The 135644-nt window shown below is 54.5% G+C and overlaps 23 protein-coding genes across 23 annotated transcripts; 11 read left to right on the top strand and 12 right to left on the bottom strand.

Moving 5' to 3' along the window:
• Positions 1–10540: 10540 nt before the first annotated feature.
• Positions 10541–10992, bottom strand: EsH8_III_001096 (uncharacterized protein; the record flags this gene model as incomplete). The annotated part of the gene is made up of 3 exons (XM_083262821.1): positions 10541–10646; positions 10713–10825; positions 10894–10992. 3 exons carry the CDS (start codon positions 10990–10992, stop codon positions 10541–10543), a joined length of 318 nt encoding a protein of 105 aa, XP_083123308.1.
• Positions 10993–12367: 1375 nt separating this feature from the next.
• EsH8_III_001097 (uncharacterized protein) lies at positions 12368–15280 on the bottom strand (the record flags this gene model as incomplete). The annotated part of the gene is made up of 2 exons (XM_083262822.1): positions 12368–14542; positions 14609–15280. 2 exons carry the CDS (start codon positions 15278–15280, stop codon positions 12368–12370), a joined length of 2847 nt encoding a protein of 948 aa, XP_083123309.1.
• Positions 15281–16958: 1678 nt separating this feature from the next.
• EsH8_III_001098 (uncharacterized protein) lies at positions 16959–17516 on the bottom strand (the record flags this gene model as incomplete). Its single annotated transcript, XM_083262823.1, has 1 exon — positions 16959–17516. One exon carries the CDS (start codon positions 17514–17516, stop codon positions 16959–16961), a length of 558 nt encoding a protein of 185 aa, XP_083123310.1.
• Positions 17517–21597: 4081 nt separating this feature from the next.
• On the top strand, positions 21598–24094 carry EsH8_III_001099 (uncharacterized protein; the record flags this gene model as incomplete). Its single annotated transcript, XM_083262824.1, has 4 exons — positions 21598–21995; positions 22228–22304; positions 23412–23638; positions 24026–24094. The coding sequence occupies 4 exons, from the start codon at positions 21598–21600 to the stop codon at positions 24092–24094; spliced, it is 771 nt and encodes a 256-aa protein (XP_083123311.1).
• A 1197-nt stretch (positions 24095–25291) lies between these two features.
• EsH8_III_001100 (RNA dependent RNA polymerase-domain-containing protein) lies at positions 25292–29143 on the bottom strand (the record flags this gene model as incomplete). The annotated part of the gene is made up of 2 exons (XM_083262825.1): positions 25292–26226; positions 26290–29143. The coding sequence occupies 2 exons, from the start codon at positions 29141–29143 to the stop codon at positions 25292–25294; spliced, it is 3789 nt and encodes a 1262-aa protein (XP_083123312.1).
• Positions 29144–30274: 1131 nt separating this feature from the next.
• On the bottom strand, positions 30275–32296 carry EsH8_III_001101 (FAD-linked oxidase-like protein; the record flags this gene model as incomplete). The annotated part of the gene is made up of 5 exons (XM_083262826.1): positions 30275–30666; positions 30725–31123; positions 31206–31424; positions 31487–31886; positions 31937–32296. The coding sequence occupies 5 exons, from the start codon at positions 32294–32296 to the stop codon at positions 30275–30277; spliced, it is 1770 nt and encodes a 589-aa protein (XP_083123313.1).
• A 5717-nt stretch (positions 32297–38013) lies between these two features.
• On the bottom strand, positions 38014–39213 carry EsH8_III_001102 (40S ribosomal protein eS4; the record flags this gene model as incomplete). Its single annotated transcript, XM_083262827.1, has 3 exons — positions 38014–38365; positions 38612–39034; positions 39200–39213. The coding sequence occupies 3 exons, from the start codon at positions 39211–39213 to the stop codon at positions 38014–38016; spliced, it is 789 nt and encodes a 262-aa protein (XP_083123314.1).
• Positions 39214–40185: 972 nt separating this feature from the next.
• EsH8_III_001103 (telomere repeat binding factor family protein) lies at positions 40186–41883 on the bottom strand (the record flags this gene model as incomplete). The annotated part of the gene is made up of 1 exon (XM_083262828.1): positions 40186–41883. One exon carries the CDS (start codon positions 41881–41883, stop codon positions 40186–40188), a length of 1698 nt encoding a protein of 565 aa, XP_083123315.1.
• A 1211-nt stretch (positions 41884–43094) lies between these two features.
• On the top strand, positions 43095–43691 carry EsH8_III_001104 (uncharacterized protein; the record flags this gene model as incomplete). The annotated part of the gene is made up of 3 exons (XM_083262829.1): positions 43095–43156; positions 43221–43551; positions 43602–43691. 3 exons carry the CDS (start codon positions 43095–43097, stop codon positions 43689–43691), a joined length of 483 nt encoding a protein of 160 aa, XP_083123316.1.
• Positions 43692–44556: 865 nt separating this feature from the next.
• Positions 44557–47455, top strand: EsH8_III_001105 (uncharacterized protein; the record flags this gene model as incomplete). The annotated part of the gene is made up of 6 exons (XM_083262830.1): positions 44557–44905; positions 44974–45054; positions 45109–45153; positions 45215–46184; positions 46244–47146; positions 47281–47455. 6 exons carry the CDS (start codon positions 44557–44559, stop codon positions 47453–47455), a joined length of 2523 nt encoding a protein of 840 aa, XP_083123317.1.
• A 1113-nt stretch (positions 47456–48568) lies between these two features.
• EsH8_III_001106 (uncharacterized protein) lies at positions 48569–50173 on the bottom strand (the record flags this gene model as incomplete). Its single annotated transcript, XM_083262831.1, has 2 exons — positions 48569–49634; positions 49704–50173. 2 exons carry the CDS (start codon positions 50171–50173, stop codon positions 48569–48571), a joined length of 1536 nt encoding a protein of 511 aa, XP_083123318.1.
• A 5890-nt stretch (positions 50174–56063) lies between these two features.
• On the bottom strand, positions 56064–58115 carry EsH8_III_001107 (ABC1 family-domain-containing protein; the record flags this gene model as incomplete). Its single annotated transcript, XM_083262832.1, has 1 exon — positions 56064–58115. One exon carries the CDS (start codon positions 58113–58115, stop codon positions 56064–56066), a length of 2052 nt encoding a protein of 683 aa, XP_083123319.1.
• Positions 58116–64177: 6062 nt separating this feature from the next.
• On the top strand, positions 64178–66414 carry EsH8_III_001108 (SUR7/PalI family-domain-containing protein; the record flags this gene model as incomplete). Its single annotated transcript, XM_083262833.1, has 3 exons — positions 64178–64367; positions 64430–65846; positions 65901–66414. The coding sequence occupies 3 exons, from the start codon at positions 64178–64180 to the stop codon at positions 66412–66414; spliced, it is 2121 nt and encodes a 706-aa protein (XP_083123320.1).
• A 3412-nt stretch (positions 66415–69826) lies between these two features.
• EsH8_III_001109 (uncharacterized protein) lies at positions 69827–71638 on the top strand (the record flags this gene model as incomplete). The annotated part of the gene is made up of 1 exon (XM_083262834.1): positions 69827–71638. The coding sequence occupies one exon, from the start codon at positions 69827–69829 to the stop codon at positions 71636–71638; it is 1812 nt and encodes a 603-aa protein (XP_083123321.1).
• Positions 71639–72525: 887 nt separating this feature from the next.
• Positions 72526–75522, top strand: EsH8_III_001110 (coatomer subunit gamma; the record flags this gene model as incomplete). The annotated part of the gene is made up of 5 exons (XM_083262835.1): positions 72526–72601; positions 72683–72993; positions 73053–74367; positions 74419–75237; positions 75290–75522. 5 exons carry the CDS (start codon positions 72526–72528, stop codon positions 75520–75522), a joined length of 2754 nt encoding a protein of 917 aa, XP_083123322.1.
• Positions 75523–76777: 1255 nt separating this feature from the next.
• On the top strand, positions 76778–78173 carry EsH8_III_001111 (CDP-alcohol phosphatidyltransferase-domain-containing protein; the record flags this gene model as incomplete). The annotated part of the gene is made up of 3 exons (XM_083262836.1): positions 76778–77085; positions 77154–77296; positions 77371–78173. 3 exons carry the CDS (start codon positions 76778–76780, stop codon positions 78171–78173), a joined length of 1254 nt encoding a protein of 417 aa, XP_083123323.1.
• A 1786-nt stretch (positions 78174–79959) lies between these two features.
• EsH8_III_001112 (bZIP transcription factor) lies at positions 79960–81183 on the bottom strand (the record flags this gene model as incomplete). The annotated part of the gene is made up of 3 exons (XM_083262837.1): positions 79960–80473; positions 80600–80952; positions 81061–81183. 3 exons carry the CDS (start codon positions 81181–81183, stop codon positions 79960–79962), a joined length of 990 nt encoding a protein of 329 aa, XP_083123324.1.
• A 15001-nt stretch (positions 81184–96184) lies between these two features.
• On the top strand, positions 96185–97666 carry EsH8_III_001113 (uncharacterized protein; the record flags this gene model as incomplete). Its single annotated transcript, XM_083262838.1, has 2 exons — positions 96185–97452; positions 97537–97666. 2 exons carry the CDS (start codon positions 96185–96187, stop codon positions 97664–97666), a joined length of 1398 nt encoding a protein of 465 aa, XP_083123325.1.
• A 1391-nt stretch (positions 97667–99057) lies between these two features.
• On the bottom strand, positions 99058–100261 carry EsH8_III_001114 (uncharacterized protein; the record flags this gene model as incomplete). Its single annotated transcript, XM_083262839.1, has 2 exons — positions 99058–99286; positions 99360–100261. 2 exons carry the CDS (start codon positions 100259–100261, stop codon positions 99058–99060), a joined length of 1131 nt encoding a protein of 376 aa, XP_083123326.1.
• A 2049-nt stretch (positions 100262–102310) lies between these two features.
• On the top strand, positions 102311–103480 carry EsH8_III_001115 (uncharacterized protein; the record flags this gene model as incomplete). The annotated part of the gene is made up of 1 exon (XM_083262840.1): positions 102311–103480. The coding sequence occupies one exon, from the start codon at positions 102311–102313 to the stop codon at positions 103478–103480; it is 1170 nt and encodes a 389-aa protein (XP_083123327.1).
• A 6107-nt stretch (positions 103481–109587) lies between these two features.
• On the top strand, positions 109588–112541 carry EsH8_III_001116 (uncharacterized protein; the record flags this gene model as incomplete). The annotated part of the gene is made up of 2 exons (XM_083262841.1): positions 109588–111085; positions 111139–112541. The coding sequence occupies 2 exons, from the start codon at positions 109588–109590 to the stop codon at positions 112539–112541; spliced, it is 2901 nt and encodes a 966-aa protein (XP_083123328.1).
• A 3816-nt stretch (positions 112542–116357) lies between these two features.
• EsH8_III_001117 (uncharacterized protein) lies at positions 116358–117245 on the top strand (the record flags this gene model as incomplete). Its single annotated transcript, XM_083262842.1, has 1 exon — positions 116358–117245. The coding sequence occupies one exon, from the start codon at positions 116358–116360 to the stop codon at positions 117243–117245; it is 888 nt and encodes a 295-aa protein (XP_083123329.1).
• A 2472-nt stretch (positions 117246–119717) lies between these two features.
• Positions 119718–120810, bottom strand: EsH8_III_001118 (P-loop containing nucleoside triphosphate hydrolase protein; the record flags this gene model as incomplete). Its single annotated transcript, XM_083262843.1, has 8 exons — positions 119718–119905; positions 119967–120224; positions 120275–120303; positions 120362–120384; positions 120446–120525; positions 120585–120611; positions 120671–120702; positions 120779–120810. The coding sequence occupies 8 exons, from the start codon at positions 120808–120810 to the stop codon at positions 119718–119720; spliced, it is 669 nt and encodes a 222-aa protein (XP_083123330.1).
• Positions 120811–135644: the final 14834 nt, after the last annotated feature.

Raw genomic sequence — 135644 nt, forward strand, 5'->3', positions numbered from 1 at the left:
CGGGAATTGTCATGTCTCGGTCTGAAAGAACCGCCCCCACCACAATACAACCCTCTGGCTGGCCCTCGTTGATCCTTCCCTTGATGTGAAATGAGCCACTTGGCCGGGGCGTATATTGCATGGCCATACACACCAGAGCAAGGGGGAAAAAAACATAAGAGTAATGATGATAAATGGCCATCGGCGCGGACGAAACCGATGCTCCATGTCCGCCGAGGCGGGCGGCCGGCCAGGGCGTCGTCACGCCCCTCACCTCTAAGCCACCGGCCAGAGTCTTGGTCGTTGTGGACAAAGGTACCTCACCTCCCCAGGAGCATCCGTGATCCCTGTTGGACGATCGAAAGCGGTAGGGGGGAGGGGTGTGGGTGTGCTGCAGTGACTACCCAGCAACTGTCGATGGCTCAGCGTTCTGCGGACTGATGAGCGTGTCAGAGGTCAAAGGTCAAAGGTCTGGCAGGGCTGGTCTGGCAAGAAAAAAGAAAAAGTCGAGAGCACAGGACAGAAAAAACCCTATTCCAGACACACGACATAAACCGTCTGATACTATGTACGTTCGCCCTGGTGCCCACATCGTGTTGCCCCCACAGCGCATGTTCCACTAAACGCGGGAAGCTCAGGGCGCTGTTCATGCGACGACGCTGCGTCAGGGAAGAGAGGGAGAGCAGGCAGGCGGACTGTGGCACGGATGTAGGGCATTTGACCGTTTGACGGGTTGTGCATGTGCACTTGCACTTTGCGCGCCAACGGCAGGGGGGGCGGAGGGGGGCACTAAAGTGGTTGGAAATCGAAATGTGATCTCGGCGTTTATGACGGAGGGCGGAACGGGGACTTGCAAACTCCGCGGTCCGACAGTGGATGACCCATGATGAGTCGATTTTTTTTTTTCCTTCGATTTGTTTTCCTTGTGAAAATTATGTTCAATCGAGGTTGGCCGGCTTGTACGTGCAGTGGGCTTTTGGGCTGCTACCGCTCCAGGTTCGACAGGCAAAAGTCGTTTACGGACTCCATCATGGCCGATGTCAATGTTTGAAGGGGCTCAGGCGGCATTGGCAATGGCACCTTGCGAATTCACGTGTTGGGCTGGGCAGATTGTCTGAGTCGGGGTTAACGATGCTGGGGAATCCCTGGGTCGGGCGTCGATGGGTGTTCCAAGGCTTTGTCAGCGGGCCTTTTGGGTTTTTTTTTGAAGAGGTCTCCTCGCCGAAATGAAGAGGCTGTAACTTTCCGCCGGCTTATAGACGCTAATGGTGGACACGATCAACTGCCATCTGAGCAGGGCGTCCTCGTACACTACAAGGAGGTGTAACGAAGCGGAAGCACCCATGTTTACCTGCAAAGCACGCTGGGGTTCTCAAGACGACCAAGACGCTCTGGGCTGCAACTTTCGGGTTTCTCGCATTCGGCTTCTCTTTCTCCGCCCTACGGGGCGGCCACTCCTCAGTAGGACCAGGCGGTGGGTTATTCCCGCTGTCAGAAGGCCGAATCGCGATGGTGTGGGCTGTCGGCTATTGCTGTGAACATTCTATGCCTTGCCCTCTTCTTCTCGTCTTTTTCTTTCTGTTGTTCCATTAGAAAAGCAGCCAGTCGGGCTGCAACACTCTTCCGCCCGTCCCACTCTGTCCACATCGTCGGGATCGGAGAGAAAATGGAGACGGACAGCAGTCAATAACCAACCGCCAACGTGGTGGGTGGTCCCCTGACAGGGGGTCCGTATTTTAGGCAGGCGATCGTAGAGGATCGGCCTTCGGTGGTAGTGTGGAAATTATGAAGCGGCTTTTTGTGCAAGCATCGGCAGCTCGCGATGCCGAACTGGGGTCCATCGGCCATCGCATGCGCCCGAATCCTTGTCACGCCGGCCGAAAGACCGTGGAGCAGCCGGGGCGTCGAGCACCGGCGAGGACTCTCAATTGGGGGAGCACAAAAGCAGTACAGTCCATATGGACCCATTAGGGTTGAAGCCAAGACGAAAAGCCAGATGATACGATGTTGGGCAGATTTGGGGGCAAAAAAAAAAAAAAAAAAAAAAAAAACTTGAAAGTTTCGTCCCCCTCCTAATGTTAACGGATGGATATTTGTTTGATTGGCGCCTGCCTTGGCTTTCTTGGTATACCTGCGCTCGCAGTCCGCGGGTTCGGGGCGCCGGTGCGTGGGAGCGGCCGATTGCCTGAGCAATCGGGGTCCTTCGGGGTCCTATTCTCGAGACGCTCGCTGCCTTGGTGAGCAGAATAGCTCGACGCCGAGATTCGAGAACACGTCTTCGAAATGAAAGTCCCCTTCTAGGGCCATCCGTCAACGAGGTCAGAGGGGCTGTGGCGGGTAGTTGCGGGAGTCCACGTGGGCTGCAGCATCCGGGGGATTGTCTTCACGCGTAAATCGTTCAGGGATAGATAGCTAAGGACTGCGACGGCATTGCGCATGTCGTGTCCGTGCCAATTCCGTTGTCATCTGCATGTGCCGCTGCCTAGCGTGCTTTTGGTTGTTGTTCTTTCTGGTTAACTGACTGATGGTTTCATGGCATGGCATGATGGACCCTCGGGTCCGAGGAGCAGAGATGCTAGGGGGGAGAAAGGAGAAAGAAGGGGTGGGCAGAGAGAGGTACATCGTAAAATGAAGGTGGAGAGAAGTTGCACCTACCTGTTCCTCCACCGATCCGCCCGGGAAACAGCCGGTGTGTCTCGGGCGGCAAGGAAGCAAGGACCCTTGGCCAGCTGGCTCCTACTACATACATTACAATTTACGTAGTACCTATGTACCGTCGTTTTCGCTGCCTCGCACTTTCCGAATCCGTCCAGCGTGTCTGTTGGCCAATGCAGTTGCAGTTACGACGTTTGGTGTTGACGGCAATACGCAGGATGCAGGAGCGCTGGGGAGCGGGATTGGCTGCCTAGCTGTTTCTTAGTTGCAACTGGGCGAGCTTTCCATCCGCGTTTCAAGGATTTGCAGCCAGGATTCTGGATGTCAGTGCCGTGATATCCTGACCTGCCCCAAAATACACTGCGCCACGGCTATACGCTCTCTCCTCGCTCTGAGGAAGAACCTTGGTCTGTTCCCCCTCAGAATCAATCCCCAGCTGTGGTGAGGCGCGCCTTAGCGAACCGAGACATTTTCCCCTCCCCCACACATAAACGCGTATTAGCGTATTGACCGCAACGTCCATGGGGCCGCCCCTCGCTTTTCGCATTCCTCGCTTTCGCTTAATTCATTGCGAACCTGCTGCTGCCAACAGCCACGCCGCGTACTCGACTTGACTCCCACCAAACCAAACTACGTTATGGTTAATCTGCTTGGCGGCGGGAGGGGTTCCTATCGACAATTGTGGCTCGGCTCAGGTGGCAGCCCCCCAATCAACCCAGTCCCAAGCACATACACGTATCTTGGCTTGGCTGGGCGACCATGTTTTAACCTTGATTGTTCCTCGTCGAATGAAGTCGCATTCCGCCGTCTCCAGTTGCGAGTCTTGGCCGACTATTTGCCTCAAACAGGTGGCCGTGCTACGCTTGGCGCCCTGCACACGCCGTAAAGGCAACTCGTCACCTCACCTCGACAGATGGCTACATAGTCTACCAATTATGTAGTATGCGTCGCTCCTCAACCGATACCAAGGCCACCCTGTCATGCCAACCTCCTGCTACCCCGCCCCTCCTGTGCCCGGGGCAGTTGCGAGATTGCATTTCTCTTGGTGTGTCTCAGCGCTGCCCTGTGCCCGACTACAAACTGCTAGGCGCAGCATCTTGGTCGACAAAAAAAAAAATACACGGCTAGACTTGGAGTGACTTTGCCCAAGTCTCTCCAGGTCCCTGCATGTATCTCAGAGACTCGACTCTACATGCCCCGCGATCGAGGGACTCTCAGTCTGCATCCATCTCATCAAACCCTTGGCCCATCGCACCCTATACAATAAAGTCAGCACTGCCCCAGGCGGCCGCGGGATTCGACGTCGCCAGGCAGATAGATGCTTTGACCCGTATCATCCTTGGCGGGCTGCCAAGCAGCCTTGTTGCAATGCCTATCATTCATCTGATTTTCAGACGGTGGTTGTCAAACGTCCACCGCACTGCCCTTGATGCTAGCGAACTCTGCTTCAAAGTCATATCCACGAACCTCCCAAGGTCTTTCGCAGGCCTCCGCGATCATCGCTATCATGAACTCCCTGCAGACGAGAGAGACTCTCCTTGCTGACCCCCATGTAAAAGATAGCGCCCAACTGCCGACCACGTTTGGCGCCGCCGAGAGCTAAGTGGCTGTTGTCCTGGAAGCCTATAGTTATGCGGGCGTCGTGGTCGATCACTTACACGTTATACAGGCTTCAAATTAGGAATGCCATTCCAAATACCCTGGCAACTTGCACACGCTACAAGCAATACTTTCAACGAAGAGTGCTTAACTGCTTTGTTCATCCGGGGTCCGTGTCATGGTTGCTGTGATGATTTCGCCCAAGCTCCATTCCGTCAGGCACCTTTGAGGTGAAATATCTCACAGGATGCCATGGGTTGTCGAATCATTGAGATGTACCGTTGCGACCTTAGATGGCATTGCAAATCCTAGGCAGTGCCCTTGAAGATCAGCGTTGCAAGATAGTGCTCGCGTTGTTATTCAAAACCTTATATTGACCCGCGGCGTGCTGATAGAAGTGTCTTGACCCTTCACCAGGCTGTAGGAATTCCGCAAGATCTCACGTCGCGTTGGCAAAACCAATGCCAGTCGTTTGGGTCACGCTAGTAATTCGTTGCACTCAATCATCAGCACTTTATTCGACCCATGCCGGTTTCAATTCGCCCAGAATAACGTTTTCCTCTTGTCAGAGGGCTGCCTGGGTGGGCTCCGTCTCATATCGAAGGCCGTAAGCTTCCCGGCAAGTAAATGAAATGAGGCTAATGCAGTATATTCTGCCCAAATTTCATCAACCTATTCCCACAGCGGAGACTCCGATTTGCCCAGTCGTACTCTCGTCCAGTCGTTCGGTGGCGAACAAATCCATCTCAACCTGACGAGTGAACCAAACAGGCGTTGGCTCTTGTTCAATCCCACGTCAGCAGCAAAGGCGCCTGCTGAAACCACTCGGGTCGTACTACAGATTCAGTTCAAGGGCGGAGGCATCGCTTGCTCCAAGGACAGGCTGACAACCCAGGTATCATGGTCCATCGCCAAACACCCGAGCTTCTTCGGATGGCGCTACTTGTCAGCATCGCACGACGTGTCTGTCACCAGGTTCTCGATCTTGCCCACAACGGGATGCTCGGTCACGATGATCCGAGGGCCAACATGTCACTCGGATGCAGCCCCCGATGCTTGTCTGGCCTGAGAGGAGCCCGCACTTGAGGAAAGACACGTGAACCTTTGGACTGGTTAACAAGCCAAACCCTCTGTTGAACTCTAAAAAGCCTTGTTGACTCGTGTCAAACAAGCCCCCTGGTAATCTGTCGAGAACCTCGACCGTTCGGCGGAGCAAAACTTCAGACGAAAGTGAAGCCGCCCCACCTCTTGGTTAGATGCCGGATCTACTTCCGTAAGGGAAGGTGGGATGGGAAATCGCAAACGGTTACAGGGTCCCGAAAAGGGAAAACAGTCATCAAAAGTCTATTGTCGGTGTTCTTTTTCGGTATGTGTATGCGCGCGCGCGCGCGAGTCGCAGTTCATCCTTTCTCGGCCCAGAAGGCCAGCAATATTGAAATGAAGGCGCAACCCCGGTCCCGATGTCATTGTGGTAGCGGTGGGGGGGGGGACAACGGTGCCCGGCGCTCTGCCGTTTTTGTTTTTATTTTTTATTCTTCTCTTCCTTTTTTTCTTCTTGCACGGCGCGCTTTAAAGGGGGCAGGGGGGGAATAAGGTTAATCTGCAGCGAGGGGTGGGGTGGGATACGACGTCCTGCCAGAATCAATTGCCCCAAGCGCGAGTGTATTTTGTTTTATTTTTATTTTCAATCTCCAGCGGTGCTTGTCTGTGTGTTACAGAGTCGCGCGTACTGGCGGCCCCCCGGGAGCCGGGATCCGGGGTGCGGAATTTCGCTTCGTATCACCTCGGCGTTTTGTCCGCGGACGCGCGGAGCTTTCGTTCTCGGGAACGACCAAGGGCAGGGCTACGGCGGAGCGGGGAGGGAGGAGGCGCAGAAGGATGGGCCCGTTGGGGGCGGCGGCGGCGGTGACATTGGCGGGCGTTCTGCCGGCGCGGCTTCGCGGTGGAGGGATCCCCCCATATTTGCTCCCGAATCAGAGTTCTGCCGGCGTGCAGCAGTGGCCAGCCAGCTTCGGGTTCGCCAGCCTCGGGTTCGCCAGCCCTCGGGTTTTCCCGAGCGAGAACGACAAAAAACCTGTGGCGCTCAAACGGCGAAACAGGATCGGATCATCTCACGCAGAGTTTGACTGCCATGACCTATACGTGACAGGTGGGGGCAGGCTACTAGGCCCGCACGCATGATGTGTCAGTCGAACGTTGACATATTGTGCGCAGTTATGCTAGGAGCAAAAGAGAAAAGAAGCCCGTAATGCATATTGGACATCGGCGTCTAGCTCAAAGCTTGATCTCCTCTAAGGGAAGGATCGCCATCTCGGGGAAGAGAGGGAGGGAGCATGGGGCAACCTCCTCGGCGGCGGGCGAACCTCTGCATGGCCGAGTCAGTTGTGCCGTATCCAAAAGGAAACCCAAGGGTCCAGAATTACTAACGCACGCCATGGGGGAAGTGGGATACCGACTCTTTGCTACGATATCTGATACAGGGGCGCGGCCACTGGTGCCGCGCCCCGGGTTTGCGAGCCGCCGTAGTCTAATTAGCTCGCGGCGGTTTGCCTCCTTTTGAAGCTTAACTTGATGCCTCACAGAAAAGAATTTAGCATTTAGCCGCGCACCGTAGCGGTCGAGGTTTACGGTGTTGGTAGATAGGACCCCCCGCCGCCCCCCCTCGGTTTCGGTTCGTTAACGCTACTGCGATGGTTCCGTTAAGCGTGCCGTTATACCCGTCCTTCCTCACCAAAGTCCCGGCAACGAACTCAGGATGCGATGAGGCGTAAGTTGACCCCGGAGTCCTGTAAAGCGAGTGCGAAACGAATCCCGCTTGGAGAAGCGAGTGTGATCTGCCTCGTCGGTGGGGTTCTGTACCGGGTCCATGAGCTTGTTTTTTTTGTGTTCATCGGTCAGACAGTAGTCGTGCAAATAGGGCTTAGGTTCGACTTAGGTTTCCTCGCTGTCTGGAGGCGGGGGTCGGGGTCCAGAAGTTTACCACCAAGGGGGGTAGACAGTCCGGGAAAAAGGTTCCAAATGATAACGGTGGCAGGAGAGGCAATTTGCCCTTCCGTTGGGACGGTCACGGCTCCGGGTCCTGGAGGTGGTCGGCTGGAGTCGGCCCCGTTTCTCGGCCGGACACACGAGTTGGGTTGCGGTACGTTGAACGTTGTGAAACTTCACTATCAACGAGTGGTGGTGCAAGGCCTTCAGCCTCTTTTTGAAAGGCCTCGATGCGTTAGTACCAGATACGTGAGCCGGTCGGTTATGGATATATATCGGCAGATATTAGTCGGGAAGTGGGAGGTTCACACGCAGGTTTTTACGAGCCCCTTGAACTTGGACGGTCTTCTCTTTGCCAGTACGTCTTGGTGTCACGCACTCTGGGCCTCGATATCCAGCATGCCAACCGTCACGCTCCGTATGCCTTGGCCTCGATCTGGATATGCCTAAGAAATCAATATTCCAATGGCTGAAGTTAGCTGGGGGGGTTCTGTTTAGTCGAACCGGTTACCAGGAATGCGCGTAAAGCATCTAATACGCAAGTACACGTATAAACGTCAATATGGAAGAGGCAGCCTACCTCTGCAACTATCCCACCTAGCATTCATGACTCTATTCCGCCGGCATCCGAGCGAAACTACTTCTTCGTCATGATCCAAACATGCGGGTCAGGAGCATCTATGGCTCTTGTCATGCATCTCAACCCTGCCCTCCCAACCTCGCAAGCGACTCTTTTCGATAGCCGGAACTTGGTATCGATATGGTGGTCGTCACCATTAATGACACATGATATAAGTTTGCGAAGGATAGGATGGTCATTCTGAATGATTCAGAATTTTCTCAGCGAATGATAATGAGGAGATAGATACATGAATGTAAGCTGATCTGGGTCGGCATCTTCATAGAGGCCGAAACCAATCGTTTTACTATTTTACAGCCTCTCAGTCTCAACTCGTCACTTGAAAAGACAGCCAAATGCCACCGATGACCATGAGTATGTTGCGTACTTCTTGTTGGCTTACCTCTCCACCAAGAATATCCCTAGAGGCCCTCACATGACTCTTGCAGCCTAGAACTGACCGACCGAGAGCTTTGAGTTTCTTCCTGGTAAAAGCAATACGGTCGGTTCCAACTGGAAATGTAACTGTATAGAGCGTAGCCAGGTCGATGGCGGTCTTGTTCGATCTCTGTATTGCGGCTGAGTTGTCCTGCTAGGAAGCTGCGGTGCCGATGGGTACCGTTGATACAGCTCTAACAATCCGCTCCGACCAAGCCATCGGCTCTGGCTCCATACGCCAAGAGGATGTAAGCCATGCTCTTCTTACCGAGTGTCACTGCGACCTGTAAGGACTGATGTCCGTTGAACTGGCTATGCCGGAGGCAGTACTGCTTTGGCGACGTTGGCGGAAAGTGCCAAGAGAAAACGTGAGCCCCCTGCGACCTTACTCCCTTCCGAGGAGCTGTGTGTCACATTTTGCTGCTATCTCCGTGGATCGAGAAGAAGATAGACTGGCTTGGTATTACGATTGCTCTGCTAGAGGATATCGGTGTAGGTTGCAGAAGACTCTTGGCTCGTCTGCATAAGGTGGAAGGTGATAGATAAAGGTGATAGATATTCTGGCCAACGAATTCTGCGATATTAGTGTATGATCCCACGTGGAGCCTATTAATCGTTGACTGAGGCGTTTTGCTTCTTCACTGGTGGTTGACATCGGTTCGTCGACTAGCTGGGGGTTATCACACCGCACGAACGTGTCAACAAACCCATCTCTGTAGATCAGCTCTAAGTCGTCCTGGTCGACGGCAAGTACTGTGTCCTACCCGGATGCGCTGTCCTACAGCTGCAGTATTTATCCGTACAGGTCTCGAATGTTGCTCAACGTGAGCGTTGCAGTCACAATCAGCCGATTTCGTATCGTCATCTTGTCGCTAACGATGAATGTGAGTGGCATGGGGTTCTAGGCTGTATGCCCCCCATACTGAATAAGAGTATGGAAGTGCAGTTCGCATGGCAGGTTGAACGCCGCCGTGCGCATGACTGCGTTGGGCTCCCGACGCCGGTCAGGATCCTCCGACCGCTCTACCAACACCGAGTCGCTAGCATTAGAGTCGCCCTCCTCGCCGGCCTTTTCACCGGGTCTGACAACCAAGCCACGGTTCTTCATGATGTATGACATTAGTATGAGTTAACATGCTGTTCAGGGTAATGTTCACGCTACTTAAATTTAGCAGCAAGAGCCTTTAACGCTTCTGTGTCAGTGGTTATGTCCTCAAAAAAATATTGGAGGCGTTAGACTTGTCCCGGTAGTATACGTGCACCTTGAATTGTTGTCTGTAGCTGTGTTTCAAAAACTTGTAGGTCCGGTCCAAACATAAGCTGGTGTCATAATTGTGGTGAGCATATACACAACCTCTGGGTTTTTTTGCCTTCTTAAACTTGAATCACTCCCTGATCTCCGCTGCTGCAAAGATGGCCGTATTCGTTTCGGGTAGCGGTTGTGAGCTTGGGATAATTTGGCCTCGAGAGGCGCTGAAAGGGGAAATGTGTCAGTACCTGCGCAGATTCGGGCAAATGGTATAGGAACAAGAGGGGGCATTGAGATCGATTGACTCGAAAGTCGGACAAGGAATTCTCCGTGGTAAAGCTGGCAGAGATCGAATATCGGGTCGTCGCTGCTGGAAAAGTTACGCAGTAGAAATGCAATACTGCAACATGAAAGCTCTTCGTCATAAATATTCTGGATGTAAGTCCAAGGGCCTAGCTATTGGTTAACATGCAACAAGAAACATATCATTATCGTTTTAGAAAGAAAAAGAAAAATACTATTCAGTCTGCGTCTTAAATGGTTGATGGAAGGAACGTTGGAAATTTCAGAGCAGAAAGGAGCCCAGGAAAGGAAGATTTTATGAAACAATTGAAGAAGACAACACTGCGGGCTTGTTAGTGATTACGTAGATCTCAACTTCGAGGGCAGAAATGGAGTTGTGTTTGCGCCGGGCAAACTGCGAGGCAGTGAAGTAACCAGGATCGTGCTTTCATTACGCCAACGTGGCTACATATTTGGGACTGAGAGGGTCGTTTCTCAAGTATTCTTTTACACGACTTGCTTGTCGCCCCAAGCATCTTTGGTTTTTTTCTCTCTCTCGCTGAATTACCTAAGATCCGACCTTCCATTGCAGATCAGGACACTACTAACATGTAGTTTGGTGTTCAGTTTACTCAAATGTCAAAGAGGCTCAGGTTTTTGTAATAAAGATTCAGCTTGGCAGGCGTGCCATAGATTCATGATAAAACTACTTGGGTATTGGTGTCAAACAAGAACTAGAATTCCGCCGACACCGCAATAAAACCCGTCGCCTTGCCTTCCGCCGCCTGTTTCATCAGCTCCTGGTAGATGGGGTCCTGCGTCTGGTAGTACTCCATGTCGCTGGTTTGAGAGTGTCAGCTATGACAAATACAACCGGGGGTTTTGAAACCCAAGGTGCACACATACGCTTCGCTGGCAAACGTGATTTCATATGCCACAGTCCACGGCTGCGAGCCCGGCACGTCGGTGAGGACCTTGCACTTGCTCGCCTTGGATGCGACGATGTAGGTCTGGCCGTCCTATAGGGCACGGATACATTAGCAACCAAAAGCCACCAACGATCGATGGAGCCTGTAGTTCGACTTGCCTTTTTGCAATCGTTCACAAAGTTGCTGAATCTCGAGACCGCCTCATCCTGCTTGGCGCCGTCGGCGAGGGCGATGAGTCCGATTCTAGTGATGGCCATGCTTGCGGGTGCTTGGTTGTGAATTTCGTTTTGGAAGAGAAAATAAAGTTATCTAAAGTACAGAGAGATCACCGCTCTCATCGTCGAGGTTGTGTTCCTCCTTGGTATTTATAGACATGTTCATACTCGGGCCTTCCACAAGCTAGGAAGTCAACGCCGTCAGCTCGCCGGACCGTTCATGTCTCACCATGCCGGTGGAGCGGCAGAGCAAGCCCCCGGCAAAAGCGACTTCTCCGCGTTGACGGAAGAAAAAGACCCTTGGCTAGACGTACAAATATACGTTTTCCCCATCGAGCCGAAACGCCGGCCGCTGAGTTGGTACCGCAGGACTGGTCTAGAAGATCAAACACCATAGATCCGCCGGCGGCGAGAGAGAGGCGGAATCCACAGATCGTCAGGGACGAAAGAGCGCATTAACGGCCTATTCCTACCAAGAACGGACCGTCTGCCGAGGCATGACAAGACCCCTTTTTTAAACGTCGGTAGTTAGCCCCTCGAAGATGAACCTCTAACGTCAGCTGGATGTCGGGGCTCGGCGCGGAGAATATACCACTTCGGGTCGCTAGCTGCGTCATTCGATGTGTGGGGTGTGCCGGGCAGATCCCGGCCTCCCGCGGCGGGGGATGTCGAAGAGCTGGGTGGAGAAACCCGGTGACATACCGGGATAAGGGGGCAAAGAGAGGCCCGTGCAAATTCGCGGCCCCCGGTTGTCTTCAACCCCTCGATTCTTCCCATGACTTGGCCCGTCGGAGCCGGTGTGCACACGTTAAGTCCAGCCCATCATTCATTTATTATGTCGCATGACCCGAAACATCTCCAATGTCTTCCTTTACCTCCCCTCCCTTAGAAAGTTCATCATGTATCATAACAAATCAGTCAGTAGTTGATGATGGAGCGTCAAGTTATTGGACAATCTGGTCATTCATTCTAGAAAAAGCATCATAAACTTTTGGTAAGCCGCCCCAAGATAAATCAAAACCGAAGCGTCGTCATATCATACATCCAATCCCCAATCGTCATAGAACCTCGTTCGAGGGTTGCCCAATGTCCTATCTTTTACGTGCCCAGAATCTTCCCAAAACTCCCAAACAATAAGCAAGAAACAGAAAGAAAAGGCCGCGCAACAATATGTTTAAGTGTTAGAAATTAAGGGCTGTCCTGCGTGTGATATGCATTCTCGCATGTCCAGCAGCCAACCAGCTCCAAACACCATGCCGCTCCAAGAACGCCTCGCCAAAAGGATGTAGGATATCAATGCTCGCTAGCTTGTGAAATCAAAAACAAGGTTCAACACAATCGAATAAAAAAGGAGAGAGCCCGTTCACGAATTGAGACCGTTCATTCGTAATTGTTGAGGGAGCGCCAGTGCCAGCCATCACTGACTTCCCCTGCGTCGCCGTTGGTCTCTGTAGTTCAAAGAATACGGAGCAGGACGTTCCTGGCGAACGGTTCGGCGGTCTGGAAGATTGGATCTCACATCTTGGTAGTATCCAGGATGTCCGGAGCTCGGCCCCGGGTTGAAAGAAACCGGAGACCGAGGGGCGTATGCCGCCTGGGAAATTTCCGCTCCGCTCGTGGGGTAGATGCAGTTTTGTTGAGAAGGTCGCAAATAGAAAGGGTTTTCTTGCTGGGTTGTGTAGTGCTGCGGGGGAAGGCTCGGGACTGGCTGCATTGGTCGCATCATCTCAACTGATGTTGGAGGTGCATAGTTCTGCATCGACCGAGACTGCATAGGAGCGCCAAACTCCGACATGGGAATGGTCTGCTGAATTGGGGTCGGGAGGGGTTGCTGGAAGAAGCCATTTCCGGCGGCGTGTCCAGGCTCGGCTGGTGCAGAGTAACTGGTCATGGGCGAGTTGATACGAGATGACGGCTGGCTGTAGCTTACGGGGGGGTAGAAGTCGGAGGTGGTGTTTAGACGAGGTTCCGGACGAACTCGGCCATGGCCAGTGGCCATGTCTCGCAACATGCGTGAGCGGTCTCGGTTCTGAGCCATAGCGGACGATCGATCTGGCGGCGGGGTAGCCTGACCATCAATCCAGCGGCAAGAGTCAGACTCGTCACTTGTTGCGACCTGCGAAGAGATAGAGGCAGGAGCCGAGGGAACTCGTCCTGCCATGCTGGAAGATGCGCTTTTACCCTCCGCACGCGACTTTTCTCCCGATGTTGCACTAGACGCTGGGTCTTGTGCGCGTTTGACGACCTCCGGGTGAACGCCCTCAACGTATTCAATGAACTCTTTGAGATTCCGCACCCGTTGGGTGAGTTGTTCAACAACCTCTTCAGAAGATTCAGAGGCATCGGGAAGGAGGCCCTTCATCGCCGCAACAATCTGGTCCGCAAGAGATTGTAGCCTTTTTTCTGTGCCCTTCAACGGGATTCCGGAGATTGGCTGAAGCAGGGTGAGAAGCTGCAAAGACTCGTCGGTGAACCTACGAAGAGCTTGTAGTGCCTCGTTAGCCTTTCGGATCTGGTCATCGCTGGCTTGGCTTTGCTGTAGCTGCTGATAATGACTCTCCAATGTATCGATATGTGCCTGGGTGCTCTGACGGAATGAATTGACCATTCCAGTCGGTGAGAACGTATGCACAGGCTGGGCTGGAGCTCGGCGGGCCATTACCGGCGTACCCCGTGTACTAGATGGCCGGGAGTCGTCAGGGTGTGGGCTGCGCCTCGGCTGCTGACTGTGCGAAGTTGACAGCAGACTGCCTTCGTGAACAGGACTGTATGAGCTGGATGGAAGAGAGTAAGATGGACGGGGCTCAGGGCGGTTGCTCTGTATTATATGTACCTCCTGTGGCATGGGGAAAGTACCTGCTGTGGTGTTCGGAATCGGAAGCCTGTTCGACTGTTCTGGGTAACGGGATTGCACCTGAAAGCTCTGAACTGGCTGGGAAGATGCCGATGGAGGTAGTTGAGATGGAACATAACCTGCACGGTGGTCGTTGTGCATATGGGGGGCCTGCACCTGTTGGGATTGATGGCCGGAGGCTCCAGTGTGGACGTGAGAGTTGCTCTGGTCCTCAACAAGCCGATACTGCTCATAGTAGTCGGGCTGAGCTCCCTGCCTTGGAGGCAGTTGCTGCTGTCGCTGCGGCACCGGCAACTGCTGCTGTCGCATCTCAGGCACATGTTGTGGCGGCATCTGCAAAGGATCCCATGCATTATCATGGCTTGCCTGTAAGCCCTGTGTGGCCCACAGAGGCTCCTGTGCGTTGGTGTCTGGCCGTTGCTGATCCGTAGGTCCGGGAACGTAGTTGCCGCCTTCATTCTGTGGCATGAAGACGAAGTTGACTTGCAAGTCACTGTCTGTAATCATGTCCTCCAAGCGAGTCTCGCCGATGCACAGGTCGAGGTTGTCGGGGAAGGCGGGATCAAAGTTAAAAGCGGTATCAATGTCGAAGCTGAGGTCATCATCTGATCCCAAGTCGGACCATGTAGTGTTGTTGTTTTCGTATTGCTGACACTTGGGTGCTTCGGCCGAAAAGCGATTGTTGTACTTTGTCGCGAAGGACGCAGTGCGATTGAAGAAAGGCTTGGGGGAAACCGACTGGTTGCGAGCGGTCAGCTTGGTCCTTAAAACACTTGACAAGTTCTTTCGCGGGTAATTGCTCACCTTTCGGCTAATGGAAGTCTGATAAATCGGAGATTCAGGGTCCCGAATCTCAATGGCAGAGTCTCGTCGCCCTTGGAGGCGATAGAAACGTGCAGGGGGGGCGTCGTCTCCGGATTCGGAAGGGCTTCTCGATGAAGCACAGGAAGAAGCCGAGGGAGTCAAAGCAGGTTGTTGTAGTTCCGCGTTAATTGACAGAGCGTCCCATTGAGCCGTAAATAGTGAAACTCTGTTGGCGGGGTCCAGGTTCACTCTTGACGGGTTGCCCTCTAACACGACCTCGCGCCCAACATAGATGGAGGAGCCAAAAAGAGTTGCGATTCCACGATATCCCATATGAGGGAGTGATGTACCAGGATGACGAAAATCCAGGTTGGGACCGTACAACGTAAGCAAGAAAGTGGTGCCGGATCGTTGCTCGGTGTGTGTGGGAACCCAGCAAACAGCTTTCAGAAGCACAAGCATGTACTGGCTGTTTCGGAGGTTGAGAATCTGGACCGTGTCGGCGAGTTCCTCCCTCGCACCATTATCGACAATTGCTACAGGATCTCCGCGTTGATACTCCCGGCCGTCAAGCGATTGCCCTTCATGCACCAGGGTACCATGGGCTGGTGGCATGTTGGTATTCATGGGGTCTCCACCCAGCAGCTGAAAACTTGTTGATTGTATCGACATGTCGTATATCTCCGGTATTTGGATAGAGAAAACGCTTTGGGTTGGTAAGCGGCGTAAAAGGGACGTTTTGAAAAGGCGGATGAGCCGTGATGCACAAGTATTAGCACCACCAAGAGAATGATTGGCTTCTACCCTATGACATTGCTTGACACGAGTCGATGTCAAAGATTCAGTCAAGGCAAGACAGTACTTGGACCGTACCTATGGAGTTGGCTGCAAAAAAGACAACGGCAGGACGTTGAAGTAATATAAGATGGTTGAAGAGATACGAGAGGGCAGCGGTCAGTAGTATTGACGAGGAGGTGACGAATTTTATACAGATGAATCGAAACATGAGGGAACCGTGAACTCATATCGCCTAGGGTACTTCATGGAACTAGCTGCGACTTGGCGTTCGATTCGGGTCCGATTCCCAGAGCATGGGTCTGGAGTGAAGCTGCAGCGGAAGCCTCATTGCGGCTTCCGTCTGTATGAGTATGTGACCCCCTTGTCGACACCCTCTCAGCTCTTTCGGACGTAGGAACAGTGGACATGGGCGTGGGTGGTAGAAATCCAGGAAGCACTACTGTACAGAGCGATCTGGTAGGTACCTATGGCCGTAAGATACAGATCCCTGTCAGCGCGATACCAGGGATGATGACGGGGGCAAGCCGGAATGACCGGGGTGTTGCAAGGCCATGGGCTGTCTCGGACCCTTTCTCCACCCCCAAAGACGACTCGTTCGCTCCGAGTTGTTTCTGCCCGGTGCATCTCTGCTGCCAAGTACCCTGCCCCATTGCAAAGGGGCATGGCTTTCAGCCAGCTCGTATCATCTACCTCTCTTGACGTTGGACTCCTGGATCATCAATGGCAGTCAACATAAGAAAGAGCTCTAAGTCAACCGTCTCGGGAAAAGAATAAGCGTCATCTGCGTCAACCGCCGAACCTATTCAACGCCATTGACGCCGTCTGGGCAGTGAGCAAGTCTTCGCGGTAGCGCAGCTTAGTGATTCTTCGATACAGACAGGAAGACTCCTTTCAAAAGAAATGCCATGAACATGGAAAGTAAATTCTGAGAACTGATAGGGCAAGACACGCCATTGGTTGTCGACCACGCCCAACAGCAACTCTGCCCGCGCGGACGTGGAGTAGCCGAACGCCTGCAAATCCTCGTCGACCACTAGCGTTCTGGCGGTGACCCCGCCAGGGTCACGAGGGGAATATGGGCTAAAAGCACATTGCCTGATGAAGTTATCGAATATGCACGGCCTGCAAATCCGGCTTCCGAGGCAGCTCTAAGACAGAACAACAGATCGTCGTATGACGCTAGGACCGCGATGCAGAACCTGGATACTATGCCGAGGCAGGGCAAAGAGATGACCACATCGCCGCCATGGCTGAAACCGATGCAAGTACAGACGTTCCTGTGGCTTCATTATTCTGATAGCTGGGCCTCTCCGGTCTCGCTCGATCACGGAGGCCAATAGCCTTATTAGGCAGCAAGGCCTATGGACTCTGGGCCAGGTCATGCCAGTTGTTGAGTCGGTCCGTGGTGAGATGTGTCTTAAAGAGCGGTATACGCCTTATTACTTGTGTACATGACGCGTTGAGAACGACACGGCAGCGTCTATGGTGAGGCTTGCCTGGAGATCGTCCGCGTTCGCGAGAGGGGTAGTCTGGTCTAGATGATGTTGCCACCTCACCGTCCCTCCTTCCCTGTCTTGGAGTCGGCTTCCGTCTTGGTTTGTGCTTCATCCTCGCCCGGCGCCTTTCCGAATTTCGTCAGAACCTTGGCGGCCCATTCTTCGAATTCTCGCTCGGCGGCCTCGTCCGTCTGGCCAGCCGCCCCTTGAATGCTTCTGCGTGCCATGTATCTCAAGTCTTGGACGGAAGATATATCAAAGGCCCAAGCAGTGCCCCCAGTCATCATGATGGCGAAACTGACAACGTTCAGCGTGGCCAGGTTTAGCGCCTCTAGGGCAATCAAGGATCCTTCGGGATTTCCTTGCTTGCCTGCTGGGGAGTGGCTAGGCTGGTAGAACTTGGGAAAGGCGGCGAGTTGTTTTCGTGTTACGGCACGTCGCGTAATCATGGTCGAGAAAAGGAAGAACCCTGCGCCGGCGAAGAATAAGCCGAGTTGCTTGCCGGCCCTTGACGCGAAGAGGGAGGATGCTGGCTGGGCCTGCGACCTGGTCGGTCGAGAGTCCGACGACTCATTGTCGAGGGCCATGGCTGTTGGCGAGCGTTGCGCGAGCATCGAATGTTACTCCTTGATTGCCTCAATTGTTAGACATGGCATCCACAGTGGCTTTTTCGGGATGGGCTTACCAAACTTAGAGCAGCATGGGCCGATTCAATTGATCAAGAGTCGATGGAGTCCCTTCAGCGGTTGGTGTTCACGGACTGGGTAGGTAAAGCGGAGCTATGGCGGGAGCTTCTCTGAATGGCAAGTTGGGGGAAGGAAGCTCCCGCCACTAAAATTTTCGGGGCTTTGGAGCTGTTAATGCAATAAAGCAGATGCTTTGTATTGTCTTGTGCATAAACCAGGTTAGCCAATGTGGATCAACTTCCATCGCAGAGATCACCCCACTTTATCCGACTTATCCGATTTATCCGGTCAACAGGGATTAAGTCTTCATTTTAATTCGGCGATGCTATCACTTCGCTGATGATTATACTCGATATCTTTGTTTGTGGACTTTCGGAAACTACGCTATAACGACATCTGTAAGCATTTCTGTCAGTATGAATACTCATTCCAACAAAACAAAAATTTCCATGTACCATGGTCTGTATCTGTATATCCGTATGAAAAGCAGGCAATTTCGCATCATGCTGGCCCAGTGTTACCGTTGGCTACGGACGAAATGCACGCAGGTCCACCGTCGACACTACACTAATCGAGGAAGACACGCATTCAGATACCCTGCAACTGCTACTGCCGACTGCGACGGCGACTTGGACTGCCAAGCTGCACTGGAACGGTGCAAGAATAAGGATAGGAATCTTGAGATTGCATCCGCGAGAGTCTTGTCTGCAGATGACATGCGAGCAATCACGGCGGTCTATCATACTTCTTGGCGCTAATGGCTGCACTAAAGCCGCTTGTCAATCAATTAATGGCACACGTCGCTTCCCCCCCATGGTTGCAAGGCCCAATCAACGTCGTCCACAACACACAACGAACCCGCCTTCTCATCTTGGGATGGCAGCCAACCTTGCAACGGCTGCTCCCATCAGTCAAAATCACCTGCAGATGACATGCCGGTCTGATGATCGGATGGCTTCCCCGGGGCCTGCTCACCTCTTTCGACGGCGGCGTCTGGCGAGTTGCGTGGTCCCGCCGCCTCATAGCCTTGTTCACTTGGGACCTCAGTAGCCAATATCTGTGCGAGACCACCAAAATGACAGATCAAAAGTCGTTTCTCAGTTATAGACACTTACACGCCATCTACGCCCCACGGACTGCTCCTCTCACGATTCATGAACCCCGCCAGTGGACCATTCGCCAGCAACATACTTTCGGCCAACCTCCAAATGATCAGACCGGGAGACATGCTTGTCTCGGCAACGATCGGTTGTCCGAGATCTTGATTGCTGGATCGTCGATGGTAATTGGCGATATTTGCTGACGCTTTCTCGGCCCCTAGTCGCGCCAGGTCGCTGGGTCCCGCAACGCATGTACGATGCTTAGGAGGACTGTATCAAAGGCAGGCAAGCAGGCGGACGTCCAAACATCGTCATAGTACTTTGGCTAGCTGCCGCACACGGTATAATCTACCTGATTGTCCAGCACTTTCCGCCTCATTTGCCTGGTAAAACATCACCGCAGCCGACTCACAACTGTCACTTCTCTCGCACAAAAAGAAGCATATGGTTTCTTGGTCTCTGTTGGAACAGATATGGACGTAAACAAATGCAGATTAACCATGGCATTGTTGCATCGTCACAAATGACCAAGTCGATGACGAGACAATGAACTAACCTAGGTCAAGGTTTTTTTCAACAGGATTTGGCGGTGGTTCAGACAATCAGCGGGCGCATCAATCCGAAATCTCACAAAATGATGGAAATATCGGGTCCAGCCAACATGTGCAGCGCATGGTTGGCTAGATGGTACAGGTGGATGAAGTCTATCGTAAAGGCTTCGTACAGGCAATGTTGGGGTGAGTCGCAAACTGAGATGCAACGCACCGCAAAAAAGCATCGTCGACAAGGTGCCTTGTCGGGCGTCGCCTGTGGGGACTGCGACAGACCTACCCGTTTTTGACCTGCCCTGGCTTGAAGAGAGCGCGTCCCGACAATCAGGCACTTGGTTCGATAATTGTTCCAAGACAAACAAGCCACAATCGGATTAGGTGGGAGACATGTGTTGGCTCACGGTCACTGACGAGTTCCAACCTGACCGGGATGTCTCACCCCCAAGCCCAATCTTATCACGAGTTGATTGTCTTCATCATCGCCAGGAGAAGATTTCGACAACCTTCCATCATGACAGAGGCCACTTGCAGCAAAAGAGTTTTTTTTCATGTTGAACAAGGATGAGTGGTCGTCTGCAACGTCAAAGCGACTAATGAGATCTGATGCACAGACATTTAAGAAACAGGAGGTTGGTCGCTGTTGGTACCTGCCAGGCTTGCGACTCTGAGGTCCTGTCATATATCATCTTTCAGAAGATCTAGTGCCACAGCCCGGAAAGGCAATAGTCACGAAGTTGGTGGCCCAATGACGATGGTGATTTAGCTGAGATGAGAGGACACCTGCCCACAAGAGTTTCTTTCGCTGGATAACCCTAGCGGCTGAGGGATTTAGCAATCGAATCAACCAAGATCCTCAACGTGCAGCGCATGTGGGAATCTCCGCGATCGCCGAGGCACGAGGCTATTATGGTTTTCCCTGGGTGCCACGGTTGCTTTACCATATTTCTGGGTCATCGATCGGATTGCATCGTGCCAGATCGATTTGATGGAACAATGCCACTTTTTTTTCTTGTCGACAAAGAGTGGTGGCTCCTAGGAGGTGGTGGCTCCTCACGATGACCACGCCTCCTAACAGCGGGCATGCAAATTGCTCATTCAACCCCCGAGAACGACCCCGTCTGAGTCGACGTTGAGGTTCCAGACAGCGGGAACAACCGAATTGCCAACAAAAAAAAAGATTTTTTTTATAAAGAAATTTGGCCGGTGTGGCCAAGGGGATTTCCCCGTCCGGCTTGTACGACTCAGTTCCGAGCAAAAACTAGCAGGTTCGTGAGGGGAATGGCGCCAAATGGATAGAACACCAACGCACAGACCGAAATCCGACAGAGAGGAAAGGGATGGATGGAGACAAATCTGATTACTACGACCACGCCATACTGTCATGCTCAGTCACGAATACTAGACAATGGCGAAGCACAGCAGGCCTGGACACAGCAGCAGAAGGGAATCGTAAACTTCGTCAACTGTCATTTTCTGATCAAAAAAATAATTGCGCAGGAGGACGCCGGCTGCTGAGATATGACAACGTGTCGGACAAGGCAGGGGGGGAATTCAGTGGGAAAAACGATTGTTAAGATCGAGCGAGACCAGACCTTAGCGCTGCCAACCCTTGCTTTGCCCTGGTCCCGGCGATGTGCGCCCCGGACCCCCGGAGCCACGCTCCACTTTTATATGGGTACACGGGGTCCTTAGAGGAGCGGCTGCGGTCGGGTAAGGCGCGGCTTGACGTTGGCATACACACCAAAGATACACACCGTACATACTGTACATATGTACAGTACGGCCATATGTGGAAGACTGCCGTAGTGTACATAGTAGCGCATGCATCGTTCTGACCCACTTCCATCCATCTCCATGCACCTGACCTCACCTTCCAATTCTTCCTCCTGCCGCCCACAAAGTCGTAATTCCCCGTACGTGCGAAACCCTCTGCTGGCCGGTTTAGACGTCATCACCGAAGGATACCTTAGTCAACGAACGAACCGAGGCGAATTTGAGCACCCGCATCCATCCCACCTCGCCCACGCCGTGTCTCTCACGTGGATTGATAGCCTGGCCCTAACATCCAAACACACCACAAACAACAGGCGCCGTTTGTCGGCCAACTCTCAGCCGCCAATCCCCAGCCAGCTGTCCCAGGCAAACCCTGTTCCACGTTTCTGCTCAGGACCGCTCCACCGGCTCCCACCCCCTCCAGTGCCACGCCGCTTTGCAACATACTAGCGGGAGCCTCAGTTGTGTCCCAGACAGCCGTCAGGAACCATATCCCACACGCCACCCCTTATTACTTTGCCCTCCTCTGCACATCATCTTCCCGAACCACGTTCCATACAACCTGCACATCAGTGGCTCTCCATCATGGGCAAACCGAAAAGCAGCAACGCCGGAAAGGCAAAGGTCGGTGCCGGCGCTAGTAACAGCAATATCGCCAGGTCAACAACGGCTCCCAACACTCCACCCGCTTGGCCCCAGTTCAAGCCACCACTGCCAGTCATCGACCTTGTTCCCGAACAGCTCGCGTCATGCCCTGACAAAGTCGTCCTGATTCGCAACTTTTGGCCAAAATCCCTCTGCAGTTCCTATGTCACATTCCTGAAGGGTCTGCCGCTGACCACCACCCCTGGTAAGCCCAAGCGGGGTGAGGCGGTTAGAGTAAACGACCGTTTTCAAGTGCAGGATGCCACTTTTGCTCAACGCCTTTGGATGGAGACTGGACTGCGCGAATCGCTGGGCCAAGAAGATGTTCAGGGTTTGTGGTGAGTCCACTGGCACCTCCCCTCGCTCTCCCCCGCCCTCCTCAGAACCCCTGTCCTAAACGACGCATCCCACGCGCTTACGGCTAGATCCGCCAGCGTCTGCACAAAGTCAATTGTACCCAAAAACAGTTATAACAAACATGAAACCCATGCAGAAGAAGAAATCTAGTCGCCTCAAGGAGCCCTTGCTGTGGGATTGCCATGAGACCTGCTAACAAGGATCATACGCTAGGGGCGGTGAGGTTGTCGGTCTAAACCCCAACATTCGCATCTATCGTTACTCCAAGGGCCAGTATTTTGATGCACATTGTAAGTCACATAAACAAGTCATTGACCTGTCATAAAACGCCACATACGCCTGAGGCGATGGGCAAGCTGCGAGTCTCCGGGCAAGGTTCCCACCTCTGCATGTATTCAGCATACCCTTAGCACCAGTGGCCGAGTTCATCCCTATCCTTACGCGGTATGCAACACACAGCATTTTTCACCGGCACATACATTACTGTTTTCCAACAGCCCAAGTTGTGAAGCAGCGGATGAACAGAGCCATGCAAGATGCTGTAGCTCTGAGCCCTCCCACACGGCATCGCCCAAAGCCAGAGCAGTCTACACCGACTTTTCTGCGCTCACAAGGCTCGGCGGCAGCGAGACTGTAGGTCATTAATTGATCTCGTTCAAGTGGACGGCCTCCAATAACCGAGCCAGAAAAGTTGTGTAAGGATTCGAACCCGCTCGGTCCATATGTTTTCTCCCCCCCCTCCCCCCCATGACAATTTCCTTCATTGACCCATTCGTACGGACACCGGACTCGGAATGGATTCCAAACCATGCATGTCTCAACCTCGTCAGGTTCAAAACGAAAGTCGACAAAGATGATTGAGACTTGCAGCGCTGCACGAGAAACCTGCTGGGACCTGAGCTGGGTTACCCACTATTTCTGTTTTGTTTGACAACGATGCTGGGCCCCGCCGCGAGTGTCTGGGCCATCGATCTACTCCGCGATGGTCACTTTTGATATATGATATCTTGCCCTCCCCGCTCAGTCCTCTTTGTCTACACCTCTGCCCGTCACCAAGGACTCTCGTCCAAGCACCGAAGAAGTCGTCGATTTGTCCCGCAAGCCCAACCCCTGCGGATCGATCCACTCATGGCGTTATCCCACCAGGTCATGTGGGAAGTTGAGTCCGGGAGCCTGCGAGTCCGATCCAACGAACCCCTCAACATCTCGCATCTCTCTATGCAAACAAGAAACCAAGCAATGAATGCACTGGGATTACGTTATGCCTGCAGCGCCTAAGGGTTCTTTCTGCTCCTGAGCTTTGACTCTTTTCTTCTGCATCCTTCACTTGTCTTCCGTGCAGGCTTCCTCTTCATCTCTCTGAGATCGACCTGGCTAACCTCTGGACCCCCACACAGACGACGATTCCAACACCATCTCCCTCGCTCTCGACCCCTCCTCCGGGCCCGTCACGTGTAAGACAACCTGGACGCTTTTACTCTACCTCACCTCGTCCGCCGAGGGCTGTGCCGGCGGCGAGACCGTGTTCTTCCCCAACGACCGCCGCTCCGCCAAGGAGGAGATCCCGGTCTCCCTCGAAACGGGTATGCTCCTTCTACACAAGCACGGTGACGATTGCATGCTGGTGAGTGCCTTCTTCAGAAAATTTCCCTGCATGTTATTAGAAATCCTGTACCCTCCCCTGAGCCCCGGCCAAGGTCAGAGCAAAAGGTCGCCTGCAGAAAAAAAGGTTGTGCAACCGCTGCCATTACCACCATGGGCTCATCGCTGGCAATTCCTTCTCATGTACATCTTCTTTGCTTTTGGTGGCGCGAAACGGACCCAACCACGGCCACAACTGCGGCCTCCTCCCCTCTATCTCCCCTCTACCTACCCCAACCACTTACTCCTTGCCCATCCACTCTGCACCACTGGAGGAGAACCCCTGCACCCCTCCCACCTGCCCTTTATTTTTACCTACCTGGCCGCAGCATAGGTACTGCAGACTGACACATGTTCCACTTATCAACAGCACGAGGGGCGAGAGGTCAGCGCAGGCGAGAAGTGGGTGTTGAGAACGGATCTATGCGTCAGGAAGTAAAGGTCGCGGCCAGTAACAGCTACACACAACGATGACCCCCCTCCCCCCCGGTTCCGCGCCCCCCCTGCTGCCCGCTTGGACGTGGAGAACAACACATCGTACGCGATCCATCCACTGCTTTGGTACAGTAACCGCCCTGGCCTGGCCCAACACAATACATCATCATCTTTGCCTCTTCGACGGGCCCTCTCTCTCTTCCCCCTCTTATTTGATCATATATACGGCTGGATCGTACGGAGAAATGGGCACGGAGTGGAGGCATGTACGACGCGCTGGTTTCTTCTGGATCAAGTGATCTCGTTGTATGCATGCCGTGCCCGATTAGGTTGCTGTTTGATCGACGAGGTGGACGGACAAGAGGGACCAGAAGTCGGGGATGCAGAGCAAGTGCGAGGGAGAGCGAGAGAGAGCGAGAGAACTCGAGCACGATGATGGACGCCATCCCCCCCCCTTCAATCCACTCCCCTCACCCCGTGGCAATTCAAATCAACGTCAGGACCAGAGGCTTTTTCCATCGCGTGTACCAAATAGATGTTACCTGAAAAGGAGGGTGACAGGATTGTTTCCGGGGAAAAGCCGTGCAGATGGCCATTTTGCAAAATTCTTCCCTTTCCTGCCGCTCTGCCGGCTGCGTTCCTTTTGATTGATGTGCACACGATCGGATTGGATGGCCCAGCATGCACCCCTTTCTCGCCGCCGCCGCCGCCGCCGCTGCGGCTGCGGCTGTTGTTGCTGCTCCTGCTCCTGCTCCTCCTGCTGTTGCTGCTGCTGCTGGTTGGTGCTACCGTTGCTCTCTCTCTTCTCTTCACTGTTGGGGCCTCGACATACTGCCGGGCTACCTCCCGGCTCCCCCGAACGGGCCGGGAAAGAAAGGCACCCCCTTTCCCCTGGCTCCTTCCCGCAGCAACGCAACGTGAACCCCAATCAATTCGACTCAGGGGTCTACCGACGACACTAAATCATTCACCTGAGGTCACCATGGTATCGGAAACAGGCGATGCCTGCGTCACGAAGCAAGTCTACTATGTTATGTGTCTCCATGTCTCGTAAGAAAAAGGCTGCCTAGCGAATCGCGGCATCAAAGCCCGACCGAAAACCCGTATCGTTTTCGTCAACTTCGTGATTTGTGACTTGACTGCGGGAATGACCTGTCGAACGCCCTGTCGCAGCAGAAAAAGCTCCCGTTCTTGCGCCTCACTAGCCCATGGCGCCGCCCATCAGTCGGTCCATGGCATCCATGGCACTCTCCTCCACCTCAACATGTATCTCTTCTCCGCCAGTAGCATCGCCGTTCTCGGATGACTGTGAGACCTCATCGCCATCTCTCTCCGTGGGGCTCTCAAACACCTCCAACAGCTCGCCCTGGTGCACCACTCTTCCGTTGTCGAGCTGCGTCTCCTGCTCCTTGTCTCCCTCGGCCCGACGAATAGCATATGGCTTTTTTGTCATTTTCTGGGATTCAAGGTCGATGACAGGCTTGATCTTGACGTGCCCGGTGGCGATGCGGCCCATGATCCAGTGGAAGATCCAGGGGAAGCTGATCAGGGGTATCGACTGTCGTTTGTGCTCCTCGTCTTCGTACTCCCCTGCAAGCGCTGCATTGACCTCTTCCTCTGTCACTTTATACATGGCAGCCACAAATGGGGCAATCTCATCAAAAATTCTGCCGCCTGCCTCTTCGTAGCAAATCTCGCGGAATCGTTGCTTTAGCGCCGCCGATTCTCGGCCGATGTCCTCTTGCTGCTTATAGTCGCTGCCCACTCGTGGCTTCGACAGCACAAATCCAGTCCAGACTTCGAACTCAGTCTGCACGTTCCTCTGGCTCATTAGGCGCCGCATAGCCGTGTCGTACTGGGCTTTGACTTTGCGGGCTTTGTGGAGAATGTCGTCCGTGAGAGGGAAACGGCTTACCACTCTCTTGTCAAACTTCTTCTCGTAAAGAGGGTTAAGCGCCTGTTCTTGAATCATGTCGTAAATCTTCCCCAGTGCACTCGATGACCTGTAAGAATCCCTGCGGTTGCCGACTAGAAAATGAGGCCATTGTTTGGGACGGAGGTTCTCGGGATATTTTGCGGGATCTCCAGTCTTGACGTAGTCGACGGCCTTGGAATGCAGCTCTGCCAGCTTCAAACCTGTCGCGCCTATTAGAATCTGCCATTGTTCCTGGAATGCTCACTTCAAAGTCTTTCACTCACATTTCTGGTCCTTTGCTCCTCGAGTCGAGTAATCCGCTTGGGCTAGATGCGCACGTGCGACCAAGGCTAAGCAATCATTTTGAATGTACCGAACGAAAAACGTCCTCAAGTCTGACACTTTGACGTATCCACGCTTCAAAACTGGCGGCTTTGGCTGCGTGTAGTTCATCGGCGGTTGATGCCAGTCTTGTGGGATGAGGTCCGGGTTCCATATCACAAAAAAGTCGTCGCCATCGAGATCTCCTCCTGAAAGCATGCTTGGTACGTCTCGATCACCGACGCTGGGAAACACCACGACGTTTTTGAGGTGGCGAAGGGCAGGAACATCTACTGCCTCAACCACCCGAATGTCGCCAGGATGGAGAGATGGGTTCCTTCCGACAATGCAAACGCCGGTGACGCAATGAAACTTGCCATCATGAGGGTTAGGAACTTGTAGAAATATCTGGGGGAGATCCTCGGCATTTTTGGTCGTCTTCCCCTCGGTGGCATTCATATGGCCTCGTAGAGTCGCCGTCTCGTCGAGGCAGCCGAGCAGGAAAGCGCTTTGCTCGACGACTACACGGGCTTTCTCCTTGAGCAACTTCATAGACCAGATTCTCCAAAGATCCAATATAGTCAGTACAAACGGCTCTTGAATATCTGCGTCCATGAAACCCCAGCAGATGAGGTCTTTGATAGTTAGAGACGTCAGGTTTTCGTCAATGAACTGCCCTAGTAGACTTGCAGCCGCGACCCGGTCTTTCATGGCTTTCTCATAGCTCTGGACCTGCTGCTTAGCAAGATTTAGTATCGTCTCGGTCTTGACCCCAAGGGTCGTCAGGATGGTGATCGTTTGGCGGTTCAAGGTGGCGACTGAGTACTGCGCAAACCTGATGATCTCGAGGCCGTTAAATTGAGCCTTGAACTTTTCCTGAGATTGCCGAATATGCACTTCGAGTCCCTTCGCATCAGGCCACACGGCGAGCATGCCTTTGCATCCTCCCATGCGGAATTGAAAAGCAGACGGAATTTCAATCGAATCTTGGCCCATCTCATGAACGACCATTTCTGCCAACAGCTTCGATATCTTGCCCACTCCGTCACTGAAACAGTACCCATCCAGCTCAATATCCTCCGTAGGCACAATATGAGGGACAGTGACACCTCGGATCTCCCTCGTTGTAGAAAAGCACTGACCAATGCGTGCGGCGTACTTGGCAACGTTCTTGATGTGACTGAAATGGCCCATCCAGTCCCGGATCTGATCACAAGACAGATGGTCAGTCGGGCAGAAGAAGTAGACGGCACATTCTCGAATCTGAGAATTCCCGAAAGCCAAAAATTCGTAATGCCGATTGCCAATCTTGACGCCCCTTTTCAAGGTACGGTAAACTCTGTTGAAGATTTCATCGCCGGCATCGCTGAATATCCTGCCCCTGTACAGCTCATCTGTGAACTGGACTCTGAGGAAGCGATCCTGGTGGGAGCTGTATTTTCGAAGAACCCTGTTCGAAGATTCAACGCTAGGAGAGCTGAAGTACATGGTCGACGGCGTCACTATGATCTTTCGAATCGTCATGCAATAATGCGGGATGCTAGGATTGGGAAAGTAAAGCGCCGCCTCTTCGTGTTCGAATATTTCCATGGGGTTCCACACCCTCTTCCCTTGATCTGCAAAATACTCGAGCATCCATTTTGCACGGTCTTTGTCGAGGCTACGTAGCCGATCGATAAATGCCTGGGTGATGGAGTATTCGGAGAAGACACCGCGAGAGATGCAGACTTCTAGCTGGTAGTGAATCTCGAAAGTCAAGGGCTGGGCATCCAAGATTGAATCGAGATACATTAGCGATTGGCTAGCCGTAACTTTCGTGGCAAGATTCGGAACTGAAGCTCGGCAAAATGTGCTGAGCAGTGCAGGCCGAGATGGAACGGATCCGTAGTGGTCCATGACTGTGATTGAAATATTGTAAGCATGCAATGCCTCCAGCACCTTATCCACTGGGTTTCTGTCATTCCGGATGATGAATTTGAAAGTAGTCCAACGGCCGGTATTGACAAAGTCTGGATCTTCGAAGTCGGCCTGCAGAGTGACTGGAAAGTCTCGGGGCAGTTGATGATTGTTGAGAATAGCAGTTCGGCGGTCCCACATATCCAATGTACCCCACGACGTCTTTCCTGGCGCCATCTCGTTCCGAGCCTTCCTGTTTTTCTTGGACCAAAACATTGGAGGGAGCTCCAGCGGTATAACTAGAGCCGTCGTGCCCTCTTCCTCTTGGTTGATTCGAAATATCTGCGTGAGGCGTGCGAACTCGACCATGCACTTATGGTGATGAATATTGTCGTCGTCTTCCTCCTTGCTTGGTCCATCCTCGGTTTGGGATGCATGTAAGATGTCGAAAAACATTGTAAGCTTCTTCTTACGTAGATCTACGTCAATCCGTACACTATCGATAACGGACTTGAGGACCATCATCTCAGTCTCCTGCAGGCGTGATCCAAAGTCCATGCGCTCCGCTCGGAGAGTCATTTTGGAATCAAACCATATGTCCTGGTTAGCGGGACTGCGCGTCAAATGACTGTATCTTTCATGTGGAGCCTTGAAGGACGTCAATGTAACTTTTGCGCTCTTCCCAGCGCCGTAATTGATGGTGTAGAATTCTGAAGACCAGAAGCTGACCTCAGGCGGTGGCTCGAAGCGGACTTTTGCAAATCCGTCGCGCTGTCCATTTGAACCCTCACCGATCTCGAGAAGAGAGATGTTGCCATGGCGAGCGAAAGAGCTATACAACTCTGCCAGGCTAACGGCAGAAGGTAGCCTTCGAATCTTGAGCGTGAACTCTGGCCAGGTTCTCCATGGCTCGGTCTCCATGGCGCGAAAACGGATTCTTGCAGGAAGTGTCGGTAAGTTGAGTCAATGCGTATATGTGGAAGGAGGGCATTGGCGAATGCAAAGCCGTTCTAGATGTTTTAGCCGAGAATTAGTGGGAAGTTCGAGGTAGGAGGAGTTTCTAGATATGATGGTCGAGGAACGGGTTTGTAGAAGCTGAAGTGGAAGGAGCCAGATGACGCCAGATAGGAAGGTAGGTAAGGTGAGTTATCTCCCAGAACAACCCACTGCTCCAAGCGTTTTGATCGTCTTCTGCCAGAAGGACCTTATCCTCCTTTGAATGATTTCGAAATTGTCCTTCTAGTTTCTAGTCCTAAGTGAAGTAGGAGGGCAGCGTAAGGGCGGTGAGGGGGAAAGGGGAGATGCCGGCGATTGCGAACACGACAGCGGCGAGGCTGGAAGTTGATGATTCAAGATATCAATTAAGAACGGGACGTAGTCAAAGTAAAAACGATACATGTCAAACACACACCCGCCCAACTAAAAGCAGGCATGGGGTCCATTTGCTCCTCCCGCACGGCTCCTTCCTTCGGGCCCTTCTTATGCTGAGGTTGCAGCCCTCGTGGCCGTTTCCAGACATGCAGCTACCCGGTGCAATTTGATCTGCCAAAGCCGCCTCGCCTCATTTATTGATTCCAAATGGCCAGAAACAATGTCATATGCTGTTTCCCGAAGCTCGAGATTGGCGTTTCTGTTTGGGAGCAACTATGGCCGCCTAAATGACGACTTTGACATTTGACACCCAACCTGACAAGCAATTCTTCGAGCTTATATGGCCCAAAATCGGCATCGGTTTTATTGTGACCTCGGAAAAACAACACAAAGCTACCAGATTTTCGCCATTCGCTCCTCCGCGCTCCTCCCCTCCTCCCCTGCCCTTGCTTGGATGGGCCAGCTCGAAGAGCCACGCATGTATGCAATACATATCCAGACTCCTAAACCTGAAGACCGGCATGACTAGAAGACCCGTCGATCCCTGATTTTTCTTACCCGACCCTCTTTTATCGAAGCCGAAGACTCCAACCAACCTGGAAGATGCATACAACCTGGCCGCAGCCACCTCGACCGCATAAACCCAGACACACCGACGAACGGATAGAACTCCCCGAGGCCTTAGTTAGTCTTCGTTCCCTTAGGAATGTCCATGATCTTTCCAGGATTCATGATCCACTTCGGGTCCAGTGCCCTCTTGATCGACTTCATTACGTCAACCGTGTCGGAGCCGACCTCGAGCAGGAGCGACTCTTTCTTTCCCCAGCCGATCGAGTGTTCGCCGGTACACGTTCCCTCCATCTCGATTGCCCGCTTTACCATGTTCTTGACGCACTTTTCGACCTTCTCCCTCTCCTCGGGTATCGTACGGTTGTAGATGATGCTCTCATGGAAGTTGCCATCACCGATATGACCCAGAATGCTGGCGAACAGTCCCATGTCGTCCATCTCCTTTTTGCTGATTTCGATAAGTTCGGCCAGGCGACTGAAGGGAACTGCGACATCCGTACTCCCTACGCAGTGTTAGTCAACGACACCAACCAATACATGTTGAAATGTCCTGCTACTCACAAACTTCCTCTCCATCCTTCCGGAGTGCCAGCATAGACCACAGAGATTCTTTCCGTGCAGACCACAACAACTTTTGCTCACGCGCGTCCTTCGCGAACTCGAAGTTTCCGCCCTTGTGGTTCTTTGTGATATTTTGAACGAGACCAATATTCTCCTTGACCCCGGCCTTGGTGCCAGAGAACTTGAAGAACAGGGTCGGAAGTTCCTGCCACACACGAGGCGCCGTCGCACCGCCCATGTTGACCACTTTCATTTGGACTTCGTCCATGATTTCCATGGCTGCAACGGGAATACCATTTCGCATGACCTCGGCTGCGGCGGCTGCAGCGTCTCTGATGCTCGGAAATGTTACCACTGCAACGGAGAAGTCTTCAGGGACGACAGTAAGCTTCAGAGTCGCTGGAACGAGGTTAGCTTATCGAATCACACAAGTCGACGGTACCTCGCAATGCAATCCATTCGGCACGTCTGGGCGACATACCTTCAGTCACGAGGCCCAGCGTTCCCTCGGATCCTACAAACAAACCGTTGAGGTTGTATCCCGCAGAAGACTTCCTTGGGCGCCTTCGAGTCTTGACCACTGTTCCATCTGCCAGCACGACAGTCAGGTTGATTACCCAGTCCTTCATAGTTCCGTATCTGACCGCATTAGTTCCTGAACAGTTTGTGCCGATCATTCCGCCAATCTTCGCGCTTGGGCCTTTCTCGCATGTTAGCCGTCGAGGTCTTGGTACCAAGAGCACAATGCTGATGCTTCCTCACCTGGGTCAATGGGAAAGAAAAGGCCGCTCTCCATCTTCGCCAGCTTTTCGTTAAGATCCTGCCACCCGATACTAGGCTGTACGACGATGTCCATATCTTCCTTGTTGAAGTGAAGGATCTGGTCCATAAAGGCGAAATCGACGCTGATTCCTCCGTAGGGGGCCGAAAAGTTTCCTTCCAAGCTGGATCCTCCGGAATAAGGAATGATGGGGACATTGTACTTGGAGCACACGCGTGCAATGGTTGACACTTGCTCTGTCGATCTGGGGTAAGCAACAGCCACGGGAAGGCCGTCCGGGTTGGTTGACGACCACTCAGAGTAACCATGGGCATGCAAGTCATCTGGATCCGTGGAGATGATATCCTCGCCCTCCAACTCCTGCCGAATCTCCTTCAACGCCTAACAAAACGGTTAGGACCAGCCAATGCGCTCAAACGCACCAGACATACCTTTTCCATATCAGATACATTCGCATACTGGACCGGATTAGGACCGTCGGGCGAAAACAACCCCCCATGCAATGGAAGAAGCCCCGTGCCGAAGGAATTGTCGTTCTTCGAACTGGCAAGGCCCCATCCAACAGTGCCGGCCGCCAAAGCAACCGCCCAAACCGACCTCCCATTCCAACCGTTTTGCGGGTTGGTACTCGAACTTCCGGAGTGGCCGGCTTGGGGGCCGCTCCGCCGGGTGGTGGAAGCCGAGAAGCTCCGACCGGCCCGGGCAGTGGAACCAGCGAGTTGGCCCCTCAAGCCCTGGCCCAGAAGGGGCCTTGCAGAATGTTTGGCCGACATGTAGGGGATGAAGGACATTTACACGCACACAAATCCGGCTTTGCGAGCACAATGGATCTTATTGGTCCAAAAAAAAGCCAGCGTATGATTTGGGTTGAAAAACGACAGGGCTAGACCAGGTGGTGGGTTGCGTCGGTGAAATAAATGGCTTGCGTCGGCGTTGGATCTTGGATTGGCCTTTGTTCGTTCGTTCCACTGAGCCGGACCTTGGTTGTTCGAATCGAAAATGCTTTCGTTCTTTCGAATGCCGTAGTTTTCGAGCCGTCAACTCACGACTGTCTGAAGGTATGGCGGGCTATCAATCCGTCGAAGACTCTCAAGCCGGGGTTCGGTCGAGTTGTTCTATGTCAACGGTGTTGGATGTTGTGCGAAACAAGCCCGTGACAACAAGAGTTGGGACTGTGAGCCCTGCAGAGGTGAGGAAGACGGGATGTTTATATCGAGAAGAGAGATAAGTCGTCTACCGCAAAATCCAACCTACAACCAAATGTCGCAATCGGCCTTGAAGGGAGCTAAGCGGCCAAGTACGGGGGCAGGTGGATATGGTGGATGACAACGGGGCCCCATCGTCTTTAATAACGATGGTTTTGCCTCTTTGTTGTGGAAGAAGCTGAGAGCGTGACCAAACATCAGGTACCAGGGCGTACCGCATCCCACATTGGGAACAAGGTGCAGCCAGGGCAGAGGCAGTAGGTGGACAGAAGACCATCTTATGGCCAATCAGAAGGCTGGAGAGGAAGCATATTGGCCAAAAAAAGTAAAGAAGCAGGCACTAGAAGGACGAGAAGTAATGCCAACGAGCGAGCAAAGGTGGTGGCCCTGAGTCGTCAGCGGGGGGTGGGATGCTAGACTGGTCCTCCACGGGTACTTGGGAGTACCTTGTTTGCTAGCACCAGCCCAGCCAGCTAAGCTCTGGAGTGGAGCATCGAACTTGCCTAGTTGCTCGAGATGCAACAAGGAAGCGGACGACGTCGGGTCTGGATCTGGGGCATCATTGAGAGGAAGTGGGGGAAGACGCCAAAAGCCGAAGTCTTTGATTCTCTTCGGTGGCCGATATATTTTCCTGTACTGCGGAAAGGGCGACGGCGACGGCAATCGAGTAGACCAGCTCGTTTCACGCACTCGGCGACCTAGTGCAACAGGGCACCCTTCCTCGCTGGCGCTGAGTGACGGCTTCAACCCAACAAATTGGGAGTGGCAGACAAGGGTGTCGGAGTTGGGGCGGAAAAGAAGGCCAAGGTCAGAGGAAGCGGAAGGGCATGACCACCACCGACAATCGAGGGACACGAGAGAGGCTTTCATGCCACTACCAACCGATGACGCCGGGTTTTGGTGCAGGTGGGTGTGACCCCCGTTTCGTGGGGTGGCTTGGAGAACGATGGATGGGGGTAGCAGCAACCTTCCACAGTTGGCATACCTACTCGGGTTTGGCTGCCAACGACGTCCCACATCTACGCTGACCTTCAAAGCGACGTAATCCATCCAGCGGCAACGGTGGCCGGGGTTCCCAGTAACCAGCGACTCGAACGCCGAGCTCGGAACTTATCAAGGCGCCGGCCGGCCCTGAAGATAGCCTTGGTGTGTTTCCTCTGGGCATTCTTGCTCAATGCGACAGTGAGGCGGTAAAGGAAAAGAAGACAGAGCCTCCAAACCCTCTCGACAAGCATTGCGACCCCCCAACGTTGGTCGAGCAGGGGAACGGGGGCTGGGAAAAGTCAAGCTCTTCCCATGACCACGGCTTCCAACCTTTGCAGCGACAAAAGGGCCCTGAGTTCTGACAAACCCCCGCGCACCGGCCCTGTCGGTGTAGAGCCCGCAGCGGGGCTCGCCTGAGGGGTAATGATAGCTACGGTGGACGCCGAGGGCGCAGGCCGCTGGCCTTCGGGCAAGTCAAACAAAACAAGGGGTGCCGCCTACGATGACACCGGCTCGCTGCAGGTTTCTGCGCAACGCTGCGAAGTCGCACCTATCTGGTGGATCACCGGACAATAGCGGACACGGGGGGGCATGCTCTGCGAGCCCGCCGACATTGATTAGAACAATTAGGGGTGGTTTAATTGGAACAGCTTGCTGTTGGCTGTCCCACACACTAAGGCACCCGGAAGTCAGTTTCCGACTGCTTGGCCGGTACGGAGGTTTTCCGAGGTCAAAGGTATCAGGTCCGCTGCGATTTGCACTCCAGCAGCGCAAGACAAGATGTTAGACCCCTTACCTGCAGTGACTCAATTGGCAATGGCATTTCGGTCATCTGATATCTGGGAGACAGCATGACATAAGCGTGACAAGCACTTTGGCTCGCATTGCAGAGAAGAGGTGGTAAGCATCCATATTGCTTTCTGACAACCAAGACCACTGGACGTTGCCTCACAAACGGCTGGTTAGGTCAGCGATGTGCCCGGGCTGCATGGCGGTGGAACCCTGTCGCACAATAATTACACGATACCCCAGACCGGCCGTTGCACGCTGTGAGACTCTTTGACTTACAAATGCTCGTTGGATGAGATCGCAGGTCTCACGCAACTTGACAAGCAGGGCTTCAACGGCCAGTCTCTTCCCCTCGAGGCGTGCGGCTTCCGATGAGTTGGATGGATGCTGGAGCAGGCTAGCACGCCCGCTCAGCCCTCCTGCCGACCTGCTCAGAGGATTTTCCGTGCATCATTAGCTGCGTACTCTCGCGCTGCAACCCACCCCTCCTCTCTCCCCTTGCTCACGCTGCAACCCAGCCATTGATATGTTCGATGATCGCTCTAGTTCGGATCGAATCCCAGGGGCTTTGGGATCGTATTCCGGATGGCCTAGGCAGGAAAGCCGGCACATGGCTTGATTGGTGCTCCGCCAACATTGGCAGAGACGAGTTTTCTCCGACCGTCGTGGTTCGCACAACTCTCAGGGACACACAGCCAACAGGAAACAGGTTCGTCATCTCACCCTACTCGGGACACGTTGCCCCTGGAGTCGACGGCGTCTGGCTTCAGTCGAACTGCCGGCGCCCGTGTTGAGTTCTAATTTGGTTGACGGACGATGACTTACACGCCCTCTGCGGCGCACGAACTCATCCACGGCCGGAGTCGGCCAGCTGCCTGCCCCTGTGAGCCGCCTTGTGGAAGGAATACAGAGCCCCGTGGCCCCCGCCTTCTTCATTACACCAACATGGCTTCGAGCGTCGAGCTGAGGCGCCTGTAACTTCCCCTTTCTGCTAGACAAGGGCAACTCGACTTGTCATGAGTCGGTCAGGTAAACTTACGTTGCTATTGCGAGTCCCCCCCTGCGGTAGTTCAAATTGTCACCATCAATACGAATTTCGGGGCTGGGGCTGCACCTAGTCTGTCATCTGTCCACGTGCCTCGACGTATGTGCGTTCTAGAACCGAGAAAGAAAGAATGGTCATGTCGGGGCAGTGGCATCGTGCCTCCGGCCGGCCCTCACTGGCCGGCAATGTCTCAGGCTCTCGGCGGTAAGATATCGCCAAGTGAAAATTTGGGAGGTTTGTCAATCGAGTCTGCTGCGACTGGCTTGGGCAAGGATGCCTCCGGAGGCAGCGTGTCCCTGATCCCTCGAAAGACCGAAGCTTGCTGACCGTCTATTGAACGTCGTCCAGTGGCGCAGAACTTCCCGGGCGCGAAATGGCTACGGAGAGCAGCCGATTGTATTCTCAAGTACCGTGCCACACTTAGAACACGTCAACTGCTGCAAGTTGCACTCGATTTGTGCTCTTTGCGATCCCCCCCGCCAAAGAGCCAGACAAGGAGGACGGCAAATTGCGCCATGGCACAACCAGCTGGGCCATCTCACGTCCCCCCGCTGGAGTGGTTTGTCATTGTGCGGGGTTGGCGATCACAAAGGCGGGATGTCCCCCCACCACCTCCACAGTGACTGATCCAGAGATTCTACATAGTACCCAAGAGGCTTCCTCTGAGGGCAGTTTCAACTTCCACCGCCCCTAGCAATGTGGGCGGCCTTGTTTGCGGCCTAATCCAAAGCCTAGAATGCTCGAATCCACTCAAATATACCGCCAGTCATGGGACCAACGGACAAAACAACTTTTGGGCTCTTGAGAAGTCAGGGTGGCATAGCTTCTACCACCTGCGAGCACGACCCAAAATATTCCACTTAAAAAGATTCTATGGGGAAATCTTTTCTCCCGTTGTCATGAGTAGCTGTCTACGGAAACGCCAGCTCTCTCACGGAATATAAACCTTGCAAAACATCCCGAGACCACGGACCAGCCGTGTTCGCCCAGGCACCCGATCCAGGTGGCTTCACCCCAATGCTAGCGTCCGATTTTGATTTGTGACGGGCCTCGCCAGAGCGCCCCTGATGCCGTCGAGGTTTCCCTGCCCGCAGTGCGTACTGCCGAGTAAGCCTGCGTCATACAAGCATGCAGCGAGGGCACGGGACCGTACGTGGTTTTCCGTGGCGCGGGCATTATTGGCTGCCTCACCCCGTTGGCGATGTGACCCCAGCTCATCAGCTCGTCAGCGTCGCCGGAACCCCTCTCCGTCGATGTGAGTTGCCGAGGGGGTGTGCCTTAGTCGGGCATTGGCGCGCTGTCATGAGACGTCTGCCGCTGTGCAATGGCGCTGCGCCGTGCAGGTTCTTGGACGAGAGAGTGCGCGCAGGCAGAGTCCCATTCGGTCATGGATGTGATGTCCTAGGCACTCGTGGCGTTCGAGGCGTACAGAAGATACTCTCTTTCGCACAATCCTTCGAGCCCGTTTGGATCTTTCTCGCTTATTTGTTGTCAAATACATAGGCTCAGTGAACAAGAAACCCCCAAAGGTCTGTGGGAACCTTCTGATTTGCAATATCTCGAGCAATCCTATGCCTTGACTGCGGCCACATGATCTCGTGGACGTTGAGTTAAACAGACTAGACTCAGACAGCGGGAAATGGATGGGTGGAACGCCGGGGAAAGGTCCTACGTAGGACGTATCCTTCTGTCACTAAAGACATAGGAGCATGTTGAGTATCGAATTGTTCGCCGAGGCCGATCACTAGACTGCGGGATGCTGCAACATGTTCTACGTATCTTCAACTTGAACAAAAGTCCCTTCAGAATTCGAGACAAGAGATGGTACGCAAGCCAGCTCGTTGATACCCGTCACATCAAGTACCCCGTGTATTCTGTTGTCTGAGTTCCCGAGTGGCATCCCATCTGGAGGGGGTGGGAGAGGGGGCGGAGCACAAGAGGTTCACCAAACAAAGAGGCGAACTTGTTCTCCGAGGTCGAGACCTTCCTGCGCAACGATCATTCCGTGTAGGTCGGCTTGAGCAGTGGGCAGACGCCAGGCTCGCTAGGTTACGGCGGTAATGCCTCGGGACCAGACGATACCTGCCTCGGGGTTGACAAGCCAAGGTGACCACCTGTGGCTTTCAAGGTGGTGGCCATAAACCGGTAGACCAAGTCAGCCATGTACCACCAGTCACTCAACTCAACACGACATATCACTAGGAGCAAGGCGCATGTGGGAACTCAAAAATATTTGGGCGGAAGAGTGACCTTCAATGGCTTGGTATTGGCCGCAATACAGCTATCTGCCGGGTAGTCAAAGCCGACAACTCTAAAATCAGCCCAGACTCCGTAATTTTTTTCATGCTCAATCCCATTTGCCCGACCCAAATAACCGATCCGTCCCGGATGAAGACATCACGAAAGTGCGCAGACTGCCTTGGCAAACGCCCCGACAATGCGCGCAGCAGACTCACTCACAACCCTTTTGAGGAAGAGGAACTGCTTAGTTGCCGGCAATGGCGTTGGCGCGACGGCGGTCACGCTCCTCGGCAATGGTGAGCTTGACACCCTTGCTCTTGGGCAGGGAGATCCAAGGCTTCTCGGAGCCGATAACGAAAACGTTGGACTCGCGGGTGGCGAAGGTGTTGTCAATGGCGTCCTTGATGTGGACGATGTTGAAACCTCCGTCGTGGCGCTCACGGTGGGTGATGACACCGACACGACCCATGTTGCGACCACCGGTGACCATGGCGATGGAGCCAGTGTCGAACTTGATGAAGTCCTGGATCTTGCCAGTCTTGAGGTCGATCTTGACGGTGTCGTTGACCTTGATGAGGGGGTCAGGGTAGCGGATGCTGTAGACACAAACGAGTCAGTAACGGGGAAGTTTAGGGGGATACATACAGCCGTCGGATGTTGATAGCTCCAATCTCTTTTTCGTAATCGGCCAATATTTTCTTTCAGCGTTGCTCCGGCTTCCTCGACGAGCGAGTGAAGACATGTTTCAGGAGAACAACAAGAGTATTTTGGGTGATAACGAATCGACCAAAGCTTGATCCAACGGCTGAATGATGTCTGACAGAACAGGTGAAGCAACTCACGTTCTCGCATCGTGCGTGACCAAGAATGGGATTCCACCGCGACCGAGCTGGACGCGCTTGACCTTGCCGAGCTTGTACTCGGCCTCCTCGGCCTGGATACGGTGGACGGTGAAGCGGCCCTTGGTATCGTAGATGAGGCGGAAGTTCTCGCCAGTCTTCTCGATGGTGATGACGTCCATGAAGCCGGCGGGGTAGGTGATGTCGGTGCGGACCTTGCCGTCGACCTTGATGAGGCGCTGCATCATGATGGAGCGGGTCTCACGGAAGTTGAGCGCATACTTGAGGCGGTTGCGCAGGAAGACGATCAAAGGCAGACAGTCGCGGAGCTTGTGGGGACCGGCCGAGGGGCGGGGAGCGTAGGTTCCCGACAGCTTGTCGAGAAGCCAGTGCGAGGGCGCGCTAAGGCGCTTCTGGTGCTTCTTGCTGTGAGGGCATTGTCAGAGTTTGCTCTTGCGGATTGACGATAGTCATGATTGTTGTGATTTTCTTCGTCGTTGTGGAAGTCGGAGTGCTTCGACTTCCTGTTCGCCAGGGAAATCGAAAGCGCATCGACATCGTCAACAACAAATCGGGGTTCAAACAACTTACAGTCCCTTGCCCATCTTGTCTGACTGCCGGTTAGTCTATGGGGGTATCTGGTCGGTGGGTGTGAAGGTCGAAGTCGAGATACTGAAATTCAGTCCAGGCGTGGAGTTCAGGGTCGACAATCCGACGGAAATTTTCTGTGAGGCTAGGGTTTCTCGAGCCCTACACGTCGGGCGGTGAACAAGGGCGGGGCTTAGATAATCCGGTGCTGGTGTGCTGGGTTAAGCGAGGTGGTCCATGCCCTTTCAAGACTCTTTGTGGTGTGTCTCTGATGTTGACCCCGAGTTTTTCGGTGACAGGTGGAGCTTACCGGCGGCGGCTGCCGCGTTCAGTGCCCCACCTGGAGCCCTTTCCCGTCCTCTTCCGATGTACCTGCAATGCATTCGTGATGGACCGGAAGCGCCACAAGGATCACATCATGGAATACCGTCAGTGTTCTTGAAAAGAAAAGGCACACTATGTGGGCCGAATTCAACTACAATCATCTAGCGATTGGTGCTCTTTAGCTCACAGTAGTGTTCTCGACACTCATGTCAGACAATCGATTTGAAGACCTCGTAGCAGTGATGCCTTGAGAACTTCTCTCTTTCTTGTGCAGAAATGACTGTAATCCATCTATGCCGAACCCCTATATCTTCTGTCCATCCTCGACCTGAGGTATCTGTTTATGCGCCGTATCCCCAGACCGCGACTGCGGAAAACCCAGTTGGTATAAATAAATGTCCTGAAATGACCGTTGAGGCAGCAGAGCGCCCCATCCCCCAATGTACGCCACGCAAGCAAACAATACGTAGCGCTTTTTGATTCTAAAGTTAGATATGAAGCCCGACAGTCCAGGAGGCCAGGCATGCAGCCTGGAAAATGTAAGGCATGCGGTTAAACCGCGTCTGTGAGGTAATAACAGGTCGCCGGGAAGGCCATGAAAGTCGTACAGATTTTTGACGAAACCTTGCAAGAGCCCCCGGACTCTTACGCCTCCCCAGAATCTGTCAAGGTGACAGTGATTCAGAAGTCAGATCAGGTGCATACTGCCTCGCAGGCAGGCTAGCAACCTGGGAATCGTCCAGTAGCAGGCGAGATATATCCATCTCACCTGCGCTACCCAAGAATGCAGCCGTTGTCGTTTCGCCAAAGTCGAAGGCCTGCTGGATAGCGGGCAGGTCCCCGTTGTCAAGAACAGACATGGGCCATCTGGGTAACTCCTCCTTGGAGTTGGTCCTGTTTGGTGCAGCCTCCATATGAGGCGGCCTGTTTGGCTGTAGAGTATTGGTGATGCTCATGCTGACCATTGGCTCCAGCGTGTCACCTCCTCTGCCATCCTTGATTTGGAATAGCCCCTTTTCAATCTTCGCATAAACACTTGGATATTTGTTCCGTACTCTGTCCCTGAGATCCGTAGGTTGCCGTCCTGACAGACTAAAGCGTGGGTCTCGTTGGATTTTGGTCCAAGCAGGGCCATATTTGTCCAACCCTTCAAGAATTTGTTTATCATCTTGGTCGGTAAATGGCCGTCTTTCTCGCCTATGGGACTTTTTGAATGGTCCATGAATACCGAGCTCGGCTAAATCTTCCAGTTTCTTCCGATGTGCCCGACTCCTTTTCATCTTGGGAAACCCGTCCGAGTCAGTGTATGTCATCTGTAGCTGTTCGCTTATTGCAGGCTCCTCTTGGGCAATTAGTATGTTTTCAGACAGAAGGCCTGTCTTCGCCTTGGCCTTCGGTTCAGTGGGCGTCGTCGGCGTTGCCGTAGCAGATGCCATCTTCGGGTCACTATTGGTCCGGCGTAGCTCGTTCGGACAGCAAGTACGGAAGCGATCCTTCAAATCACCCGCTGTACGATCGTTGAAATTGAAGTCCGGATCCGCAAGGATGTCGGTCCATTTGCCGACGCCATGGCGGTTGACGCCCAAAAGCAAATGGTTCGTCTCGGCTTCTGACCATTTCCTCCTCGGCTTCATGGCCTTTTTCCTTGTTTTGCCCCCACCAGATTTCGAAGTCTTGGTCGTCGTCAGCTCGACCTCCGCAGATTTATCTGCCTCTTTTTCCTCGGACACTGGGGCAAAATCTCTCAGCGGCTTGAGCTGGTTGTTCTCTGGTTCGTTGAAGTCATTGGAGGCAATTGGCGGGAAGAGGGCGGCGTCGGGGGGAGGTTCGTGTAGGCCATTAATGATGGGCGGCATAGCCGGCATGACCTGGGGCTGGATTGGCTTTTGCTTCTTGACAGGTTGCGGCAGTTGCACAAAATCGTCCTTGGCCGTGATAGTTCGGTGTCTTTTCTTGGTGGCTGTATCATCCTTGCTGTCGGGCACCTCGTCGAGGATTTTACTGAGAGAGAAAGAAGAGTCTGTCGTGTCTCGCTCCTCACCCAAGAGTAGTCTCAGCTGCAAATTCGCCGTGCTGCTGACTGCCCCTCGATCTACTGCCGTATCCTCCTCCTTCCTTGACTCTCGTGTGGGGAAGGCGTCGTCAACGACGGCTCCGGATGTTGGCGGCGGGGCACCATGGCTGGTGGCGAGAGATGGTCCTCTGGTCTTCTCTTCGCGATGGCTCGTTTCGGGCTCGAGGGGGAATGGTCGTTCGGAGGGGCGAGAGAAGGCCAGTCGGAGCGGCGGTAGATCAGCGTGAGCGAGCTGTGGCGTGGTGGCATCGTTCAGCAGGTGGATGAGGCGTGGCTCGATGTAGGCCATCGTGGGCGAAAGGAGTCGGAGTGGGCATTTGGTTTAAAATTTGAGGTAGGAAACAACACAGGCGAAGAGAAGAGAGGACACGAGAGGGAGGCGAAGGAAAAGGAGAGACAATGGGAGTGGTATCGATGGTGAAGAACAGCGTTCGGACAGGATGGTGGGTGAGGAGGGCGCAAGGAACGACGCGGAGTTTTGAGGTTCGAGTCTTCAACGACTGTACTACTAGAATGACTGACCGAAAGGCGGAGGAGGTAAGGGTAAGGAGCTAACCTCTGCCGTGCAGCATTCCTGGGTCGGCCTGGCAGACGGACGGGCAGACGGGCGTGACGGGGTGCTCACAGTCGCACTACAGGGCTCCTCCCTTCCAAAGTATTCCGTCCACAATGAAGTCCCACGTGAAGATTCTCCACCAGCAAAGCGGCAAATAGGACTAGCGCGGTTGGGCTTGCGGTATTTGCTGCTATGACTAGCGGGAGCGTTGAGTGTGCCAAGTAACTCTAATACCTAAAGCCTATCATTGGCTGCAGCCGGTTTCTCCCCTCCATCCATCCCCGGGTGCCACCACTGGGTAATTATTGACGCGCCGTTGTCTGCATGCCTGCCTGCCTACCTGAGGTGCCAGTTCATTGGCGCCCTGGTAAGCCCTGGGGCTATCAAGGTTGAAACTTGACGGCACCCTCTGCTTTCAAGTTCCAGGGAGACAAGACGCACCAGTCGCGGCTTCGAAGCATGAATCTGAGATTCTCTAGCAGTGGATGTGCCAGTATCAATTAACAGGATATGAGGTGGCTGCTGCCCAATCACCCAAGGAAAGGCATGACGAGGGCAGGCACTGAGTGGGTGGTCCACCATGCACACACCTCGTCGTCCCACCTCCACTGGTACATCTGCCCTTAAACTCCAGTTTACGCCCGCCCGGTGTCCCTGTGCACGTCTTCTCCGCCTCCTGTCCACCTGTCCTTGCTTGCATGGGAGCTCCTTCGACAAATACATACCACAAAACCCATACACCAGGTCCCTGCCCGAAGAACTTCTAACAACGTCTTACTCGGGTCAATCCCGTTGCATTTGATCCCTCGTCTGCTGCTCAATTTCCCGAGAGGACTTACCCGCGGAACATTAACGCCAGGCTCTGTAGCTCTTTCTTGCACCACGTCCCGGTATTTCCACCTTTTCGCAGCAGCTTCGCCGGGCCAGTACTTGAGCTTCTCGCCATGGCATCCGCTCTACCAACATTTCCCAGACTGGTGTTCACAGTCTTTGAGCCCATCTCGCTGTATGTTTGTTATCGTCACCTCATCCAACTCGACGCGCCACCGAGCTGATGTGGATGTCTCAAGTGTTGGCGGCTTCCTAGGAGCCGTTGTCAACCCAGACTGGTTCATATCTGAGCAGATCATGCCGACTGCGAACACCGTCGCGTCAGCCCTAGTATCGGATAATGGCCGTCTCGTGGCTCTCCAGCTTGGCAACATATATCTGCTCTTGGCCATGGTCGGGCTGGCTGTGCTCAACTCCACCAGCGAGCTGAAGGTCGTCCGCAGCTATCTTGTTGCCCTTTGGATAGCTGACATTGGCCACATATACGTATGCTACTACGTCCTTGGTCTTGACCGCTTCGTCGACGTGGGAAATTGGAATTCTATGACTTGGGGTAACGTGGGAGTAACTGTGCGACGTTCTAATCCTTCCAAATGATGCTGCTGTGCTAACCACTCCAGGCTTTCCTTTGTCTGACCCGGACGGCTTACCTCTTGGGACTACTCGGACCAGATGCAGCTGCTAAAAAGCCAAGAAATAGACAACAGTAGGCATGCCTCATTGGTTTTCATCGTAGTCCGGCATGAAGCACCCGGCCTCTTTTTCGACAAGGTATCCCCAGAAGTCTCCAACCAACGCTTTCGGTCAGCCAAAGCAGCGAGGTCTTTGTGAAGGCCATCGGCTCAATCGATTCGACTTCTCCTTGTCGCTGACAGGGAACGGCCAGTGTCTCATTTGAGATCATGAATACCAGCTTATATAGTGGTGATTTTTATTGGGCCAACCTGCCAGGAAAGGAAATGTTGGCTGAAGGCCCCGCCTCCGACTATGCCGTCTACGTACAAATCGTATGGCTTCACTACGGCGGAGCAGAATCCATCAAAAACAAGGAACTCGGCTGCATTGTATTTGAGTGATAAGACACATATTTTCTAGTAGGCGATATTTAAGCTGTCTTGCCTGCCTAGCTTGTGATTGAGGTGGTGCTGCCATGTGTGGGCGGAAGACGTAAACCGCACAAAGGGCACTGGTGTCGGAAAGAGGGACGAGCCCACAAAGAGCGTATGCGAAAGAGACGACATGTGCACAATCCAAAAGCCAAGAAAATCACAGGGCCTTTGATTCCATTTTATTTGGTTCCAATAAAGGTCGTTCATGGTTACTAGCCGGCGCACCTTGACACTAAAACTCAAAAACGCGAACCGGGAACACAGGGCGTACTTAGTGGATACCTAAGGCACACAGCCCGCCAGCAAGGTAAGTACCGCGACCTGAGTACCTCCCAAGGCGCCTGCAAGCGACCTACTCGCCAGGGTTAGGGTTGGTCGAGGGAGAGTTTGTTTACACCTGACATCAACCCCACCCGTGCAGCGACGCGTTTCTTGAGAATTTTTGACGACCAGACCTGAGCCAGAGATGGTCCAAACGAGAGCCGGCCGTGGGGCTCCAGAGCAGACGGGCGATTCAACCCGTACGTCTCGAATGACGCGAAGTCGCGCAAGCGTTGACACGACGGAACGCGCTCCGGCCACAGCCACAACGTCTCGGTTGGCAAGGGGTAAAGGAAAGGAAAAGATCGTGCGTTCGAGTGTAACGGAAGAGGAGATTGAGGTGGAGGAAGAAATCGAAGTGGCTGCAGATGAGGCCGAGGAAGAAGTCGAAGATGAGGATGAGGATGAGGACGAGATCAAAATTGACCCTCCCGCCCGTTTTCACGCGCGTCAGATTGTCAGAGACATCAGCCCGCCGCCGATGAGCGAGAGTGGTGAGTCCTGGCGCATCTCATCATGAGCCGGGGGAAAGTGAGGTTGGGCATTACTGACGCCGCTACAGAGATGGGATCACAGAGTGTGGCAGGTACTCAGAGATTCATGACCCCTGCGTACGCGGATGCGGGATACACGCGTTATTCCAGTACGATTGGGCATATTCACCATCCTTACAAGATCTATGCTTATGCTGTCTCAGGCGTACCAAGACCATCGGACCCAACAGCAACAAGAGTGCATGAAGGTGCATAGTGCAACCCCTTTCACCTACGCCCTCGCGATAAAAGGCACTGACCGAAGCGTAGATCGACTGAGACTTTCTGGCATAGAAGACGACGGTGAAGATGACGACTCGGAGCGGGCCGAGGAGGACCGCATATCCGAAGAGACAGACGAGGACAGCCAGCACCGAGAGGCCGTAGAACTTAGAGAGAACGCGCTCGACTCGCTGTGGCACACGTCCGAAGGGCTGGCAAAGCTGCTCCGCAACCCGAAGCCAAGGAAACATGCCTGGCAATCATTGCTCAGCATCCATCGCGGCAGTTGGGCAAATTACAGGGCCCTGTTCGCTGACAGAGACGAGCTGGTCATCGACCTGCATAATGTCGTCGAGAGCCTCGGAAGTGAGTATCAATGGAAGGCGAGGGCTATCATCGTGGGGGCCAACGCCACAGCCGTGCTGGAAGCATTCTCGGACGTTGTTCTTCACCAGGACGACCCTTTCGCTGTCTTCGTGAGTCTGGACGAGGATTTCCCTGCGCCGTTCTGCCCCAGCACCGACTGGGTTGAGAACATCACGGAGGAAGACATCGACCTTGCGCTCGATATTCGGACACAAAAGTTGATCGCGAGCCTCAAGCGTCTGGAAGATGACCGGAAGAGCCCGGTTGATGTAGCATCGGACATCTTTTGCGCCGTGGAAGCCTCGGTCGACGGAGCAGAATCCCTCCAGCATGGTCCTTACAAAGGCATAGACGGACGCGAGACGGAGCGTTTTGCCGAGAGAGCGAGGTTCATACTTCATCTCATCGAAAACAAGAGCGTAGCCGAGGCTATCCAACGGCTGGACGAGGCGTTTCCTCTGGAGGGTCCTCTTGACGGGTTCCAGAAGGAGACGGACAACGGGGACGAGTTTGTCAACAAGATCCACAAGTGGTGCGGCAAGATCATAGACGATGTCAAGGAGGTTCTGAGAGAACCGGCACTTCCGAGAGAGAGTTCACCGACGGACTCCCTGGCCTCGTCCGAGGTGCAGGACATAGTCCGCAAGGATGTGTACGTCGTGGTCCCTTCTTCCATCGACCCTGGTGATATGAAATGCTAACACGACGCAGCCACGATGACATCCTGTCGCGGTCAAACGTGCTCCATTTGGCGAGGCTCTTCAAGTTGCAACAGAACTCGCAGGCAGCAAAATCATCCCCTGCACCGACGGGCTCGCAGCGGGGGACCACCCAGGAACCGATTATAAACTCCGGAGAAGACGACGACCGCCAGCGCCAACCCTCGCCCGCTCCTAGCGACATCCAAGGCATCATCGCAGGCCTCCCAAGCACCGCCATCATCCGCAGCACCCAGCAATCGCCCGAGGCCGAGCCCGGCACCGCACCACCGGCCTCGTCCGCCCCCTCGCACGTCCGCTCCAGCTTCACGGCGGTCAACGGCAGCAAGCGCCCCCGGGGCTCGCAATCGCAATCCCAAGAGCCCGACGATGACGGCTTCGAGGAGGACCACCGCGAACCAAACCCGCAGCGCAGGGAGCAAATCGACCGCGACCGTCGAGACATGCCCCCTCCCTCCCGCCCAGCAAAACGCATCCGTCTGCCCTCCTCCTCCCGTGCCCCGTCCTCGACGGCACCGCCCTCCGCGGACCCCTCCCGCTCCGAACCCCCCAACGGCACGCCCCCCTCATCCTCGGCCTCGTCCATGAGGAGCAGCCTGGCCAGCACCGGCTCCATCCCCTCCTTCAGCCAGATAAGCATCATGAACAGGCGTGCGCAGCTCCGCAGCACTGGCCCGCAGCAGCGCGTCCCCTGGTCCGACAAGGACACGAGACGCCTCATCCGTCTCATCGAGTACCACAACTGCCTTTGGGCCCGCATTGCGAAGCGCCAGGCGCCGGAGGGGCGCATAGGAGACCCCGGGCCCGAGGACTCGGAGGACTGCGTCTTCGACCACCCGCGAGACCAGCAGGCCATCCGCGACAAGGCGCGGAACCTCAAGGTCGACATGCTCAAGTAAGCCGGCCTCCCCTCCCCGCTCCCCACTCACACCTTCCCGCCCCCCCTCCCTTCCCACCGTAGCCCCCTTCCCCAAAGGTGGTCCAGTGCCAGGTATGCCGTCTTCACTACTGACGTTTGTGCGTTTCCAGAGCCGACCTCCCCCTCTACCCCGGATTCGACGGCATAGCCCTCGGCAAGAAGGAACGCCAGGCCCTCATCAGCCGCGGCAAGAACCCGGACCGCAAGGAGGCCGACGTTGACATCAACGGCGAAGCGATCTGCACCGAATACGTGCCGCTCGACGAGGAAGAGCTCGAGCAGTGATGGAGCTTTTTTTCTTCTTCCTTCTTTTGCCCTAGGATTTGCTTGCTCCCATTATTTGCTCTGTTGTGCCGGATGGGAAGGGCTCACTTGGCAACACGCAAAAAAACGAGTGACGGCTAAGGGAAAGGGGGGCAAAGAAGCCTCGAACGTAGGGGGCTGCTACCATACGGGTTGTACCATGAGTGGAATTTCGCAAACATGGTTTGGGGGCGTTCAATGGGTCGGTTTGCGCAACGGGATTGGATTAGCACTGGGGAACATACTGCAATCTTAAAAGACATCAATCATCAAGCAACTCAGTCCTTTGGCCATGTCGTGATGGCCCACACTGTGGAAAGACAAATCAAAATCGTGAATAGAAAATTCGGTCCCTATCAAGACTGCCCTACAGATATCGACCGGCATCTCCCAGGTAATCGCCATAGTCAGTGCCAATCTACTGATTCTCGCGTCCGTCTCTCGAGTGGCAGGCCTTTGCTCCCACCACCTGCCGTCCATCAATGCTGACTGATTACAACACCCTACTAAGCTCAGTCTCCTCCTCCTCCTCCCAAGGATCTTGAAATGTCGTTAAAGCGAAGTGAAGTGGGGAAAAAAAGAAGTCTGGTAGAACAAAGCATCATCGCTGCCAACTATGGGCCGGCGTGACGTCTCTTCGCTGCCAATAGTACAATAAACCAGGTCTCGCATCCCTCTCACATTCAGTGATAGAAGGATTGGCAATGACCATATACTCCGGGTTCCCGAGGCAAGCAAGCCGGGAGTGGTGGCGTACGCCTTTCAGGTGTCCGACCGAGTTGCCAAGGTAAGGAAGCGTCTGAGGATATCAAAGGGTTTTCGTCATGCGAAGTCGGGCTGAAGATGATGTCGTTGCGCCATATTTTTTGGGTGCCTTCCAACCATAGAAGTAGTTCGTAAGAGTATGTGACAGAGGAAAGACGGGACAAAGGGGGTATGCTGCGTGGTGCTCTCAAATTTCAACAAGTGCAGAAAAAGAAATTGAGTAATGCCAGTCAAGGGTAGACTGGGGAATTTAGAAAAGAAAGGGGGTATCGGCGGTCCAACGGCTTCTACGGCTCCCGTGGTGGCCATGTGTACCGTGTGCGAAGCGGTCTATCGTCGGCGGGTACTCGGGCTGTTCTTAAGTCGAGATGTTCGCCAACCCTCGTACCACTGCTCCCTGCTAGCCTCACGGAGTTCGGCCCTCCATTCGCTGAAGACTGCATCCTTGAGCCGGGTGAAATCGCAGTGCTCCTCGTTGTAGGGGTCTGCAAAACCCCAGGGGAACTGGCGTCCCATGACCTCAGGTTCGTACAAGTCGGGGCTGATGACGGAGAGTGGAAGGAATGGCACCTCCTCCTCCTTGGCCTCTTGCTTCGCCTTGTATTGACGAATGGACGACCCCGAAAGTCTCTTTGAGGAAGGCGAAGCCGGCGCGCCTTCGCGTCCCTGGATGGGAAAGTCCTCGTCATCCTGGGAATCGGCATGATCTTCAATTGCATGCTCGTCTTCCTCCTCGATTCTGGAAGAGTCGTCGTCGTCATCAAGACCCAAGGGCGCAAGGGGATCAAGCCCCGACTTCTTGATGGTGTCCCAGACTGTCTTTTTGATCACGTTCATGTGCTTCGTCGTGATCGTATCGGACTTGGAGATGACAGGGATGACAGTCGTCTTGCCTTGCAGAGTTCGGAGGACTTGTAGATCCAAGTCTTCGTCCAGACCGCCGAAAATTCGAGCCGGGGGCGCATACTTGCCGTGATGGCCATTCGACCGACCCTGTCCGGATGCCAGGTTGCGGTCGAGGCGGGCGGGATCGAGAACCATAAAGACAGCGTGAATGTGGGTATCTTGTACACCAGGCGATCGAACCACCTTCATCTCTTCGGTAAAAGTCTCCTCGAACTTGCTCTCCAGGAAGGCCGACATCTCCCTAAGCTGAAGATCGACAACGTTCTTCTCCAGGCCTTCCGAATCCCAAAGTGTGAGGCCGATTCGCTCGCCATCAATTTCGGTCTCGAGATAGTGGGGGATGAAGTTGCCAGAGGGGGGAGACCGGGGAACCGGGTCTTCCTCTATCTCGGTCCGGCGGGATCGTTTCTTGGGCGGGAGCGCCAGGGCGGTCTTCAGGAATTCGAGGAACGATGTCTTGCCTGCGCCTCGGGTGCCAACGACGAGAATACTGAGCAGGGGGGGTCAGTACGCTGGAATTACGGGGCGAAGCGTGGGATTGTCTCGGAAGGCGACTCACTTAAATGGGGTGGGATCCTTTCTTCTCCGAACCCTTCTAGGGCTGTTAACGGTGCTGACGGCGCTGCTAGCATAGCTGTACCGGCCACGGTGCGTCATGCTCTCAGTGCGAGCATAAGGATCATAGGCATTCGCGGGGATTGGAGGCATCGGCGGGACGGAGCCGGCGGTGCTGCGGCTTGGTTCCATGGAGGGCCGGGTGGAATAGGCGGTGCCTATGGTGTGGTCGGACATGATGGAGCCCTCCTCAGCGCGAAGGTCGGAAGGGATGGAGTTGGACAGCTGATCATTGACTTTGTAGAATTCGGGTAGCTTGGGAGGTGTCTTGGAGATGGCAGCTTGGCGCTGTCGTTCGAGTTCGCGTTCCTGTTGCTCGCGAATGGCCTGGGCCTTCTTACCACCCTTCCCCAAGTCGCCGGACTTGGAACGTCTGAGAAGCATACCGAAGCTAGAGCGACGGGGCTGGCTCATTATCTGGGGTCTTCAGCATACAACAAGTACGTCAGAGTCGGAAGCCGCAAACGGAGTGGGCGGACAGTGTATGCGACCACACTACCCAGCTGCACTTGCTCGTATTGAGGACTCGGTGAGAGGTGTGCAGAAGCGGCGACTGTAGACGGGTTGTTCAAATGCGTCCAGTAGCACGGTGGCTTGGCAATCGATTCGTCCAGGAGGGGGTCTCCTTTGCCTGCTTTTCGTTGGTGTCCGTTGTAAGTGGAAGGTGGAGGGGGGATTGGGACGGCCCCAGAAAAGAGAGGAAAGGGGGGGGAAGTGATCGGAGAATGGGACGATGACGGAAAAGAGTGTCTGATTAAATGGAGGTCAGCTTTCAAGAAACGACGGCGCAGGTCAAAGGCAATTGCCAAACAGCCTCTGAACAAACGGCAGACGGAGTGGCCGCGAGTGCAGCGAGTCGGGTCGAGTGATTCTTTGGCTGGGCGGCGCCTGTAAAACGTGGCAGGGAAATGGTAGCCACAGGAGTTTTGGAGAAGGAGCAAAGGCAAAGTCAGGTGAGGCCAGCGTCAGAGCAAGAACCAATGTGCGGGCCAGCCCCGAAGTCGAATTCAGGGGATGTGGGTGTGTGTATGCCCAGCGCTCCTCTTCGGCCTTGTTTTGGTTGGCTGCGACACACGGCAGACGTCGAGGAAGGCGATCTGCCGCCTGCAGGAGGTGCAAGGAGGGGTAGACGGGCAGCAAATAGGGGCAGGAAGAGAGGATGGCGATGAGGCGGGCGTGGGATTGTGGGCGTTATATGCACTCGACTTACCAATGCAGCGCCGGGAGGATGGCTCGAGCTAGTGTAGATGCGTCGTTGCTGTTCTCGTCGAGGACCAGTAGTCGAAGAATGCAAGCTTTGGCTGCTACGGAGTGGGAAAGACCACTAGGCAAACGTCGGACGGATGGTCGAACAAAACGAGAGTTTCCAGTTGGGCGGCGATGACAGCGATCGGATGAAGAGGCGTGGCCGTGGGGGGAGGGTCGTGTTGTCCGTGACCCGTGCAAGTGTGAGGACAAGGACGAGGAGGGATGGGGGCCACAGGATTTTGGCGGCAATGTCGAGGAACAAGGCGTAATTAAGAGAGGGTGGGAAAGGACCGGGGCGGGACGAGCAACGGATGCCAGAGGCGGGTCGCGACCTGGTGGACAGTTTGGGAGGAGAAACAGGGAATATGTGAAAAAGATAGCGACGGGCAGGGAAAGCCGCCAGAAGTGCAGTCGCAAGTGCTGGGCCTGGACCAGGAGCCGGGACTGGGACCGGAAAGATGACTGGATGGGCAATGCAGGGCCGCAAATGGTCAGGTAGAGGAGATGCCGTGACGAGTGTAATTATGCCAGTGGAGGTGAAGGTGGGATGGGACGGGGACAGAATAAGGTCAGTGCAGCGCGGCGCGGCGGTTTGCGGTGCAAGGAAGGCAATTCGAGGTTGGCTAATTGCGCCGACAGCGGTTTTGTCGCTTTTCTGGTCAAGATCGCTGGCGCATCCGAGGCGGTTGGTGGAATGTTATGACAGTCGAGAAAAGAAACGGAAGCAGAGAAGGAGACGAGTGAAAGATGCAAACGCGCGCAGCAGGACGCTCCCCGGCATACCATGTACCACCAACCTTAATGGGCTGGCAAGGTCGGATCAAGGCAGCGAGTGCAGAACAGAGCTGGGGCAGAGGAGGGCAGGTCAGGTCAAGCACATCAAAGGCAGGAGGATCACGCAGAAGACGGGCGTGTGCGAGCGAGGGTGCGACGCGACACAGAGACAGCGAGAAAGCAAGAGAGAGAGAAAGAGAGAAGCGCATCCATCCCATCCAGACAGTCTCACCTCACGCTCCTTGCTCCTTCCTGCTTCATCAGAATCCCCCTCCCCCCCATGCTGGATCCAATGTCCTGTCCAATTTTGAGAAGTGGGCGGGGCTGGCTGCACTGACACTCAGTAGTGTACTGTGTACTGCGCACTATAGTAAGGGGTGCGCGCACTTCTAGTGTATCAATAGCAATTCGCCCTTGTCATTGGCCGGGGCGAGTACACTGCACCCTGCAGCAACAAATTCCCCCGACGCAGGTACAGACGGGGCCGCGCTAAACTGGGTTGAGCACCAGGTACCGTTGTCCATCGTCTTTTGCTCCGTTTGGGCTCCTCCTGCCTGCTCCCTGGAAGCACCTCGACATCCCCCTCCTCCGCTCCTCATGGCGTGCAACGCAGATGGACCCTAACAGCTCGCTAACCCAGGGCCCCAGAGACGCTAATGTCAGCCAACAACGCCATTGGGGCCACCCAGAGCAGCCCAAGCACCCAAAAGGTCTTGCCCTCCACGAGGCAATGGGGGTCCACCAGAAACACCGTTTGAGCTCTGCTCTGCAGTTGGTTACTTGTCACGCTGGCGGGCGCTGCACCGTTGGCTACCAATTCGAGGCCAAGATGCTCGAGTCTGCGGCCACAGCTACCCGTAGTGAATCATCCAGCAGCTGCGGAACGCCGTCGAGTGCAAACCGATGCTCCCCGGGCCACATGGCAATGAGCTGACGACCCCAAGCCCGGGCCGCCTGACCAATGGCCATGGTGATCTCAGTAGTCTCTACACCGTGTTCATGCATGATGCATGGCATGAAAGTCCACCACCAACACTAGCCCTCGGTACAAGAATGGCCCTCGCCCCTTTCTTTCTCTGTCTGTTGCAAACTAGGCCGGATAGATGACTTTGATTCGGCAAAGCCCAGGGGGGGTTGATCCGTCCGAAGACGAGCTTGCTTTTTCGTCACCAACCTTCTTGCTGCCATCTGGGGCTCTAAATCTCACTAACAACCTGGAGAGAAAATCAATTCGCTTAAAGCGGTGATTTCCCTGTTCGGATAAGTTTTGGGTGTGTTCAGATGTAACACAATTCCAAGCAAAGGGTCCTTCCCTGAAGCAACCGCGAGACAAACCAACTCCCCAATGAAGAGATGTCTTAGGCGACAGTCGCCCCTTAAGATTGCATTCAGCAATTAATTGCAAGCACCTTGCCTACCCGCCTTCGTCCCGTCCAATCACCTCTCGCCGCCTTAATGAGAATCGCCCTCCTTTTCTCCTACTCCCGCGCGCCTGTCATCACGCGTTGCTTTCGCGATGCCGTTTTTTCTTTTTCCCTTCGCGGCAGCGATGCTTGGTTCCATCCGGCTGATCGACTTTCGGCTGGCCGTCAACGTTCGACCAGAACCAGAGGCGTCTTGGCATCTCGCGGCCGTACACGCCGTCCGGCACTTCGCAGCATCGATGCCGGAAGCCAACCCAATAGCTGCGCTCATCCAGCCTAGCATTTTCAAGTTGGTATGACAGCAATTACTGGGCATGGTTGGTAGATCCCCCAGCATCCGTGGGCCACGGGCACGGATGGAAACGGTTTTGCTCCCGCGTCCGTCGACTTGTCCCTCATGCCCACCTGAAGGCCGTCGTTATGCCACCGGACTGACACGCCCGAGTCCACACACTAGATTCATTAACCGTCACACTGCAACATTGCAACTTCCAACTACCGGTGACAAGTGTCGCCGTGCCTTCACTTTTCGCAATGGCATCTCGCCTGTCGAAATTTTAAACCATTTCCCCCAGAACTCTAACCGCCATCTCTCGCTCAGCCCCCCCCCCCCCCAACCAGATAATCTCGCTCACTATCCACGGCCCCTCTCCTCTCTGCTCCCGTCCCCATTGACTGTGGCCCTGTGGACCCTCCGACGCCGAAATGGCCCTTGTTTCACATTAACCACGCGCTCTTTCATGCCATCTCAGCCCAAAATCTCCTCTCAAATTGTCCGAGATCGATCGCCGCTCCAATTTTACCTTGCAACAAAGCATAACCACATTCCAGGGGTGCCAAATTCCTTCTCTACCTCTCCTCATTTCCGTCTGCCCCACGATCCATCCGTATAGTATCCGTAGCTTGTTGGCCTTTCGCATACGTGGTATTCCACCAGCGTCTCGCCTCGCCTTTTCCACTGGGGGAGAGTGAGACAGGACGCCTGTGTCACCCCAAGTGGTGCAGGGACACGACAAGAACAGCAAGGAAAGAAGCCCACCACGCGTAGCCCAGAACCATAATTGGCTGGTCTTTCAGACCCCTAAGCTTAAGTCGACTCCCAGCAGTTCAAGACATGAACCAAATGTGAATGTCGACGTCGCTCTCGTTATGTCACGCGCGGCTGCTTCGACGAACCGAAGGGTTTCGTGAGAGCCCACCAACCCTGCCGTCTGCTTCGACCAGGTCTGGGAAGATCCCGTGAGCCGCAATATGGCGGAAACAGCTTCCGACCCCAGGAGTTCAGCGCCCTGCTCGCTTGGGCGGCGCCCCCCTCGGCCCGCTGGGCCTATGCTTCTCCCGCTCCTTCGCAATATCGGCGTCGAACCTCCGAGCCCAGGGAACTGGATAAGTTCATATCCAGCCATGCGTTTTGCAGCAGGAAGCGGTCTCCCATCCCGTCTCTGAACCTCGCGGGTGTGCCATGGACGATATCAGCCGGTCTGAAGGCGGTGCCGTGCCATATTTGTAGGCGCGCTCGGCTCTTTCTTCCTATTCGAGATTTTGCTGGGACGGCTTCATCACCCCACGGCAAACATAACGCAGACAGCGACGGTTGCAGGTGCTACGGCACAGCCAACCAACATGCCAGGGGGTTTGGGACAAGGTTTCCCGGGCAGTGGGCGTTGCATTTGCTTCAGCCTTACACAATCGACTGAGCGAGCCGGCGTTGTTTGGCCAGGCACCGCTTGTGTCAAACATGTTCTTGCTCCTGCCAGCGTGGGAAATGCGGGAGCATACAAGCTGTCGCAACGGCCCTGGTCGGTTTGTCTTGAGTCCTCATATATAGCAACCTCACAACCCTGGACCCCAGTCAGGCCTTCCGAGACGGGAATGCTTGTTGTCCGCCCCTGTTGCGGAAGTGCTTGAAGCTACGAGCTGCGTTTCTCAGCTGTTGTGAATGTACTAGTCATCCTTTTGGTATTGGCCATGGGAGTATTCGGTCACAGATCTACTCGTTGAGTAGCATGCTGTTATGAACATGGAAGTGTCATGGCCAGGGTTCTCTTCAGAGCTCGAGGTCCAGGAATCGGTACGCATTTGTGCCTATAGACTATTGTGCCTCTGCCTTGTTTAAAACAATCGAGGGCGTCTACCCCCACAAGCAAGAGACCCTTCCGGGTTTACTGTTGCCCTCTATCTTACAGAGGCATCGACTGACTGATAATCTGGAACCCCACCGTCCTCGTCGAGTTATAGGTGACTCGCTCCTGTTCTACGAACAGAAACTGGGAAATAGCCAGTCTTACTGGAGCGCCCCTGCTTGCTTGGACGCGGCCAGTAAGTGGACGGTAAACGGCAGACACACAGCAATGTGAAGTGGCCCACCCTTTCGCATGACTCCCGTGACTCCCCCAGACCCCTACTTAGCCTTAGGATGTAAGAGAAGCCCTATGCCACTTCTATCCAGAAAACCACGCAAGGGGGTATATTGCCAACCAAGATCTCGAGGATGTCTGTACCCTCGCTCTGTCATACACTGCACGGTTGGTTGAAGTTTATGGGCTCGGAAGTCATCGAGTGGGAATAATCGCTTGGCGTATATTGCCAATCAATATGACATGCAGGGTTGTCACGCAAGAAATAGACGGTCGAAGAGAGTGTGAGTTGAAAACAGATGAGTGGTATCTTGTCCTGTATCAAGGGCATCTCTCTAGCAAGCCCACGCCGCCAAACCCTACCGAATCTAGAATAAAATAAAATAGTACCCGGCCGACGACTGCTACACCAAGTCTATTAGATTGTACAGCAAAGCACGCTTCTTCTACGTCTTCTTCTCCTTCTTCTTTTTTTATCCCACCCCGCGCGTGTTCACTTGTCTACCCCTCAAACACCTCGTGCTGCAGCTCGACGCCGAAATCCTGCGCAATGTCCTTCATGCGCTTCTCCATCTCGTCCTCCATGCCGCCGCCGAAGCCGAGCCACTGCCTCAGCTTGAAGAAGTAGAAGGCGACGTCGGTCAGCGCCAGCACCCCCTTGAACAAGAGGTGCTGCCACGCGTTGCCCGCCCTGCTCGCCCACGGCAGGTTGGGGTCCTGGAAGAGGCTCTTGCTCGCCCACTCGCCCATCATCTTGACGCGGTTGACGGGGCTGCCGAGGTACTGGTTGTTGCCCTGCACGATGCGCATGTTGCGCCCGATGAAGACCAGCTCCTTGGGCCACTTCTCCTCGTCGGCCAGCATGTCCCGGATGCCCTGCTTCATGCGCTGCTGCATCTCGTAGTGCCGCTCCGCCGGGGTCTTGCCCTCGAGCTCCTTCATGATGCCGTTGCGCGTGCGCTCGTCCCCGCCCTCGTAGGGCCTCATGAGCGTCGCGCTCGCGAACAGGTCCGCCGCCTTGATGCCCCACTCGCCCGTCACCTGCTCGATCTTCTTGTTGTCGAACGTCATGAGCGCCTTCCAGAAGACGCCGTACTGGTGCCGGAACTCGGGCGACATGTACACGTACAGCCCGTGGTCGATGAGGACGAGCTCGGCGCGCCCGTTGGGCAGCCGCCGGATGAAGATGTTGCCCGGGTGCGGGTCGCAGTGCACGACGCCCCACTTGAAGATCTGCGCCGAGAAGAGGTCGATCATGGTCGTCATGACCTCCTTGCTCGAGAGCCCCAGCCCGCCGCGCCCGCGGCGGCCCTTCCACTCGCCGCGCTCGGGCTTGAACTGCTCGGCGTAGGGGCGCTCGCGGAGCTCGCGGCGGACGGCGGCCATGTCCGGGGGCTGGAGCTGCGCGCCCTGGACGCCCGGCGACCCCTTGCCGTAGCCGCCCATCCAGCGCCCGTTGATGCCCTGCTTGTCCCACAGGCGGATGCCCTCGATCCACTCCGACACCATGACGCGCCGGGTCGACATCTCCGGGTAGACCTTGGGCACGTACACCCGGCCCCTGAGGCTCTTCTCCGAGTTGATGAGGTCGCGCATCGTCTCCGAGTTCTTGGCCTCGTTGACAAAGTCCGTCTCGAGCTCCAGCCGCTCCGTGATGAAGGGCACGAGGCTGTAGAGCGGCAGGTCGAACCACTTGCTGTATATCCACGCGACCGTCTTGAACGCCCACAGGTCCCACGTGATCTGCTTGGCGATCTCGCGCTTCTGGATCTTGATGGCCACCTCGCGGCCGTCGGGCAGCCGCGCCCAGTGCACCTGCGCGACGCTGGCGCTCGCCCGCGCCCGCCTCTCCATCACGCCCTTGCCCTCCTCGCCCCGGAAGCTGACGCCGAAGACGTCCTCGACGCTCCTGCCGCCAAAGTCCTCGCGGATCACGGCCTCGACGTCGCGCCAGTCGTCCTGCGGCGCGTCGTCGAACATGCGGGAGAACATCTTCTGGAACTCGGGCGGCAGCAGCGCGCTCTGCATGGCGATGGCCTGCCCGATCTTGAGGTACAGCCCGCCGTTGTGCCGCAGCAGCTCGAACAGGCGCTCGGCGTTGCGGTGGTGCAGGTCCTGCACCGAGCCGCCCGTCAGCGGGACGGGGCGGAAGTTGAGCTTGTAGTCGAGGGCGACGACGAGGCCCGTGCCGAAGGTGCGGAGGGACCGGCCCAGCCCGGAGGCGTAGACCTGTCTGTCGACGAGGTAGATGGTGCCGCCGACCGCGGAGAGGACGAGGAGCCGACGCAGCCATTTGCGGCCGCGGGTGTATGTGCGCGCCTTCTGCGGCGCGCCGAGGGAGGCGGGCGAGGGGGGGACGAGGGCCTGGTGCCGGCCGCTCGGCTGTATCCGCGCCGTGCTGGTGTGGGAAAAGAGTCGTGATATCGTCGTCGTCGTCGGCGTCATCGTCTTCGGGTTATGTGGGAAATGGCGCCCGGCGGCGGCGGCGGCGGAGAGGAGGCATCTCTGCGACGACGATCTCGCCGAGAGACCAGCTATGCTTTGACGCAACATAGCCGGTGAGTTTGTGTGTGTGAGGGAGGGAAGGTGAGATGCAAGTTGGAAGCTCCCATGACCCGGTCGGTTTGCAAAAAATGAAAAAGGCTGACGAGTTTGTAGTCCCGAGGTCGTTTCGGCGCGCGCCGGATCTGTGATAGGCGCCACTGGCAGCTGCAGGATCAATGACGATAGCTGGCCTAGGGAAATTTCCGTCGGCGAATCAAGCACCGGTCGCCCGCTTCATCCGCTTATCCCCGGCCCCACCCGAATCATCGGGTCCCGATTTGGGTACCGGCGGCCGTACAAGCGCTGGACAGCAGCCTGTGACTCGGTGCATTCTCTTGTGCGAGTCCGAAAACGCTTGGGACTTTGGGGACATCTCGAAGCACGACCTCCGAGGTTGGCGAATCGGGTTCGCAGTCTGCAGAGAGCGTGTCACCCAGTATCACGAGGTCAATTACTGTGTTCGGCAAAGCTAAGAGGTCGCATCCAACCCCAGTTTACTCCGTAGTAGTCATTAGCATTTCTCCGCATGCCGTATGCTCTGCAGTGATCATGGACAATGCATTTTCCTAGCATTTCAGTTGTATGGTGCCGTATACGAGCAATGCAGAAACCGACTCAGGAAACTGGTGCCATTGTCGTATTCCACACGGCAAAGTCGCTACGAGCCCCATGCTCTTAAGTCCGAGACCTCTCGGGTCTCTGAATACGGCCCGGAACCACAGGCTTTTCCGACGGGCCGCTTTGCGCACGGTGACAGAGAGCAAGCCGCCTCGTCGAAAGATCAAAACTGTTGGCTCGTTAGGGTCGATACAAAGGAAGAAACGGACAGCCACATGAGAGTTGTTTTGAATTTGTCCAACACCCTACACACGAAGTCGGGTTTTGTTTGGTTTTATTTCACACTCATCAACTCGAACACGGCCCTGGAGCAGCATTGCCTATCAATCGCAACACCGCCTCCGTTATGCCAGCTCCTCCCCAAGCCAACACATTACGATCAGCTGTACAGTCACGGCCGGCGACAAGGAAGGCCAGCCGTCTGCGGACAAGGTTGGTCACGCTTCCGTCTGAAGTGCTGGTTCTGACGCATTGGGGATCGACGGTACCCGGTGCCTGAGATTAAGTGAAACAAAACTGAGGTTGTGGGCCGATTTCATGGAAAGCTTGACGCTGACAGTGGCTGTGGCAGGCAGCATGCCAAATGTCGCGACGAAAAGAGTTGACCAGCACATGTAAGGCCAAGTGGCCGCCGCTCCCACCACAGCCGCCTCTAGTGTAGATCAATCAACGCGCCTTCGTCTGATTTTTGACTGCGTGTCAGAGGATAGTGCTTGCTTGTTGGGCAGCAGACCGAGGGCAGCACACTTTGGGGGGGGGAGGGGGTTTGTGACCCCTACTGTAGCATACTACGACCTTGTGTCCATGAATGACGCAGGGAGTCGACAGATGTGACGTCTTGGTTCGGGCTTGAAGGGTCTGGCCCTTCAGAGGGCTGCATGAACTCGATGTCCCTGCACACAGGCAGGCCAAATTTCCAAAGTTTGCGTGGATCTAAATATGACCAAAGGCAAATCATAGAGTTTCCAGCCCGCCACTGGGCGACCTTCCATTGCAAGAGAAGCATCTTTGGATTTGCCGAGTTGGGTAATGGACTAGATGGCACCTCCTTGCAAAGGTGTTTTGGCTTGAGAGCAAGAGTCAGTCAGCAAGCCTTGGGATTTGAATCCGATGGACCGCCTGCCCGTCTCCTGGTGTGACGAACTCGACCGCAGCGCAAGAGCCTCACTATACCAATATGGAGCGAGACATGTCTCGACGTCAGGCACAAAGTCTCGTCACTGATTTGACTGTGGTCAATCAATTATCCAAAAGCTTGAACTGAGCGCGAGCTGGAGGTCTTGATGATGCACTCTGTGATTGGCTCCGCAGCTCTTGGCTGCCGCCGGTTTTTTACTTGGCGTCGTTTGGTCAAGTCTCGTAGAATGAAGGGCAAGGAACCACGCATCGCGTATAGTGATGAATTGGCAAGCAGCTGAAGCATGGCCGAGCAACTCAACACCTACAGAGTCACGCATAGTGAGGCTTGGCTAAATAAGTAGTGCACTGCTCCCGGCCTCCTGGTAGGAGTCGCTTCTTCTGATGTGTGTCAACCTGGGACGACTAGTAGATCTTTGTTTACAAGGACACCAATACAGACGTGACCGTACGGGCTGAGAGTTGCGGGACAAGCCAGGGGCAATGCTCCGGAATGACTAAAGGGGCTCAGAACAAGCCGCTGATCGACCCGCCGTTCATCCTCTCAAACTTTGTGGTTTCAGCATAGAGTCCTCGCTATTCAATCAATAGATGGCGGGTTATATGGCGGGCGGCATGGCCTCTGACGTTCCGCATCGACTAAAGCGACCGGACGACTAGCCTGTGTGTGATTTCTGGCATGGAAGCTGGCGGGAGACGCAGGGCGAACAACCTTGGTGTTTGCATCAGAACCTGAGACAGCGAAGCGCCGACGTCGCAAAGTCGCGTGTAGTCAGCACGGGTAGGGTAGATATGAGCCTCGGACTCGCTCATCTGAATTGGGCCCACAGCCACAATGACGGGAAACGCGGCAGCCATTGGTCTACAAAAGATGTCGCCAGAAGGGCCCAGACACGAGCGGGAGAGGCGTCGGGCGTCCCGTTGGTTTGCAGACGACCCAGATTCCATCCCGCTTCTCTGACGAGTTTCGTGCGACTGCTGTGACTCGTTTGTTCTTACTGGCCTCTGTAGCACGGCATAGCTTGGGCAGCCAGAAATAAACAGCACGGGGTAGTGATGATCGGGTCCAGCTTGTCGACGATGCGTTGGTTGCTAATCAGCCAGATTTAGGTTTCTTTGTCTGCGGAGTCGTTCATATTCGAGCCAGATTGCGACCGTCATCGCCGTTGAAGTCGGCATCGGGCACCGTTTCTTTCGGTTACGGTGCGCCCCGGGCTTGTAACTGCTGCCGCCGGCTAGTGGTTTTTCTCCGTCGCCGGTCCTGTTTCTGCTCTCTGTGCTTCTTGCCCTGGTAAATATACCGGGGACGTCTGAAACGGCACATTAAGAGCAGCGCACGGCGATAATCAGTAACACCGGTAAATGAGGGTTCGCGGCATTTTAACGTGGGGAATCGTGCTGGAGGAATGTATCTGCTACGCGTCGATCCACGGTTCTCAAGCCGCAACAATAGTTGCTTGGAACTTATCAATGGCCAGGTGGATGTCTGTACAAATTGCAGTGTAGGGATGAGACCGGTAACAGCAATGCGTAGACCCCTGGTACCTGGGCACCGAAGAGTTTCTGCTGCTCCAATCCAACCAGGGGGAGGGGGTTAGTCCACGGTGTTATGCCTTTGCGTCGACTGTCGGACCAGCGAGTCTGGGGTTGCTGGTTTCGCCCTGCTTCGTGCCAACCAGCGCTGTAGTCCTGTCATGGTGATTGACGGGTCGGGCGCTGCGAATGCCGGATTTCCGTAGCGACAAGACCTGCACCGCAGTGTCGGAAAAGTCATAGAAGCGATTCAAGATGCTGGCTGGTTGATTCAAAGCCTCGACATTGGTGATTGGTGGACTATAGCCAGGGTCTTTTGTACTCCGGAGGCATTGCAGAGGACAAGAAGGACGGGGCTTGTCGGCATGGCGTATCCATCCTTCATCCCACCCCTCCTTCTACACTAAGCAATGGAGGATGCAGGCCCCAACAGGTTCGCAGGCGTTAAGTACACCATATGCCTGCTGGATCGGGGCCAGGCAGTGCCGAAGACAAGCGGCAGACGACTGGTTGGGTGGCGACGATAGTTTGCGCGACATGCAATACTGTATGATGATAAGCAGGGTTCGTCATGATAGCACGCGACTGCGGGCACCGGTTTGCAGATAGGACGGGCTAGAGTGAGTTGAAATGGGACTTCTGGCTGGGTGGGATGAATTGAGTTATTTTATCGGGGTGATATCGGCCGTAAATTGGGAAATTAGAAATGACATGGTAGACATTTGACCTTTCCTTTTTTTTTTTCGTCGTGTTTTTGTGGTTTTGTATTATTAGCGTTTGATGTCGTGCTGAACAGTGGGCTCGACTGGACTGGACGGCAGCGGACTTGGCCCCCGGCCCCCCATAGGCCCCGGCATTTTTAGTGGAATAGTTATCGTTGTGCTGACCGCGCGGTAATTAAGGCTATTGAATGTTTTGCATACGTGCATCCCGTGCAGACACATAGCATGTGTTTTTGTGCACCAAAGATATTTTTACACGTACGAGGGGTGGCATGCTGGATGAGGGAGCTCGACAAGGATGGATGAATGAGGCCGGCAAGACGCGGCGGAGGTGAATTATTGAAATGCTGAGGCTCGCTCGCATGCTAGCGCCATTGGCCAGAGCTGGCAAAGGTGGGAGGAGGGAGGAGGAGAGAGGCCGTCGACGGCCGCTGGTATTCCATGTCTTTCTCGTCCACGACGGCGAGACAAAGCATGCATATCGGTGGAAACAAGGGCATTGTCCTTGCCCGGTAAGGTGAGCGCGGAGGAAAATATCCTTTTGGGAGAGCCACGCGGTCGCGGCAGCATGTCTTGCAAGGGGACGGGTATGGATTGGTTGGAATGGTGTGGGAGGAGACATGCTCGGAGGAACAAAGAATACCTTGTTTCCATGCCAAGATCAGTGCGTATCCCATGTACCTGCCATTTGGGATGGCATCGATGGGTACCATTTGCAGTGTAGTGCACTGCACGCCGGCGGCGGGGAAGATATTGATTGATTTGGACCAACGAGTTAGCGGGCACGACATCCGCTGCAGAGAGCCCACTTGGGTACCTCTCTCCATTCCAGGGTCGTTCTCTAGGTAGTCTAGTGTTGTGTAGCGTACAGATACCGTCCCCCTCAGTCTCAGTCTCTCGCTCGCTCGCACGCACTCACTCGCTTGTAGTCTTCGAACCGACCCTGCTTGTCTGCCATCAATCTGTCTGGGCTGCCAATTGTTGGTGGGGGCTGTGCACTCCCACGGCGTGGCACGCACCGAGTACTTTGTACCTCTTGCGTCCCACCGCATCAGGGCGGCCTACGGCGGACCCCCCAGGGGTGCGGATACACACCCTGCCTGCCTCATCAAGGCACAACCGATCCTCTCTCTCACTGGATGGGACTTGCGCCCCGGGCGGGAGCCAGGCCAGGCACCTCGACATTGGTAGTGGACGGAGTGGCACCCGCACGCCGCTGGCTGCTGGCTGCAGTGCTGTTGGCAGCGCCCCAGCCACGACCAGCAACTCAACTCTTCCCGTTGGAAATTCCACTGCACCTCTCCTCGCCACGCTCACACCCTATCCTGGGCTTGCCCACACCCCCCTGTTCCCGACTCCCCTTGGGTTCCCTGCTGTATGGCCCCAGAACTGCCCACTCCCACTGCGTCCACGGCCACGACCCACCCTGCTCTCTCGCTCCCTCCACACAAGTCGCCCACTCTCCCACTCCCGCCCACATCGTCTTCCTCCCCAGATCGTGCGTACCTTTGTCTCCTTCTCCCTTCTTCCTCCAGGTCGGACAGGAAGAACTCAATCCTGATCGCTTCGCACGCCCTCAATCCCAACCTTGGATGCAACGTGCATTCAGGACACGACAATAAACCTCGCGACTTCTTTTTCCTTCCTTCGATTCCTTCCGGTTTAAAGCCCTCGACCAAACCATTGGCTACTTGCGACATTGTTTCAGGAACAAGACGACCACCGCTCTCACGACTTGGATTGACTGCGATTTGGGAACAAAGAGGAAAGGGACGCAAAAGAGACAAGAAAGAGACTGGGAACCACCGCACAACCCATTGATGGGCTTTTCGTCACTTTCGTTCATGTCGCTATTTTGAACCACCCTTCCTACCTGTGCCGACGAATAGACGATGCCGCGCGACGCCTCGATCTTATACTAGCCCACCCGAACCCTCTCGACGACGACGACGCCCGATCTCTTCGGCGCAACTTATACGCTTCTCCGCCGCGTCTTGACGACGCCGGCGTTCCGTCGACAACCCATTTGGAAGCAGGTTTCTTCGACGACAAGCCGCCATCATGTTACGGCCGGCAACCCCCATGTCGCTGCTGCTCTTTGCGGCCTTCGCCTTGATGCTGCTGTCCACTCTGTCGACCCCCATTATCAAGGCCATCCCGCTTGGCAGTTTCAAGGGCGTCAATTTTGGAGTTTTCGGCGTATGCAAGGCCGATGGCTCTTGCACCGGTATCGAAATAGGATATGACACTTGTAAGTCGACTGCCGTCTGCTGGGCCGACCTCCTTGATCATCGTCGCTAACAACGTCCGCAGCTGGATTGTTTCAGGAAAAAGGCGCCTTTGACCTCCCAGACTCGGCTAGAAACACCCTTTCGGCCATTCTGATCGTGCATCCCGTCGCCGCCCTCGCGACGCTCATTATGTTTATCCTGGCCGCCGTTGCTCACCTTCACTCCCCCTCTCACTCGGCGAGATACCTCCTTGCCGTCTTCATCTTCTCCTTCATCGACTTTCTCATCTGCCTGTTGGCCTTCCTCGTCGACGTTCTCCTATTCGTTCCCCACATGGCCTGGGGCTCGTACCTCGTCCTCGCTGCCACGATCCTGGTTGGACTGAGTGGACTCGTCGCTTGCGCTATGCGCCGTATGCTAGTCAGCAGAAAGGCCAGGAAGAAGAGGATTGCCGAGAATGCGGAGATGAGTGGAGAAAACTACTATAACCGCGAGGCTCAAGTCAAGACCGCTGCGTCTGTTGCTTCCCAGCCGACCATCCCCGTTGTAAGCGGCGGATCCGACGGCATTGACAAGATGCCTACGTTTGCCTCTTTCGAATCTCAGAAGAAGGACGACCAGGTCAGCGACGAACGCATTCCTCTGACTTCGCGAAGCCCCGTCGATCGTCAAGGTGTCATGGCTGCGACAGACGCTCCTCCTTCACGATCCGGCTCTATTCCACCTAACCAGAGGGACCCCTATGGAAACCCAATTCCACCTCAGGATGGCTTTGGCCCCAGGAGAGGACCCTCGCAGGAGCGTATGAGGGGCAGAGGCGGCATGCCTCCTGGCGGGTTTAGGGGACGCGGCGGCGGCGGCGGTGGTGGTGGTTACGGCAGGGGCGGGTACAATGGTTATGGCCCGCCTCCCCCGGGGAGAGGCGGTTATGGTCCTCCAGGACGAGGAGGCTACGGTGGTCCCCCGCCTCCTGGCGGTAGAGGTGGATATGGACCACCACCCCGAGGTGGATTTGGGCCGAATGGCATGAGGGGAGGTCGTCCGCCCCCGCCAGGCTACCAAAACGCCCCTCCTGGGCCTTATGATCGAAGACCTAGCCCAGCCAACGGCTATGGTCCCCCTCCTGGTGGCCCGTACGGACGTCGCTCCGTAGATATGACTCCGGGATACAGCAGCGCAAACAGCAGCACAAACCCCTCTCTTCCAAGCATCCCACAACAACAAGGGTATGATGCCTATACCCCAGACCGTGCCAGCCTGCCGAGAGCTGAATCACCTCCGCCTCTCCCTGGTGATATGCCACCATCGGTTGGTCAAGCGGTTGAGATGGATGCGGCTACGGGAAGCCCCGCTCACCCGCCCCAAGGGTTTGGCCAGTTTCGGGACAGTGACGCAGACATCGCTGGCATGGTTGGACTTCAGCAGAATGGGGGAAATAGGCACAACCCGCCGAGACACGATACATACATGAGCGAGGGAAGCAGGTACAGCACGGACGAGTAAGGAACAGAAACCCCGAGTTTCCCTCTGATTACGCTAACCCCAAACTTTAGGCAATATGTTCCACCTCGTCAGATCTGGAACCAGAATCAGAGTTCGTCGCGAACGGCATCTCCGCTGCAACGCGCTGTCGAGCTGCCGAACCGAAGCTCACCTGCGCCAGCGGCCAGTGACTATTATGAAGATGTCGATCCACGCTTTGCAGATGTACCAGCACCGGCTCCCAGAGCAGGTCCTCCGCCTGCCCTTCAGGTACCGTTACCCGTGCCCAATATGTATGATGACGCTCATGCGGATGCCGGTGCACGCAGTCCTGGCGCCGAGTCTGATCGGTCGAACTTCACGTCGATATCCCAGAGAGGCGTAAATCCGATGTGGAAACCCGCGCCTCCGATGCCTGGGTTTGGCCAGCCAGGGCCGCCCCGGCGGCCTGTCCCACCGCAGCGGCAAGACATGCTGTTAAACAACAACCCCGACTTTGAACTGCCTGGTAGTCGTCCCGGGCCCTCGTTACGAGCGGGAGGGAACGCCATGATACCCGGCAGTGCATACCCGCAGGGCCTCTAATCATAACCTGAACTCTTTTCACTCGGCCATAATTGGTTCATTCTCGTCGGCCGAGTCAATCCGCCACGTATATACACCCACCAGTCATGGGATGCTTGGCATTTCATTTCTCAACCCTCCTTTACAAACACGAGTCGCAATTTCGAGTCTCAGCATAGGCTCATGATGTCCATACACTCATGTCCTTCAGCCGATACCCCAAGCAACATTCAGTTCTCGTCCGCCCAGTACATACACCGGACTCGTGCATTCCTTCGAAAACGGGCATTTCTCTTCCAACTAACATGCTCTTCTTTGCATGAAGCAGTTGGGCACATTCGAGGTTCTTCCTCGGCGTTTATCAAAATTTCCTTTGAATCGTTTACTTCAAACTAACGGGCTTCTGGTCATTTTTTCTTGTCTAAAATGACCAGGGGGTTTGCGCCCTCGGGCCTTCCCGATGTCATAGCCTACTAGGCCTATTAGGGCAGCCTATTCTGGAGCATCTTTGATCTCACGAGCTAATCGATCCTGAAACGAAGCATGTGGGACATGATAGAATATTGCTGAGGCATGTGTAAGGCCATTTGGTCGCGGCTGTCTTCCTCTGACCTCTTTTTTTATGAGCGGTTACACAACGTGGGGATGAGGATGAAAGGATACATCAACTGGTTTCAGGATCGATGGCTTGGCTCTTCAGTTGCTCTCTAGTTTTCTTGCATATGAAGGAGAAAGTATGGGTGGGTTCTCCGGTGCAAGAAAAGTTGAAACTGGTCGCATTAGCTGGGCCAAGCCTGCTGGTACATACTGTGGTATTTGCCTCGTACGCATCCGAATAACAGAGCAACACGGGCCAGGCGGCGACAGAAAGAATACAAGAGGTTACACCAGTCATCCAAACTATGACTTGCACCGTGCTTCGCTTATGTGAATGTTCATTCCTCCATGATGATGACACACGAGAGCTGCGCCAGACATCGAGACTCTCGCCTGTCAGGTATCATAACTGACTTGCAGCTATGCTGTCGTCTTTGGCAACGGGTTAGTAAACCCAGAAAGAGTAGCGTATTGGACCTCTGAGCAGTGAGATAGACCCCGACAGCTTACTCGATGACCAAGCCAACAACGACGTACGGACTAATTCACTTAGCGTTGGGGTCAAATTACAACATCCTACTGTCCGACTAAGAGCGGATAGGGCTGCTAGGCAGGCCTGGAAGGCAGCCATGTCAGGCCATTTTACACACGAAGGCGCTGTAATAAAGTTTAGGGAAGCCACGGGCGTGGATGACGAGTTGTTTATTGAAACGGCGTTCACCGTGGCATGCTTGGTGGACTGAAATTATTCTCGAGGCACCTCCTACAGGTTCGCAACCAACGCCCTCTGCCACACCTCGTGGCACTAGCAGAAGTGGACGAATCATTACTACAACAAGCCAGGCTAGGCAGGAGGGGCACCCAGCCCCCGAAGCGGGCCGGCGCAGACATCAAGGTCTATACTCACGAGCGCAAGGGAAGGAGGCATGATTGCGCATCAAGAAAAAACTCTGAAGCCACCAACTTTAAAAGACCACGCTTCCGAGGAGGGATGGCACGATGTGAAGGGGTGGACCGACAAATACTCGAGTTTAAGTTTTGGGGGGCGTGCGAATCGAGGTCATTTGTTGGCGAGGTCCACACTGAGGCGGTTGGCCGATGAGCCTTGATCCTCGGAAACGGGAGGCACTTTCAACGTGCTGGAAGTGAGATGGCTTTGTATGTGAACTTGGGGGTGAGGCGAGAGGGCACTCGGGGAGGGTGTAACACGAGTTGGGAACTTTTGGTCGTCCGTTGCCGGTGGCGGTTGTGGCTCTTGCAAAGGTTCTCAGGTTACTTGAGCGTTTAACCCGGTTCACAAAGGGCGGCATTTGCCGTCAGTGATGGCTGGTGTGCGCCGTTTCGGTTCTCTTGGTGATGTTTGACCAAAATAACGCGTAAAGTACGGGGCGTTTGTGTGTGTGTGTGTGTGTTGCTTGTAAGGGGTGGTAGACTTTGATAGCTGGGCGAAGCGGAACAGGCGAACCAGATTATGGCATCGAGGGGTAGGCTTCTGGAGTTGTTTGATTATAAAAGACGTCGATTCTCGCTTGAGTTGAACAGAATGGGGAGTGTGATTTGGCATTGCCAGTTGCATTCTCACTGCGCTCGTGTTTAAACATATTCGAACCCCCCCCCCTTCCCGGCCATCGACTTACATTCTACATTGATCTTGTTGTCATCTTCGACCTCCGAGATGTACGCCACGGGCATCGTACGCTCGCCGGAGAATCTCTACAGGAGGTTCAAACTTGATTCACATCGCCACTTCGTCGTATTCTTTGCCAGTATTCAACGCGACAGCACAGAGTGCCCTTCTGGCAGTACCGCCAATGAACAGCTGTGTCGGTACCACCTGTGGATGTTTGACTCCCCGCCGCTGGTTCTTCCCAAGATAGAAGAAGATATTTCCATCGGTTGTAACGACATAGTCACTGGTAGAATAAGGGGGTTTTCAAGAGGCATTCACGCGGGGTGTCTGGAAAAGGCTGTTGAAGTTCTCAAGGCCCGTATACAGGCCTCGAAAATTTAATGGTGTGTTCTTTCTTTGGTTTTATGACATCGTTAACTGAAAGAGTAGGATCTTGAACTCCAATTTTTACGTATTCCCCGGAACCTTTTTGACGACAACGTCCTTGATCTTGTCCTCGTATACACAAGGCAGCAGAGATAAACCAAGAGCAAAAGTTGGACTATAGCTGTTGTTTGGCACCTGCCTCTGTGTATTCCCTTCAGCCACACAGCCCATTCACATTTCCATCGGGAAGGAGTGCCTATTGTCGATTCCCTTGGAGAGGCTACTGGTTTACTTTGCCTCACCATACCTCACTTGAGCTGCCTGTACTTACCACCTCCTCGCCGCATCGTGCTTTCCACTTTGGGAGGCTTCCACCCGCACCTTCACTTCCTACCTGGTCCCTCACCTGACCTACTGCCCTCCTCTTCGGCACACTGAGAATCTGCACCAGCACCACTCCCCCCCTCCCACCTGACTCTATTTCCTCCGTCTTCTCCTTCACACGATTCATCACTCAAATCGTCCGCTCCCCCCTCGTCCTCGACTTTCAAATTCTGTCCACGGCCGCTTTGTCCCATCTTCAACTCCACCTCGACTTCCAGACGGGATGACTTGGAGTTGTTGCAGCAAAGCAGTTGGCATCCTTTCTTGATTCCTCCATCAATCTCAGCCTCAGTCGTTCCTTCGTCTAACACGTCACACCACTCCTTTTGATGCTCTTCATCTGAGCCATAACCCTGACTGGATCAACAAAAACCGTCTTGACCAACGCGTATCCGTATCAGGAATCCCGATTTTTGTTGGATGCTTTCAAGTATTGCGGATGCTCTGATTTTCAACATGGACCATCTATCTTCTTCCTCATCGTCGACAGGCACGACTACCTATACCCAGCAATCTGTCAGCACCTTCCGCCAAGATGTTCCTAGGCAAACCTACACAACGGCTGGTACCATCTACAACCCCAGCAGCTCTCAGCCGCTCCAGCCTCCCGTCCGCCGTGGCCGGACCCTCAAGTGGCCGCCGACGGGAAGCCCTGCCTCGGAGCTGTCTCTCTTTCCCAAGTCGCTACTTGCTGGCTTACCTCTGAAAGCACAAAGTCTCGTCACCACACCCACCAGCCCGCTCCCTCATCAAATCCCCAAGTACTCGCCTCTTCAGCAGAACTACGACCGTGCTATCAGCCCTGCCATCGACCATAGCCGCGAGTCTCTGAATGATCCAGACATTCGAAGCCTGCCATCGACTCGCATACCATCCTACAACATGAATAGCAGCCAAGCCTCGCCGGTTGCTGTTGCCATGCCTGCGTCTGTTGTGAGCAAGAATCTCGACACGGACTCGAGCGATGACGAGGATGAAGATAGTTCCGGTGAAAACTCCCTCAAGGGCCTGACTGTCAAGTCCCTCCACAATTTGGCCTCGTACCCCAATCCGAACCAGAAGAGGGCTCAGAGGGCACTTCTTTGTGCTCGGCCGAGTGTCACTCCAGCTATTCCCGCTGGCACCAACATGAGCCGTACTGCGACACCGTCTTTTGGAGCTCCGCTCGAATCGTCTGACATTGGAAATGACGGCTCGCATTCACCAGGCTTATTCCGTTCTGCCAAGACCGGCCCGACGGACGTCCTCAAGCTGCAAGCAGAACTGAAGGCGACTCGAGACTCCACAGCCACTTGGCGAGTTGACGGAACAACGCCGCCTCCAGGTCTCGTCAATGCCCATAGTATTCATGGGAACAACCAGAGCGCAGCATACAAATCTACTCTCGCGACTGGCCCCGGGGCCCCGCGGCCTCTGACCGCTGGCCCTCCCGGCCACCGCCAGTATCGTGCATTGGCATTTGATACCGCCATGAAAACTCTCAACAGCGGCCTCAAGACAGTCGTTTCTAGCGATGAACCCATGAATGGTGACTCTCGAACTGTTCCTTGCGGCATATACAAGAACGTGTTGCATGACATGGCAAAATTCTCCAGCTCGGCAACTCCTGACCTCGTGCGGGCGGGGCTTTCTTCGCTTCTCTGCAACTCGACACCTGATGCAGACCATTACCAGAATTCCGTCGACTCGAGAAAGGTGTCTGATATTGACATGGAAAAGATCCTGGAGTTCATCAAGCTTGGTCCCGGCATCAACGAATCCAATGGAGACATCAGTAGATGCCCAAACAGTCTTCCAGCCTCGGTAATCCCAACCATACCTGGTGAGGACTGGCAAGATGAATACCCTCGAAGTGATCGTCCCATTTGGACGCCAGGCACATGTCGAATGACAGAAGAGGAGCTGCAGAGACGCAATGAGAGAATCAATAATCTGTTTCACGCAGGTACTGGTGAGCTTGGTAAATCATTGGAATCTATCATCAACGATGCAGACTTCCGTCAATTCAAGCGAGATGTTGGTGTCATTGGCGATCGACGACCCAAGGTCAAGCCCGAGAAGATTGAGTATCCGCCAATCTCAATTCAACAGGCCAACGACATGACAGACAAGGAAACAGCGGAGCCTTTTGTCACCATGGCCTTCTCTTCACTTCTGAGCCACGTCGAGGGAGGTTATAGCCACCGACCATTTCATCAGTGGAAGAGCCCCGCGAAGGACTTGCTTGATAGTTCTGCCAAGGGACGTCAATCAGTGTTTGGAAATTGATTCGAAGGAGGCCCAGGGGGTGTGACTCTGGTTCGTTAGCTTTATTGATTGGATGGGGACCTGGTTTGGGCCTCTTTCTGTCGTGGATTGGGAGAGAAAACTTTGGGCCGTATGTCAAACAGAAACAGCCAAAGCACTGGGTAATGGGGGCATGCAGGAAGTTGTCGGTGTGTTTTTCTAGATTCTGGCGGTAACACAGGACAGCAAAGCTGTCAGACCATCGGTCTTTTCCACTTTATTCTCTCAGATAGCCATCAAAAAAGTTTAGTTTTCTTTGAACTCCTCCCTCGTCTTTTGTCATCAACGCTGGTAGGTGGGCTTTGATGACGTGGGTGGGGTGGAACATTTACATCAAGACACGTTTAATTCTGGAAGTTGAAGGATGCGTCCCTTGTGTCAAAGGAAGATTGTCTTTTACTGAGAGCTTAGTCGAGAGAGGGTTTGGGGAAGGAGAAAAGCCAAATTCTTGTGGTTAAGAAAAGCAGAGTCAATGATGAGAGAGCTGTTTGTATATAATGAGGGTAAGAAGGATAGGGATCAAGAGCAGCGCTGTCACCAGGGGGTCGGTCTCTTTGACAATTTTGTGTTCTGGGAACGTTATTTCAATGTCATCCTTTGGCCAGCTACACTCAAAATTGAGCCACAGTGATTCAAAACCAGACACCTGACTGCCTGATGTCCAACGCATTGGCTTTTAGAGCCAGATAGCATGTTGAAGTGAGGTCGGGAAAGTGAGGTGTGGCTCGAAATCACGTGATACCGGTTCCACCAAAATTCATGGGTGTGGGACTGGACTTCGCATCCCACGTCGGCCGTTCAGGAGCCAACTGTTCATTCGAACCCACCGACGCCGACCTCAAGCAGTCCGCCAAACACCGTTGCCCAACATGAGCTACGGCAAGAAAGACGAAGATGCGGATTTGGGCCTGGTGAAGGTGGACAGGACCCAGGTTTTCCAAGAAGGTGAGTTTCTGACGGAATTACTCCTTACTCCCTTTCCCTCCCATCTCGTCGGCGAGCAAGCTGGCTGAAACAGCGGGACAGCACGACTATTCAACAGCTCCCCTATCCAGCCGCGAAGATGTCGAATCCTCCTTACCAAGATCGCCCTTCTGCTCTACACCGGCGAGAAGTTCCCGACAAACGAAGCGACGACCCTTTTCTTCGGCATTTCGAAGCTGTTCCAGAACAAAGATGCCAGCTTGCGACAGATGGTCCACCTTGTCATCAAGGAGCTGGCCCACTCAGCTGAGGACATCATCATGGTTACCAGCACCATCATGAAGGATACTGGAGGCAGCACTGATGCCATTTTCCGACCCAATGCCATCAGGGCCCTGTGCCGCATTATTGATGTATGCTGAGCTGCGAGCTATACGGCACGAAGGGAAGGCGTCTGCTAACTAGCTCCCAGGCGACCACTGTCCAGTCCATTGAGCGAGTAATGAAGACTGCCATCGTCGACAAGAACCCCTCTGTATCCTCCGCGGCCCTGATTTCCTCCTACCACCTCCTTCCGATCGCCAAGGATGTCGTCCGTCGCTGGCAGAGCGAGACTCAGGAAGCCGCTGCCTCTACCAAGTCCTCCGGCGGCTTCTCCCTCGGCTTCTCCTCCTCGAGCGGTCAATTGCCTGCCAACAACTCCACCATGCCCCAGTACCATGCCATTGGTCTTCTATACTCGATGCGAATGCACGATCGCATGGCGCTTGTCAAGATGGTCCAGCAGTTCGGTGCTGCCGGGGCGGTCAAGAGCTCTGCTGCGATCGTGATGCTCGTCCGTCTGGCTGCCCAGCTCGCCGAGGAGGACCCGTCTCTCAGGAAACCGATGATGCAGCTTTTGGATGGCTGGTTGCGCCACAAGAGCGAGATGGTCAACTTCGAGGCTGCCAAGGCCATCTGCGACATGCGGGATGTCACCGATGCCGAGGTGTCCCAGGCCGTCCACGTTCTCCAGCTCTTCCTCACCTCTCCTCGCGCCGTCACCAAGTTCGCCGCTCTCAGAATCCTCCACAACTTCGCCTCCTTCAAGCCCAATGCTGTCAACGTCTGCAACCCGGATATCGAGCTCCTCATTTCCAACAGCAACCGATCCATTGCCACCTTTGCCATTACCACTCTGCTCAAGACTGGTAACGAGGCCAGCGTGGACCGCTTGATGAAGCAGATCTCTGGTTTCATGTCTGAGATCACCGACGAGTTCAAGATTACCATCGTCGAGGCTATCCGGACTCTGTGCCTGAAGTTCCCTAGCAAGCAGGCTGGTATGCTCGCTTTCCTCAGCGGCATCCTCCGCGACGAGGGTGGCTACGAGTTCAAGCGGGCTGTTGTCGAGAGCATGTTCGACCTGATCAAGTTTGTGCCGGAATCCAAGGAGGATGCCCTCGCCCACCTTTGCGAGTTTATCGAGGACTGCGAGTTCACCAAGCTCGCTGTCAGAATTCTGCATCTTCTTGGTCTGGAGGGACCCAAGACCTCTCAGCCTACCAAGTACATTCGCTACATCTACAACAGAGTGGTTCTGGAGAACGCCATTGTGCGGGCCGCCGCCGTCACTGCCCTTGCCAAGTTCGGTGTTGGTCAGAAGGACCCCGAGGTCAAGCGCAGTGTGGAGGTTCTGCTTACCAGATGCTTGGACGATGTTGATGATGAGGTCAGAGATCGTGCCGCACTCAACCTCAGACTTATGCACCAGGAGGATGAGATTTCCGAGAAGTTTGTTAAGAACGGTATGTTTTTCGTTTTTGTAAGAGAGCACATCAATACTGACCTCCTCACAGACAGCATGTTTTCCCTGCCGTACTTTGAGCACCAGCTCGTCATGTATGTCACCTCAGAGGATAAGTCTGCGTTTGATAGCCCATTCGACATCTCTCAGATTCCTGTCGTTACCCGCGAGCAGGCAGATGCAGAGGACCGAACGAAGAAACTCACGGCGACTGCCCCGTCTCTCAAGCCTCCCAAGGTTGGCCCGACAAAGGCCGCGTCGGGTGGTGCGGAGGCTGCTGCATCGGCGACGGCTGCTGCCCAGCGCTACGCCCAGGAGCTGATGCAGATCCCCGAGATGAAGGAGTTTGGCAGCGTGCTCAAGTCGTCGCCTGTCGTCGAGCTTACCGAATCGGAGATGGAGTACGTTGTCACCGTGGTCAAGCACATTTTCAAGGAGCACATTGTGTTCCAGTACGAGATCAAGAACACGCTTCAAGCAACTGTCCTCGAGAACGTGTCAGTTGTGGCGACGCCGTCCGAAGAGGAGGAGCTCGAGGAGGTTTTTATTATTCAGGCCGAGAAGCTTCCCACGGACGAGCCCGGCAAGGTTTACGTGGCGTTCAAGAAGGTCAACGGAGAGGGCTCCATGCCGGTCAGCAGCTTCTCCAACGTGCTCAAGTTCACCAGCAAGGAGATTGACCCCACGACAAACGAGCCAGAGGACACTGGTTATGACGACGAGTACGAGGTGGCCGAGTTCGACTTGGCGGGCAGCGATTACGTTGTGCCGACATTCGCCAGCAACTTCAACCACATCTGGGAGCAGGTGGGTGCGTCCGGCGAGGAGGCCGAGGAGACTTTGCAGCTCAGCAGCATGAAGAGCATAGCGGGTAAGTGTTTATCATTGAACCTAGATTTGGGCGGAGCTAACAGCATGTTCAGAGGCAACGGAGCAACTGGCCAAGGTTTTGTCGCTGCAACCCCTGGAGGGTACGGATGTGCCCGTCAACCAGACGACACATACTCTCAAGCTGCTCGGCAAGACTGTTGGCGGCGGCAGAGTGGTGGCCAACGTCCGGATGGCTTACTCGTCCAAGTCTGGTGTGACGACGAAGATTACTGTTCGCAGCGAGGAGGAGGGCGTGGCGTCGCTTGTTGTTGCATCAGTTGCTTAAAGGATACTTGTTCGGAGTTCGTGGGATCAACATGGTCGGATGTTCCAAGCAAGACGTACGTACGGCAGAGAGACGAGAGCCTTTATTATAGCCGACTCCATCGAGCCGCCGCCGGTACAGTGGAAGGGTGAGATGGGGTTGAGCGCAAGTGGCAGGCGGGCAGTAGCAGCAGCAGCAACGTGCGCGTAAAAGGACTGGGGGCTCGCGTGTATCTAGAATGAAGACACGAAAAATCATCATGAAGGGCTTACTGTGTCGTGTTGTAGCAAAGACGATGTTTGACGGTGTTGAAGGGAATCCATACTTTAAAACCTACAGCCTACGAACACTATAATACATTAGTAGTGATATGTGCGATCGGGAGTAGGACCTTGACTCGCTCAGATTTACGGAGCAACCCATGTCACGATACTACGCGACCTGCCAGATGCATAGCTTTACACGCCCGAACCCTGCCAGCCGCCTGTGTCAAGCCTCAGGGCACGCGTCGGTCAATCGAAGAGCGGAAAGGCGGTATAGCGCTGGGCTGGGAATGGCCGGACGGTGGAGGAGCTGGGGCTTGATGGGGCTTGACAAGTGGCACGGGCGCAACGCTAGCCCGAAAGAGGAATGGCGGGCTTCTGGAATTAATGGGCACTGAACGCCAGGGTCTCGGGAGAGACAGGAAATGACGTTGTGTGACGGTTTCCGTGTGTGCTAGCTGTCCAAGCAAGAAAATTTAGCTTGCTGGCTTCCGCTCGCTCGCTCCAATCTACGCGGCCACGCGACCACATGTCAAGTCCTCTCTGCTCAGAGGTCATTACACCTGCTCTACGCAACTCTCTCGCTTGCGAATCCCGACTCTTGGTTTAGAGCACTTTGACCAGTCTTTTGAAGTGACAACTCCCGCACCGAATTTTCCTGCTTGCCCCTCCCCACACACTCTTCTCTCTTGTTTTTTAAACCCTCCAGCGTTCCTTGCCTGGTCCACCCCGCCGAGTTTCTCTACCCCGGTTGAAGCTATCGTCACCGCTCAACATACGGATACCTTACCTAGACCCATCGACAGGTTCTACCGTGTTCTCTTCCCCGGGACCCGCATACAACCCGCCAGACAACCGAGAAAAAGCTTCCGACAAAACACAAGCACACCGGCCACACCAACCAACTGCCAGCCGCCTTTTGTGCACCGCATCCCACCCTCACAACCCTCCCCCTCGCGACACGTTAGCACACAACACCTGCGCAGACAAGAAACGAGAAATCATCGCCCAAGATGGTCTACGTGCGCCAGGAACGCCTTCCGGCGCTCAAGGAGTACAAGTACTCGGCCGTTGATCACTCTCTCACGTCAAAGTACATCCTTAAGCCGTTTTACACCAATTTCGTGATCAAGCTGTTCCCCATGAGCATGGCACCCAACCTGATCACCTTGACGGGCTTCATGTTCGTCGTCGCAAACGTGTTGACGCTGCTGTGGTACAACCCGACCCTGGACCAAGACTGCCCCTCCTGGGTCTACTACTCGTGGGCCGTCGGCCTGTTCTTGTACCAGACCTTCGACGCCGTTGACGGGTCGCAGGCGTAAGTTTCCCGAAGTCCCGGGTGCTGGAACTCTTGGACGCAAGCTAATATGTTTCCTTGTACGGCAGCCGACGAACCCACCAGTCCGGACCCCTCGGCGAGCTCTTCGACCACGGCGTCGACGCGCTGAACACATCCCTTGAAGTCCTCGTTTTCTCTGCGTCCCAAAACATGGGACAGGGCTGGATGACTGTCGGCATTCTCTTCTCTTGTGCGTGCTTCCCCCCCAAGTCCTTCTCCTTACCTACAGAGCTTCAAGGAGCTAACCGCCTCCCGTCCCTTTAGCACTCCTTACCTTCTACGTTCAAACCTGGGAAGAATACCACACAAAGACCCTGACTCTCGGCATCGTCAACGGGCCCGTCGAGGGCGTCCTCATCCTCGTTAGCATCTTTGCTCTGACTGGCTACATGGGCGGCGCCTCCTTCTGGCAGCAATCCCTGCTCCGCACCATCGGTGTCTCTGAGAAGTCGGGAATTCCGCCCGCCCTCTACGAGCTTTCCTTCACGCAGTGGTACATGGTCCAGGGCGCCCTCGTCCTGGTCTTTAACACCGTCGAGTCGGCCCGCAACGTCATCCGCGCCCGTCGCGCACGTGGAGACCGTTCGCGCGGCGCCCTCCTAGGCCTCGTTCCCTTCTTTGGCATTTGGACTCTCGTGGCCGCGTATCTGCTGCTCCACCCCACAATCCTCCGATCCCACCTCGTCCCCTTCGTCATGTTCGCGGGTGTCGTCAACGCGTACTCCGTCGGCCAGATGATCACGGCGCACCTCGTCAAGCTTGACTTCCCCTACTGGAACGTCCTCGGCCTGCCCCTCGCTTTCGGTGTCGGCGACGCCCTGGGTCCGTTCCTGCAGCAACACCTCGGCTTCGGCTGGCCCAGCGCTCTGGGTGATGGTGTCTATCAGGTCGCCTTCATGTTTCTCATGCTCGGCATGGCCATCGGCGTGTACGGCAGTTTCGTCGTGGACGTTATTGTCACCATCTGCGATTACCTTGACATCTGGTGCTTGACCATCAAGCACCCGTACGTCGAGGGCAAGGATGCGAACGGCAGCGCCCAGGTCGACGCCAAGAAGGCCCAGTAAAGGGACACATTGTGCTACGCGACGCTGTCAGGCGACAAGTCAAATGACCTGTGATGCCGATAGCTTTGCGAGACAGGGAAGCAAAGGCCATAACCGTCAAGAGAAGCTACAGTCTTCTCCTTGGTTAGCCTTTGGCGATGAGATGGAGGAGGGGTTGGAGATCTATCCAACATGATGCCGAATAGAGTTTCGGTCTCGGCAAGACGCCCGACCTAATCGACGATTTATCCGTTACGAACACGACGACTCATGGCACGGTGGAGAAGGAATGAGTGATATGACACGACACTATGAAGGGACAATGGTGGAAGTTGGAATGGATGGTTTGGTGGGCAGAAAAAAAGTAACGATATACTGGAAGGTTGTCTGGGGATGTTTTGGTTCGGTTTAGCTGCGCGTTCTTGGTTGCCTTCGGAGGCTGTTGTTTGTTTCTTTTTTTTCTACTTCCTCGGCTTCTGATCTTGCTCTTCACCCCCTCGGCAAAGCATCTTTCAGGAGTTCGGGCGCATGTACCGGACATGGTAGGATCGGCGACGATTGATGTTCGGCCCAGTCCGTTGGCGGGCGGGTTCCATGTGTGACGAACACACACGAATGTAGTCTGGGGAGGGATGTTTTCTTCCTTAATTTTCCCCCTCACCTTCCTGGGTCAGATTCATGGTAGCCATTTGTTTCCATGCGATTAGATGAGATACCACTAATTTCCCACACCCCCGGGTTTCATTCACTCGGGCCTTTTCTTTGTGTGTGGGCAGCCACTGCCATTTGCCTCCGGCGCGCCCCGGGGCGCTGGTTCCCCTCGTTATGGAAGGGTGGTGGTGGTGGTGGTGGTGGTGGTAGTGAACCCGCCCCATATTCACCATCGACCAGCAGCGATCCAGATCGGAGGGGGGGAAAACACTTCGCCTTCCGCCGAATGTGCCAAATCGGTGGCGGCACTGAGCCTCCGCGGGTGGAACTCCGCTCCTCTCCACCGACCTGGGGCCCAACAGCAAGCACCTCACACCTTCACGAAGATAGGAAAGGTCTAGACTATAACCATGACACCCGGGGGGGAGGAACACAAGAAGGATAAGTTTTTGAGCACTGGAAAGTGTCACTAGAGGCACCGAAAATATTGTAGATTTCCCAACTACTTCCGATAAAAGAGACTCGCACCCAAAAGAAGCCTGCAAGCCGAATCCTCCCAATCAATCACCCCTCCCTCCCCTCCGCCAGGACCTACCCCTGGAGAAGGAAAGGGGAAAACAAGGGAAGGGGGAAGGAAATAAGACCAGAGTAACCCCAAGAAGCATGCAATTTGCCCAAAAACATTCCGAACATGCCGAAGAGGCAATCTCTGCCCAGAGAGAAGCGCTCTCACTCCCTCTTCCGTCTCCCGACGATGATCATGCCCCACTGGCCCAGCTTGCTGATGACGGCTCTTGGTGTTGCTTGGCCATGTCACCGCCGTGCAGGGCAGTGTCTGTGTGTGTGTGTGTGTGTGTGTGCGTCGCCCAGTTTCCCCATATATAAAAAGACGCCAATTTGTCTAATGAGATTTTGTCACATCGTACCTCGTGTCCCTAAGATGGTCCGTCAAATAGCATAACACATGAATGGTAGCGATGCAAAAAAGGTCCGACCAGATGTCGTCTACCGTTTAAGCACGTGTTTCCTCCCCGTATGAACCCATATAACCCAAACGCCGAACCTAGGCGGTTGCAGGTCTCGTTCGTTATGTCCATTGGTGCCGCACGTTGCTTACAAAGCACCCTCGTCGAGTCCCACAATCAACGTTCGCTGACTAGAGCAGTTCGTCGCTTCCGCTGGCGACGCTGCCCTCGATGGCATCGAGGATGCAGCGCTCCGAAAATACGGGGCCCTGACCGTCGCATCGTGCTTGGTTTTTCAGTCGCTCGCTCACATCACCCACATCAACTAGCCCTCTCTTAAACAGAGGGTGGCTGATGATAAAGTCCCATGTGGCGCCCGCAGCGAGCAGGCGTTCTCCGTCTGATGAGATTGCGACTCGGTGACTCGGTGTTTTGTTGTTGTGCGGCGCCAACAGGTCTGTGTAGAAGTCTTTCGGGTTGTAGTGCATGGGACCGGTCGTCCGGGGCTCGGGGGACGCAGAGCTGTGGTGGCCAGTCATGGAGGAGGTGGCGCGGAGGATCTCGTTTTCGGTGCTGATCTTTTGCATCTCGCGCTTGAGCCGTTCATTCTCGGTGGACTTCTGTTGGGCTTCCGCCTCGAGGTCCGCGAGTTTGGCCTCCAGATCTTTGACGTGTCTCTCCTTCCGCTCGCGAAAGGCACGTTGCCTACACAGAGGGCCATGTTAGTGACGGCTCCGAACAAGCCACAGAGGAGGCCAGATGATAGCACCGGGCTGAGTGAGAGGTATGATCTGTGCATATGACGGACAGTGGAATGAGGTCAGGACGTACGCGGCACGGTTTTGGGCCTTCCTTCTCGATTGCGCAGGTGTCAAGTCCTCATCGTCCGAGTTCGATCCGCCCCGACGAGCATGGTCGTCAAAGGGCTCCTGCTTGTGAACCGGAGCCTCGGTCTGGGGGTTGATCTGTTGGCCTGGAGGGACACTCATGGCGTTGCGTCCCGGCTGCTGCGGCTGGGGTTGAACAGACTGCTGGACCGGCAAGCCATGGTTGGGGGGAGTGGGCGGGCCAGGAGGACCGTTGAAAGAAGCATGCTGAGGGTTGAACTGGGCCTGGCTTTGGGCGGCAGCATAGTTATCAAAAGAACTGAAGTGCTGGTCGTTGGGGTATTCGGCATAGACGTCCTGCACATGTAATGATTGTGTAAGTGCAGGTCGCAGTACGCTAAGCGCCAACCCACCAGTGACGGTGGGTATTCGGAGCTCAGGGCGGAAATGAATTCGACGACTTACCGGTGGAGATGTCGTGTTAAAGTCGTCTGAACCTGCGGAATTGGAATGGGATGGCGTCAGAGGCGGGATGCCCATGAACTGATAGGGCTGCGCTTGTGCGAAATACTGTTGGGAGAAGTCCATGGTCGTGATCTGCGTGGAGAGGCTGCCGACGCTGTGGAATGGAAAGGATGGGAAAATGGCAGAACGGAAATGGGAGCGGAAAGGCGTGTCCTGATGAGGGTCCAGATGTAGAGGGGGGAAGGAGGGGGCGCGGCGCAGATTGGTGAGGGACGAGGTGCCGGTAGAAATGTGCCAGTTAGCGTAGACGCTACAGTCCTAGCGCGAGGGTGACAGGGCGAGGCGGGACCGCCTAAATGACGGGTGGGTGGATGGCTCGGGGGCGCAAGGAAGTTGTTGCTACCACTTTTGGAGAGAACACCCAGGGCGGCACCTGATTGACAGATGCCGTGGCGGATAGCAAGGGCGCCGAGCACGGTGTACGAGGCACAGGCCAGGAAAGGCCAAGGCAGGCAGGGCTGGGCGTGGAGACTGGAGTTGGTCGACACTAAGGCACCTTTGGTCTGAGGTGGGCACTTAGTGATGGAGAAGCCGAGTCGACCGGGTTGCTGCGAGGATCCGAACCTGTGTTGGGGTTGTTGGTGGACGTGCGTGCGGGCAATGCACACCTGCAGTGCGGGTTGCAGGGCAGAGGGCCAGACGAGCCCACGAGACACAGGACAAGGACTGGGTCTGGTACGACAAACCGGTGGCGCAGGTTTCGAGGGTTTGCCTCAGTGTCGCCAGCAGCGCAGGTGAGGATTGATTTGTATCATCAGCGCAAGTGGTCTGGACGGGCTGCAAGACCATCGAGCTTCCAAGGCTCCGTCCAAGAGTATCGGAGAGATAGGACGAGCGAATGTGACGGGGTGAGAAGGATGGTGGATGGCGTTGAAAGGTGCCCGCCGAGGGAACCAAGATGTTTTTTTTGTGTTTGTGCCTAATGGAACTGGATAGACCTTGTGTGGCCGGAGAGCGGTGCCGTGCTGAAGTCCGTCGGTTATGATGCAGTTTTTTTATATTTGATTCCTTGTGCCTGTTTTTATAACCTCAAGAGGAAAGGCGTTGCCAAATAAATATTGACCAAGACACGATACAATATAACTTGCTATCCCAGCGCAGTATCCGTCTTGGGAAACTTAAAGCGAAGGTGAGCTTTCTATGCGAATACATCAGAGAGGCATACAACTGCGCAGTCTCCAGGAAGTTTGGGGCCTCCTTCACACTGTCGTTGGTGGCCCATCCTAGTTGGAGCTGCAAAATGAAGGAGAGTGTGGGCACAGGCCAAGGTGGGCTGGACCGGATGGTGCCACAGATGCGCGAAGGGCGACGTCGATTGAGGTATTCCGTCTCAAAGGCTAACATGGATCGAGGACAGGGATAGGGCTGATGTCGATGAGGCAAGCAGAGTCCAAATCCAACTTCGGTAGTTGCCGAGGGTCTTGGCAGATGATTGATCCCTGGGCAGAGTTGGCGCTTATTGACGAGACTGGCCTGACACTTTCGTATGAAGTTAAAGGGACGTCAAGGGTCATGCCAATGTGAAGGTCCCTCGATGATGGTTATATGCGGGATGAGACGGATATTGGTCGAGCTTGCAATATAGCTGACGAGTGGAGGATGTCTAACAATGCCTGGGATTGTTGGTAGCGTGCAAGTCACAAAGAGAAATAAAGTTAAAACCTCCCCAACTTGCCACATCAAGACCTAGCAATGCAGCATGTTCCAAACCTACATGTATGTGTGCTTCCAGCAGGCCATTTAGGGAGAGGAAGCAACCGGCAACGCCGATGACAAGGCATAGCCTAGAACACAAGGCGTAGCAAAGTTAAAAAGGAGCCTTCCGGCCAGGCTCACTTGACTTTTCGCCTCTTGCACAAGTCAAGTGTGAATATGCACGAACTTTGCACGTGTGAACCTCCCCGAGTGCCTTTCCTATTCCTCACAATCTGTTGGTAGCCAGTTCACTATGTTGCTTTTCCAAGTAACGATTGCTTCATCTACTTGTCGCCGCCACCATTCGGTCCGCTTCGTATTAGCATGTCGCATCAGCCTTTCCACACAAACACAACCACCCCCCGCATGATGGCGACATCGGGCTCAAGACGTGCCTTTCCCGTTTCTGCCATTGCCCCGGCAAGGATATCCTCTCGTTCCGTCGACCACAAAGTGTTGCCGGCAACCCGCGGTGTAGAAAGTTGGCTAGAGCTGCTCTATACCTGTGCCGCTTGTCCGAGAATGCAACCTGGCCCAGCCTTCAGGACACAGAGAACAGACTACCTACCGTAGTTTCCGCCCCTTTTGTTGATTGCACAATTTACCTTCAGTATGCAACTGCCCCAGTACTGCACCATCATGCAAACAACACATATCGAGCTAGCGTAAACATCTGGAGCATACCATATTACCGGCTTCCATCATCTCCAACCCAACCGCAGGTTCCTCCTTGCGAACTGCAACTTGGCAATGCGGCCACAATGATTCAATCACCGATTTGGCCTCCGACACAGCTGGCGCACAACAACTCCGCACACGAGCGTCCAACATACCCGGGAATATGAGCGGCTTGTTCAGCTTCCCGCTGTGGTCCTTGCTCATGGAAGTCTGGCCTCTCCAGATATCATCCTATGCCGCAAGCCCGATTTGCATGCAAGAGGGCACAGCTGCCAATCCAATCCAGAAACACGGTCGCAGGTTGCCTCAGCTAGTTGGCCAGTGTCTCGCCAAAACTTGTCTCAAAAGGCATTCGATGCATCCCATAGAAGACGGATACCAGGGGTGAACCCTTAAACACTATGCAGATACTGACAGTTCCCTGTCCTTGGCGCTCCCCTCAAAAGAGAATGAGAGGAAAATGTTGTTTCCGTCACCAGTTTTGTCTGAGGTCCTGTGCATGAGCAAGGGTCAAGACTCGGCTAGGCAAACCTTAGCTGCCTCAACCTGAACCACGACCTGGTCCAATTCATGTAGGCTTCGGATGATTGTTGGAACGGTGTAATCATTGCTTCCAGCTCTATTGGCTGGTCAAGTAACAAATTCGGCTGCTCCTCTTCTTCATTATAGCGGTCCGCAATCGACAGAGTCAACCTTACACTTACGAAAACCGCCTCAGTACGTGGAGGTGTCGCCAGCAACAACGTGATTGAGGCTGAGAACACTTGGATGCACGTGTCGTTCCAGTGCTTCCTTCAGAGGTGCCCACACGTGGGTGGCCTTAGGTGGCTTTGTGCCGCAGAAAGACCGAAAACACCTATTCAGCAAACTTTGTTGGCTAACCGCACATCTGACACAGGGCCCGTCGGTCTTGAATCACCCACACCCGGCCGAAACGGCTACCTGGAAATCCTAGCCACCATCCGTGCTGTCTGTCTGCATCGGATCTAACAATATCACGATGGCACAACTCGCTTTACTTCGTCGCACGCGGGGCAGCGCAGGACCCTGGACAGCGGGTCGGATGTTATTCAGGAGGGGAGTCTGCCAAAACTTTCCGTTGTAATCGAATTATCAGCCAGACTCTCATGCCAAGAACACCGTTCTATACCCACTGTGGCATCACCAACCTCGTACGACTCCCCAGGCGGAAACATGATCCCAACATCAATGTTTGGCGAAGATGAACCGCAATGCGGAAAAAGCCACATGTTGCCGAGGACGGTACCCAATAGCGAACATATAATTCCCAAATGATCGACAATGCCGAGACTTGGCTGCGAAAACCATTGGTCCAACGACAAGACTGACCATATTTCAACTTCTCGGCTCGCCCATCCAACCACCCTTTCGGAAATATGACAGCGTAGCGTTAAGCTTATTCACTGCGCAAATATAAATAGCGACCGCTGACAAAGTCATGCTACTGGTTCCCCCTCGTTGTCGTCCGCCTTCTACCTTCTGGGTAGTCGGAGGTACTTTTGCCAATTGTCTCCAGCCACGACGTGATAGTGGCGGCAACGCTCGTGCATTACAGGGGCGTCTCGGCCCCGTAAGGCTGTTCAATCACACCAGTTGCCGGCCGCTCCTGGGTGTATGGACGAACCTGGCTGTGGCCTCGTCCGCACTTCTCGTGGCAGCGGTGGCGTCTGCTCTGCCACGGGTTCTACACTCCAGTTGCCCAATCTTCGTGAGACAATATACCTCCCGGGCTGCTATTATCCCACAGTCATCAAGACCTGCAGGTGCCATCGTACCATATGCGCAATGTATGTATGCATGTATGCATGTGTGCATGCTGACAGGCCAAAGAAGACAACGTCTGCGACGGGGCTGCGTCGTCATGGTTCCAGAACCACTTCGGAGGATCAGCCCCAAGCTTCAGCCTCTCAGCGGATAGATCAGACCCGATTCCTATCCAACGACATCCTTCCGGGGCATGCAACTTCTAGCGCGCTCTCCAGCATGTCTGCCATAGCAATTTGTCGCTGCTTGGACAGAGCCAAGTCCGTGTACGTCGGTATTGCCGCGAGACCAGCCGAGAGACAGCCCTACGATAGGGCTTACGGCGGGGTACGAAGCCCGGTCACAGCCACTTCCGCCTGATGCGGACTACCCTTCTAACAGCGCGTCAAGTGCCTACTCTGATTTTGTGGTCGTAGCCAGACACGGCATTCTTCTCCCGCTGCCCGCCCCCCGCCTTTTCGTGAGGAGAAGCGAGCGCAGCAAAGGTTCCATGCTACGGCGGCCTCCCTTGGCTACGGTATCGGGCCTAATAATCCCACAGGTTGTCAGCACTCTCGCTCTAATTAGCGCCCTCCGACAGCTGGGATGCTGGGAGGGGATGCTTCAGGTGCTTGGCCGGGTTCTCGTCCACCCCTCCCCGCGTCCAGCTCCGTCCAGGGAATCGTCACGAAACCTGTCACTTGTGGTATGCCGGCTTCAGCCTCAGATTTGGCTTTGATTTGGCTCCCAGAAAGATGGGACATGGCGTTCGTGTATCACGCTGGCGTCGCATTGACCCTGCCGGGTGAGACCTGTGGTGTTACCGTTCTCGTCTGCCACGGCGGAAATTGTTCCGTGCTTGACCGTTGCAGCAGTTGTATTATCTCGGGAGTCAGTGTGTCCATCGATGCCGCCCTGTGGGAGGCAAGCTAGAACCGGGGTATTCAGTCGTTGCATTAGTCGCGGGTCCTGATTCTTGGTGAATCGGTAAAACAGCCTCACAATACCATCGACAGACGGTCGCTTACGCCGGTACAACCTGACGAGTTGGGTGCCGCCCGGCAAAATATCATTCACACTCGCAGTATCTTTTACTGAAGAGGACTTGCTTTAGATTCTGCCTCTGCTTCCTGGCCTGAATGGAAAAATGACCATTGTGTGAAATGTATGCTTTTCAAGTAAGAATCTATCCACTACTTGTCCACTCGCGCATTATCTCTGGCTACCACGAAATGTATCAAGACTGTTCGAGGGCTTCCTCTTCCTCCTCTTCTTCATCTTCAGAGTTCATCTGGGTTCGTGCTCATCAGGACACCAACCGTTTCCCATGAGAGCACGCCCGCCTCAGTCTCGTCCGTGTCGACCGCCATAACGCGATGCGTTTGATCTCCCCCAAAGGCAAAAGCACGGTATCATCTGAGAACACCAGCCGGATAGCCGCAACCGATAATCGAACGCGCCTGTTGCCCCAATCGCATGTCTGAGTCTGGGTTACGGCGCGAGGTGGCGGCGCCTTGAAAACCCCGGCGAGAACGTCCCTGACGTCTCTGCAAGCCTGGCTTGCCGGGATGGAACAGCTCTTGGATGGCGGGAGCCTCGACTTCCGAGGCCCCTGCCAGAGGGTTTAGTCAAAGGTGGTTGTCAACTCTCGAGGCGCATCCCAAGGTCGGTAGTGCCTTGGATCAAGTTTAGCATGTTGAAATCGCTCGTCCTTTGGGAGGGCGACGGTTCCCCTCTGCCACTTACTGCACGCGTTCAGCGTGTTCTCTGTCGCGCCCACATCAGGTTGGGTAATCTCACAGGCGGCCTGGCCGACCAAACGACAACGGTTCCATCATGCGGTGATATAAATGGGCGTTGTGGAGCAAGCGACCGCTTGCCGGGCCCGAGGGTAGGTTTCTGAGAAGCAACCAAGTCGTGATGATGGCTGCCGCCGTTGACGTGCAAAACCCGTGCTCCAGAGATCCTAGTCTCCAATGTGTATGCCGAATTCAGTCGCCGTAACATAGCCTCCTAGTTGAAAAGGCATCAAGTCCGCCGTGGTGGTACATAGATATGCCGTGCTAGTCTTGGATATCGGAATGCTGGGGCTGCTGGCCTAGACCTTAAGGGTGGCCTTACTATGCGGCAGCAGCCATGAGCCCTAGCCGCCGAGCTGAAATCGTGTGATCCCGGCGCAAGCGGTAGCTGTTGTTATCAAAAGGTGGAAGTAAACGGCAGATGGAGAATTCAGGCGTCAACCACAGTGAGCGATTCCACGAGTATATGGCGCGTGATTTCGACTTTCTCACTTGCCGGGAATTCAGGATATACAATCATCTGCGCCTAACCACCAAACTCTTATATGGGTTTTGTCTGCATATGAACGATAGCATTGCAAGTCGCTGGATAAAGCAAGCGCGTCACCACCGGACCTATAGAAGGCGGCTTCGTATCTGCCTTCCTCAATTGTCTTTTATCGAGGCTTTAAGCTAGTTTGCTTCTAGTAGTTTCTGTTATGGTATATGTAGCTGCATATACTGTTAAGCTGATGCCGTGGCCTGTTGGGCCAGAAATTAACTCACTTGGCTGTACTTCCCTGAAAACAAAAGAAAAGCATCTCAAGGCGGCAAAGCGAGTGACTTATACCGGCTATCTCACCCATACAAGCCCTTCCGTATTTCTACCATGGAAAATTTGTTAGAATCATTATCGGCGGCAGTCACCACATCATCTAGATGGTTATAGAATTGGCGTTGCGAGTGCGAAGACACGGCGAACTCCAGATCTAGAGATAATCCATAACCTTGGTTCATGACCACAGTACTTTAACATCTCCTGAATATAGAGAAGCACAAGTGCGGCGGAGGATGTTGCGGTTGTAAGTTGCAACTCGCAGACTCCGGTTGCGTATGTTGTGTACCTTCTTGGGAGATAAGGGCCGCGGTGGTGGAAGGGGCTCCGGTAGGTGAAAGCTTGCCCTAGACTCGACGAGGGTGAGATTAATATATGGGGCCTTTGGCCAGCCGCTGCATTCCGAAGGTTTGTGAGCGTGATGTAGATTTGGTTCCATGAAGGAAGAAATTCGGCGGCCAACTAGTTAGAGTGTGAGACTGGCCATTCTTTTTATTTGCGGGAATTCCCGATAATGCAAGGGTTTGTTTAGTATAGGTTTGCTAATGCTACTGTCTCTTCCGAGCTTTATCTTGAAATCATCCTACCGACTCAAGGTTTAGGTGTTCTACACATGAGCTTTGCATGCTCAAGGGTATGCTGCACATCAGCCAGCTCACTGTATCGAAATCTGTTTCATTATTTTGCCGTACATAGCAGACTCGGTATATTCAGAGCCGTTGGCTTGGATTGTCAAAGTGTGGAGGATGAGGGAACTCGAAAGACGGATACAAACTGAACGATGCAACAATAGAAGCGGTCAAGGTCGGCCACCAAATGGCTCAGTCATTCTGCTAGCCAGAAGCTTGACAGCGGCACAAGACCACAACATAAGGTGAAGTATCACAAACATCTTGTGGAAAATAAAATAATGGATAAACAAGAGCAGTGGAATGGCTGGATGGACTGTTGTTGAGGAGCTGCAGTGAGAGATAGGCAAAAATCCAACGTGAACTGGCATTTTCAAGCCCTTCAGGGTACTTTCCGGGCACATCGTTCTGATCAACCGGGTCAAGCTCCGGCGCCGTTTTCTATTCCCAAAAGTTCCTGTGGTCGTCAGATGCTGGATTGAAATTGCGCAGAGGCTCGGAAGCGTCTGGTATGGATGGCTATCAGGTTGGTACGGCCCGTGGTAATGAGCTGGCCGACCATACCTATATTTATCTTGCCAAGGGGGTGGACGAATAAGCGAACAAGGGCCTCAGAACGAGAAAGAAGAAGTATGGTAGGGATGATTAGGAGTGCTTATATCGAAACTATAGGACCATTCATCCATTATGCGAGTCTGATGTCGATATTTCTTGGGTCCGTCAAGTTGCGCCTCCTCTAGTAGAAGAGTCAATTTCAGCATTCTGCAGGTGGTTTTATGACAGCTTCAGATCCAGGGGCCTAGACTACGTGATTGATCACGGCCTTGTTTCAAAAGAAAAATGCGACGGCGGGGGGAGCAGCCCTTTGCAATCGTGAAAGAATATGCTAACGTCCTACGGTTGTGAAAGGCCGACTCGGGAGCAGCCGACCCTTTCTTATGATCATGAAGTAGTGAAAGAGACGTCTCCTCTTACTGCTAAGGGATATTGCTAGTAAGGATAAGAGACGATGCTTTTTTCTGTAGTGGATGGTCTTGTATGCGATCTTGAATAAGTGAGTTAGGATTGGTGAGCTGTAGAGTAGCTGCTTGAGCACCTGTGAAGGATTATGGCGCCCCGGTACGTTAGGATCTCTGTTTTCTACGCGGAAGACTTAGGTAGCTCTGCTCAAGTAGCTGCTGCGGATCAACTGCTTGTCATGCCGAAGTAGGTGAGGGCTGCACTGGCATATTGCAAGCGTACCCACTCACCAATGGGTGATAAGGTGTTCGTGATCGTCTGATCAGGAGGATAGAATGACCCTGCCGCGAGTTAAACACAAGGCCCACATGCTCAGATTGTGTTAGTGGTCAACTTCAGCTCCGTGCCGATGTGCTGGACATTGTCATGTTTAAATCTGACACGTCTGACAAAGTGTCGGTCAGGTCCTGCTCAGTAGACAAGACGTCCATGACAGGGCACACAACATCGGCTTACCCTTCCCTCTACAGTCGCATGAGAGCGAACTTCTTGAGATGTATTTTAAGGTTCAGTCGAAGCACAGTTGTTCTCAATATCGAGGTTGAACAGTCTGAGCTGAGGCCTTTTGAGCTCGGAGACTTGGCTGACAGTTGGTCATTTGCCAAGCTCGTCCCCTATTTCGTCGATGTCGATCCAGTTCCGGGTCTTTGGGCTCTCGAGAAAGAAAAGATCCGAGCGAGGACGAAGAAAAGAGAAACAATGACCAAGAAACCATTCTCGCATGGCGGTCTGTGGTATCTCAATGGCCAGTCTTGAGGAAACCAAGCCCACGGTGGCTCGTATAAGAAGGGCCAGATATGGCAGACTTCGACGTTCAGTGATACGATGGCCCTGCAAACGAACCCCCCCCCCCCCACCCCTGGTAAGAATAGGCGAGAGGAAGACTTGCAGTCTTCGGGTTATCACTTCTAAACTAAAGAGTCACACCCTCAATGTCAGTGTCTCCTTCATCTTCGAAATATGAAGTGCAAACAGCAACATGAGGACGAAGGCAGAGTGCCACTACACTTGGGATCTCTTCCTTATGCACAGGCAGCGGCCAGGCTTTATTGACGAGTGAGTTTGAGCAGCTGCGCTTCGTCACTTTGGACAGCGAGTTACGAAAACCTCCTTAATTTGGCGGCGGGTGATCTATGAGTCACATCCGCCAAGCGCCTAAGTGAAACGTTTTGGTGAATGATTCAGCGTAGACATCTTCGGCGAAACATGCGAACCTTGGCATTTCAAGATGCGTGGACTTCCTGCTAAAGCTACCAGGGCTGGCAGTCTAATATTCGTGGCTGTGTATGAGTAGTGTGATAACTCTGACGTCTTGCACACTGCCGTTTTGATTCTAGCCTGCCAGGCGGTTGTAGTTCACCTACCGATTGCTGTTGTGAATTCGAGTCTAGATCACGAACGTGCAGAATTCGTGGGAATACAAGTCATTGACAATTCACGAACAGTAACACTAGCGCCCACATACGCATGGTGGGAGTCTATGCAGAAGAACGAGGTCACGGACTAGTTCCGTGTGTTTTGTTGCTACTGGCCGACACATTTGGTCACGGCAACTGGTTACAACAACAGAAGTCTGTAGTTGGTGCCCTGTGAGGGTACACGGAGATAATACGGTAGTAACACCAAAGCAGTATATCGTTAGCCTGGACGGTATGAGGAGGAATAGAGACGGCGTGAATTAGACTGCGGATGAAAAGGAGAGAAGTTGAAGTCAAATTCAGAGCCAATGTCAAGGAACCGGAGTAACATCTGCTTTATCGAGTATTTGGCTAGCTTTCAGTCTCGACATGGAAATCGTGGTGATGAGTTGCGTGGAGAATACTGGGCTCCGCGATCAAGCTGAGATCGCGGTACATCGGGGTTTTGTACTCGTGTGATCCAGCTTTGATGCTGTACCCAGAATCTGACCCGCTGAACCATCGAACGGAGGCTCTATCAGCGCAAAGTTGATTGAATGCACAGTGATTTTGCTGCGCCGTTGGTTGTGATCTCAGGAGGGCTGGGTTAGTGGCAAGTTTCTATAGAGAAAGGGATTGACTACCGCGTGTGTAGTGTTTGCAGACAAGCCAGCTAGTTATGTTGTTCCCAAGTAGTCACAATCAAGGCATGGTATTATCATTCTATGAAATTGGGATGCAAGAAGAGGTGAATATTTCATATCCTGGCATCTGGTATGTAATCCTGGAATTTTTCGGCTTCCTGGCTTTCAAGAACCAAGAACCAAATTCGTTGCGCCAGTAATACATGTGTAGCTGGGACATGATTGGAGTTGATGATTGGCTAAATACAAGATTGCAATGCTGTCGCTCAATGGACGGGTTCCCACATCTGTAGATATTTGAGAACGGTTTACAAGAGCCGCCTTACAGCCCCCCTCACTTGCTGTAGCTAGAGGACTTGGCCATCGGGAAGCCCGCAACCTAGTAGTCGTTAGTCAGTGCCAGTCTCGTGGTACTATCGACTGACTCCTTCGTCTAAACTCACAAATGCGCGCTAAGTATCACTCTTGACGCGCTCTTCATGTTTTGAAATCTCTACTTTCAGACTTTGACTCAAGTACTTGGTCTCTGCGGTGGCTCATTGAGTCTCGCAGTCATCAGCCGAGGGTCAAATGCCAAGAAAAGGGGCCACTGCTACAATGGCCAAACCTGTGGCTAATCGGTTCGGCGGCTCTCGTTAGTTGATCTATATCAGGCTCGAGACAGCACGCAGTCACCGGGCAGTGGTGTTCGTTTGCTCGTCAATATTGTTCTGAAGTGTCTACGGTTCGGTCGGATCCCCTTCAAACATATCGTGCTCCAAATCCGGCTTACCGAGCTGGAAGGCACGCTCTAGATTGGACGAACAGGCGGTCCGGGACACGGAGGACATGAATCAACAAAGGAGATGACAAGAATCACCGAAGAAATCACAGCAGTATCATGGGGAGTGCGTGGAAAGTGGTCTTGCTAGCGATAATAAAATATTGTCGTTATGATGTAGAAGCAGCCGGAGAATCAACACATGTTGAACACGCTGTGTTTCAAGAACATGTCATAATAGAGGCGAGTCAAACAAGCAGAGCTGGGTAAAAAAAAAAAAAAAAAACACACACACAGGAAGTTGAGGAAAGCCACAAGAAGAGGTGGTGACAGTGTGAAAAGGTTCTTATGGAACGCAAATGGAAGAAGACCTTAGCCTGGGTAAGAAAAGAAGCAGCAGTAGGACCATCTCTATTTGCTTAGCCTGGCTCACCGTTGCAGTCTACTATCTTCTACTACTGGCGACAAACGAAGGGTCACTGCAGAAACAGAACCCAAAGATTTGCATTAAGCTGACGAAGAAACATCGCCAAGCTAAGTCTCGGATAGCGGCGCTAAGCGGTGTGTGCGCCAGGGTCAGAGACACCCAACTACACATCAGTTGCCTGAGGCCATTCAGACTACTCAAGGGAGACAGCAAGGACGTGTTACGGTTCAACAGAGTGCCTGTCAACCATGGAAATGGGTACATTCATGCCCGTATGTGGGTGCCCGAAGGGCGGCCGTGCTGCAAACACCAGCTTTGGAGGCCGCATGATTTCTGGCTAAACATTGTTGTCTTTGGCTATATGCCGCAAACATCCGATGTTATTCCTTCACTGGAAGGTGTGACTGACGACAATTTGAGTAACGGTCTGGAGGTCTAGCGACGGAGCCGTCAAACGTGCCTGCATGCGTCCTGCTTCTGCAAAGCAGACTGGATTTGGCGGCCGGGTACGTGAGAGGATAAGCGGCAAGATACAAAACAAGCAAGGTTGCGGGTGGCGCCGAGTGAGCACTGAGCATCATGTCACGTTGGCACTTCGTTAAACTGGTGTGAAAAAAACCAAAAAAGAGATGCATCCGCCGGTAATCGAAACCGGGTCCCCAGCTAGCTCCTGGTGTGGAAGGCTGGGATGATAACCACTACACTACAAATGCCGACCAATGTACATCAAGTAGATGTTTTGGCGGTGAGCTCTTGGGAAGAATACCCTAACCAAGTAGGATTTCACTACCTAAGATTTTGTATTTGTCAGACAACGTCGTCTGCTGTTGACTGTCAGCCGTATACCGTACTAACATTCGCTCAATGTATCACGAAAGTAAATTCGAATAACAGCACTGGCCGGGCTGAACATGTCGGTTCCTTCTCCTTAATTCCCTTCCGTCCCTTCTTCTATTCTTCTCATGTTATCCTTTCCGGGTTATGAACAAATGGAATGCTCCAAAGAAAACGGGATCAGAGGAAGTCAATAAGGACTGGTCTCTAACATGTCAACTGTGTGCATTTGAGGCCTTGATTGGCCGTCCCCAGACCAAATGGGCCCCCCACTCCGCAAGGGCATCTTTGACGCGAGCTCAGGCCTCTCTTGTCTGGACTTCGGTGCAACAACATGATGAAATTTTAGAGATGCAGCTTCCGTCATGACCCTCTCAGCCCACAGCCCACCGCGCTAATTACAGACTCTGCGGCATGTGAATTGATCTTCACAGACAAGTCATAGCATGGAATCCTTCCTTCCACATGCACACCTCTGCCTTCTGAGCGTCCATCCGGCCCAGGCACCGGGAAAGTGGCCCCAATGTGATGTCACGACGGTGGTCGCAGACGATTTTCTCAGAGCACAAGCTTCGGGTCTGCAGGAAGACCGCAGCCGTTGACTGCGTGCCGATCCCATCCCTAGCGTTTAATTACAAAGCCGGGCCATTATTGTAAGTATCTTTATTTGAAATGTTTTGTTTGCTCGAGGTTGGCATGGATGCAAGTTGCACATGCTTTGGGACCGAAACATCACAACTATTCTTCACGTCCGATTTCTTGGTCTGTAGGTCTCGTCGATTTCGTAGTCTGGCATCGACGGGTCAATTGATCGTTATAGAGACACGCTCTGTGGGGGCCTAATCAAACGATTGTTGAAAGATCAAGACGACCGATCTCAGACCCTGTGGTCCTGCTCGTTCCCTTCTTTTCCGCGCGGCCCTGGGCCCATGACGGAGCTGTGCATCGCAAGTGCGGCCAATGGCCCTCCTAACCCCACGATTATCACATCGCGCATACCTCTGCCCACAGCGGCTGCCTTAACGTGCCTTGCCTTGCCTTACATCACGCTACTCAGTAAGGTGTGCGCTTTGCGTAGGGCTACATGCCTCGAGAGCCAACCCGGGCTGCATTCCTCCCCCCTCCCCCTCGACCAGGTCGTTCTCACTACAGAGAGTCGAAACGCCTCTTGCACAAACACATCCAGCCGAATGATACCTTTACGACTCATCCCGCCTTGTAAAGGGAAAGCCAGACACTTCGCGAATACGCGCGACGGCTGCTTGTTTCTCTCTCCGAACCCGAGGCTACGGGATCTCCCCAAAACTGTCGATCACCTCCGCATTAATCTCGCATCTCTCCCCGCATGAGTGTCCCCGAAGTTGAACTTTCTACCATGTCGATTGCCTCACCCGGCGCACCACCACGTGGATGCTGAATCGGTGTCTCTTCCTGCCTCCCACTGTCATGGACGGCGATGTCCGAGGGCGTCCCTTTCATCCCATCTCCCATCCTTCCAAGAAACCAAGTTTCGAAGCTTCTCACACATCTCTCGTCTCGAAGCATAACCATTTTCGGGTGTCCGGGGGTAAAAACCTCCTCGGCAACGTCCCATCAAGGCAGTGATGCGACCAAAGCTCCGGAGTCTATCTCGATGCTGGTTTCTGCCAAGACAGGCCGACGCTGCTACTGCGTAGGACGGCGGTGGGAGGTGTTTCTACCATTCTGCGCCTCACCGACCCACTGACGCTGCGGCCTTGGCTTTTGATCTTGCTACTTTGGACAGCAACTGTGCTTTTGCCCCAGGCCCAGAAACCTGCAGCTGTAACTGTCATGTGCAGTTTTGCAGCCCGCAGCCTGCATGTTATCTGACTAGTTTGGCAGCGAAATTTTCGGGGTTCAACAGCTTGTCTTCTTCAGAAGACGCATGCCAATATTCTAAGCCACACCACTCGGAGAAAATGCTACCAAAGGGCAAGAAGAAAACGCCTGTTGCGGTGACGTACGAATGCGAATTGCCCTGGGGCTACATGGAGGCCCGTTCTGTCGCAAAACGGCCGTGGACAGTCCCGATCGACGTAGCCGGATCACACCTCCCAATTGGGTGGAACTTCTCGTCCCTTTGCCCAAAGTGGCAGTCCGACTGAGAGAAAGAGAGTGTCCGCATCTCAATGCGACTGGAGATGTGGCCGCCGCCGCATGACCCAGGTAGACTTGACAGCGGTCAACGTCCCCGCCAGCCCCTCCCGAAGCCTCCCTCACTCGGCATGGAGAGTTCACTCTGCGGCTGGTGGCAACCATGTGTTCCCGGACTGCCACGCCCTCGGCAAGGTCCAGAGGTTGGCCCTTCCTGGCTTCAACCAAGTCTTGGGTTACCGTCGTCCCTGCAGAGCACCGGCAGGCCGTAACGACCCAGCCACTTGCGCGATGACAGCCAGTTTCAGGATCAGCCTTGGGAGACTCTTTTGGGAACCTTGGCTGGACTGATGCTCTCAGGACCCAACGTAAAGATATAATGTCTCTAGGGCTCTTCCATCTCTCCCGAAGTTTGGGTTATCTCAGAACAGTCTCATCTCGCAAACACTTCTCTTCTATTGCATTCATACCACTAGCCTACCGTAGCAATGGCGCCCACCATGGCAACTTCGACTTACACCACCAACAGCAGGGCCCCGTTTCCTCTGCAGCTCTCTCAAGGAGCTTTGCGGTCACCAATTACTTTTGGCCAGGCCGAAATCCAGTCCCCGCGGGCCCTGGCTAAGCAAGAAAAGGACCTCTGCCTCTCGGCACAAGACTCGATATACATCCACAAGCATGACCAAGACTTCTGGACTGCGCGATGCGCCGAAACCCTTGATGGACTCATGCTAGCTGCCGGCTCTTACACACAAGTCCAGCGTGCCGCCCACCTTCAGCTTCTCTCAGATGTCATCATCCCTGCCATGGGCCCCCATCCGTCCTCTGCCCCGACAAAAGCCTTGTTGACCGCCGACGGCTCCGCGTTCGAGCCGTCCTGGAACATCACCGACTCGGGCTCCTCCTCCATCCGCTTCTCATTCGAGCCCATGGGCCGCCATGGCGGCTCGCCATCGGATCCTTTCGCGCAAAAGATCATCCCGGCCATCCTTCCCGCCCTGCGCAGGGCTTCCCATGGAGCGGATACTCGGTGGTTCGAACAGTTCATGTCTGCTCTTTTCCTCAACGAGGCAGAAACAAAGGTCGCCCTCTCCAGACTCCCCAAAGGCACCCGCGCCCCGACCTCGTTCTTGGCCTTCGACCTCGACGGCGGCAAGGCTGTCTTCAAGGCCTACTTCTTCCCCGTCCTCAAGCACATCGCCACTGGCGCCTCGACGGAAACCATCACCTTCAACGCAATCCGCTCTCTGTCTCCGGGCGGCGCAGACCTTACCGTGGCCGCCAACGCCACGGAGGAGTACTTCAAGAATGCCCCCTTCGCTATCCCGGTGGAGATGATTGCTCTGGATTGCATCGACCCTGCCGCGGGCGCCCGTGCCAAGCTGTACGCCCGCACCCAGTCCAACGCCTTCGACGTCGTGCGCCAGGTCGTGACGCTTGGCGGCCAGATCAACGACGAGACCACGCTGGAAGGTCTCGAGATTCTTCGTGGCATCTGGCACCTGCTCCACAACGAGGCGGAGCCCTACGGCGACGACTTCGATAAGCAGCCCAAGGAGCTCGACACCCTGCACAAGGGCATCTGCTACGGCTTCGAGCTCAAGCCCGGTGCCAAGTTCCCCGAGGTCAAGGCATACGTCCCCCTGTGGCAGTACGCCGACAACGACGCCGTCATCTCATCAAACCTCGCCAAGGCCTTCCGTTCCAGAGGCTGGGCCGTCGCCGAGAAATACGAGGGCGCGATGCCCAAGTGCTTGTAAGTTCTTTTTTCCATCCCGCCCTCGCACTCGGCCGCCGTGCATATTTCATAAATCCCGAGACTGACCGTGTACTCTACTAGCCCCCGCTCGGACCTGACCAAGACTACGGGAACACATTCCTACATCTCGTTCGCCTTCTCCAAGAAGAAGGGGGCCTACCTGACCATCTACTACTCGATCAGACCCCAGGATTCGTTGACGGCTTTTTAAACGAGGTGTAATGAGATGAGTCGTGGGGTGGTAATGTTTCGTCGCGAACCGGAAAGGGGATGAGTGGGGGGGTTTTTGGCATTTCCTAGCATTGGGGTTTTTTTTCTTGTTTCCCCATTTGCGGTGCTTGCCCTCTACACAGAGAGGCATGATATCCCTAGCATCGCTCTTTTATGAACACAGATTTGTTTCAAGTTTTGGTTGGGTGAAGGACCCGAGATTGATAAATATATCGGAGAGGGAAGGGTAGGGGTGGATGAGCAGGCGCGATATATGGCAAGAAATTGGTGCGCTTATAGCAAACAAAGTCGATAATCAATCAACCACTCAAATCAAATAATCAAAAAGCAACCCGCTCGATGCATTCGACTCTCTCGTGTTCGACTGCTCTTCAACTTCTCCCCCTCCCCTTCCCCTTAGCCCTCCCCCCAAAACACAGCCGGCACCAGCCAGCACGTCGGGCAACGGCACACAACGTTTGTCTGGGGGGTGACGCCCCCCCCCCCCAGCCAAACAAGCAAAGATATTCCATGTCACTCTCAGGGAGACCGAGGGGGGGGAGGGGGAAGGGGTTGGTGCTTCACTCGCTGCAAAGCAAGGCCATCACCGCCTCCCCCTCACCGAGGCTTACTTTAACAACAGCGTTTAAACATCAAACCCCCCGAAAAAGTGAGTTGTGTGCACCGGCACGGCCGGAACACCATTGGCATAGAAACCATGTTGTTGCCTGTCCCATAGTATGGCCCCCCCCCCCCCCCCCCCCCCTCCCCACTCCAAAACTGCCATGCATTGATTGGCCTGCGTGGATGGGCATGTTTGTTAATACCGGATTCTTCCACATGTCAACGTCTCAACGACAACTTGTTTGTAGGTTGAGCAGATGGCGCCCTCTGGCCAATGGTCACACGTGGTCTCTCCCGCCAATTTTGATATCACTAACAAACGAACGACAATTTGAAGGAATGTGGGTATTTTAAGCCTATTGAGTATAGTTTCGATCCCTGATGATCTGTCTGTCTGCTCCATGTCCATGTTGTGAGAGCGTACGTGGTGTGCTGTCAAATAACGTCGCTACACAGCGTTCCGTCCCCAGACATTGCAGGAGAACATCTGACATGGTTTTTAGTTCGATAAAGCGAGCCCTCCTTGTTCCTAATTCCTATCCCGGTTTCCGCAAAAATAAAGCAAATTACGCCGTTTCTTTATGAGCTGTGTGATTTCCTCTCTTGTCCAATCTCGGTGTGGTGTCGTGGTGTTTTGGTTTGTTGGGTTTCGATCCCTGAACAGTGGCAAAGACAAAAACAAAACAAAAGAATAAGAAAGTGGTATCATCAATTCGGTCTCGCACTTGGTTTGATTTTGGATTGCAATTTCAATCGAAGTTTCGTCTTCTAGATCTGGGCAGTCTCGGTCTTGGAAACAACTTCTTCCTCGTCATCCTTGTAAGGAACGAAGTCCTCCGATTCGACCATGAGCCCAGACTTCTCCTCGACGACGCCGGCCTCACGGTGCGCGGACTTGCGCGAGCGATGGCGGCAGTGTCGGCGAGCAAATGGAGCCTGGCGGCGGACAAGGACGCGCCAAAGGCAAACGACAAAGGTGCCGACCATCATGCCAATGCTGGTACCCAGTGTTAGTGGAGCTCAGGAAAGAGGGGTCACGCGACCAAGGGTCCGGGGAGTGAAACACTTACATGCTAACGCTGACGCCGGCAACGATGCCGATGAGAATGGGGAGAAGGATGTGCGAGGTGATGTTCTTGGCCAACTGGCCCCAGGTGTGGTGGTGGTGTCTGATCTGGCCGTTGTGTGCGTGGTGGCCATTGTGGCCGTGGCGGTGCTGGCCGCGCATGCCTCCGTGGTTCTTGCGACCTCCGCAGTGCTTGCCGCGCATGTTCCTCAGGATGGCGGCACGCCACTTGCAGTAGATGGTAGTGCAACCCTCGGCGGGGGAGCCGTGGGCGGGCTCTTCATGGCGAGACGGGACAGATGTCTCGGTAGTCTCGATGTTGGCAATCATGAGCTTGCCGGAGGGGGTCTTGATCAGCTTGACGTTGACGTTGGGGACGTCACGGACGAAGCTGTTTCCGACTTCGATGATTTGAAGGTCGATCTCGACGAGATCGAGCTTCTGCTCGGTGTCCTTGACCAAGGGGCGGATGCCCAGGCTGTAGCCCAGTTGAGGGGTGTTGGGGTCGGCCTTGCGAGGGTGCTTCGTGGCGGCCTCGGCGAAGGCGGGAACCTGGGGGGCACGGAGGGCCGAGTACCACGAGGCGGCCTTGGGATAGAGCTCGAAGTCGTTGACTAGGAGGTGGTCGACGCCGGACGGGTCGGACTCGACGGAGAAGGTCAGCTCGAGGTGGTTCTCGATGTTGGTCATTGTGTGGTAGCGGCCATCGTGCTGACGCATGGGCATGGGGCATCCGGGACAGTCGAGCTTGACGCGGTGGCTCTCGAGGCCGAACTCTGAAGATGGCTGCTCAAAGGGGAGGGAGTTGACGATGTCGTTGTCGGCTTCGGAGATCTCGGGAACGATGACGAAGGCTTGCGTGGCCGTAATCGCCAGGCCGGCGGCGGCGAGTGATTTCAGCTGCATCTTGTCGATGCTGTTTTTCAGTCTTGCCGATGGGTTGGTAGCAAAGGACTGGATAAATTCGAGTTTGGGGGGTTCTCTACGACTTGGTTTGAGAGAAACGAGTCGAGGTTGGTCGTTGTGGAAAGGAAAGGGTTGTAGGTCTTGAGGCCGGAGTGGGAGGAGAGGTGCAATGACATGAATGCCGTGTCAATGGGTGGAGTAAAAAGGGACCAGCACAACGTAGCGTATCCGCACGCAGGGCAAGGCAGTTACGCAGCTCCCTACCACGGTACGGGCGTCCTACCCAGTAAAGATGGGGATCAGGTGCTGGAAGTGGCGTTAGTCTGTTAGGGCGATGGGACTGGGACACGCTAGGGACGACGGTCCAGGGCAAGCGAGCAGGTAGCTGGCCTGTTGCGATCAGCGGCCTTTGGCGGGTGATGGCCCGCGTCGACCAGTGATAAGTAACCTTCCCGGAACCAGCGGAGAGGGATGGGTCTCCTTGGGAGCTTCGAAGGGACGGCTCTGCCTCAGGCACGGGCACAACACGGTCGTGGCGGCGCCTATCTATCAGGCCGATTATGTCATACGTCGCCCCCGACCCCTGCCGCTCAGAAACAGCCCATCGATCGGTCTGCGTGCGCACTGCTCACCTCGCCATTCCTCACCTTTGCCGCCATCCACTCACCTTGCTCTTTGCAGCGGTCCGCCCCAATTTTCCCTCTTCACCTCCAGCCCTCCACGACTATGTAATACACGTATTGCATGGCATGAGTGTGTCTGTGCAAACTATAATCCCTCACACGCAACCCGCCGGTTTCAATTGACTCTTCTTGCTGACCTTGTTCGTTTTGCTTCCATCGCCTCGATCCCAACTTAAGCTCAAGGGAGCATGTCGCCGCATCGACGCTGACGATCCCTTGGACAAAACGTTGCCTCTTTTGGACTGCCCGGCCCCGACATCCAGCTCGGAGGATATGACGTCTACGCTTGGTGCTCAATTCACGGCACACAGATACACACAGACAAGCAGCCGGGGAAGCATGGAGCATGGGGCAAATGAGGATAACCGAATGGGCGGATCAATAGAGTAATGGACGGGAGAGACACAAGTGCCCCCCTTCCCCGTTGATTCATTGTCCACTCGGCCAGACCGCAAGCAAGGGGTCTCGTCTGGTCTGAAACTTCGTTGCCGTATCATCGTGATACAAAAGCCTCTAGAGCCCACCTTGAATCCCGCCGTCCCCAAGAATGCCCTCCCATAATGGGCCGTCAGGCTGTTGCAGGTAAGAATAAGTGGATTTCACAGAGAAGGACGAGCTTGCTCCCGAGAGTCTGTGCTGCAGTCCATTGTCTCCATTCTTTCCCCTAAAGAATCTGTACCTCTTTGCCGTCTCGGCATCTGTACAAATATCAAGATCACTTATGATGGGAGAAGTCCCCCGCCTAATAACACACCTCGGTGACCAATGCGTCTTCGGTGAGGATTGGTGAGGGGGGACTGGAGCTTTGGCTACTCATGGTCAGGCTTTTTTTGGGGGGAGGAACGGAAAGGGAGGCGATTTGATGGTGCATCGCATTTGCGGCTGACAAGAAATATTGCGAGAGCACCCTCCCCCAGTTGCGAGCTGCACAAGACCAGATAGCGCGTCAACACTGTTTTTAAACCACACCTTTACTCTATTGCGGTTGCATCGAGGGGCCATGTGATAAGCGCAGCGGCACAGCCTCCAATGCGGCACACATTGGTTACCGATGCGGTTGACCCTCTCGTAGTAGCGCTTACCGAGGGGGGGAAAGGCATACCGGGCTATATGTATGATAAGAGAGAATCCTTCGCCCTATCAGACCCATAAGACAGCGCACGAGGCTTGGCGAGGCGATTTACAGGTACGCCTTGCTGTACGTGCCGCATCCCGCTAACCGCTGGAAGAACCGCAATATAATGAGTCGCTCTCCTCGACTCGAGCGCCCATCGACGAGCCTTGGGCTTGCAGAGGCAGTTATTGAGTAGATTTCCAGACGCCAGACGAGCCATCGCTTTCGCCGCCCCCGTCTGCCCTCCTGGCCATGGCTGGGGTTATCGAAGATATAAGCCGGCACGCCATCACCACCGCGGCCAAGCCCGATGGCCACTCAACCCGGGAACCCGTCAGCCGCGACTCTGACCCTCTGGGCCTGGGCTCGACAACCGAAAAGGTGAAGACTGACGGCCCAGAAGGGGTTTCACTTGAGTCCACGTTGGTGGTTCAGCTGCCTTCCTCGCGTTCAGGAACAGCCGACGGCACCGGCCAGGGGCTGTCTTTCGGCAAGGAGGGAGGAGGTGACTTGGAGAAACTGGCGCAGGCAGAATCAACGACGCTGCCATCAGCGCCTGTATCAAACACCCACGCCGGGTTACCTCCGCTGCCCAAGCCTGTTATCGTTCCCCGGCTCGACCCAGGGTGCACCTTCCCCTTCGCGAGAGCCTGGGCGCCCGAACTCGAGCGACATGACATCTCGCAATCCGAGTGGGTGGGTTTCCTAGACCGCCTAAACATCCTGGGCAAGCCTCACCCCGGCATAACGGTTGCCCAGATCATGGCCATCGGGGTCTCCTTTGCGCCCGTCGACGCCGCCGAAGGCATAGCGGCCCTGATCGAGGCGGGGGCCGCCGGGTTGACAGCGTACATGGCGCGGGCAAGGTGCCAGAAGCTCATTGCCATGATGAACCTGGAGTACTTCGGACCCCGGGGGCTCCGTGTCCGTATCGTGAGCGGGAAGGAGATGCGGAGGAATCTGGGCCTGCAGAAAGGCGATGCCCTGGTGGCGCCACTCGGCGAGGACACGCTTGACATGACCACGCAGGAGAGGTGCTTGGAGCAGCTGAAAGGCCGGGTCTCCGAGCTGACATTCAGCGTGCCGGGCCCCGCCCCGGAGACCAAGGCAGTCGCCAGGCTGGCCGCGTGGAGAGTGAGAACCCAGCTGAAAAAATCCGACAAGGCGGCGAGACGAGCTCGTAAACGGGCCTGGAAGAAGTTCCAACAGGGCAAGGAGCTCAAGGAGTGCAAAGAAGAGGTGTCCCGCGTAAAGCGAGTCTCCTGGGTGCTCTTGCAGAATATCGAGGACGCCGAAGCAGACGTAATCCGGGCCAAGGAAGAGGCCGGGGGTAAGAAACGCGGAAAGCTCTGGAGGGCTCTTTTCGGCCACTGTGCCGTGGAGGCGGGGAGGAGTAGGTTTGCAAAGAAGAAACTCACTTGAGAGTATCCACAACTTTGCGTGAAATAACCTTGTTCTCATTAAGGACTGCCTGACAATCCGGCTTGAGATTTGCCAAGCCATGGCTTCGCCTTATCGAGCTTGTCGGCATGCTTCTTTAATTCCTTCCTTTCAGCGGAACTCCTTGATGGTGAGCACGTTTTGTTTCGTCGTATGATGATCAGGATGGAGGACCCACGTCAAAGAAAGGTCTGCATAAGTTGTAAAATTTCTGAGTAATATTAGTTTAGAGGTCTTCTACACGCTAGGAGACACGAGATATCAGAGGGGTTCCGTTGATGCCGGATTGGACAATTCAATTACGCAGGATTCTTCGGCCCCGTGAGCAGCAAGTGATTGTCGGAAGAGGTGTCGTCAAATTGATGGATGCATTCTCTACCAAAAGGCCCACGCTTCGCGCAGATACGCCCCAGCAAGGGCCATGATGAGGTCTTGACCTTGACATATGCAGTTAGATGCCTCGGTTTTCCCGGGCATCACTGTCTACAAAATTACGACACTGGGCGATCAACACCTCGTCGGAATGTTCGCCGAGGTCTGGTGTGATACTCGGGGGCCGGCAAGTGGATGCGCGCAGGTTGCCCACTAATCTGAGATGCGGAATCGATGATCGTCTGCCATTGTCTCACGAATGCACCAATACAATGATATGGGCCATCCCAGAATACAAAAACAAAACACTGATCGAGTCTACATTGCGGCTGCCCGGGAATGGGATTGTTCGCCGCCACGAGCCTGTGTAAGCTAACCGTCGGCCTACGGAGTACACACGGAGCGATGGTTCTTGGGACATAGGCGTCTCGTCGTGGGTAAATGGCGCTGTCCACCGTGTTGTCAAGAACCCAGGGGTTGCCAAAAAAACATCTCCACACCGGAGGCTAGTCGGCGTCGTGGGGCCGGACGGTTTGACGTTAATGACGGACCACGGGAGCTAGCGAGCTGCCAATGGGAGACTAGCTCACGAAGAAAAGAGTTCGTCTAGGTTAAACTCAACTATCAACATGGCCGCGACGCGCTTAGGGTGGCCTATCTTAGCAAGCAAACAAATGGCTCGCATTTGGCTCATTTGCTCGGAGATAATGTGCCGGCGGCAGATTGTCACGACCGAAATGAGGTTAGAATCGATGGTCAGATCGCCTGGCCTGCAGCTGGGCAGGTTGACAGTCGCTTCCACTGGAAGATGGCTTACCCGCGTGCCCGTCAGCAGTGTGTTTCGTTTCGCCTCAAAGACCCACGAGGGGAAAAAACGACAACCCAAATTGTGCAGTTATTTGGGGTTACAAACCGCTTGTTGCATTTGGCTGTCACGGTAGCTGCTCGGAAAGAGGGGCATGGACTCCGAGCTCAAGCAGCGCTGGAAGAGCTGTCTGGACAATGTCATGCTACGAGGCGTCTCTCATGCATGCAGCCTTACTGTGGTGCACTTCCGTATCCGAACATTGTGCCAGAAAGATGAACGGGTCACGGAGGCAACTGTGCTTTGGCGACCATCAATCCATCCCATTCAAGGACACGCGCTTGATGATCTGGCGGGATGGATTCGAGAACACCACAGGATGGGCATCGTTCTCCAGCGGCAGAAGAAGGGCCCACGTGACAGGGTCTTCTCTGGTAAGGTGGCTGGCCAAACACAGCTAATTGTGACGGATAAAGCGGGATGCAGACTCAGGAGGGGTTAGCCCTGGTTCCTGTTCCATGTCTGCACTATGCATGCGGCAGGTGAAACGTGCTTAGAACTTGAAATGCGGTCTGCAGAACAAAAGACGCAGCTGCGGGTGATGGAAGCCATGTTCTTAGAAGCAGCCGCGTCGGCTGCCAAGCTGCTGTGCCTTTGTCGCCGGTACAGCGTTGGTTGCAAGGGGGAAGGGTCATGGTGACCCCGAAGCGTGGGATATGCGATACAAGGCAGCTAATGAACGAAATCATTGTTTTTCGGCGAATGTGTACAGACAGGGTAAGATGCAAGATGCATAGACGGCCTTCTTCGTCTCGGGCGCAAATATGACACGTAGTCAATGGTGCGAGTTGAGGTGTTCCTGCGGGCGGAATACACTGATTGCAGGCAGCCTGACGCTGAAAACCGCAGGCAGAACCCCGGTCGCATGCCTTTAAGGTAATGCTGATCAGCGTTCCCGTGCTGGGGTGGTGAGAAGAAGCTAGGCGGCAAGACAGGACGAAGGCAATCAATTTCCATTCTTCCGCTGCTCGCGCGGGCTGTGGGTTGTTAAAGCTGGTCACTCGTGGTGGCCCCAAGAAGGAGGGTTTTGTTGACGGTAGGCAATTGTCGGTGCCTCGGGCTCTAGGATGAAATGGCTTTGTCTTTGGCAATTTGGCAATGTTGATCACTCGATCGGAAAGTTGCCGATAGGCGGGGGCATTTGAAGCGGGATAGAGGTCTTCGGGCTGTTTTCCTCTCATTTTTTTGCGCGTGAAAAACATCAGCTCAAGGAACGAGGCGTTTCAATTCGTCCCGTCTTATGGTTGGGGGTGGACGGTTGTGATGATGATGGTAGCGTCGTGGTGGGCGTCGGTCGATGAACGAAGGGCAGCTCTGGCCTCCTAATGGCCCCTAGATAATTGAATGATATCAGAGACGGAGCAGGACCATGGGGATTGGCAGATTGTCTCGGCGACAAGCACGCGCAATGGCGATGACAACTTCGAGGTCGCAGTTTAGGGGGGGTGGTTTTTGACGGTTCGGTCGAACAGGCGTGCGTAGCAGTGTTCCAGTTCCAGTTCCAGGTTGGCTTGTCTTTTCTGTTTCTTTTTTGGGGCTGCCGTGCACATCACCGGCGATTCTGGCAGGTGCAAAGAATACAGCGAGATGTTGCAGGCTGCAGAGAGAGCATGATGCGTGGAGGGGGCTTGGATGGTGGGTGGTTCGAATGGTTGCAGAGGTGCGCTTGAGGGACGGTGTATGAGATGATGTGCGTTACTTATCCGAGTCCGACCAACAGTGCAGGTCCCCTGGTTGCCCCTTCTAGCCCCTTCCAGGTTGTCTCCTTCCTCGCAGGCAAGTGGGCGACCCGAGGAGGGCAGTGGCTGGCCGTCAACATGCAAGACCCAAGTCCAAGTCCAGGGTAGGAATACCATCAGCAATCGGTGGAGCACCTGCACTTGCACTGGTGAGGTCGCCCCAGATCGGGCCAGATGGCCCGCACTTGCAGGGACCCAAGGGGTCCCACGGTGCGTGCCTGCGCTAGTGTTTCCGACTAAGCCTGATGCGCTCGCGATTGGCCCACTGCCCACCTGATGGACGCCTTTGGAGTCTACCGAGGGCAGGGGCGTGCCACGGAGAAGGTCGAGAAGGGCACGAAGGTCTCCCCCACCGCCGGGGGCAGGAGCGTTGGACTAACGCTGCAGTGCTGTGCGTGAGAAGCGAGCAGAACGGTCTGGTGGAGTCCGCAATCGTCCCCCCTGATGCTTCTGACTAGGAACACTCGTGTTGGTGACGGCCACAGTCCCTACGCCGGCCCGTGCTTCGTCCATCTGCTTCTCCGGGACCTCGACCTCTGCCTCCTAAAGGTTGCAGCCAGGGGCAACCCATGCATGGGACGGCCATTGACCACTTGACCACCCGCCTCAAGGAGGAGGGATTGGGGCGCCTGTCCTTGTCCGACTATCGATTTGACCGGCGCCTCACACTTGCCAGACTGCACTCTCGGAGTATGGATGAGGATATGGCGGCAACATATCTGTGCAGAGAAAAGAGATGACGAGAGAAAGAGCTACCGCATCTCGCGTCAAGCTCGTGTCGTCAATGAATGAATGAATGCTAATTGACTGAGAGTGAGACTGCCCAACGGCCTCTTGACTCTCCCAAGTTGAGCCAAGCCGGGGGGGCGTTGCTGTCGTGCCCACCCCCCCGTCGTCATTTTCTTGCACTAGACTCCGTTTTTCGCTCTTATCCACATCGTTTGCGCAATCCCGTCACAGTCCCCACGCCTCTACTGTTACTTTAGATAGCAGCGGCATATCACTCTCGGCGTATGAGCCGGACTGGAGGATGGGAGAGGCAGGCCATGGTGGAAAACACGTTTGCGCAGTAAAGGACGGACGGACAGGAAAGAAAAATAAAAGAAAAAAACACCCCCGGTCACTCTGCTTCCCAGCGGAGTCTGCATGCTTGTACTCGCGCTTTTGAATGGGCTGTCACTCAGGCCAGACCACCCCGGTCTCCAGATTGGGACTCAAACCAGGCCGACCCTCTTCTGGCAGCCTGCCTTTCCTCTTTTGATCTCTGGGGATCCCTCCTCGCTTCTTGTCTATCCCCTCCTGTCCCGTCTCGACTCCTCTTCCAGACCTTTCCTCTCTTCACTTCGTTTCGCCCCCATCCACAGGTGTTAGGTGTGGTTGCGAGCAAGACCAGTCGCCGACAACTCGACTTGGGCCAACTTGTAAGTCGCTCGGTCTAGCCAAGCAAGTCACGGTCCGTCGGCCCAGATCCCCAAAAGATCACGATACTTCTTTGTGTTCTCGCCCCAATACATACACACACACACAGACACCGACACACGCGCTCGCTCGCCCAGACACACACTTTTTCACTTGTCGACTTTTTTTCTTTTTCCCCCAAATTCACCGACCCGATCGGCGGTTATTGACCTCGTTTTACTTTTTCCTGCCACCAGTCAGGCAAATCTCCGTCTTGAAGACAATTGCCCATCTCGAACAACTTATCGAGAAAACCTCGACTCGGCCCCGCGCCATTGTCCTTGCTGGGCCATTCCATTCTGTGCCGTTGCCTTGGGATCCCACCTTCAAACAACCCCCAATCGTCGGTCCCCACGCGGCTTCGCCTGTCAGTTCGCACATCACTACACCCATCGAATCCACCACAGCCTGCCTTCTTCGCCTGATTGTCTCTTGATCTCCAACTCTTCAGACGTCAATCACAAGGTTCCCCCGGGCCAGTGCTGCTTACCCCGACGCCGGACACACCCTGCCCGTTCCGCCCGCCTGAAACACTCTCAGTCCTTTCACCAGCACGGCAAGACCCAGTGTGTGTCGTGCAACCATCCGCGCTCGTCTCACCACCCGATTTCCCTTCTCCCGCCCACCGTCAGAGTTGTACTCTGCCGTAGCTGTTGCGCCGACGACTGCGTTCGTTGGTCTGTTATTTGTCGAAGCACCTGCTTTAGACTCTTATTCCGAGGTCGATGCCATCATCTCGCACCCGCTTCTATCGCTCACCCGCGCCCATCTGCTGTGGACAGCCGTCACAGCCCCGTCCCATCTCTCGTCTCTATCGACAGCAACGATAAATCTTCCCTGCCGGACAAATCACGTTCGGTAAAGGCCAAGTCTCGAAACACCAAATGTACGTGATCCCCCTTTGGGACTCCCCTTACCCGTGGCCCGGCTGTTTAGGTGCTCCTTGCTTTGGAGGGTGTGGCCAACTTGAAGCAACCCTCCCGAACCACCGGGTATCTCCCACCTCTGTAACTGGGCGGGTTCTCTCGGTGGGCGTGCTGCATCACTTTCCCTCCTCTACATTCCAAACCTCTTCACGCTTTCCAGTGCTGACCTGGACTTATCCACGATAGACCGTCCGCTGTGTCATTTTCATTCTCTGCTACTCTAATTAATCCATCTAGCATTGCGCTATCCTGCGACCTCGCGGACGCACTTTTCGTTCCTTTGCTGCTTTTCCTTTCCTTGCCTTTCGTCGCTCGCCACGCCACCGTATTTCGGCCGCACTCTAAACTTCGATTCTTTCTAATAGGCCTGGGTCCTGTTTTCATCCTCGCGCAGTTACACCGCCTCGCAATAGAGTTGAGCGACCATTCATTTGATATACCCCCCCGCCAGTCGTTTCTGTCCGCGAAGCTACGCCGAGTAACCGCAGTAGTAACACTGCCATTCGACCATATACGAGCTTCTCCTCGGGCAATTTCAAGACCGCCGCCGCATCAACCTGCCATCGGAGGCCCGCAGGAACCACGGCCAAGGAATTTGCACCTAGGTGGTACCGCAGAGCGAATGGTCTAATTGTCGTGTCTGGACGCGCAGGCTTCTTGGAAAGAAAAGGAGGCAGGAAATAGGGACACGAAACTCTGATGTCGCTGGACCGAATTCACGAGTACTAAATGAGTCAACCCCAACATGGAAACGATATGGACCGACCGCCAATAGCAGGATCCGTCAAGCGGGCGAGAGAGCGGGCTCAGGCTGGATTCCCGAGGGAGCAGTACTCACCGCCGGCCGCAACGAGATTTCCAATAATGGAAGAGGATCCAGACAGCCCTACGGATGTCTCAGAACGACGCCAAATTATCGAGCCGCCTTCATCACGAATACCGAGACTGCAACCACCTGCTGGTCTGCAGAACAAGGACGGAGGGATTGGTGTCGCCATTTCGCGGCCGACGCCGATTCCGCAGTGGCCGTTGCCTGGACCGATCGCGTCGCCCACGAATGCCCCGGATGCGGAACCCTACCGACCGCCGCCTGGCCGAGGACCGCCGCCTCCACGCCCTCCCCGCCCGAGCAGAGTGCCCTCAATATTGGACAGCTCACGGGTTCAGGACCACACGCCGGTGTTTCAATACTCGCCCCAACTCGGACGTGAATCGACGCTGAGCCAAGATGTATATTCCGCCCCCCTTACTCCCTCATCAAGACACACACAGTCATCAATTTCATCCGTCGGGTCGATTCCAGACTTTCCGCTGCCATCAACAATACCGGCCGTCGCTGTGCCGCCTCCGGCGGTGCCCCCGAGGCGGAGTGTTACCCTCGGCCCGCCACCGTCGTCGCGCCGAGGCGATTCGTCATTTTACTCGAATGCCTCGTTCGTCTCCCCGATCCCCGAAGAGAGCCCACGGTCCAGGTCGCACACCTCTTTTGCCTCCAGCGCTGCGATGCCGGAAAGCTGGGGCAGCCAGTCGCCAGGATACAGCCCGGGATATCCGGACGACTTTTATGAGGACGATGCATACTCCACCGAGGATGAGAACAGCGAGATGAGTCGCGGCAGCCGATCGCCATACGGCGATGTTGGAGACGAGAGCAAGCTCGTGAGAAGCGCAAGTCTCGGCAAGATGTCAAAGCCCTCAATCGTCATGAACCGGGCCCCGAGCGGTGGGGATCTGCTGTCACAGGAAGCACAGGAGTCGCGGGTATCGCCGCGGCCGTTGCCGAGCCCTCTTCAGCCCCCAATCGCCCCATTTGAGAATGGGACGGGCTACGTCGACGCGTCCAGCTCCTCGGGCACAGTTCCCACCATTGCCGCCACGGCAACTACTCCGTCACTTACAGCCGACGCGATGCTCGACGCCTTTGCCGCCGCTAGTGCAACCGACCCGGCCGAGATGCGGAAAGTCACGCCATCACCGCGGCCATATAACAGGCTCTCAGCCATTAGACGCCCGCCCAAGCTTGGGCTTGACATGGAGTCGGTTAAGGCAATGGAGTCGAGAGGCAGCATGACCAGCCTGCCAGACCTCATCAAGCGCGCAACCCGTCTGGCTGCCCTGATCGATCGGGGACGACGACCTGCCAGCCGATTTGAGATGGACGACGGAACGTGGGCGGACGAGAAGGCCTATGGGCGTGAGGGGGAGCAGCAGGTGTCTGGCGTGTCTTGTAAGTGGAACAGCATCCCCCGGCCATGCAAGAAACGACTAACTCTTCAGCAGCTGTTGACAAACACCAGTCGGGTCTCTCCGACATGTTGGCCGCGTTTCCTCCGCCAGCAGCAACAACCCCCAACCCGCCCGAGCGTGGCAGCTGGTTCAGACGAGCTTCCGCCGCTTCATGGCCCCTGGCCCCTGGCAGCCGAAACAGCACACCGCAACCCGTAACTCGGGCGATGGCGGCGAGAGGGTCTCCATTGGCCAGGCTCGAATCTAACGACGGCGAGTCGACAACCAAACGCCGCAGGAGATGCTGCGGCCTCCCCCTGTGGGCCTTCATCCTCATCGTCATCATCATCTTGGGCATCGTTGCTACCGCCATCATCGTCCCCCTCGAATTCCTCGTCTTCCGGCGTAACCGGACTAATACTCCTTCAGCGGAGCCGGCTTTGGTTCAATGCCAGAACCAGCTCAAGTGCGAGAATGGCGGAACAAACGTCATATCCCAAGGCGTATGCTCATGCATCTGTACCAACGGATTCACCGGGCAGACTTGCGCCGTGGCTGGAGCCACGGGATGCACCACCGCGAACATCATGGGGAACACCACCTCTACTAATTTCAATAATGTCACCCTCGGCTTGGCGGTACCCCGCCTTCTTCAACAGTCCCAGACGAACTTCTCAATCGCCTTGGATGGAACCGACATTCTGGCCAAATTCAACACTGAGAGCCTGTCGTGCATTGCCCAGAACTCGCTCGTCACGTTTGATGGACGCTCCACCCGCCTAGGCACGGCCAGCGCTGACACAGACGTGAACGCAAAAGGCCTCGTCTCTGTCTCCGTCATCACAATCCTCCCCGGGCAAGCGGCAACCATCACGTTGGGGTTCAACGCACCGGGTGCCGTGATTCTCCCATCGCCCGACATTGTTGGGGGCTTCACGACGCTTACGGGCCCATTCCGTGTCACAACCATCCACGCCTCTAGCTCGACCATGTGGGCTACTGTCACCATTACCCCCACCCCAACATCCCTTCCAGAAACGAAATCGTCTGCGCCCCCGTCGTCGACCAGTGTGCCTCTGACATCGCCCGTCGTGCCCCCGCCAGCGACCACTGTGCCGCCGACTTCCACAACACCTCAGGCATCCGTGTCCACTTCGGTGCCGGCGTCCTCCGCACCTACACCCAGCCCAACATTCACGGCTACGGAGGAGACGCTCGACTTTGCCCGAGTTTCGGTGCTTCTCATCCTGCAGAAACAAACTCTGATGGCGGCAACAACGGCGCAGACAGTGTTGCAGCGCTTCTTCACAGCAGCGGACCAAGGCAGTCGGCAGCAAAATGGCGGGGTGTCGCCGACCGAGGCTTTGAACGTCACACTTGGGGGAGGCAATTCGGTGGACTTGATCAACTTCCGTATTACGTTACCTGGGGGCGTTTCGGGCAGCACGCGCCGCTGAGGAGGTGCGGTGCAATTGCGACCGAGACAGTGAAGCAGACGGTCAGACTATGGTCGTTGACGGCGTGCCGAGGGGGTTTAAAAATGTACATAGATAGGTATATGGTGCTTAATGAGGCGACGAGGTAACTCTTTTTCTTTGGGTAGAGGACCCGAGCAGTACGAGGAGGTATGTAGGCACGCCGGCCCGGCCATGTTGTATAAAAGAATCGGTGCGTTTTCTTATTTCTACGAGCGGAGGATATCTGACGCGCATGGCATCTCGACGTGGATGAGTAAGGTTAGCGAGGGCGTTGAGACCGGAGAAAGTCAAAAGGAGCCGTGCATATACCATTTATCAATCAAGACATAATCACGTCTACATCAGTTCAACAGTTTAATCAATCCGGGTGAAGAAGCAGCAAGTAGTCTTCATGTGTCATATTTACATTTAGCTGGCCGTGCTACGTCTGGCACCCAGAGAGGGCGTCGACGAGGCCTTGATGATGCGTTGCACATGCCCCGTGAAGCCTCAGGCAAATAAATATACGGCGTGGATTGCGGGCTTCTGGTCACGATGGTTGGGTGGGTGGAGTCCGGGGAGGAGCCCATCGGATAGACGATGATCGGGATCGCCGCGGAGGATAATTTCATTGAATCAAGGGGATCACGGCCGCGATGGGGAGTGGGAGAGAGGGGCAACTAGCAAGTGGGGGGAAATGGTGTTTCTGCGCTTCGCTTGATGACTGTTGGCGTGATTGATATATGTGCGGTATATTGGGGTGGGCCAAGGCAAGGAAGTAGGGGGATTTTTTTTACCTTGTGAGCGGAACGGAAAGACAGAATTGATTACTGGTGCGTGTGTGCGCGTGAGCGTGTGTACGGAGTATTTTTATTCTATCTGGCGCGCTTGGTACCTTGCGTTAGTTAGTTTCCATGTAAGGTACGGACGCGAACGGGCACCAAAAAATCTTTTTGGGGAGGGGAGGAGGATCCATAAATGAAGCTTTGGTAGGGGGGGGTACCGCTTAGGAGGAGGGGGATTGGAGGTTTTGGCGGCAACTGTGGATTTTTTTTTCCCTTTTCCACTTTGGTTGTGGTTTTCAGGTTAATTGGGGCGTAAGTGAGTGTGTGGGTGTTTTAGATGAGATTTATGGGTAGATGGGGAGGGGGGGTTCCTTTCCCTTGGGCTTGGGATTTTCTTGGCTTTGGGCGTCTGTTTGTGTGTCTTGAATCAACCGTTATATTATTTATTGTCATTGTCTTTATTACTACTGGTTTTTGGGAGAGTACACCATGGTTTTTAAAGATAGAAACAGGGACGCAATCGCCGAACACCGCCCGTGTTAGTCAGAGGTGACCCTGGGTGGTTGTCTCGACTAAGTTGCACCGAGTGAGAGGGAAAAAAGTGAGTGAGTGAAAGTGAAAAAAAAAAAAAATTGTATGTGCGTGTGTGAGCCTGCCAGTTTGAGGCTGTTGGCGGTGAGTCGCATGCAGATTGCTGACACAGACAGGCGCAGATTTTAGTTACGAGAAGCAGAGAGAGAGAGAGAGAAAGACGAAGAGAGAGATGAGCAAGGTTCAACACTTTAACAAAATACCCCCCAAACAAGGTAATTCAGCCAAGTCCAGGGAAGTTGCGATGTGCGGAAAAACATAGTGGCGCTAGCACGGATCAAGAACAGCGCAATCTTCTATTCTACACTCGAGCAGAAACCTTACTCAAGGCGGGCAGGGCAACGAAAAGGCAGGGCGAGTAACTGATAAAAAATTCACCGGGAAAGGAGGGACGAGGGAGAGGCCGAGTTCAATGTACGGATAAAGGTGAACAGGATTCCAGCCTGGCAGGGGACGCTGGAGAATCGACACGGCGTCCGTCGGTCTGTCTCACGCCGCCATGTGAGTCGTCCAGCTTCAAACATCCAAATCATCACTCATTCCAAATTTCCAAATTCCGGATTTTCTCAAACAGCCCCGGGGCGGTTAGAATCCGTCTGTCCTGTCCTTCCCGGGGTTGAGTTCCAACGGGGGGGAGACAGCTGGGCCAATGTGGTTCTCGTTCTGCCGGGCAAGACAGGGTCGAGTTGGGTGACATGCTTGCCACGCAGTATCCCCGGAGCCCAGTCCCAGGCTTTTTTCCTTCTTCAATTTTTTTTTCGTGGGCAAGTTGCAAGTATTGCTGGCGGAAACACCGCCCCGCCAGAGACCCTCTGTTGGCGTGGGCATCCCCCGGGAGTTCCTTTTCTGCCCTCGCCTCTGATCATTGCCGTTCCCCCTCCCCCTCCCACACCAAGTCAGGTCCGCCCCTCTCTCCGTCGAACCAAACCCCCCTGCGTTCTAACCCCTTTAAGGCGCAGGCGTACCAACGCAAGGGTGCCTGCGTCCCCTCACCCTCTGATGCCGTCTCTTCCCTTTCGCGATGGGGCTTTCGGTAGGGGTGGTGGGCAGTGGGTTTGCATTGGGTGAGAAAGAGTTCGAGAGTTGGTTGTGCGTGATGGGCAGGCGGGCCACTGTCCACAGAGGGGGAGCAGGAGGGGCGCAAGCCAAGAACCAGAAGCTGTCAGTCAGTGTCGTCGGGTCTTTTGAAACCCATCATCCGTTCTGGACCTCGGGCCCCAGGCTGCTCAAGCGACTTTTGTATGGTGTAAGTCGCACTCGTTCGCTGACTGACTTTTACCAGATCAGTAAATTACCGCACAGCGGACAAGACAGCGACAGGCACAGCCTCTTCTTACCATCCGTCGAGGTCGATATTGACAGATGACTGGACAGCAGGAGAAAAGCTTGAGAACCCAGAGTGTAAAAGTCGATGCGCTGCTACGTTGGGTCGCCTGCAGCACGCACCCACGCGGTGTATGCAGTGTAGCGGAAAATAAGGTAGGGTGGCAGACTTCCCAGTCCCTCCTATCAATCAATCCGTAGTCCCCCCCCCCCCCCCCCCCCCCCCCCCCCCCTGCCGAGGCGCGAGCGCGCGCCCATTGAGGCTGTGAAGTGCGAACCAACCCAAAGTCGGGAGAAGTACCTTTCGGCGCGGCTGACTCCTCTGAGTGACATGGCGAGAGGACTGAGTCCTGAGTATCCGTAATAGCAGCAGAACCCACTTGGCCCAGCAAGCCCGCAGCAAGGTTACGTGAGGTGAACGCCCACGAGAGACCTCGAGTGGATGCCGCCCGAGTGGTTGTTGCTTACCTTGTGGTGCGAGCTGCCGCATCTGCTGCACCATCTCTAATCCTGGCCCGCCCTGTTGTACTTGAACTTGGACTTGGGACTGGCTTGGGCAAGTGGGCTGGCTGGCAGGCTGCGCATCCCGGGTGACCCCTTCCTCTCACTCTCTTTCAATCTGCGTCGCTCACTCTCGCCTTGCGCGCTCCTTCTCACTCTTACTCCTCCTTCGCTTTCCCTTACCTTACCTCACCTTCCCTCACCTTTTCTGGACCTCATTCGCTCCTTTCTGTACATCGAGGGAACAGATCCCGCTTTATCTGCTCACCCGCCCACCGCGCCGCCAACACGTCCATTCGAATCGTCCTCCGCCCCTCGCCAGAACTCATCCAGCCCTGCTCATCACATCGCATTGAAACTAGGCCGGCCGGACTGTGTAGGCTATTCGACGCGCGCAGACATCTCAATCACGCTTCTGAAGCCAACTGGCCAGCCGCCACCTTCGCTTGCTTTCAACCTTTCCCCGCAAGACTTTGGCCGGATTTGGTTGGGACCTAAGCACCTGGATCTCGACGTCCCCTCTCCAGGTCAACTCCATCTCGTCAGACCTCGTCTCCCCCGCTCTCCGTCAACTCTCATCGCCAGACGATAGAGCTGTACGAGGCATCTACCCACCATGGACTTCAACCAGCATCACCACCCGTCAAACTCAATTGACAACGCCGCATACCCCTCGGACTCGAACTATTCCCCCGCCGGACACCCCTCCAGCTCCATCAACAATGCCGCCTACCCATCAGACTCATCCTACCGGCCCTCGGCCCCGACGGCGCCATCAGACGACAAGCTTGCCATGCCCGAGGCCCGTTACTCCCAGGCATTCAACACCGGCCCGGCAGCCAACAACAGCAGCCAAGCATCTTACCCGTCATATCCCGCCAACGCACAGCCGCCCTTCCAACACGGCATCCAGCAGGCTCCCGGCTGGGCTCAATCACCGAACCACGATCCGCTTCTAGGCCCGTACTCGCCTTCCCGCGGACCGATAACACCATGGAGCCCCGATGGAATGTCCGCCGCGAACCCCAACCTGCCGCCGCCGCCGCCTTACGACCCCTCAAGGCCGGGGACGGGGACGAACCCATCTACGCCGCGCGAGCCGGTGTCACCAAACGCTTCTGAGCATGCCCTCCTCGGCGCGCAGCAACCGCAGCAGCACGGTGCGCAACCCCCACAACCTCAGAGCAACTACAATGGCACGCCGCAACAAGCACCAGCACCAGCGATGGCGCATGTCGCTGACACAGCGCCGGGACAAGGGGGACCGCGTGCATACCTGCAGTCTATGACGGGCGGGATGCCGGCATATGGCAATGGCCCAGGGCAACTTGGACCTGTAGCGCAGGCGAGGAAGCGGAGGAAGCAGAAGCTTGGTATACTTGCAGGCGTGCTTTGCGCTATTCTTGTATTCCTCATTGCGTTGGTGGTCGGAGTTCTGGTCGGCGTGGTCAAGGTCAATGGCAAGGATAACAAGCCGCCACCACAAGGGCCGCAGAAATTCTAAAGAGGACCAACCGTTTGGGACCAGGCAACCAAAATGGCCACTAGAGCCGGAGCATGCCAAGGGCGAAAGATATCGGCCGTGGGAGAAATGTTGCAACCGCGGACATGATTCACCCCCCGCCAAGGGCGATGTCCTTGTGCGACCTTGGCTCCCCTCAGATCGGCGTCGGGACGACACTGCTTCACCAATACCCCGTTACTTTTTACATATTCTCCATTTTTTTCTCCTTCTTTTCTTTGTGTTCATACCACACCGAAATTTATTCTCTTTACTTAATTGAGCATCGTGGCAGCAGCGGAGGAATGGGAAAACACGAGAAGCGGCGTGAATTGCTCTTTTATCTTCCCCTCCAAGAACGGCACGGAGTAAAGTTGGGGGCGAACGGGAAAGGCGGTGACACCGGCGTGTGTTATTTTTACATGTTGTTTTTGTTCTGGATTATAGACGAAAGGCTTAGAGCCGCCTAGGAAGCGGCCATGAGATTGCATGATATCAAGCGTCGATTAATTCCAAAGCCTGTTTGACGATGCTCGCCCCTGACCTTGATCATTATAACCTTTGAGCCCCCATCAGGACCGGAAGTCTGTCCGTGAATGTGAAGATGACCTTGCGGGTGCCGTCGTCTTCGCCCGTCATCCGTCGTCTGCCATCCGCCATGCCGTGGAATATGTCGACCCGAATCACAGAGCGAAGGGGAAGGCAAAACGGACAGAGGGCAGATGATGTCACTTCCACACACGCAATGTTGAAAAAAGGGGGGGAACTCTTGGTGCATTAAAAGCCGAAAATAATACCCGAGCACTACGGCAGGATCCGAAAAAAGGAAGGAAAAAAAGGGAGGGGGTCAAGGAATTGCCGGATCCAATGCCTCGAGACAAACGCCGCGGGTAGCCCTGCATGGAACTTTGCGCGGGGCGGGCGAGGCAAGGCCTAGCCCCCCCCCCCCCCCGCCCCTCCTCCTCCTGGTACCAACATCGCCTCTCGTCGGTCGGAAGTGTTGGGGAGAGGGGCGTTATTCATCGGGGCGGTGTTAACAAGACGAAAGACGACGGGACGACGAGTTATATGGCCGCCCCGCCGCCTCACCCCGGGTCCTTGACCATGTATGCGGCTCCGGCTCCGGCTCCGGCTCCGTGGTAGACGTGGTGTTCCTTGGGGAAAAGGCAGTACGTGCCCGGGAGCTTCTGCTCGCCCGGTCCTCTAGTTCTTCGGCGCGCCCGTCATGCCGCGTGGGGATACTCTGGGCGAGAGAGACGTAGTTCCAGCCTACAGAACCGGCGATGGCTCGGGCAAGGAGAGAGCAACGCGGTGTTGTGTATGTTCGACGGCGTGGAGGCCCCGATACGCTGGCGGCGATGAAAGTGGAGTCGGGATGCCGGGGGAAAGTGAGATGTGACCCTGCGTATTCTGCGCAAGTCTTTATCCCGAGTTGGGCGGGCAATGCAGTCGATGCATCCAATGGTTCACGATGGCGCCGCCTTCCTTCCTTGGCCGATGTAGACATTTGAGCCTCAGGTGGTGTGCGCCACCGTCGTATCCGGTGCCTGGGCGGCGTGGGGTATGAGGTTACACGAGTTACATACCTCGGCATTGCACTCTTCACAATCATCACGTTCCATCGACACAACACCATGGACAATTCCTGCTGTCCGGGAATAAGGCCAAGAATATCATCAAATTCTCGTGCCGTGAAAGGTACCGTTTCCTTCCAGGGAAGCTACGGCAGCTACCAGCCTTGCTACCTTTGCAGGACCACACCAATGTTTTCCTAACGCCCTGAGCCGTGTCCTACCGGAATCTTGTTTTTGTGCTTCAAACTCCAGTCCCCTAGTGTTTTGTTTTGTCTCCGTCCCTAAGATGAAGAAAATAAAATTGAAGAAAATAAAAAAGTAAAGAGAAAGAAAGGGGGCTATGCCACATGTTGGTAATGGGTTTTTGTCCAAAATCGTCCCATCGTGAAAAGCATGACAAATGACGAAGAGAAAGAAATGACATGCGCAAGTCTTTGAGAGTACTTGGGAATCCTGCTGCTGCAATGCTTTGGGATGAAGGAAATGAAGCTGGTCTCACAACATGCAGTCGCTCAGCTGTCCTCAATAGAAGGTAGAAAAGAAGTCGTAAAGCGTACAAAAGGCCGTGTCGAAGTCTGAAGTCCAAGGGCATGAATGCCATGAAGATGATGTTGTAAATCATGAGTGGGTATGTTTTGCCGATAAAAGCATTCGTGACGTGCCCTTCATCTCGAGTAGACCCCCAATCCGAATGAGAAACCTTGTCTTTCCTGCGTCAAAGAGCGGCGTTGATCGGCGTCCGTCATTGATAACATTGATGCTGGGGTTGCCATAACACACCGAAGCGTACCAAGGTCAATCATAACGCGGTCGGCAGGTTTGACGTGTTGTGTCCTGCCAACACGCATAGATGGCGAGTCGGTTCGGGAATTGAACTCGGTCGGGAATACGAGTGAGTAGTTCATAGGATGACACATCGGTGGCCATCCGGACGTCTTCGCCTTCGGTGTTTCCGCTTGGCGAAGCCCATGAGGCCGAGGTTTTTCTCGTTTTCGTGATCTTCATCGTCGTGTGCGGCCTGGCTTTGGAACTTCTCATCCTTCATGAGAAGCTGGCGACAGATGTCTATGAAAACAGCGTCGACGTTGGCTAGGAACTGAGTCAGCTGCCAGTATCTTCTTGACCACCTCACCATGAACCGGTGACTTACTCCTTGTCCTGGCACTTGTCTCGTAATATGGCGCATCCCACATCTGAGAGCATGCAAAAGCCCTTTGTCTAGGTACGGACCGCTGCTCTTCCAAATCGGCCTTGTTGCCGACGATGACAATGGGCACATTGTCGTCGTCTTTGATGCGAGTGATCTCCTCTCGCAACATTTCAATTTCGTTCATTGATGAAGACGACGTGATGCTAAAGACCAAGATGAACCCCTGGCCTGACTTCATATAGAGATCACGCATGGCGACTGCGTCCACGGTTAGATGAGATGCCGGGAGAGGCAAGCAACGTACTTACCAAATTGCTCCGTGCCTGCAGTGTCAAGACTGGTCAAAGGTCAGATGTGTCGTATTACGGCGATTGGAACTTGCCGCTGCTACTCACATTTCCAAAACAACTTGCCGTCCCTGCATTGGATTGGGTCAGTGGTGCGTCGTAGCAGGCATCGCCAGGATAAGGCTAACTCACATCAACCTGGAGTTGCGTCCGGTAGGTGTCTTCAATGGTCGGATCGTAGCTCTCAATCCACTCATTATGAACAAATTGGGCTGTGATGACAGTCAGCACACTGACACGGCGTCTGCCAGCTGGTCTGGACGGTGCTCACCTGTTAAGCAGCTCTTTCCAACCCCTCCTAAAGGGAGCGTCAGTGGGTTGAACACGTGACAACATGATTTTTCGGTAACAACTTACCAGCACCCAGCACCACGACATGGAGCTCACGACTAAAGACGGGGTCGGTCAGTTTGCGATCCCTTGGGTTGTGAAAGGCGGATGATTGAGAGCCAAAAAAGAGCATACCATGACTGGTGAAGTCGGTTTTGGCGTGACATGATGTCTTGTTGGGAGGTTGCTTCACACCAACACTGCCTCTATGCGAGAGACGGAAAATCGGCCTCGGTCCAGATGACGAGAGATGATGCCCTGGTGGTGATGAATTGGTCGGTTGGTGGTGGTAGTTTTTTTCTTCTTTCACAGCTGGTCGTCGTCCGTTGAGGAAGAGCCGCCGGGCTGGTGGTGGTTTCGCAGTCGGCGCGTCATGCGGCAAGGGACCACAGCAAGGTTAAATATATTGCTGGCAAAGGCGGAGGGTCTGGCGGAGTCGTCCTGAGGTCGGGAAGACAGGTAGCGAATTCGAGGTCGCGAATTGCCGTGTGCAAATCTCTCTATATTGGAGGAGATGGGCGCGATTTCCAGAGACGCAACAAGGTACCTGAAATGGACGAAGGATGGCGGGGGGGTCCGGATGCAATTGTAGTTGAAGCGCAGGAGGGTCGAAGTTTGAAAGTCGGGGGCTCGGGTCAGGGAGCTCTGGGTCTGGCCCGTCCGAATTGATTGTAAGAGTGGGGACCAAAGGAGACCAAGGAGACAAGGAGGGGGAAGGGGGGGGAGGGGTGTGGTTGACGGGGAACGGGGGACGAGCAAGAATGCAGGTGCAAATGCAGAGGCACGGGGGGGAGAAGAGGGAAAGAAAGCCAAAAAAAGAAGAATGGGTGGAAAATGGGCCAGCAGCAGCAGCGGCAACAGAGAGTCAAAGTCCCTAACGAGCTCTCTGTGTCTACCCAATAAAAGACCGTTGGTGCAGCTGTTTGGCGTCTGGTCTGCAAGGACCTCGCAACCAGGGTGCGCTAGGTCGAGGTGGGTAGGTAGGTGAGAGGTAGTCAAGTACTGCCTAAGATGCCTTGTTCCGTCGGTAGCGGATTGCGGTAGCGGCAGCCCGGTGTGGGTGTCGCAAGGTGAGGTGAGGCAGCTAAGAAAGGGCCTGAAGGTCCTGGGTGGGTACGTACCGACTCCGGGCTCAGGGCAGTGGGAGCTGGAGGGGCGTGAGGGAGGCCAGTGATTGAAGGCTAAGCCGACCAGAACACATGTTGCGAGAGCTGGCCCAGCTGAAGAACGTATCCAGGAGGGTGGGGGTATCACAAGGTTAAATTTTTTTATTTTGAAAGGTCGAGGAGATCGGTGGCAATCAACCAAAGGTTGTCGTTCTTGCGTCGCTTTGCTTTGCTTTGTTTTACCCTCCTCGCTCTGCCTTCAGTTGACAATGCCCCGTCCAGGTAAACCAACCACTGGTGATCCCGGAGAGCGCCAACCAACCGGGATACCGGTTGGATGTGGCTACACTACTGTCGTGTGCACCTGGGGCAAGGCAGATGGGTGCTGATCAGCTGGCCCGATAACTCAGGTCAGCTAAGGTTATTTCCGGCTGCCGACTGCCGAGAATGATGAGATTGGCCGATGAAAATAGACACAGAAAAAGAAACAGGAGGCAGACGGCGAGGGCAACTAAACACAAGCAAGCCAAGGCCGGCACGGTAGTGAGAGAAGAAAGAAAACCTCGTGACTCTGGGATGAAAGCAAGACGAGGTGGTAACGGCATGGCGAAGAGGGTGACGAGATGCCTAGTATTGGTCCTGGTTGCACGCTCCAAGACACAGCCGCCGGGTGACATACCGTGGCAGGGGTGTCCGTCTGGCGGGAGGCAAGACACAAACGGCGAGTCGGAGCCGAGAGACGAGTGGTGGCGGGAAGAAAGGCGGCAAGTGATGTAGGGGATGTACTTGCCAAAAGGTACGTGACAGCATACGATACGATGCCATGTAGGTGATGCGATTGATGGTTGGCGGATGGGTGGACGAGTGAAGAGGAGGCGGAGATGCTTACTGCTGACGAGGGGCGCGTAAGGAAGCCGGAGGATTGGGAGTGCGAGAAGGAGCATGGAGAATTGGCCGCACAAATGGGAAGGATGCCTCGCCTCGGACTGCTTCTGCAGAATACCCGTATGGGCAAGTAGCAGGATAAGGCAGAGGAGGTTGTGGGATTGTCTCACGGCTTGGATCCTGTATGTCTCGAAAGAACAGAGAGGCTGACGCTACCGTCGGACGCTTGCGCGGTAGCTTCAACGTCGTCAGTGGTTCCAGGCTATTAAGGGCAAAGAGTAGAGGGTAGAAGGCAGGGGATTGGACTATGATGACTTTGTTGCAGGTTTCAAAGGAACACGCCAAGTAGAGGTCGATGGTGACGTTGGTCATGCGAATCGGATGTAGTGCTTGAGTCTCGCGCTGATCTGTGGGGGAAGAGCACCCGCCAACGTTGGTCAAGAGTGAGTGAGGTGATGTCGAATTGTCCTACAATGCCCCCCCCCCCTATTCTTTCCCCTCAATCTCGATGCTTCTGTTCACGTTTTTCTCCCCCCCCCCCCCCCCCAGGAATGGGAGTGTGTGTGTTTTTTTTTTTGTGAAAATCAAGCAGATGGAGCGGGCGAGATTCAATCGGTGGCTGAGTAGTCGAGGTAGGGTTCCAATTGGCCCCCAGTTGGCGACATGGCGTCATGGCATTGATTGGGCAGGCCAATGTGCCATGACGCTCAGACGGGCACGGCGACTATAGAGCATTGAGGAAGGTCGAGAGGATGAGGTGCTCAGTGTTGCCTGCATCGCGGACGACGGAAAGAGTAAAGACGGTGCCGTGCCGTCCCTTGGCTGCTTCTGATGAAGCTGGGTGGATCTATTGGTGGTCGGGTTTGGCATTGGGTAGTAAGGTATCCGTACGAAGTACTCGGCCGTAGTCAATGTGAGCATGGCGCCCGGCGCCCAGGCGCGCTGTGGCCCAATCACGGGGACTGCTTTCCCAGGGCAGGCAAGGCCAGTCGAGAGTATGGATATCCGAACGTCGACACGAGAGGAGGCGGTTCTGGTGGTGAATGCCTCGGTAGTCCAATGACGACGGTACCGGTATACTATGTAGGTACGGACGGACGACGCCTTGCCTAGCTAGATTTGGAGTGAGAGGACGGGACTCGGTCCAAATCTAGCGAGTCAGGCTCAGGGCAGCGACGATGCAGCGCACGCACGCACAGAGCTCCTGCATGGACGGGTGGGTTTTGCTCACCCGTCCCATGTGGTGAGGTGCCTCCAGGCGGACCATAGTTGGGGCTGGAGTGGACGGTTTGTGGGCTCGTTGACTGTTGTTGGGCCTCTCAGAGGCTTGCAGCACCGGTGCCCTGTCGCTCTCGAGCCTTTTGAATGTTGACAGGAGAGTAAGTGGATTTCGGGCTGCAGCATGGTGCTGAGGAGTGATGTTTTAGCGCGCTCCTGGTGTTTCTGTTTCCCCCATGTCACTCCGCGTGTGGACACTACTAGACAGCTGCAGGAGCAGAGATGCTGGTCTGGTGGAGGTGCAGATGAAATGTAGATGTAGATGCAAAGTATCCGTACGTGGATGGATGCCCTTTTTTTCCAAATGCTGGCGCTAGTTGGTGATGGCGATGGGGACAGTGCAGATAGCTAGAGGAGGTAGGTACGCAAGCAGGAGGCAGTCACGGTGGATTGCCTCCATGAGTCTCAAGCTTCCTTCCTGGCCTGGCGGGCTCCAGTCAGTCTGTCCCTGATGTCTCCTTCCCGCACCAACGATACTCGCACCTTTCTCTTGCCTCTGCCTTCCTTCCCAGTTACTAGTCCTTGTCAGTCCTTGCCTCTCTCTTCCCTTCTTTTTCCTTTCCTTGCTTTCCCCTCTTTCCTTCCCATGCCATGCCATGCCACGCCACGCCACGCCATGCCCCGGCCTTCCAGTTGTTTCCCATGGCGTCCGTCCCAATCCCATCCCTTGCCATCCCATCTCAACATGTCAACCGCCGGGGCTTGTTATCCCATGACATGTGTGTACAGTTACTGCGTCATTGCTGCGTAGTAAAATGGGCACCTCTTTGCTTTTATTGCCCAAACCACTCAACGCTCCTGCTGCTGTTTACACCAACCTCCACTGCAATCTCTGCCTTGACCTGCCTCCGGAGTGCAGCTTCTCCTATCGGGAACATGCAAGGAACACGGCAAGGAATGTCCCCACATCACGTTCCTGAGCCTGCAAGTCTTCCAAAGTCCACACCTTGCCAACTTCAAACTTTTACTTTGCCTGCACCAAGCAGCCTTCGCAACCTTGGCTCTTCGTGACTGCCTGTCTGTTCCTTCCTTCAATCCCTGTTCCACGGCACCACCGCGTTCTCGACTGAATGCTAATGCAGGTGTCTGGGGGCAGTGCTGCAGAGATTAGTAGAGAGGAAGACATTTCCTTAGCAATGGTACGAATGCGGCTTCGATCCCTCGCACACACACACGCACACACTATCTCTTTTTCTCTCTCTCTCTCTCCCCTTCTCCTTCTCTATCTGAGTTATCCACATTGAGCCATCACCTTCGGTCTCGTCCTGCATCACAGCCTGTCCATGTCGGCCCAGGACAGGTCATCATGCACCTCGCCTGTTGACATAACAGGCCGCCTAATCCATGAGGGGTTATTCCCATGCCCGCCTGTTCGACTTCGTCGACATTTCCCAATTCGACAAGAGTGGGAAATGGATAACGCCGAGGAATCGTCCGCTCCCTTCCTCCCCTTGCCATCCCATCTGTTCTCCCCCAGTCATTCGGGCATTGTGGCTCAACCAACACAACTTGCCACATCCACAACCTACACGCGGAGAGGATACGACGGCCGACAGAGACCCGGACCCGAGACAAACCAGGGATTTCAGTCGGCGGTTCGTTTTCTAGCCATTGCAACGTCGCAACCGTTTCCAAACTTCCGGCTCAATGACAGCCAACCAACCTAGCGCCTCATCCTGGCCTATGTGAGCAAATCCCAGCAAGCCAACAGGCCTCATGGAAACAACGGCCTACACCGTTCATTCACCAATCATGACGTCTCGTTCTTTTCCTCGGCCGTCCTCTCCCTTCTCTCGGAGGAATTGGAAAGAAAAAAAAAGAAAAGAAAAAAAACTCCCCCGATTCCATTTTGAAATAGCCTGATGTCGACTCCTCAACGAACATGCGCCCCTGCATCTTGCACCTGCGAACCGACTGGTGGGATTCCGGGGTCCCCAGAATGCTAGTTGCAGATGCAAATGCAGCCGCCTCCCCCTAACTCTCCGTCACAGTATCACTCAGGCCTGGCACCAGCCCGCAACGACGAGTGCGGCGTCATCGAGTCTGACTTACTTGACATCCTTCTATCTTCAACACTCACTTTATCATCGTCATGACGTTACACCTGTAATTAATTATTCGGGTTATTTCCCGGCCCAGGCTCGGCATGTACTGCTGTTATTGCAGCGGACAGTTATCTACCGTGGCCCCGGGCGTCTTCGTCGCCATGTCCATCGTCCGCTCCTCATGATCCAGATAGCCATTCAATGCTGGTCATACGGAACAGGCCAAGTCTGAGATTGCTGGTCTACGCCATTCCCCTCCCTATTCCCTCCCTATCTCCGAGCCTGCAGGCGCCATTCGCAAAGGAACTGTCTTTGGTTCAACCGAAGAACCGGTCTGCTGGGTTGCAGACTTGGCAAACGGCACCCGCACCACCCAGGGCCCATTTCACATCTCCGACGTGAGCCATCGATACCAGGCCACTCTCTCCGCCTCGGTCATTGCAGTATTGTCTATGGAGAGAAATCGAAACTCTGGTACGATTCTGATTGTCATCAACGTGATTCGGTTACTTCTTCCCAAACAGTCAAATGGAGACGGCTTTGAACCTCGCTTATGGAACTTTTGCACCAGGTCATATCTCCGCCATCTCACATTTCCACGTGGCCGAGATGAGACGGACTAAACCATTAGACCAGTCCGCCCACCCTTAGAGTTTCAGGCAGGAACTCTAAATCCTCTGACCACCCCTCCCCCCGAACCAAGTCAATGCGACCACTGCTCGTCGATCTACTGGATACCCAGGCCCCAAACCTCGCTTCCACATCCAGAGCAATTCACCCAGATACTGATACTGCGTGCGTTCTTTGTTCGATGGGCTGTCGTTGCAGTATGTGGTACGAGTGCGCATGTCTTCAGGTTGCTAGCTCCCAATCCGATAAGGCGTAACCACGACCACGACTTGGATTTTGTAATAGTTGGTTCGACAGATGATCTTGCCGGTCTTCGACTACGGAAGTGCCTCGTCCTCATCTTGAGGGTCGCAACGTCACAGGCACTCCAGTAAATAGTATTGGACATGCATGCACACACACACGCACAAGACACTACCAAGGGTTTCCCAGGCGTTGCCATGCGGAGGATCTGCAGTCGGATGAGCTAATCGTCTAGTTCAACGCGAGATCCCCAACCAAATATATATTTTTATGCTAACCAACTCTTTGCTGGGCTAAACTTTAGAGTCCTATGCGCTAGATCACATGCCTCCGTCGCGCCGAGTTCACTACTGTTGAAACCTCGATCATTCTCCAAGTGGCTACGTACTAACTAGCGCAGCTGCTCTGGGCGCTTCGAGGTCCGAACAGCGTGATGATCCTCCCAACCTTTGGCTCGAGGCGCACAGGATGACTCACGAAGTCAAAGCCAAGAGATACCGAATGGAGCACCATCCACGTGTTCGGGAACAGCGGGTTGTCAGGCGGACGCATTCGATATTCGTCACCATGTTCCGAGTACGAGAACGTCTTCCGGTCAGCGGCCAGGGAGCCGGCGGTCCGACAACGGCATCTTGATTGAAAGTCTGTCCCGACAAGCCTGTTATTGACGGATGGAGCTGAGAACCAACCCCTTCGCTACCGGTCATACCTGCACATTAGACGCCGGCTTCCTTTACACCACAATCACTCCAGATAAGCCATCCAGTCACCTTACAATGCTTGCTTATTGGATAGTGGCTGCGATGGAGTATGTTACCCGTTATCTGTATCACCATCACCAGGGTCACATGCTTCACAATTGCCAGCCGTGGCAATTTATTGATACGGCGGCCTGAAAGGGTCCCGAATAGACTGACACGTCGACTCGTGGTATGCGGCTCACACACGCCTTTCGGGTGCGCACGCCTACTTGCAGCGCCGATCTTTCTATGGAGATCTGTGCAGGTCGTGTTGCATACTTCTTCAACACTACGGCTACGTCAAGCCAGGATCATTAGGCAGGCAATGTGTTCTAATGCGTTCTAATGTGTTCGCCGTGCAACAGGTCAAGAATACAACAGCCACGCGACGTCGGCAATGTACTTTGATACGAGACCGCGACAGATAACAGCGCCGGCTTAAGATGCCGTCCTTGTCAGTCTGCAGCCGACAAGGGAAACAGATCTCATACTACCTTCCCCGAAGGGCCTGGTCAGTCTGATGTCAACAACATGGCATTGGTTTGATATAATGGCCCCCACGTTATCCTCTTCGGGGGTGAGATAACGGCTGCAATCAGCTGGGCAGACGACAGTGCCCACGACGGCGCAAGCGAGGGCACAACCATTAATTACAAAAGTTGATGGATGAGTTTCTCTTGCGAGACATGAACGCAGAATTGATTGGCCTTCATTTAATCGGCCCACCGCATCCGGCATGGACTCCACCAAGGACTACTCCGCTCTGCAAACAACCTGTCCAATCCACTTCTCCATGGCATCCAACCATCATAAACAGAGTTTTTCGGAGTGACCACAACAATCCATATGGTCTGGTGGTGTAGTTGGTTATCACGTCAGTCTAACAGTTCGAAGCGATTCGGCTGAGCACACTGAAGGTCTCCGGTTCAAGTCCGGGCTAGATCATCCAATGGGCGATTGGTTTAGTGGTATAATGACCGCTTAGCATGCGGTAGGTCCAGGGTTCGATTCCCTGATCGTCCATTTCTTTTGCTCCATGTAAGGATGGTATGATGGCTTTTTTGTCTCCTTCTTGTACGGCTTATGACTCTAATAGATATGAGAAATGGAAGGCGGCGAGACTAAAGGCTAAGAGATAGGTTAATTGAATACCTTACATGCTTCCTAAGATAACAATCAATTACAGATCGGTTGCGTGGATCCTAGTTGTATAAAATGCTTCTTGGACATACGTCTCCTGCTACCTTAATAGCAGAGTTAACCGGCCGGGTACAGTTCTTTGATTACACGGTAACGAATCAGTATATGTCATGGTTGAGCGTGTAGGTGTGAGTTGCGGTTCGATTTCTTCCTTTCACAACGGACAGGCGGGTGACCCTAGCTCGCTGCTCCACACAGCTCTAGACAGAATAGACAAGAGGGGAGGTACGGCCATTAGAAAGAGCGAAGGATCAGGCAAATTTCATAACTCGAGATGAAGAAACAGTTGCCGTCGGCCCGCATAGATAGGTATAGGAAGAGCCGGGCTTGAACGGAGGGCTGTCGTTATTTAGTCTACCCGTGCATACACCAATTTCCAACGTCGGGCTCTGACTCTGGCCTATGGAATGAACTCGTCCTTTACTTCTCATGCTCCATTGCCTATATGCTTTTTGACCTTGCTCAGGCCTCGGACAAGTAGGTTATGTATGGGTGGACAGAAAGCAGGAATAACTAGTTACTAACAACACTTTTCATACGATCGCATTTTCAAAGAGATGGCGGTCAAACCCGGAAACGACCAGGTACGAACTGCAACAGGCAACGTTGTGCGAGGAAAATCTTACTGTTAACCTCTTTTAATGAGGCTCAAATATGGCCATACGGAAACGCACGAAGTTCCAACCAGAGTATTCCCGAGGCTGACCCCCCTGAGAAACCAGGTAGCCAGCGAAGAAGAGAACAGATAATTCGACGGAATTCGCATATGCCCGAGGCGATCCGGACTGCACCAACACAAAGACTTCCGTCTCTATATCACATCCCCCGCGAAACTAAGAGACTACCGCCGACTCCACCCTTGCCCAAATTGGCAAATCGACTAACACGATTTGAAGACGGTTGGCTATAATTGAGTTCCAGATGAAAACCGGCCCGCATGGAATCTCGCTCGATGGGCTCTGCCACCGACAGACCTGGCGTCAGAGTCTTCTCTCAATCTCAACGCCCCGGGGCTTAGGCGGTGGCGCGGTCCCTACTCGAAAAGAGACTTGTCAATAGTGTCTTTCTGTCTCCTTGCTTTTTATTCACGCCCCTTTTACGATATCAAGTGGCTCCTGCCGGCAGATTCCAATATTTGGCCCGGCCATGCAGCGAATGAGATGTCCACTGTGAAGCTTGGCAGTTCCGGAGACCCTTGAGGACTGAAGTGGGCTGTCGTGGATACCGAATTTGAACACAACCCTAGAACAGATCTACTCTACAAGGTTTTCCCAACAGTGGGGAATCCCGATATTCCTTGATGTTGGCTGCATCGCTCCTCCCCGCGCGCTAATTACCGCCGGCACGAGAATGCCGGAGGAATGCCAGAGGGCGCGGCGCCTGCCCACCTGGATTCCTCCGGTTAATGAGCAATCTAAACTTCCAGACCCCCGCGTGATTGTTAGGGAAAGCCGAGGCCACCCCCCCGTATCCACTACATTTGCTGCCCTTTGTTTCTCCGGCGTTGGGCCCGTCCCCCTCGTTCGTCGACAAGTACGTGTTTTACCTGGAAATGCACCGAAACAAGCCTGGTCCTGGGCAGAAGACTGACAGCGAGCTCTTCTCAGCACATCATGGGAGTTGACACTTTTGGGCAAGCAGGAAGTGCAGTTTGGCATCCGACGTATCCGAACTCTGTAGAGACTAGAGCCTCGATGAAGCCGTCACTTGGGCACTGACTGTATGATATATGAATCTTCACTTAGACGTCGTCGTAACTTTGGCATTGAACGTATAGTTGAAGCCGCAAGCCCTTGTTGCAGTAGCTGTGCCGAGCTAATTTGAGAACATTTTTGGATCCGTCTTGTCATCCTACCTAGAGTATGCGACAGTAAGTGCCAAAATTGCAATTTGATCGATGCTGTAGAGATAATTGGGAGCAGAGTATTGTTCAAGTCGAATGGCTTACTTGATGTCATATTCAGATGGTACAAATGTATTGCTGATCTGAGATGTCATTGTGTCTCTTCAGGGTGCTACAATGTCATCTAGATGGTTTGCTGGTTGTGATTCTGAGAGGGTTTGATAGTACCTGCTGGTGTCTGGCGTCTTTGAAGGTTATGACACTGATACCTACATAAAGCTCTGGAGTTTTTAGCCCTCTTCTTCATTTTCCTGTTTTGCACTTTGTAGTTGCTCGTCAACAGGCATACATGACTATACAATGTGTCGAGACACCAGAGGCAAACGATCAAAGTAAGAAAGATGAATAAACCATAATAGAACCTCTTGTTGCTGCTGCTAAGAGAAGCGCTTTTGACTGGATTCATGATAACTTTTCGCTAACGCCAACTAGAGTTACATATATATATATTATTTGTGTGCATGTGTGTGCATGTGTGTGTGGCATTAGCCATCGTTCGCTATGATCTAAACCTCGAGTAATATAATGCTACCTACAACGCGAACATGCTCCAAATACGCATACAAGAAAGGCAAGAAGAGTTGAATTCGGTTGTATGAACTAACCCCCGACAGGCTTGAACGCTAATGATCTACATGAGTGTCTATAAACTTGCACATTCAACCATACCTCTCGCCTTTCTCACGCTCCCTGCTCTGCCGATCATGCTTGTCGTGTTTTCATTCGTTGCTATGGGGTGTTCCGGGCTCCGACCCAACTACGATAGGTCTACTCATAGCTCATTAGTCAGGCTATAAGCTGTTGTTTAGCCAAGAGTCAAGCTCTTCTTCTACTATGAGCTTTCCAATCACACCAATGAGCAGCCTGTCAAGCAATCAGCCAGTACGTCTACTAAGATTCATTGCCTAGATCAACCCAATTGGTAATTGGCAGTGAGAGGCAGACTTCCAGCCCCTTGGCTTGACGACCGGTGTCGACTATGCTTGCCGGGGTAGTTGACACGACAACAGAACTGCAGAACCACGGGAAGGCTAAAGAGCCAAAGACTTCAAAGGCGCTTACATGGTCTAGTAGGAGATGTCTTCAGTCATGCATGGTATAGAATATGCCGGCTGTTGCATCCCCGCGAGATCGCTTCCTCCACCAGCTGTCCCATTGGACATGTTTTGGCATCCAACTGACACTTGTGTTGTTCGTGTTGCAATACACCGGCGCCAATTGTCAGGGAGCACGGCGTCGAAAGTGGGTTGTTTGGGACCCAGGTACGAATGAGATATCGGGGTAAACGATAGCAATTGAAGACAATCCAAGCCGGTGCATAGCATAGGTGACATCTGTACATCGCCGGTATTACTGAGCCATTACAACTACCGCATGCATTGTCCATGGTGAGATTTAAAGGCACCACATCGCTGCATCTCCTATCTCTCGCAAATATTAACTGAGAATCAATAGGCTGCCGATGCAGTTTTCTCCGGGGCTTTCTCCGGGGCCCCGCGTCTAGCGGAAGAATCATTCTGCACAATCCCACGCGCGCGATGCTAGCAGTCGACCTCGAGTAGGATCCCCCGAAAACTACTCATCACGAGACCGAACTTGAAACTCACAATCTTGTCTTATTGTGACATGTAACATACAGCTTCCCCTCTCGTCGAAATGCGTCGTATCACCACCCATTCCACAGCTAATCAAACCTGGCCATAATAAGCGTCAGCTCCAATAGAGGGCCAGCATGTCCACGACAGCCAGTCGGCGCAGCCTCATCTAATCCCGCCGCCCGTTCTGCGCCGCTTGTTGCACGGCAGCGTAAATCATGACTGCCCACAGCCCCCGTCCCGCACTTTTGTTCAGAGTAAAGCAGAGGAGAGAGGGTTGCACGACCGTAGTCGGGGCCCGCACCGGTGGGAGTCGCGCATCACCGTACACCGGGGCCGGGCCCGGATCGCCGATATGCGCCCCTGCACCCCTTCCCCCCTTTCGTCCCTCTCTCCAGTCAAGCCAGATGAGATGAGGAGAAGGTCCAGACCGGCCGCTACCTCCGCGTTCCTGCCCACCTCAACACCATCTGTATGCGTGCATGTAGGTGAAGCAAGCATTTGAAATGGACGGACGCGACTGGTCCGGCGTAAACCGTGGCTTTCTTCAACGGTTTGGGATAGTACACTTCAAGCTTCTTGCAGATTGCGTTTTGACAATTGAAACGGACAACTGACAAAGATACTCCCACAGGGTAGCAGCAACGTGATAGTTTCCTCCACCCATCCCGCCACGCATCCCTCCTGCCACACACTCTTCCTACCTAGCTAGCTTGCCTCGGTACCAACTTTCCCTTCCCTCCCTCCCTTGCCCTACACACCACCAACCCGTTCGCTCTTTCAAACCCTCGTCGTCCTCAAATGATATTCACCTCCTCTCACCGGTCCCGTCCCGCCCCTAGGCAGCGCCCCTCACCGGTGAAGCCAATCCCACCAGCCACGTCCGTCCTCGACGACCTGCGCCATATCCTACGGCAACCACCACATCTCTCACGAGCCCTTCGTCCCACCTTAGCCCGCTACGTCGCCCACCCAGCACCCTTGGCCAAAAGAGCGAAAAAAGGGCGGCACCGGGAGGGTTAGGCACGAGAAGAGCCGTCCCATGCCGTCGCGCCGTCGCTGGCGCTCGGCCTCCGAAGCTTCCCTCCCTCCTTTCCCACCGAGTAGGCATCGTCCCGCATGCCACACGACACGAAACCGGCCAAGTCGCTGGCACGTCTTCATTCGCCCGAGGCCGTTGCGTGCCACACCGAGCACAAGTCGGCCTAGAACACGTCAGAAAGGGGAGAAAGAGGGGGGTCCCGCGGTAGCGCGCGAGCGCGCCCGCCGCGCCTGCATCCGCGCCGCAGGATAACAGGCCGACAGGATCTCTCGCCAACGAGCCCCTTGGTCTGGTTTATCCTGCAGTCCATCCCCTTCCCCCCCCTCCCCCCTTTTGTCTTTATGGTTTCAAGGACGCATTCTTATCGATCGACGGTCCTGTGATTGCTGGCCGAGAAACCTCACCACGGGTGGCTGTTGCGTTATCTGGAACACTACCTCTCTCTATGACGACTTGACGCGCGATTTCACATGTCTCCAACCTGGATGCAATTTCTCGACGTCTCCTCACACCGCGCATTCCCCAATATCGCCTCCCTCCCTGGCAGCCCGGAGCTTCAAGGTCCTCGGGGGGTCGCTCAAGTGCCGGCATCCCACATCCTCCCCATCCCCCTTCCCCCAGGGCCGCCGAATCTTCGCACGCGCGCGCCCCGAGGCAAGGGAGGAGAAGAAAGCCCCGGTGCGCGGCAGTGGCTTCCTCCCCACTCACCACCCCCTCCCTAAGTGCAGGAGACCCGGTTCACGACTTCCACGCGTTAGGTCGTCTTCACACCACCTTGAACCCCCATGGTGACGAACGAGGGAGGGGATGGAGGAACATTGGGACCAATGGCGAGCCGTCCCACGCCACACCACCCAACCCATCCGTATGCTGGATAATGACCCTCCAAATCTGCTCTCTGTGGTTGTCTAAGACGCCACGATATCGCAAGCCACCTCTTCCCCAAGTAGTGGGTGTCGAGGCCGTTTTGGCAATGTTTACGACGCGCTGCTTTTGCAACCCTCACCAGATTCTTCGCGCGAGGACTGGTTGCGTCCTCTCCCTCAAACCCATTGCGGCAAGCCCGCCCGGAAATACCTTCATCTGCCAGCGCAGAGCTCGGGTTTTCTCGTCTCATGTGCGCACCTCGTACCGGGGTCGTGGATTGCCGACATTGGGGCCCCCAAGAGACGGGCGAGGAGGGAGGCTTGCGAGCCTTGGAAGAAGGCCCTTTTTGGTTCACACCCCCGGCGAACGCGACCACCCTGGGGGCAGTTGCACCGAATCACCCTCCGGAGCCCGATGTTTCGGAGTAAGCTCCGAGTGCCCGATGTCGACAAGACCGCCTCAGTCAGTCGGCGTAGCACTCCAGTCTTCGTTCATTCATCCAGAGTAAACAAAAGCAAACATACAAGGTCACCGTCGAGGAGTCGGGGCATCTCTTTTGGACGTTTTCTTCTCGATTTTCATCTATCTCATCTAAGGGTGACATTGATGGCGGTGGCTAGTGGTGGTGGGTATTCCACGGTTCGGGTTCGGGGTCGCACTCGACGAGAGAGATGCAACGCTCCCTAAACCGATGGAGAGTGAACCACTGCCCACCGCCCACCCCCCGGTGTAAATAACGGCACTAATAACCTGTTGTACTTACCTAACCCGGCACAGCACAGCAGGAATCCGCATCGCATCCGAACATGCCAAGAACCGCAAGGGCAAAATGTGAGATACCTAGGACCTCCCCAAAAAAGTTTAATGAGGCTTAACGGGTGATTCCATCTATTCCCATCCCTCTCTCTCCTGGCTTGTCACAGCGCGCGTGTGCGCATGTTTCTTTCGCCCATCGTCTTGTCGGGTGGTCGGTCTTTCTTCACGTGGATCACCTGGGGTAAAGAAGGGTAGCGACGACGACGACGACGACGGACGTATTTTAACCGGGATGGCCCTGACGAGCAGGCGATTTCTAGAGGCGCCCGCAGTGGCACTGTAAAGGCAGCCAGGGCACTAACCAAACAAGGGGGTCGCTCATCCGACCCGACCCCGACGAGTGTGCGCACCTCCCCCCCCTCTCTTAGGACCCATCAAAGTGAGTCCTGAACACTGCCTGGTTCGTGCCTGTCTATCAGCGGGGTCACCGTTCATGTCCACTGACCACATGCCCCGACCGGGCCGTGGATCGTGGGTCGTGGGTCGTGGATTGTCACTCCCCCCATGGTATGTATCAGTATCAGTAATGTAGAGCCCGCCCGGCGCAAAAGCACCGCTCAAATTGTGGTAGCAAATCAAAAACTCCTTTCTTGGCCTATGGGAATCCCTTATGGGGGTATGTTCGCTCTCACAATGTGAAGAAGAAAAGAA

This window comes from Colletotrichum jinshuiense, chromosome 3 (assembly GCF_051148585.1).
Source record: "Colletotrichum jinshuiense chromosome 3, complete sequence".
Lineage (NCBI taxonomy): Eukaryota > Fungi > Ascomycota > Sordariomycetes > Glomerellales > Glomerellaceae > Colletotrichum > Colletotrichum jinshuiense.